The sequence below is a fragment of the Cibotium barometz genome, chromosome 23 (genome assembly GCF_041138505.1).
Source record: "Cibotium barometz isolate CiBa-2024 chromosome 23, ASM4113850v1, whole genome shotgun sequence".
Lineage (NCBI taxonomy): Eukaryota > Viridiplantae > Streptophyta > Polypodiopsida > Cyatheales > Cibotiaceae > Cibotium > Cibotium barometz.
Window position 1 is genome coordinate 41685766 of NC_141068.1, and position 133467 is coordinate 41819232.

General features: G+C 43.9%; 4 protein-coding genes across 6 annotated transcripts; 2 read left to right on the forward strand and 2 right to left on the reverse strand.

The window, feature by feature from the left end:
- Positions 1-26624: 26624 nt before the first annotated feature.
- Positions 26625-121419, forward strand: LOC147625954 (secretory carrier-associated membrane protein 2-like). Of its 3 annotated transcripts, none has more exons than XM_086817497.1 (14): positions 26625-26775; positions 26862-27050; positions 48727-48795; positions 89589-89696; positions 89776-89838; positions 90154-90187; positions 90450-90572; positions 90815-90883; positions 90991-91084; positions 91230-91275; positions 91405-91472; positions 120174-120222; positions 120648-120713; positions 120851-121419. In XM_086817497.1, the coding sequence occupies exons 2-14, from the start codon at positions 26994-26996 to the stop codon at positions 120923-120925; spliced, it is 921 nt and encodes a 306-aa protein (XP_086673623.1). In that variant the 5' UTR covers positions 26625-26775; positions 26862-26993; the 3' UTR covers positions 120926-121419. The 3 variants fall into 3 exon arrangements, with proteins under 3 accessions (XP_086673623.1, XP_086673625.1, XP_086673624.1); XM_086817498.1 differs by having other exon boundaries at positions 26640-26775; positions 26886-27050; XM_086817499.1 differs by lacking the exon at positions 48727-48795 and having other exon boundaries at positions 26638-26775.
- Positions 39600-43593, forward strand: LOC147625955 (uncharacterized). The gene has a single exon (XM_086817878.1). The coding sequence runs from the start codon at positions 40395-40397 to the stop codon at positions 41433-41435; it is 1041 nt and encodes a 346-aa protein (XP_086674004.1). The 5' UTR covers positions 39600-40394; the 3' UTR covers positions 41436-43593.
- LOC147625956 (uncharacterized) lies at positions 106526-107919 on the reverse strand. The gene is made up of 3 exons (XM_086817500.1): positions 107551-107919; positions 107292-107453; positions 106526-107167 (listed from the first exon to the last, which is right to left on the reverse strand). Exons 1-3 carry the CDS (start codon positions 107917-107919, stop codon positions 106733-106735), a joined length of 966 nt encoding a protein of 321 aa, XP_086673626.1. The 3' UTR covers positions 106526-106732.
- LOC147625957 (uncharacterized) lies at positions 107972-109629 on the reverse strand. The gene has a single exon (XM_086817495.1). The coding sequence runs from the start codon at positions 109499-109501 to the stop codon at positions 107972-107974; it is 1530 nt and encodes a 509-aa protein (XP_086673621.1). The 5' UTR covers positions 109502-109629.
- Positions 121420-133467: the final 12048 nt, after the last annotated feature.

The following is a 133467-nucleotide window of genomic DNA, read 5'->3' on the forward strand; positions in this document are numbered from 1 at the left end:
TGTGGTAGTTGTTTGGGATAAGCTTTTGTGAATAGGAAAGACTTGGAAGGCTCAAAGATTGAGTGAATGGGTTAAAGGGCTGATATGATTGAGTGGGGAGTGGAGTAGTAGTGGAAGTAGTAGAAGGAGAAATCATAGTAGATGAAGTTGCCATAAAAGGCATAGATGATGTAGGGGGATATACCATAGAGGGCATATAAAGTATGTATAGGAAGGCATAAAGGACAAAGAAGAAAGAGAGAAAGGATCCGTAGAAGGTAATGGATATGATAGAAAAGAGAAAGTAGAAGCACCTACCGAAGAAGGAATTACACCAACTTCCGTTATAGTAGTTGCTGGTCCAACCGTCGTAGGAGATGTAGGATCCATAGTATCTTCAAGTTTGCCTTTGTCTTTTGGAGTAGAGGACTTCCGAGACCCATAGGGAGAGGAGGGTGGGAAAACACAAGGGAAGAAGTGTCGTATCTCCAAAAACGTAGCCAATAGATGGGCTGTCCACCAAGGAAGTATCTCCAAAATATGCACAAAGATAGTGCAAAAACGCAACCACAAAACGCAGCCGATATTTGAACCAATAGGCTCTGTAAAAACCACCAAAAGAGGGCTGAGAATGTAGCCTTAGGTAGAAGGAGTATGGAGGAGTTGAGTGTCCACAAAAACACAAACACAAAGTGTGTAGCAAAGTGGAATTTTCAGCCAGTAGAAAGGTGTAGAAAAGAGGATGAATATATACCTCAAAACACCATGAAGAGGGCTGAAGTTGATGATGAAAATGCAGCCAAGAAATGGCTACAAATCTCTCCACAAGAAGCCTCCAAAAAAAATGCTATCGCATGTAGGGAAAACTAGTTGGCAATGTTTTCACCGCAAGTAGAGTTGCAAGATTCGGATTGAAGTGCTTTAAAAAACACACTTGTAGAGGATGGTAAGGGGCTGGTTTGAAGCCTTTTGCATCATTAAATGAGTGCAAGGATGATGAGTAAGGGCTTCTGCAAAAAACGCAAGCAGAAATTCTGCATGCAGGCAGTCTGCGAAGAATAACTCAGAAACGGTGAGGAATTTGCGAAAACTTTCTTCTGCTAAGTTGTAGACCACAATGATTCCAGTAGGTTGGCGGGCACAATCCTCAAAAACGCATTCATTTAGCAAAAAATCAAAAAATGAAAAATGCCATTGAAAGCGGGGTTGTTGAAGAGGACTAGAGGTAGACAGGAAGAAGGATAAGGAGGCTCTATGTGCGCCACCACCTTGCTCTGATACCATGTGAGAAAGAAGAGATGAGAGAAGAGACAATGTACTCAAGAACTCATCAACGAACCACTAGCCAACTTGATTAGAAATGAACTACAATGCCTCATATATATAGGCACAAGATGAACGGATCTCTAGAAAAGTTCCTCCACCCAAAAATGTGTAAATAGGAAAAAATGGAAATGAATGCTATAAATCCCAAAAATGCCTAAAGTGTGCCACTAGCGACTATTTCATGTACAAAAAGGTGATGGAGATTCTCCTATGAGTTGGGAGGCTAAATTCTAGTGGTGTTGTAAACATGACAGCATGATGCTATTTTAGAGTGATCGTTAATTATGAAATGAAGGGGTGCTTGGTGTGGGCAGGGAGCTACCCTAGTTGTAAGGGGGTGGCAAATCCCACTTGCTCTAGTGATATAGGTTTTGAAACCTAGTGATATGGAGTTCAAATCCCACTTGCTAACATCCCTTGGTCCAACATTTAGAGGATCATTGTACATCAAAATAGTGGGAAAATGTCCCCAAGGCATGCCTAGTGGATGCAGCTTGGGTCTCTGATTTCAGAGGTATGTGACTTCGTGTGGATGTGGGTACAATTATCGCCATCCTACACTTGGCCAAGTTACCGCTAGATCATCCGAGCATTTCCACCTCATCATCATGAATGATCTCGTGGTGAAAACGGTGTGGTAAGCTCGATGCTTACTCAAGTCACCAGATGAGGTCACACTTGTGAGCATCCTTGCTACTTGCCTGCAACCATTCTGCCCTTGTTGATGAGGCTCATCACTGCTTTGCATCCATGATATCAGATCATGCCATCTCACCTGCCCCACAGAGCATTAAGTTTGCATGTTTGATCTCCTTGGGAGAGCAGGCTATCTCAATGAGGCTGAGATCATCATCCATGGCATGCCGAACAACACTTCAGCTGCATGGTTTTTGTCGTTGCTAAGTTCACCATACATAACGCTGTCAAACATATATATTGTTGCTGGTAGGGTTTCTTAGGCAGCATGAGATTATGGTGATGATGTACATGACATAAAACCGGTTACATATTTGTTGGTTGAGTCCAGCCAGATTTGCGAAGAGTTTACACTAGGTTACTATCCGAAGGCACAGCAACACGAGCGTGCCTTACAGAGGAGTCTCACCTCTATCCAGCAGCTACAGTAGCAGAGTCCATAGCCACCAAGCCTTACAGAGTAGGAGTTAAGAGCTAGGAATGCCTTGTCTACATTGGAGGAGCAATGCTCTAAGTTTCATTATCACTCCCTTCATTTTGGGCCCGTAAAGGTGAGAAGGTGAACAAGGATTTCTTTTAAGTCCATGGGCAGAGAGGAGTTCTAGAGAGTAGGTCAGGGCCTTGTGGGACAGTGATGGGACCCTCAAGATTAGACCTGAGAAGGTGATGGGACTAGTTACATGCTATTATGCTTTCCTTTTTCGAGCTGAGAGACACACTGATTGTGTTACATGCTCAACATGGGAAGTGCCATGAGGCCATTCATTTGTTTCAACAAATGTAGCAAGTTGGTATCTTGCCAAACAGTGTGACTTTTGTCAATGTTTTAAAAGCTTATTGTCACATATCAGCACTTCATGAGGGAAATTTGATCCATGCTCAGATTACTAAAAATGGTCTCGACTCTGGTTTATTTCATGGAAGCAATCTCATTGACATGTGCACTGAGTGTGGAATATGCATGCATGCATAGTTTTTCATTCATTGCCAAAGCAAAGAGAATAGTGGCATGGAATGCAGGATATGCTTAAAATAATAATTATAAAGTGGCCAAGCATTGGTTTGAGGAGATGTAATGAGAGGGCTTGCAGTCAAGTGTTTCAATGTTTTATCTCCCTTCTATCTACCTGCAGTCATGTGGGCTCATTAGAGAATGGATACCATTTTATTTCAAGTTAATGAGGGATGACTATAAGATAGGGCCAACAATAGATCATTGTAACTACATTATTGACCTTCTTGGTCGTGTTGGATACCTTAGTGAGGCTACATATCTACTTGAAAGTATGCCTTTTGGGACCAACATGGTTGGGTGGAAGTCTTTGCTTGGATATTACAAAATACATGGGAATCTAGCTTTGGCCAAGCAATGTTTCGAGCACCTTGTAACTATTGATTGTAAATATGCAATGGTTATGTTTAAATGTCAAATGTCTATGGTGATGTTGGCAAGTGGGAGAAAGCACTCTACTACAAGAGTTTAAAAGGTGTGTAAATGCATGGTGAGGATTCTCATGTACAGCTTATGGGAGCATAATTTACACACCCACACACATGATAATGATCTTTCCCTGCTTCCTTATGATGATTATGATGATGATGTACATCCATCTCGTGGGAACATAATATACATAAGTTTGGGGATTGTGTGATGATGTCTTGGGATTGAAGATAGATTTTGGAAAAGAGGGTTATGTTCAAGACAAAGGAGCATTTATTGTTTCTATGTGGACTTATCATAGAGAAGAGACTTTGGTCGGGGATGATGCATTAGCAGGATGGAACCCTATTTGCCACCAGGAGATAAACACGGAGTTTGAAGCAGAGATAGAGGAAAGGCTAGGACTCCATGTGTTGTCAGGATGCTCTATGTGTGGGAGGGCAACCATAGGACAGTTGCATGGCAATCCGTAATAAGGGAAAGGTTCTCTCAAACAAAAGAGAAGCATTGCAGAGTTTTGTGTGCCGTGATCGACCCAACAAGAGTACCTGAGATTGCCTTACTATCGAGGTGTTTTGGTTGTCTCTCTTAGAGGCTAATAAGGTAACAAAGGTAGCTTATGGGCTTACTCGTGGGGATCATGTATTTAGAAAGTAAGTACCTTAATCATTAAAGTGTGTTTGAAAATCATTGCTTCACTTATACATTGCCAATATCTCAATGAATTTTTGCATTTGATGTAGTTGGTTACAAAGAGAGGGCTTGCTTGATAAAGTGTATCAGAGAGCACAACATATTCTAGGAGATTATGTCAATGTCCGTGGAGGAATTATTATTCCTCAAGATCACCCTATGTTTGACTATTTTGAAGAGGTGAAGATTGAGGCTAGGAAGCACATTTTTCCTATTATTGGAGGATAGAATTGAGACAAAGGAAAAGAGCCTTGAATCAAGAGCTCTTAAGAAGCTTGACCTCATTCAAATGGCGGCTCAAAGGCTAGTTTATAGGTACTTTTTTTGGAATGGCAACCTAATGATTCATGTGCATCTTTATGGCAACTTAGTGGATTGTTCTTTATATTATGCAGATTCTTTTTGTGGTTGAAAGAACAGAGACATATTCCCTTGGTTCTTGTTAGAGAAAGAAAATGGCTCTTGCTCAACAACGAGGAGGAGTTTATGTATCCACCACCACCCATGCACAACCTCTCTCGTTACGAGTTGGATAACTACCCATGGTGGATAGATATGGTGCCGAGGCATGTGCTTGAGAGAGAGAGGGAGCTTCATGACCAAATGAAGTGCAATGACTCTGTTGAAGAGCTTCATGACCAAATGAAGTGCAATGACTCTGTTGAAGAGCTTCATGACCAAATGAAGCGCAATGACTCTGTTGAAGAGCTTGCTACAAGTATACGGACTCCTCAAGATACAAGTTTTATAAATTCTTGTTTCATGAGGTTTCTTGTTTCTTGTTTTGGTGTTGGGGCTATATGTTCAAAAGGATGATGTGTGTGCATGGATGCAAAATCTTCATTGGCGATAGGTGCAACTTGTCTTTGTTTTTGTTTTTTAGTTTTGTTACATAGCAATAAAAAGTACCCTCGTATCTTGGTTGATCGTGTGTCATTTTGATGGGTTCCGCTTGGTTATTTTGGTTTGCTCGGAAAATCTTGCTCGATGTTTGGTAGAACTCTGCCCTTTCCTCCTATGGATGAAGGGCCTAGTGCTAATGATGATGCTACATCAACTTGGCTACTGAAGGATATGTCTTTGGAGGGATGTGGTTGAAGTTCTATAGATAATCTGCCAATGACTAAAGTGGTCCAAGGGGTTGTGTCTGTTGATTGTGTTCCCATCGACAAGCCACGAGGCTTGTGCCTATGAGTGGTAGGCTTCCCGAGCTCGTACCCACTTGGTGGTGGGCTTGAACCTACCAATGTGTAGGGGATATGCATTGATCCTTCCCAAGGAGGCGGTGCCTCTGATGGGGTCGAAATGAAGTTATCACCTATCGCATCAAATAAATATTATGGTGACTATGATGACCCATAGACAACCAACTTTCACCTCCCCCTGAGTCCTCCTTCACCACATCTAACAATGTGAAGCTGGTCAGATTGGTTCCAGCAGAGACATTGAATTTCCATGTTCTCTTTAAGGTCTTATTCTTCTAGACCTTTTATTATGGTTCATTAGCCTTTTTACGGCCTTTGGGGCTTGCATCTATGGCTCTTGGGCTACTAGATTCGAGGTCGAAGCTTGAGCTTTTTGCTTCTTCCTTACCTTGGATGTTCCTTTGGCAACTACCCTTGACTTAATCTAAAACCTTGTAATAGCATTAAGGGAGACTCTATGAATAAGTCCTCCTTATACACTTAACAAAGTCAAAGTGGTTGATTCTCTTGCCACTAGTGGTGATTATCATTTAACAAGTCAAAGTGGCCAATGCTCTTGCCATCGAAGTGATCGTCACTATGTTGGGACAATCCTTGAAAGGATGTTTGAATCCACACTTCTAACGTGTGCCTCCGTATGGAATGACTCGGGTAGGATAGAGTTGGAAAACTAGGTGCGATGAAGCATATGTTAAGGCATCGGGTTTCCCTAGTACTAACAAAGAGCTATGTTATAGTTCCCATGGCACTGCAATGATCACAACTGTTGATGTCTAGGCCTCAACATTGGACACTACAAACTTGTATGATTTTGGGGCATCAAATTATGCACCAAAACATTTCCAACAATTAGTCGAGATTAGGTTTGCATCAAAGGTCTCGGGTGCTTCTAGATCAGGTCTGAGAATGGTTTCACACAACTTTTTGTATATAAGTTTATTTAATTAAAAAATTTGTTTATACGCTCACATGTTCAGGTTCACATCTCTAGATTCACATCTCCAGGTTCACATCTCTAGGTTCACGCCTCTAGACTCATGTATATAGGCTCACATCTCTAGGTTCACGCCTCTAGACTCATGTATATAGGCTCACATCTACAAGTTTACATGCTTAAGCTCACGTCTACAGAAGTCGGCTCACATCTACAAGTTCACATGCCTAGGCTCATGTCTATAGAACTCAACTCACATACTTCCCTTGTATGAAAGGAGCCTACCTAGAACACCAGAATCTAGGAACTAGGGTTGATGTGGTAATAAGGATAATAAGGTCTTATGACAAGGTTGATGTGCAATTATTTCCCTGATAATTATATACAAGAATTTTTCTTAGAATTTGTAGCTAGTACAAATTTTTCTTAGAATTTGTAGCTAGTACAAATTGTATGACAAGAAAATCTTCCAAGGACATGGGTAGGTACGTTCGTATGAGTCTTTATGCCATAATAACAAGTCTGTACTATATTAGATATGCCTACCTCCAAGCTCATGTATGTAGGCTCATGTGTCCAGACTTGCTTCTTTTTGCAGCACGAGACAATGGGCTCATGTCCCCTACCTGTGGTTTTGGTGGTTTTTCTGATTTTTGGATTTAATGGGATGTGATAAGTGCTCATAATCCTAAATTAATGGTTGTAATATAACTAATTAACTACTTTTTTATGATTACTTTTTGATGATTACTTCTACTCTACCAATTCCATAATGCATGAACAAATTATGAACAAATATGAAATGCATGAATAAAAATTGACAATCTCACTCTAATTCAACCTAATGGAGCTAATTGCTTATGTTTTTAGAGTGGATTCCACTCCGCAATTGCTCCGTTGATTCTTGGATTAAATCAATGAAATCTATGCTTCTTGGGCTCCAATTTCATGCAAATCATCAAAAAACCAAGGTTTTGTCCTACCAATTAATAAAATAGAATATCCTAATATAAAATAAACTTCAAATCAAAATCAAACACAACCAAGGCTTTAAAACCATATGTTTTTTAGAGTATGACCTCCTAATTAACATCGAGTAATATTGGGTGATCCTAATAGCTTAGAATGGATCAAAAAACAGAGCTAAGCCCTAGGCTAGTAGTCCCCAACATGTGTTGAATTCAAGAGGTTACCTTAGCCTTGTCGAAGCATGTGTCATTCGGTCTTGCCTTCGAAAACTTCCCATTGTGGGTGCACTAGCTCGTTCACTGCATTCTCACTCCATTATCACACTGGAACGCTACGTGCCAGAGGGGTGAAGGGAGAGCTCTCCATGCATTGGTGGAGGCAACAAGAGATCTATCTTTGTAGTGGAGAAGAAGAGGAAGTTAATGCAAGAAGAAAACCTACAATCAAACCTATCTAGCATACATCCACCATCAAGCAAGCAAGATTGAATAGCATACAAGTAAGAAGAGGAAAGAAGGAGAGCTAATAAGAAAACTATTGCAAGGGAATGATTGTGTATTACTTCTTGTCAAAAATGACTTATATACAAATGAGTAGTTTTCACACTGGCCGGCCAAACTTAAAAATGGCATGGCCTCTATTACTAATCTTAAGAAACTGTGTACGCTAAGGATGTAGGTTGTCCCTATTCCCTATTTGACATTAAGCACATAGTAAGGCCACTTTATGTGTCACAGTGCCGTCTTATAAAAGATAAGTGCCTGCATTCATGTGGGTAAGATGATGACGCACCTTACAGTACATCGAGTGGGCAAAACCATGTTAACCAACTTAACACCAATCAATATAAGTTAACATTTTCTATAGAATGAGAAACCTACATGTACCATGTCATGCCATTTGTCTTTACCAATGCCCCCACCAGCTTCAAATGCTTGATGTGTGCAGCCTTTAAAAATCTCCTTTAGAAGATCATGGAGATATTCATTGAGGATCTATGCATACAATCAAGATGAAAGGAGCATATTGCTCTTTTTTGGCTAGTCTTCGAGAGATGCAAACTCTACCACACCTCATTAAATCTACCTCAAATTCCAATATGGGTTAAACACAAGGGTTTCATCCTTGGACACATCGTCTCTAAGAACAATATCTCCACAGATGAGAACAAGATCCAAGTGATCTTAGAGTTTCTAGAACCCATCAACCTATAAAGGGGTATAGAGATACATGAGGCTTGTAGGTATTATAGAAGATTCATCTTCTTATATCAAACCCATGTATAAGCTGGTGGTTGTATTTAAATGAACAAGAAAATGCCAATAGGCATACAAAAAACTAAAGAAGCCATTTATAAGTGTATCCCTCCTAAGATGTACATATCGATGCTTTAGATGTGTGTTAGCATAGCTGAGGGACCACAACATGGACTTTCATGTAACCTTTTCTAGCTACTAGCTCAATGACGGTAAATGCAACTACACAATAATCGAAAGAGAGAAGTTAGAGCCAGAGTGGTATATGCTATGAAGAAGTATAGGTATTACCTCATGGCTACCATATTCGGTTTTTGTTAACCATCAAGCAATGTTGTATTAAGCCTTACACAATGAGGCACATCACTAGATGGTTGCTCATTCTTTTGGAGTTCAATTTTACCATCAACGTGCATAAGGGTTTGTGCACATCCATGCCAACCACCTTTCCAAAACTTCAAATGGATAGCCCCCTCTCTAGGAGTGGAAGATGATCTTATCAATTCTCCTCTCTTATTCCAATTGATCACGTCCCGGAGTGGAGTAAAGACATCACCCACTTGTTGGCTAATGAATTTTCCACCATTGATTATCCCACATCAAAGATGGATGAAGCCACAAGTCTCATTAGAAAGGTGGCTCTCTATCCATTGATAGTTGGAATGATTTACAAGAAGGGTCATCATATCATGAGGAAATGTGTTCATGAAGATGTATTTTTTGCTATTCTTGAGCAAGCCCATTCTGGCATAGGTGAAGGACACTTTGCCAAGGATATGACTACTTGTTGAGCATAAGGTTCTCTAGATTGGACTTGCACTCTTTAGAGCTGCAATTGAGTTTGTTAATAAATGATGCGATAAATGCCAAAGGTTTGCCATTGTTCAAGGCTGGACTTATATAGTTTAGAGATACAATTCAGTTTGTTAATAAACGATGTGATAAATGCCAAAGGTTTGCCATTGTTCAAGAGAAGACCAAATGACCCTAACCCTACTAATCTCACAACAATAATTTAAAAAATAGGGTTTGTACTTCATAAAACGAAGCTGCTAAAGGAACCCACACATGTGCCATCATTGTCACCTTCATAGATTACTTCATGAAATGGACTAAGGCTAACACTACAAAGAAATATTACATGAGATCTCCACCAACAAGTTCCTCTATGAGAATGTGATTACTCGTTTCAATTGCCCACTAGAAATAGTGAGTGATCGTAGTATAGATTTTATAAATTAAGTGGTGGAGTTCTTACTCAAAGAGTTCCTTGTGGTAGACAGAAAGTCGTGCCAAATGTACATAAACAAGATGTACACTATTCTCATTAAGATGATAGAAGCATCGATAGAAGCAATTTGGGAACACAAGTTGCAATGTGCTCTATAGGCCTATCGTCGATATAAGGTGGCTTTCAATAGCACACCTTTTCAACTTGCATTCCGGCTTAACACATTCATGCCAATGGAACACTTGCTTTCAAGCCTCTGAGTTACGGCCAAACATAACCTCTCAAGGGGTTTAAACCCTCTCCCGGAGAGGTTAGTTGACTTGGAGAAACTTAATGAGAAAATATTGTGATTTGATGGTTGAGAAACTACATCTAAAAGAAGTGGTTTGATAAGCAACTCAAGGACAAGCATATAGAAGTAGGGGACATGGTGCTTATTTACAGTGTCAAGACCACCCAAAAAAAACTTAAGTACAAAGACCAAGGTCCATTGAGTCACAAAAATTGCTCCTTGAGATGCACTAACAATAGAGACCCTAGATGGGATTGTGATGAAAGGATACTTCAATGGTAATAACAAGAAGGTGAAGCATTACTATGAACCTCTCACCCAAGACATGCTCTTCCAAATCCATAAAAATAAAGAAGAAAATGAGAACCTGACAACAAAAAATGAAGGGCATGCCTTGAGACCAACACCCAACAAAAGAAGACCCAAAGAGGTCATAGACCCCCCCAACATATAGATCTATGTATATACATTCAATCTTTACAATGTAGCCATAGCAGAAACACCAATGGAACGTGCTCACCTCTAGTGTTCCCCTAGAAAGACCATCTAGATGTGTGGCCAACCTTGGTGGACACCGTGGCTAGCCACAATCTTTTATCTTGGGAGACATGGACCTTGTTAGGCCACCCATACCTCACACCATCTGCAAAGAAACCATTATTGTGGTAAACAATCTCCAATCCATGATCGTCGTTTGTTTTGAAGCAGGGTTTTTTATTAGATCTAAACTTACATCATGTAATTTTTATGTGACCCCCGCAGGCATAATAATAGAAAGCATCATCTTCACAAAGAAAGGGATGGACCACTGATTATGCCATCAGCTCTGGCACATAAGAATTGTAACACTCGAGCTCCCCCATGGAATGGCTTTTGTACCTTTGTAAACGAGGTCATCTCAAACATATAAACATCCCAAGCCTCATCTTCTACCCATACACCATTATTTCAGGTAACCCCTAGCACATGACACTTCCCATGCCTTGACGCGTTGGCAGACACCTCCAAATAAACATACGACGGAGACAAAGTCCACTCCCTAAATGTCAACTTCAAACGGACTTTTGGGGAGGTTCATGAGAAGGAGTGGGTACCCAAGAGTAACCTAGGTAGCCAAGGTAGATTCGATGCCGCCCAAGCAAAGACCTAGGAACCGCTATTTAGTCAAAATTCTACCTTGGAACACAGAGCGGCCACGCAAGAAAATGTGTGCCACTCTTGTTGGATCTTAGTCAAGCTATTAGAAGCCTAAGGCTTCTATGAGGGAAACCCATTTGTTTCGGTTCCAAAAACCTCATCATTCACACAACCCCTTAAGCTAAGAAGATCTAAGCTACAGCCTTAGTACCCACCAATGTTTTGTCTGTAGCTATATGCATACATTGAGGACACAGTCATGGCCACTGTCAAGAGAGATAAAAGCTTGATCTTAATGTCAAGACTGTCATCATCATAAGTCTTGGAGGAGAAAAGATGGCATCTTCAAGTAATTTGAAGGTAATATAAGAGTGATGGAATATTCAAATAATTTGAAGGTAATATCAGTGTAAGCACCTTTGCACTCAAAGCACCTCACAGTCATTTGTGTGTGTGTGTGTGTGTGTGTGTGTGTGTGTGTGTGTGTGTGTGTGTGAGAGAGAGAGAGAGAGAGAGAGAGAGAAGCCTCTCTTAAAGTACTGCCCCACCACTTCCTAGCCTTTGTTGCTACTCTTAACTTCCCATGTTTTGCCTGAACCACATCCAAGAGGAAGCGCATCAAGGATACCCATCAAGAGAGTCACCAAGTGACCCATGCATTGACTCCTACCACCCTCCCCAAATCCATCATCAACTCCTATTTCATCCCAACCTCTACCACATCCACTTCAGTCAGCCTCCACCCCTAGGGACCTTCCCCCCATACCCACCTCCATGACACTCAAGGATGCCATAGATTGGTCTCCCATGAACCATCACATTCCACTAGAAACTAACCCATGATTTTGTAGCTTCCTCTAGTACTTACAGATATTTAATTTCGTCAATGGACTCGAGCTTCTCGATTATGTAGCCAAAACTTCCAAGTGTCACATTCTTCAGCAATAACAAGAGCTCAAGAGCTGCGCTACATACATCTAGGAAGAGCACTAGAAGCTTAGTCATTCCTAACAATTTCTTTAGGCTACCAATAAGGAGAATGCTAAGCTCAAAGATGAGCTCAAGAAAGCCACATGAAATTCACTAGATTGATAATGACCTCATGGCAAGCCAAAGCAAGAGCTAGCCCACACTCACACGCGTAGGACCTGGATGTCATCTGACTTCAATACCAAGTCTTAGAGATTGTGGCAGAGCCAAGCACATGAATCCAAAAGAGACCAACTCCTAGATGAGCTCAAGTGAGTTAAAGACAAAGAGGCCTAAGCGATCCGTGTGGTTAATCAATTTTTACAAAGGAAAGTGGCGTTGCCTTGGCCGCATAACCGATGAGGCAACTAAATCTCTCACTAAATTCCATGAGGATCACTAAATTACATGAGGAATACAATCATATAGTGAGCAAGGCGCCACTTGGGAAGTAGCCTTCCAAGACCTCCTCCACCATAAACAACACCCAAACACATGTTAAAATTCATAAGATAGAAACCCTTGCCTCGGATGATATCCCACTAGAAGGGTGCGACTACTTACTCTCATCAACCAAACCTTGTCCCTTTATTTGCTTCTATTCAATTGTGAAGTCTACTTGCCACCTTGTAACATGCCCAATAATTAGTACAACCCACTAGGTATCCTCTAGCTATATCACATACTCTCGACACTTACCTTGAGCAAGCCCTTGCCACCAACTGGTGAAGCCACCATTCATACCATCCATGTGGCTTACCTACAGAGGACACCTCCATGGATGAGGCACGAGAGGGATAGGAGGACTTTGAATTTTTCCAAAGCCATAATCTTGACAATGAGGAGGATGACCTTTATGATTTCTCAAAAAAGAAACCAAGGTGAACACTATCTTGCAAAGAGACAAAGCCCCATAAGAGAATCAAGCCCCCTCTTCAAGCAGTTTGAGCAACAAAGCAAATCCCCAATCACGTACACCTAACTCTCCAATTCAACCAACTCTAACTTCCACCCCTAACCCTCCAATCCATCTACCCCATCCTCCATGAGAGCCCCTACCTCAACATTCTTCCCCGACTTAACCACCTCATTAAGTGCATCCACAAGCCCTCCATCTTGAGCAGCCGAATCTCAATGAGGAGCCCACCACTAACTACTCAAGAAGAAGTTAGTGAAGACAATGAGAAAGATAACATGAAGGACAGGGCCACCCTTCCCTATCCATGAACAACAGCTCACATAGTTGCCAACCATGTGGGATCTCACATTCCAATGCAACTTCTATAGCCACCTAGAGACACTCTTCAACATGGCTAAAATTCATGTGCTGGTGAATCAAAAAACACTACAACAGAATGAGGGTTTAGCAACAGCGAATATAGCAGTGCTTTTATAACTAGAAGGATATGGAGATGTCGGGCCCATTTTGCTGCTAAAAAAGCTGATATTTTTGCTGCAAGATTCGGTGCACAGCACAACAAAAAATAGCACCAATATTTCGTTGCTCTGTAGTATAATATCACTATTGGGCAGCAAGCAGCGATATAGCATTGTGCACAGCAGAGCAAAATACAAAATATTGCACTGCTAAAAGCAGCAAATGTACTGCGTAATTAAAAAAAAACTGGGGCAGACTAGGGAGTCTGCACAGGACTCCCCAGTCTGCCCCAGCTCTTTTTTTTAATAATGTAGACACAGTAAAACTAATACAACTTCATGTCCTACTCATTGTCTCATGGACAAGTGTAATGTAAAACTTGACCAAAATAAATAAATTTAAAGGACAATTGCAATTCATGGTTTTAGGAATGTTGAAATTATATTATAATACTTGGAGGAATTACATAAGTGTATGATTCCAAAAAACTCATATACAAGATAAAGCATGATTAAATCTATGGAGCTAGGGGCTACATTGAGGGAGTCTACATCTCATGCATTGCGATTATTATTGTTCCTTGTAGCTCCACCCCCTTCACTTCTCACATTTCGATTTCTTCTTGCTTGGACATGTGCACCACCGTTTCTCGTTACATAATCCTAAAACACAATAAAACTAACACAAGTAAAAAACAGTTTTGAAAAACATAGAGGTTTAGGGTTTAGGAATGTACTTACTTACTATGCTTGCTAAGCATGTCCTCCAATAATAACAATATATCCTTCATCTTACACCCTTTCAAATAGAGCTTCCAAACCCCGTTGTAATGCAAAATCATATTCATCTGCCGTAGGGGGATGGTCCACTACTTCAAGCTATAGACATACATACAAATAAACATTACAATTATGTTGTTATTTAAGATAACCTTCTTTAATTAAAAGATAAGATACAATTTGAGGCTAATATATACTTACAAATATTGTTGAGATATCGATTCCTCCTTCACATGTAACATCACGCCGCAAGTTATTTTCCATTTATCCAAGAAAAAACATAAATACTTAAAACTCTTATGCATACTCCAATGCATGAGGCTTATGCAGCCTTATGCATACTTCAATGCATAAGGCTACCAGCATGCCTTGGAGTATACCAGCATGCATAGGAAGCTATCGGCATGCATTGGAAGCTACCGGCATGCCTAGGTTGCTATCAACATGCATAGGAAGCGCTAACGGCATGCATAGGAAGCTAGCGGCATGCATGGAAGCTACCGTTATAAAGCTTATGCATATGGCTAATGCATAAGTCTCATGCATGAGGCTAAGGCATATGGCCATCTCTTGAGAGAAGCATAGCTCTCTAAAGGCTATCCATAGAGCATGGAAAAAATAATAAACCCTAAACTTACAAACCCTATAACATGTAAAAGCATAAGAGAAGAAATATACAAGAGAGAGATCTCTTACCTTGTGAGGCTTGTATGTGTTGAAAGCCTGCAAAATCAAACCAAATTAAGAAAAAAAAGTATTAATAACAAACCCTAATCTTAAAAGCCCTAAAACTTACAAACCCTATAAACATGTAAAAGCATGAAAGAAGAAACATACAAGAAAGAGATCTCTTGTGAGGCTTATATGTGTTGAAAACATCCAAAATTAAACCAAGTCAAGAAAAAAAATATTAAGAAAATTTAAGAATAAAGCTTTAATGGAGAGCTCTTAATTAGGGAAAAAGAAGAAGGAAAAATACTCGTAATGGTTAAGCTTCAATAAGAAGGGAAAAAGAAGAAAAGAAAAACTTAAAAGAGAGGAAAGAAAAAGGAAATACTCATAAGAAAGCTTTCATGGAAAGCTTTTTTGCATAGGAGATAAAGGAAAAGAGTAGACATACCTTGCTTGAGCTTGAGGAGGATAGGGTAGGAGAGGTAGAAGTGATAGATAAGGCATAACTTGCAAAAAAACTCAGAGTACAAGTTTATTGTATTCAAAAGATAAAACTACATGGCAGCATAAAAAGCAGGATATTTTTACAGTATAGTAGCATTTTTTTGCTGCTATACACGTTGCTGAACAGCGAGTTTTCGCTGCTGCTGAACAGCGAGTTTTCGCTGCTGTTGAGCAATGAAAATTCGTTTTGCAAAGAGCACTGCTCAGCAGCGTAAAAATGCTATGGAGCAGCGAGACAAATCGCTGCTCAGTATCGTGTGCTCAGTATCGTGAAACCCCCGATATTGTTCTTCCAAAAACGCTACAAAAATGATGTTAAAAAACGTTGTTATGCTCCCGATGTGTTGTAGTGAAATGGATCACCTATTTGCCCAATTGAAGATCGACCACCCATGGCACACCAAAAGAGACTAGCACTTTGTTGATCCCATAGACTACCTAGCCACATAGGTCACATAGGACAACAACCTAAGTGGCACATGCCCTATCTCCTCAATGATCACCAACAAATGTGGTGGGAAAACATGGCTACACCCAAAGAAGTCATCATTAACTCCAAGTATATGTTGATCAAAAGAAGGTAGTCCTGGTGCAAGTTCCTGCACACATGGAGGGAAAAGGGTGGTCTTGCAACGTCTCATCCATTAAGAAGGCCCCACACCCCTCATCACCATATAGATACGGCTCCAAATGAATAACTTTAATGACCTCTACTACACTAAGGTCCATGACCCTACTATCATCACCAATGTGCCGGGGTTCTTCCAGCTCATCATCCTCATTCTTGAGGAGGTGCCCATGGACAAGCAAAGAGCGGATAGTCTTTGATCTTAAATGAAGGTCCCAAATTTCACCAATAAATCTTTACGACATGGTTAAATACTTTGTTCTCTTTCAAAGACATGTCAGATATTGGCTTTTGGAAGCCCTTTGAGATCATGTCATGCCGACATGGTTCACGATAATAATCCCACAAACCCTTTATTACATCTTTCTATAAGATCACCAACAGTATCTTTGGAACCAATGTGGGTATATCTCACCCCATGTTGGGCTTTATCTACTACGTTCCACATTCTTTATGGGCCTACATTTGGTACAAAACCTTTGTCCATGGGTACCCCACACAAGCTACATGCAAAAAAGAGTAAAAGAAAGCGGAATTAAAAGTGTCAAAGAAAGGAGCGTGTTGGAGTTTTCACTAGAAGGAGCTTCTACACCAGCCCACCTTTTGCTCGAGCCCATGCATGACACTTGCCACTTGCCACTTGCCATATATACATGCGCTCTGCATATAATTGAAACATAGGCACCACTCTTTCCAAACCTGCACTAAGCCTCATCATTGACAACCCTCCAAGTACATTTTTGGATGGGGGGACCATGGCTGGCCCATGGTACCAGAAACCTTTCATATCCTCATCTTTGATCACACTAACTCTTAGTCCTCTTGCCTCTATCCCCAAGCTTTCTACCACCAAATCCCTCGATTCAAGAGGCAAACTAGGTTCATTGCAGTTAGGGGCAAAGCCCACTCCCTTGCAACACCAATTTTATGATATTGACTCCCCTAGAACACCGATTTTATGATCTTGACTCCCCTAGAACATGGATATCATACCAAGTAGCGAAGAGAGTCAAAGAACATAGATGTGTCATAAAGAAATAAAGAGAGTCAAAGAATGCAGTTACATTGAAGAAGTCTTCATGTTGGAGAAGTGCACATGCATGGGCACACCTTTAGCCCCTTGCCCATGCATGTCACTTGCATATTTCTCTATGGCGATCACATTTTTTCCACACCTCGCATCTCATGGTTTGCATGCACACATGTAGCACCTATAACTAACCTCGTTTAGCACAAACCCTCTAAGTATATTTATGAATGGGGGGGACCATGGCATGACCCATCATCTAGAGAACCCTCAACCTTACATGTTCCTCCACAGAGCTCCATTACATGCAACCTCTACTTTTGGCTACAACAAAACCTCGCGTTGACCGCCATTGACATATTCCCCACAAAGAAGGCCAGTGTATTTGTCACACGAAGAAGCCTAATCTCTAGGCATCATGCTATGAGCTTGGGGTTTAATATCATGTCACATCAAGAAGATTGGGAACATTATCTACACATACAAATCATTCCATGATGGTCTTGGCGCTCATTCCGCCAATCATAGGGTGCAGATTGCTTCTACCTAATTTTGAAGGGTCCTAGGAATTTCCACAATAGAAGGAGGCATCACATGAAGAACCTCTACATTGCCTATCACTTTCCATGCCACCTCACTACCTACTACCATAGTTAATCCTAAACCTTCTCACCACTTTGCCTTGCCTCTAGCTGCTGCTAAGGACCAATACCACTTTGTGAGGTTAAGTGGTATCGGTTCCAACCCACACCACTTAACCTCACACACCAACTTCATGGCGTTTCCTGGACTATTCACACCTTTCCACCTCGGCAATAACTTCACCATTGATGACTGGACGTGTGGATGCAATCCACTATTAGGAAGGGGGTGTATGTTAACCACTTTTTAGGTTAATATAGTTTCACTTGCTTGACCTACCATAAAGCGCTTTGCCACCTAACCCGCTTCTCGAACAAGAACTTATCCTTTTTGTAAGACATCACTAGAACATATAAAGCAACCTTACCTTTTGCTTGATGTCAAATAGGGAAAGCCTGGAGACTTTGTGTACATACTTACTTAATAAAGGCAGAACCATAACTAGTCACTTGTATATAAGTCATTTTTATAATAAGTAATGGACAATCATTCCCTTGCAATAGATTACTTATTAGCTCTTCTCTTCTTTACTTTTCCTTGCTTGTGCTCTTTTGAATCTTGTATGCCTAATGGATGCTTGCTATATAGGATTGTTTGTAGGTTTCCCTCTTGCATTAGCTTCCTCTTCTTCCCTCACCTTTTTATGAGAGAGAACCACTATGAAGATAGATCTTGATTTGCCTCCATCTAAGCAAAGAGATCGCTTCCTTCACCCCATGCAAGGAGCATTCCAATGTGACAATTGAGTGAGGATGCAACAGATGAGCTAGTGCACTCACATCAAGAAGTTGCAATTCTGGCACCAAGGTAAGGCCCACAATGACACATGCTTTGGCAAGGCTAAGGTAAGCTTATGACTTGCCCTTGCCCATGCATGTCACTTGCATATTTCTCTATGGCGATCACATTTTTTCCACACCTCGCATCTCATGGTTTGCATGCACACATGTAGCACCTATAACTAACCTCGTTTAGCACAAACCCTCTAAGTATATTTATGAATGGGGGGACCATGGCATGACCCATCATCTAGAGAACCCTCAACCTTACATGTTCCTCCACAGAGCTCCATTACATGCAACCTCTACTTTTGGCTACAACAAAACCTCGCGTTGACTGCCACCATTGACATATTCCCCACAAAGAAGGCCAGTGTATTTGTCACACGAAGAAGCCTAATCTCTAGGCATCATGCTATGAGCTTGGGGTTTAATATCATGTCACATCAAGAAGATTGGGAACATTATCTACACATACAAATCATTCCATGATGGTCTTGGCGCTCATTCCGCCAATCATAGGGTGTGGATTGCTTCTACCTAATTTTGAAGGGTCCTAGGAATTTCCACAATAGAAGGAGGCATCACATGAAGAACCTCTACATTGCCTATCACTTTCCATGCCACCTCACTACCTGCTACCATAGTTAATCCTAAACCTTCTCACCACTTTGCCTTACCTCTAGCTGCTGCTAAGGACCAATACCACTTTGTGAGGTTAAGTGGTATCGGTCCCAACCCACACCACTTAACCTCACACACCAACTTCATGGCGTTTCCTGGACTATTCACACCTTTCCACCTCGGCAATAACTTTACCATTGATGACTGGACGTGTGGATGCAATCCACTATTAGGAAGGGGGTGTATGTTAACCACTTTTTAGGTTAATATAGTTTCACTTGCTTGACCTACCATAAAGCGCTTTGCCACCTAACCCGCTTCTCGAACAAGAACTTATCCTTTTTGTACGACATCACTAGAACATATAAAGAACCTTACCTTTTGCTTGATGTCAAATAGGGAAAGCCTGGAGACTTTGTGTACATACTTACTTAATAAAGGCCGAACCATAACTAGTCACTTGTATATAAGTCATTTTTATAATAAGTAATGGACAATCATTCCCTTGCAATAGATTACTTATTAGCTCTTCTCTTCTTTACTTTTCCTTGCTTGTGCTCTTTTGAATCTTGTATGCCTAATGGATGCTTGCTATATAGGATTGTTTGTAGGTTTCCCTCTTGCATTAGCTTCCTCTTCTTCCCTCACCTTTTATGAGAGAGAACCACTATGAAGATAGATCTTGATTTGCCTCCATCTAAGCAAAGAGATCACTTCCTTCACCCCATGCAAGGAGCATTCCGATGTGACAATTGAGTGAGGACGCGACAGATGAGCTAGTGCACTCACATCAAGAAGTTGCAATTCTGGCACCAAGGTAAGGCCCACAATGACACATGCTTTGGCAAGGCTAAGGTAAGCTTATGACTTGAACAACCACTTTTCCAAACAAATTCTCCTTTTTAATTGACCTCGTCATATCCTTATGCTTTTGTTAAAAAAACACGCGGGTTATCAAATCCAGACGATCGTATGCACTTTGTCTTGGCAACAATGCTTCATATATTTCATGCCATTTCAGATTTCAAGGGCATGTAATGAACAGATCTGGCTTGCCCTTCTTCCTTATGATTGCCGTTGCATCCTACTATAGCTAATATACATATACCGTGGCCTCCTGTAAAAGAAGATAAGATGGCAATACAACTCTATGCCCTGCAATACTACCTAGTACAATCCTTGTACTAGTATATACATACATATACCGTGGCCCTCTTGTAAAAGAAGATAAGATGGAAATACAACTCTATGCCCTGCAATACTGCCTAGTACAGTCCTTGTACTAGTGGCTACATTAACCATGTCTGACAATCCTTGATACATTTCTATATGCAAAGTTGTTTGGTAATTGTATATCCCCACCAGCCTTGATTCCTCCATGGTAGTGTATGCATCAATATATCAATAACTATTGCAGTAGTCTCCCCCCATGTGTACAAGGCAAGCATTAGTATCAAGTCTAACCTATAAATTGATATGTATGATATTGCCTTTGAGTAACAGATTCTTGGCATGCACTGACACATGGGCAAGAACATCACCATATAGTATAAATACATGCCAACCATCCTCCCTTTGTGGAAACAAAAGAACATGTAGGATATTTTTCTCACAAACCCATCACGATTAAAATTTTAGATGTCTCGATAGCCAACATGAAAGTCATCCCCTTGCCCTAGCATGAAAGCAACAACCTTGCTAGCCATGGACACCATGTATGGAGGTAGAGCAACTCTCACAAATTATCATCTTCAAGTATGCACATGCGATTGCTTCTCAATATTTCCCCCATAGCTCATAATGCATGGCCATGTGGATTACATGCATGTATCATTCTTTACAACAATTCCGAAATACCAGGATCCAAACCAAGCAAACTATCCAAATGGTTTTGTAGTTCATGCCTTGTGTCATACACATATAATTGTGCAAAACTTGGCCCCCTTTCTCATGCCGTAATGTTCCAACATGATGGATGATATACACTGCCATGAACCTCAAAAGTTATATATACCTCCATTGCCAGAAAACATTTCATCAATATGAGCACCTAAGGATATAAAAGCTAGGACACTATTTTGTAAGCCCGTATGTTCTTCCTATACAAATTGCTTCCGGCATCATTGCCATGTTGTAGAAATCTTGAGTAGTTCCTTCAATGGAAATGTTGACAGATGCTTGACTTTATAATAATGCTTTCCCTGATGCATAGTTGTTTTTGTCTCCTGTTTGCACAATTAAGCATGTAAAAAACTACAAAATTGATTAAGAGATCCATCTGAGTGTAGGAGTACTAAACACCAATGGGCACATAGTTGGGTGCTCATCCTCTCTTAAGGGAGTCGATGAAGAACGAGAGGCATTGTCATTGCCCCCTTGATGCGAAGAACGTATTCTCTTGTACGTGAACGATGAGAAGCCCTATTTGCGTCAAATTGAACCCTTCTACTTCCAATCATTTCCATGCCATATAATTTTTAAAATCTTGAGTAGTTCCTCTAATGGAAACATCGACTTATGCCTGACTTTACAACAATGCTTTCCCACAACAGCCTGATGCAGAGTTGTTTTTATCTCTTGTTTGCACTCTTGTTTGCACAATTGAGCATGGAAAAAACTACAAAAAAAGAGATCCATGTGAGTGAAGAGTAGGAGTACTAAACATCAATGGGTACATAGTTGGGTGCCCTATATCCTCTCTTAATGGAATTGACAAAGAAGGCATCTGTCAAAAAAAACATGTTCTCTTGCAGGTGAACGGTGAGAAGCCCTGTTTGCATCGAGCTGAACCCTTCTACTTCCAATTATTGTGTCTATTCCATTCCTTTCTCTAGAAGTATATTGTTGTACATTGCATTCTTAGTCTCTATATTCTTGTGTCCAATGCTGCTCCCTAGAATGATTGATTCCTACTATAATAAAATCCACTCTTACTTCTACATTTCTAATTACTTATTTTTCAAATGTTGCTCTTTGTCTAACAATATTACGACATGCTTTACACATTAAATCCAACAATCTTCTTCAATCAAGAGGTGGTAAAATGTGAGAATGTATGTATTTATCTATATATGTGTAATTAACACTTCAATACTTAAAGAAGTTAATTAAAGCCAAAAAAAGATAATATATCTTTGAATACATAATGAACATCGATGCTTTTCGTGATTCATCTTGGTTAACTAAACTTGTAAGCATGTTTAAAGTTATTCTAAGGCTGGTTCTTTCCCTACCTAACATGACAACATGACCATCTATAGTCTTTTTATAACCAGCATCACAAAGATCTGGTCCTTGCGAATAATCTCAATAGAAATCTAACATACAGAGGTATAGCTCTTCCACAATCTCCTTAATTCGATGATTGCTAGTCATAATGGAAGCAATAGATTCTCTCGTAAAACTTATTTCAACATGTTCATTACTTACATGGCAACGACCCAAGCCACCAACAATCACGCTCTCTACATTAGACATTTAAGATTTAGTGTCGCTAATGAATTGCAATAGTTTTTGTGAAGTTGGAGAAACATTCTTTTTCACATGGTGTGGCATCGCCCTTTGCTGAAAGACCTTTTCAGCTTCCTTCTGTATCGCCCATAAACACACAAATTCTTTGTTAAAAAAACGACTTATTTCTAGCTCGGATCACCTCACCTTGCTGAGGTTCTAAACAATCTACAGCAAGGCCTTTGTCATCAGCTTGCAAAGAACACTTCATAATATTTTTTTTTTGTTGTCCATACTGTTAAACATTGAACAATTAGGTACTTTTATTTTGTAAGGTGTATTATCACCTTTTTATTTATGATCAAATTTTTTAAAAATCCTTATTACTTTTCATTTCATGTGCACCAAAAAGGTTGTAGATTACATAAAAGTTTTTTATATATGAAACATCTACCTAATTGTATGTGCATTGCGAACACATGCGGGTAAGCGTATCCACCCAAACAATGAACACACTCTCAAAAGTATGTATACCTCCCATAAAAAGATGTACATGCTAAAAGGTTCAATATGCACCGCCCCTAAGCTCACCTTCTAAATGTACTCTCTTAAAGACCTTAATAGGTGTCAATGATGACCAAAAATTAGAATGTTTCATAAAAAAGGAAATAGTCCAATATACACACAAAACTTAAAACCAACACACAAAGATTAAAAGAACGTAAACAACTCTTATACAAATACATTATATATATACATGGAAAGTATTCTACCATTAGTATTACTGTCATTAGTCCTTTCTCTATTTGTAATTATAATGTATCTATTTATACCCTAAATATTTACATATACTATTAATACTAATGATCACCTATACTAAAAACTAATGTGTAAATACTCCAAAAAACCTTATATTAATATTCGCCTATACTAAATACTAATATGTAAATACTCCAAAAAACTTATATTGATATTTACCTATACTACTAATATTAATATTAATATTCACCTATATTAAATATTAATCTATAAATTAAAAAAATAATTTAATAGTCCTTATTAAATTTTATAGCTTTGTGTGTGTACGAGTGTTCACGTTCTTATTAATTTATTATCTATTTGTACACCAAATATAATATTTACAAACAAATATGTCTAATATATTTAGTAGCATGTATTAGTAATTATAATTTATCTATTTATATCTACATATATTAATATTTATTTACATATATTAATATTAACATTCACCTATAGTAAATATTAATTTGCAAATACTCCAAAAAACCTTATATTAATATTTATCCATACTATTAATACTAATATTAATATTAATATTCACATATACTAATCTATAAACTCATAAATATATATATATATTTTTATTAGTCCTTATTGATTTTTATGTGTGTGTGTGTGCACACGTGTATGTGAGCGTTCACGTGCATGTTCATATGATTATGTATTATGTGCGACGAACATGTGTGTGCTGTATTGGTGTTACATGCACTTGCAAGCATATACAAACTCATATCCATAAACATCCACCTAATAGTATGCGCATTTGCGAACACACATGGGCAAGCATATCCACACAAACATGAATACACTCTCAAACGTATGTATACCTCCTATAAGGTTCCAATATACATCCACCCACCCACCAAATCCCCCCACAACCCCACCCTCGCCCTTATCCTATTCGTTATCTTCTAAATGTACTCTCTTAAAGATCTTAGTAGGGCCAATGATGATCGAAAATTAAAATGTTTCATAAAAAAGGAAATAGTCCAATACACACACTATGGGAGTGTGACATGTTGACGGAGAACCTCACGAATCTGTCTCTATGTGGTGGAGGGTCCTGATGCTTTGGGTTGGGGACAGATGGCTTGTAGAATGGATCGAGCTATCTCACTAAGAACTCCTCTAGGGCGTGGAGCAGGAGCGTGGGTACGGGTGGTGGGCTCTGATGTCGTAGTAGAGGAACTGTTGTGGGTAGTGGATTCCAATGTGGATGTATGTACCACAAAGAAATCTGTGATGGCTCTTTGTGAGGTGTCCTGCCGGGGCTATCTCTCAGCATGCTGCCTCAACACTACATCCCCGTCGTCTGAGCTCCACCAAGTACATGCCCAAGCACCTCTGATCCTCAAATTGTATCACCCGTGTGAGTGGTCCGAATCCCTCTCGGAAGAGGTAGTGGAATCTCTCTCGTATCTCATAGTAAGCCGGGCAATTGAGCATATAATGGGGAGAGAGAGAGACAGAGAGACAGAGAGAGAGAGAGAGGGGGGGGAGAGGGAGAGAGAGAGAGAGTAGACCTTGTTTTACTCTCTCTCTCTCTCTCTCTCTCTCTCTCTCTCTCTCTCTCTCTCTCTCTCCCCATTATATGCTCAATTGCCCGGCTTACTGAGGGGGGGGAGAGGGAGAGAGAGAGAGAGTAGACCTTGTTTTACTCTCTCTCTCTCTCTCTCTCTCAAAACAATACATTTAAGAAAAGCTAATTCTACTCTCTCTCTCTCTCTCTCTCTCCTCCTCCTCCATAAAAAAAATCAAAACTAAGTCTCTACTCTCTCTCTCTAAACAAAATATTTTTTAAAAGAAACTAAGTCTACTCTCTCTCTCTCTCTCTCTCTCTCTCTCTCTCTCTCTCAACAAAAGCAAAACTAATTCTACTGTGTGTGTGTGTGTCTCTCTCTCTCTCTCCCTTTCTCTCTTTCTCTCTCTCTCAAAACAAAAAAAACTAATTCTACTCTCTCTCTCTCTCTCTCTCTCCCCCAATGAGATAGCTATGTTTATGTTTTCTTTTTCTTTTATTTTCCATTCCATGATGAGATATGCCATGGACATTATTGTATCACTTTGGTCTCATAGGCCCATTGGGTCTTTAGTAGACGCTTTCTCTCTCGCTCTCAAAACAAAACAAAAAACTAATTCTACTCTCTCTCTCTCTCTCTCTCTCTCTCTCTCTCTCTCTCTCTCTCTCTTATTTTACAATTATATACATTTTTCTAGTCAAATACAACAAAACAAAAATCTTTTTTTTTTCAACTAATTTTACACTCTCTCCCTACTCTCTCTCTCTCTCTCTCTCTCTCTCTCTCTCTCTCTCTCGGGATAGTTTCTTACGACGTTAAAAAGTTCTCTTCTTCTTCTTCTCTTCTCAAAACAAAAGCAAAACTAATTCTACTCTCTCTCTCTCTCTCTCTCTCAGAGCAAAATAAAACATAAACTTTTAAACTGGTTCTACTCTCTCTCTCTCCTCTCATTTTATAACTATATACATTTTTATAGTCAAATAAAATAAAATAATAAACATTTCTACTCTCTCTCTCTCTCTCTCTCTCTCTCTCTCTCACACACACACACACACACACACACACACACACACACACACACACACATTTTCGAATTATATACATTTTTCAATTATATACGTTGGTCATATATGCCCTCGTGTTGCATTCTATCGATGTTAATACCCCCCCCCCCTCTCTCTCTCTCTCTCTCTCATTTCACCTCGTGTGTGTGTGTGTGCGCACGCATGCGGATTGTCCTTGTTGTGGTGCACAAAACTAATTCTCTACTCTCTCTCTCTCTCACTCACTCTCTCTCTCTCTCTCTCTCTCTCTCTCTCTCTCTCTCTGTGGGGACTGACCTCGAGCTCATTGGTGCACACACTAGTGATGCTCTCTTAGTCACGACCACACTGGTTCTGCCTCTAGCTCACGGCGTCTCGCATATCTCGTGGTCTCGTTTGGTTTTCGCGGGTTGGCAGTCATGTTCGAGCTCTCGTTGCATTGGGGAGTTGGTCACGCTGGGGTGGTTGTTGTGCTTGGGCTCATGCTCATGTTGGGGAGCTTTTCCATGTGGCTGATTGGGGGAGTTGCCATGTGGAAGCTCCCAATAATATATTAAAGAATAAAGAAAGAAAGAAGAGGAAAACCGAATCCATCAAAAATATTGAAAATGATGAAAAATTGAATAAAACTCCAAATTTTCAATGCCCCGGAGGACCAAAAACTCATTGATTGTATTTGTTTTTTGAAGACGACTTTGTTTTCACTACACACGTTTACAAAAGCGAGTGGGCGAGCATTTTCTAGTTGGTGATGTGCGTGAGTGCAGTAAGTCGATCGATCGCGATTCCGGGATTGTCAGGTTAGGTTTGTTGAATTTAGGGCTACTTTAACATAGGGTTTCTGCAATTTAGGGTTTCTGATAGCGAAGATCTATGTGTGCTGTAGGGTGTCTGCAAATCGCTCACCTAGGGTTTTTGCTATCTCGGGTTTTTGAGAGTTCTGAGATCTCCACAAGCTTTTTCTGCACATCGGAGCATTCCTTTTGCGAAGTTCTGAAGCCGGCTGCTGATTCGAGCCATGGCGTATGACAGAAATCCGTTTGACGAAGACACAGAAGAAGTGAATCCGTTTGCGGTAAGCCCCCCGTTCTAATCTTGCCTCTTCTTTGCAAATCTGTCTGAACAGGAAACTTTGTAAGATGTATCCCTGCGAAATTGTGTAAGATGGTTCAGAATTCAGTATAGTCATCCCCAACGCTTAAGCATCCTCCTATTGAAGAAAAAACATCCTACCGTAGACGACAGGCTCTTGCCTGAGTAATGAGCTCACGATTAACCCTACCCATGCATGAGGTCGTGAGTCTGAAACCCTAAGAAGGAAAAGAGCCTTTCTGCAGCTAAACAAGAAGCTTATTTGATAGAAGGATGTATGGTCAAGAAGCAAGCTATGAAGCAGGAGGAGTAGGTGAAACTAAATTGTCTTAGGTATAATTTATAAAAAGGAAAACAAATTTATTTAGAGAATATCTGATGATTGAGGTTGTCATTAAACAGGGATTGATTTTGCTGAGGATCCGGGGCTTACCATTTGAGCAGTGTAATGGGAAAATAGTGTACTAACGTGATATATAATCCTAAGACATAATTCTTTCTTCCATGCCCACCATTGTAGGCACTACCTTGAAATCCACATTAGTCCTAGTCCAATCACTCACTAGAATCCCATCCGAGAGGATTACAAATTTTTGAAGTCAAAGGTGCAGCTATGGGTCTTTTAAATCACAACAAATGGCCCAGGTGTGTCCTCTAGTTCAAAATGCATAAATGATGAAAGTAAAGTTTCATATGAGTTGTACGGATGTAGGAAGTATTTCTATTTGTTATGCCATCCACTCTTGAAGTATGCGATAGTGCAGGCCCAAGAGAGCAGTGATAATGTAATGTGCAACGGAATTATGCATAGATGAAGAATCCTATCACACAAAGTCTCACACCACCTTCTGTTTCTTGAGTTTCGTGTGTCTTTAGCAATCTACTTTATCATTTCACACTTTGAGAGAGAGAGAGAGAGAGAGAGAGAGAGAGAGAGAGAGAGATTTGCACACCTTATTGGGTTCCAAATTACCCACTAAAGCCCCCCCTCCTATTGCTAGGAGTATTTGCTTTTATTACTTTGAAGAGAATGATTGAATGACTGACTTTGGGGTTGTAGATAAGCCAAACGCAAGACCTTTAGAAGACCAAGAGTCGGGCTGACTGTAGCAGCACCAATGATGACCAATCTCGATGCCAATGCACACTTCCAAGGGGCTGTAGGAAGGTTGCAAGACTAAGGCTGAGAGATGGCTGAATTGGGACTGTTCTATGGCTGTGAATATGCAAGGGGATAACTGAATATGATGCGTTTTCCTTCACCCCCGAGAGGATGGAGAAAACGATGAATATGATGCGTTTTCCTTCACCCCCTGGGAGGATGGAGAAAATGATGAAGTATGATTGCTGAATTCTGATGTGGGCTGAGAAGAGCTTGTTGGGCTGAAGCGCTTCTTCATAGGGCTGTGTTTCTGGTGGCTGAATGCTTGTATGCTGGAAACGATGATGAATGAATGATGAGATGCAATCGCTTTGCTATTTATATGAATGTATGGTGTTGTTCGGCTGGCTACAAAGCAAGCCGACTGATGATAATAAGCTACACAAGTTACAACTTGCTAATGTGATATATGCTGAATATTATGCCGACTGGATATTAAATGCTGCCAACTAGATGATAGCAATGGATAAATTGTCTAAGGCTTATGCAATGGTTCACATGCACATGAGATGAATGCTATGCAAATGTAGACCATGAACTAATGCAAACCCTAAGGCTTCTACTAACTTCTATATGCATGAATGATTCTCTTCAAATGGGTTAAGGGCCTTGACTGGCTAAGAAAGACCTATGTAGCTCGTACCTGACATATCCCGGATCGGGGCTTACAATGGGCCACGACATACGACAAAATCATATCTTAAAGGGTCCTATTGCTGCACAATGATGCACTGATGATGAGCCATCTTGTTACCATGCATTACAGTGAAGAGTGCATGTGACAGATAACTCAAAAGGATTTTTTCTATAGTGCGTATTGAGCTGGCTCATACTAATGGCAATTGTGGCCATTGAGTGAGGTTGGAGAGCCTAGGAAGCATCTATATAGTATGGTAGTATGTTGAAGCAAAATTGCGAAGGAGCATTTTGATAGTAGACATAGCTAGTAGAGGTGCAGTGATACATGGCGGGTTGAAGTGGCTTATATGTTCGTTGACCTGACTATGCCACTGTAGTGAGCCAAGATTGAACTGTGCTTTTTCCCCATCCCAGAGAAGGCTTTTTCTTTAGAGCAACGGTTAGGTAGAGACTTTGTGAAGAGTTCTGCGGCATTGTCCTCCGTCGAACAAAACTCTAGCAAGATGTCATCAGCAAAAAACTTCTCACGAACAAAGTGGCTTTGGATGACCGTGGGTTTCTTCTGTGGAAACCCAATCTCGCGAAGTAACCTCTGCAACCGCACCACCGTGCAAGTAGTACCACAAGCAGCCCGGTACTGTCTTTGTAGATGACAAGGCAATAGTTGGTTGCCTCTTGCTGCTCCATGAAACAGCTCCTAAGCCGAGGGTAAAACAATAGCTTGATGTAAATCTCCTCGTGTTTAGATCTCCTCCCTAATCTGAGTCACTCTTAACCGTGGAGTCGGACTCCATCCGTCGTTCCCCCTCTAGTATCACAGTAGAGTTCAAGATCCTTCGTACGTTGCAGAAACCGCAAGATCCGCAATCCTGCGTCCCAATGAGTCTTCAAAGGCGTCTGCAGAAATGAGCTCAACAGCTCCACCAGGAAGCTCAAGTCCAATCTGGTGTCCAGCAACCAAATCAATGAACCAAACCACTTCCGAAACAAAGAGGCATCAACCTGCTCACAAGGATCATCAACTGTGTAACTTTGGTATGCCAAGTCTTGGGAACCTGCTGAAGACCACACAAGGCCTTTTGGAACTTGCAAACCACCTCCTCTGAACCCAGAACCTCAAAGCTTGGAGACTGCTCAACATTCACCTCCACCTGCAAGCATAGTAGCAACAGAACGAGAATGGGAACGGAACGAAAGCCCCATCAAGGGAAAGGGAACGGGCCATAGGGGGAACGGGAACGGTAAGGGGGAACGAGAGAGAAAGAGAGGGAAAAGTACATAGCCTTGTTGCCTTGCCTTGGAAAGTAGGAGTCGATGTCTAAAAAGACTCCAAAGAGGAGCCCACTCGTGACTCAGAGCTGTCAAGCAGGCACGCCGCATGGGCCTAGGAAGTATGCGGGCAGGCGACAATAGGGTACGGCTTTCAAGGATATCCACAGGCGGCTCGCGACAACAGGTCACTTTTTCTCTTTTTTTTTTTCTTTGGCCAAACATAAAAAAACGTTCCCCAAAGGGGGAACGATAGCTAGACGTTCCATGTAATCGTCCCCCCACGTTCCCCCACGTTTCCCTGGCTGTTCCCATGCCAAATCGTTCCTCCATGCACGCTCCACCCGGTTTAGACATCTCAGCCTTGGGGGAACGCGTTTCACCGTTCCCAAGGGGTGGAAACGGCGTTCCCTTGCTACTATGCCTGCAAGTCACGATCTGCCACTTGCTTGGCTTTCTTGCAAGTCCCTTGGGAAAGAGCTTCCTCAACTGCAGGAGGCTCTTTGTCCCAACTAATACGAGACATCAGAGCATAGTTCACTTGTAAAGGCTCCTCTGACAGACGAACGCAAGAACTGGAATGTTCTTGCCTATTGTTGCCAACATCAAGCAAGCCATCCACCATTTGGTCCCAGAAAGCCTGCTGCAACGTATCCACATTCAAGTTGTCATGATGAAACTGCCACACATCACCAAACTGAGAACCTGTAAGAGAGAGTGTTGAGAGTTTGTAAATCCCATTCTCCACTCCGCCTTCCCATATAACCTGGCTTGTTTCTCTGTCCCGTAGAGCAACAGAATGCTCCTCAAACTCCACCCGGAAGCCAGTCTTGCAAACCTCATGCATTGACAATAGATGAAAACCAAGAGATGGGACAAAAAGAACCTGGGAGGAATGCTTCCCCCCTCTGCCATCGGGAACGATCTCTAACCTGCCCTCACTATGAATAGGGATAGTGGACTCGTCACCAATCATGATGTGACCTGTGTGCCTCCGAAGATCCTGTAATAACTCTCGGGAAGGAGTCATGTGCCTGGAAGCACCACTGTCTAGAATCCAATCCCGAGTGTTCCTAGCGGTGAGTCCAACCGCCTCCTTGCTCGAAGAAGATTAAGCGCCGGTGTCCATAATCTCCAAGTGCACAAAAGCTGGAGTCTTGACGGTTATTGCTGAGGAATCTTCACCCTTCTCGGTGTTCCACTTAGGACATTTTCTCCAATAATGGCCTTTCTCGCCACAATTGTTACAGGTCCTCTTCGCCTTCAAGGTGTCATGATCCACGTCGGGCTCCTGCTCGAAAGACTTTTCCTGTGAAGACTTCCCTTTGTCCTTACTGCGGCCTTGCGATCGTTGGCCAGTCAAGGCCTCAGAACCTCCGCCCTGTGGAGGGTTCGAAAAATGCTCTTGTTGGTCCAAGACCATAGGCACAAGCTCCTCCCATGTGATGGTGCTGAGCCTGCCACTGGTGATCAAAGAGGAGTAAAATGCGGAGTACTGAGAGGTCAGATGAGACAGCAAAGTGATGGCCATGTCCTTTGAAGATATCTCCTTCCCAGCCTGAAGAACCTCTTGCTGAAGAGCTTGCAACTTGTTGATGTGCTCCCGCATCGTCGACGACTTTGCATGATCCATCACTCGCATCTGAACTTCCAAGGATATCCTCTTCATGGGTGATACCTTGTTGTACAGAGAAGCCAAATGCTGCCAAATCCCTCTGGCTAGCGTCATATGTTTGATATGATTAATCACTTGTGGTGTGCAATTAAGGAAGATGAAAGAACACACACGGGCATTGACACGATCCTACAACTGTGCGTGAGCCTCCCGTTCTTTCCTAGTAGAGGGTAACAACTCCCCGTCTTCCAACTCCGGCCGTGGAACACCAACAATAATGAAATCAGCCAAGTCATAAGACTCCAATACAGACTCCATCGTTACCTTCCATATGCCGTAGTTGGTCCTGTTAGCAGTCATCTCTTGTCTGTATATTTACACTAGGGCCTCTGTTGTGGGTGTGCCCGCCCGATTTAGGTGTTTTCTGATTTTTCCCCACTCCATATTTTTTCCTATTTTTTTCCTATTTTTACCAGGTGTGGGAGGTTGTCCTGTGGCTCTGGCTGGTCCAGACACTAGCTGACTGATTCTATTGGTCCCCGACTTGTCGTGTGTGCTGGCCGACTCTGAGTAGCTGGCCGACTGGAGGACTGAGCAGGTCGTGGACATTTATGGTCCTGTCGGTTGTCTTTTGAGCAGGCCGATTGGCTGATGGAGCCATATAAAATGGCCCCATGGTCCCCCACACTTTGTATTGGGTATTCCGGATTTTCTTGTGTATATATAGCAGAGTTACACACCTCTCTCTCTCTCCTTCTCTATTGCTGTGTTTTTCTGGAGTGCACTTGCACTTGAGTTCTCAGATTTTGTCTTCATCTCCGTTGCATATTTTGACATGGTATCAAAGCTCTAGGCTCTTGATAAGTCTTGGGAATTGTGTGAGCAAGAGGGGTGCTGTTTTGTTGCTGATTGGTGAACTGTTTTGGACCGTTCGGGAAGAGAAGCAAGAGGAAGGCGGGCTGATTTGCTGGACAGCCACTTGCAGGTTTAAGTTCTTTTTTTTTCCCACCCACCCACCCTTTTCAGTTACACCCCCGCAATGGAAGATCTACTTGAGATGGTTGAGAGGCATGTGAAGATCCCAACACTCCCCACGTTCCCAGTGGACCGATCGTTGTTCGTCGGGAACAACTACAGCATATGAAAGGTAATGATGGAATCTGTTATGGAGTCATACGACCTTGCTGATTTCATTGTTGTTGGGGTTCCACGACCGGAGTTAGATGAAGGGGAGTTACCCTCGATTCACAAGGAACCTGAGGCACAGGCACAGTTATGGGATCGTGTCAATGCCAGGGTCCATTCTTTCATTTTCCTCAACTCCAGTTTTGCCTCCTATACTAGGCACCAAGGATGAAATATTTGCAGAAGATGAGTATGTTAGGGATTTGAATACGGCCTTCTCATAGGTCAGGACAGCCATACAAAGATCACAGGAAAAGCATAATAAAGCTGCAGATAAACATTGGAAATAGTTGCGGTACAAGGAGGGTGATTGGGTTTTATTGAAATTCCAGAAAGCTTGCCTCCATAAGAAGAAATGTGAAGAGAAAATTTATCTCAAGCTATCTTGCAGGTATTATGAGGTAGCTTTTTGATTGGTGTTACCAGATCATTGGTGGATACATAATGCCTTTTATGCCAATCTCTTGAAACCATATGTTGGTCCAAATCCTTTGGAACCGATATTGGAGGACCAATGGGAGATTGATAAATTGGAAGAAATCTTGCAGCCTGATTAGATTATCTTCCACAAGGAACGAAAAGCGTCTCCTAGCAAGCTTGTTCATAGATATCTGGTTAAATTCAAAAACTACCTCGCACTTGATGCAAAGTGGGTTCATGAAGAATACTTTAAGGACTACCCGGATCTCCTTACAGCCATAGTTGTTTCTCGTACGCGTACGAACAGGTTCGTATGGTACGAGTCGTACGAATTCGTATGGTATCGTACGGTACGATATGGCCGTTTATAGCCGTTTCGTTGCCGCCTGCACCATTTCTTTCGCCGTTTTGTAGCTGTTTTTGTAGCCGTTTTTGGCTTGCTTTGTGGCCCATGTGTTTGCTTGGCCCATTGGACATGTTACATGCTTATAAAATGCCCACCCCCTAAGCTTCTCTCAAGGCTCTAGCCTCTCATTACTCAAGTGAGTCGTGACCATCAAGCCCCCCCCCCTCTCTCTCTCTCTCTCTCTCTCTCAACTCTCAACTTTCAAGCCACTCTCTCCCCCATAGGCCCTCTCTCAAGCCTCTCTCTCTCTCTCAAGCCTTTAAAGTTTAGGCTCTCTCTCTCTCAAGAGTCGAGACTCAAGCCTCACTCTCTCATTTTCTCTCTCTCTCTCTCTCTCTCTCTCTCTCTCTCTCAAGCCTATCCATCTCTTGAATCTTCTAACTTCTCTCTCTCTATTACAATGACAAGGGAGAAGAATGAAGCCTTCAATGTGCATGCTATCCATGTAGAGAAAGCTGATGGAAAGTCCAAGTCATATAGGTGGACTTGTAAGTATTGTGGCAAACAATACACAAGTGGAGTTACTAGGCTTCTCCAACATCTTGGAAAGGTGGGGGGGCAAGTTGCGCCATGCAAGGAAGTCCCCCTTGCTATATCCGATGAGATCTTCAACAAGATCAAGGGTGGATTGGGTGTTGGATATATCACCCAAATCCATTCAAAGGTTGAAAGGGGCTATATAACCTTGATTTCTTTACTCAAGCCACATCCTCAAAAGGGCGCCTACTTCAAATATAGCCTAGAGGGAATATTGCTCATTTATGGCATACCCACATGGGGGAGATGGCATACCCACATGGGGGAGATGGCCTCTTATGCTTGTAAGACATCATAGGTGATGTCATGTGGTCATGTACTACTTGCCTATATAAGAGGCTTTTGCTAATGAAGAAGTAACTCGTGTATTTCCATGATTATGCCCAAGCTATGTCTCATTAGTATCTCCTAATCCACTCTTAATCATGTTTCTAATCATGACCTAACCATGACTATAACCATGTTTGATCCTCCTTAGATTTGTTAATCCACTCCCAATACCAAGATTTGGTATCAGAGCTACGTTAATACAACCTCATCCCTCTCATTTGCCTCATCATTAGTGTTTAATTAGCTTAATCATAAGCTTATCCCTTCCTATTTCATAGCCTGAAATATAGGGTTGCCTTGGAGCATCCACAGCTCACACTCGCCTCCACGAATTCGTACGGGATTCAAGCTATGCATTCTCAACATCATAAAGAAGCTGCAGCTTGGTGGAATTAGGCGGAACTTGCGCGAAGACGCCAGCATTACAGACGAAACCGGCGCCAATTTTTTTGGGGGAAATCAGTCCACCGATTGAACCAGTGCAAGATTCACTAATTCGCCTTGGCTTTGGGGGTTTTCAATAGCTGCAAACACGCCTGTGCAGTCATTTTCTTGAATGGTTTAGTGGTTTGGTGGCTTCAGGTCTGACATAATCTCAGAAAGCTCATTTGATAACAGTTAAAGCATGAATGATTAACTCACTTAATCACTAGTAATTAGTGCTTAATCTGGCCTCAAGTCATTGCTATTGAAGGTGCTAAAGGCATTTGGTGTTTAGACTTAGGCTTCTATCTCATTCAAGGACATCTAGTGACACAATTTTTCAGAAATTGTTGAGCTTCATGTATGTGGTGATATTTCTATATGTTGATGATGTTGTACTTTACATCATTGTTTAATCAATGACTGAACCATCTGATGCTGAATCATCAAATATTCAACATTTGAGGCCTAAGAAGAAAAGCAAAAAGCCAAGGAGACGGGTAAGAAACAATGTCTACAACTCAAGAGCAAACAATGTTTTAGGAGGGCATGACTGGTCTGAATTTTTCATAAATAACCTTCATCTATTTGGTGAAGGTATCTAATCTTGTAAAAGCATTAGACACTGCCCTTGAGAGATACTCAAGTGGTAAGACCTTGCTTTATCATCATGTCTACATCCTCATTTCATGTTGATAAGTTTAATGGGATAGGCTTTCATACCTGGCAAGTTAGAGTAAGATTTATTCTCATGAAGAAAGGTCTGTGGGGAGTTGCTAGTGGAAAGGAGAAAAAACCTACCACTAGAGATGGTGAACAAGGATGGTTACCTAGGGATGAGAAAGCTTTTGCCATAATTGCATTAGGTCTAAGTGACAACTACATACATCATATCTCTAATGCAAACAACTCAGCTGAAGCATGGGAAATCTTAGAGAAATTATTTGGGGCAAAAGGGAAGCATTCCAAGATAGGGCTGAAAATCCAATTCTTTAAACTTGAAAAGAAAGATTCTGAGTCTTTACCTACTCATCTTAATTATATGAAAAGCCTAATGTCACAACTTGCAACAATAGGAGCACCAATAGATGAGGAAGATGCCATTGTAGTTTTATTGAAAAGCATGCCTTATGATGAATATGGGCACTTAGTGTCAACTCTCATGAATCTTCCGGATCCTACTTTAGAAGCCATTGAAGCTGCACTCCTTGAGGAGTACAAGAAGAAGCAAGAGAATATAGGGATAATGGAAGGGGCATACTTCTCCAACAACAAGTCACACTTCAAGAAGAAGAACTTCATCGACACAAAAGGAAAGAAGAAGACTTGTGGATTCTGCGGCAAGGACAATCATATTGAAGAAAATTGTTTCTTCAAACAAAAGGCACAAAAGGCATTTCTCGCAAGTCAAGACAAAGAAGAGCTGCAAGAAGAGGCCTCAGAAGAGGCCAATTTTATCGAAGAAGAATGGGCTTTTTGAGTAAAATCAAGGGATAGCCCATACCATGTTTAAAAACCTCTCCATCCTAAACATAACTATCTCATTGTAAGCTTTACTATGGTATTCTAGCATCATCCATCATTGCTAGCATTGTAAACCTAACTGGAATAAGACCTACGGGCACCAGCATGGTCATCATAACTAGTTTTTGTATGTTGTAACTAGAACCTAGAATTGCCATCATAAAGGTAGCATTGTCATGGATTTGGTTGAAGGAGGGTTTGTTGGATATATCACCCAAATCCATTCAAAGGTTGAAAGGGGCTATATAACCTTGATTTCTTTACTCAAGCCACATCCTCAAAAGGGCGCCTACTTCAAATATAGCCTAGAGGGAATATTGCTCATTTATGGCATACCCACATGGGGGAGATGGCATACCCACATGGGGGAGATGGCCTCTTATGCTTGTAAGACATCATAGGTGATGTCATGTGGTCATGTACTACTTGCCTATATAAGAGGCTTTTGCTAATGAAGAAGTAACTCGTGTATTTCCATGATTATGCCCAAGCTATGTCTCATTAGTATCTCCTAATCCACTCTTAATCATGTTTCTAATCATGACCTAACCATGACTATAACCATGTTTGATCCTCCTTAGATTTGTTAATCCACTCCCAATACCAAGATTTGGTATCAGAGCTACGTTAATACAACCTCATCCCTCTCATTTGCCTCATCATTAGTGTTTAATTAGCTTAATCATAAGCTTATCCCTTCCTATTTCATAGCCTGAAATATAGGGTTGCCTTGGAGCATCCACAGCTCACACTCGCCTCCACGAATTCGTACGGGATTCAAGCTATGCATTCTCAACATCATAAAGAAGCTGCAGCTTGGTGGAATTAGGCGGAACTTGCGCGAAGACGCCAGCATTACAGACGAAACCGGCGCCAATTTTTTTGGGGGAAATCAGTCCACCGATTGAACCAGTGCAAGATTCACTAATTCGCCTTGGCTTTGGGGGTTTTCAATAGCTGCAAACACGCCTGTGCAGTCATTTTCTTGAATGGTTTAGTGGTTTGGTGGCTTCAGGTCTGACATAATCTCAGAAAGCTCATTTGATAACAGTTAAAGCATGAATGATTAACTCACTTAATCACTAGTAATTAGTGCTTAATCTGGCCTCAAGTCATTGCTATTGAAGGTGCTAAAGGCATTTGGTGTTTAGACTTAGGCTTCTATCTCATTCAAGGACATCTAGTGACACAATTTTTCAGAAATTGTTGAGCTTCATGTATGTGGTGATATTTCTATATGTTGATGATGTTGTACTTTACATCATTGTTTAATCAATGACTGAACCATCTGATGCTGAATCATCAAATATTCAACATTTGAGGCCTAAGAAGAAAAGCAAAAAGCCAAGGAGACGGGTAAGAAACAATGTCTACAACTCAAGAGCAAACAATGTTTTAGGAGGGCATGACTGGTCTGAATTTTTCATAAATAACCTTCATCTATTTGGTGAAGGTATCTAATCTTGTAAAAGCATTAGACACTGCCCTTGAGAGATACTCAAGTGGTAAGACCTTGCTTTATCATCATGTCTACATCCTCATTTCATGTTGATAAGTTTAATGGGATAGGCTTTCATACCTGGCAAGTTAGAGTAAGATTTATTCTCATGAAGAAAGGTCTGTGGGGAGTTGCTAGTGGAAAGGAGAAAAAACCTACCACTAGAGATGGTGAACAAGGATGGTTACCTAGGGATGAGAAAGCTTTTGCCATAATTGCATTAGGTCTAAGTGACAACTACATACATCATATCTCTAATGCAAACAACTCAGCTGAAGCATGGGAAATCTTAGAGAAATTATTTGGGGCAAAAGGGAAGCATTCCAAGATAGGGCTGAAAATCCAATTCTTTAAACTTGAAAAGAAAGATTCTGAGTCTTTACCTACTCATCTTAATTATATGAAAAGCCTAATGTCACAACTTGCAACAATAGGAGCACCAATAGATGAGGAAGATGCCATTGTAGTTTTATTGAAAAGCATGCCTTATGATGAATATGGGCACTTAGTGTCAACTCTCATGAATCTTCCGGATCCTACTTTAGAAGCCATTGAAGCTGCACTCCTTGAGGAGTACAAGAAGAAGCAAGAGAATATAGGGATAATGGAAGGGGCATACTTCTCCAACAACAAGTCACACTTCAAGAAGAAGAACTTCATCGACACAAAAGGAAAGAAGAAGACTTGTGGATTCTGCGGCAAGGACAATCATATTGAAGAAAATTGTTTCTTCAAACAAAAGGCACAAAAGGCATTTCTCGCAAGTCAAGACAAAGAAGAGCTGCAAGAAGAGGCCTCAGAAGAGGCCAATTTTATCGAAGAAGAATGGGCTTTTTGAGTAAAATCAAGGGATAGCCCATACCATGTTTAAAAACCTCTCCATCCTAAACATAACTATCTCATTGTAAGCTTTACTATGGTATTCTAGCATCATCCATCATTGCTAGCATTGTAAACCTAACTGGAATAAGACCTACGGGCACCAGCATGGTCATCATAACTAGTTTTTGTATGTTGTAACTAGAACCTAGAATTGCCATCATAAAGGTAGCATTGTCATGGATTTGGTTGAAGGAGGGTTTGTTGGATATATCACCCAAATCCATTCAAAGGTTGAAAGGGGCTATATAACCTTGATTTCTTTACTCAAGCCACATCCTCAAAAGGGCGCCTACTTCAAATATAGCCTAGAGGGAATATTGCTCATTTATGGCATACCCACATGGGGGAGATGGCATACCCACATGGGGGAGATGGCCTCTTATGCTTGTAAGACATCATAGGTGATGTCATGTGGTCATGTACTACTTGCCTATATAAGAGGCTTTTGCTAATGAAGAAGTAACTCGTGTATTTCCATGATTATGCCCAAGCTATGTCTCATTAGTATCTCCTAATCCACTCTTAATCATGTTTCTAATCATGACCTAACCATGACTATAACCATGTTTGATCCTCCTTAGATTTGTTAATCCACTCCCAATACCAAGATTGGGTGCTCACTATGATAGTGGTAGAAGCTCAAGGGCGGATGATGAGGTCATTTCCCCGCCTTGTGATACACCCTCCCCCGCCGCCTCCATCGGTGCCACCTCCATCGGTGCCGCCTCCGCCTCCTCAAAGAGACAAAGGCTTGAGTCTCCCATGAGGCAAGCCACTCTAGTCCAAGCCACGGGGGGGTTCTCTTCTTCTCTATCACATCTCTGAGAACGGCAACGGCTAGCGGATATAGAGATTGCACGCACCATTATTGAGTGCAATCTCTCATTCCATGTGCTCAAGGTAGATCAATGGAAGTCAATGGTGAAAGCCATTGCAAATGTGGGCCCATGTGAAGGATGGACCGGCGTCTCCTATCATGACATGCGCACGAAGAGGCATGTGGATGAGAGGGAGAGAATCGATAGATCTCTCAATCCGGTGCGGGCGGCATGGTCCAAGTATGGGTGTAGCATCCTCTCCGACGGATGGAGTGACCGGAAGAAGAGAGGCATCATCAATATACTTGTCTCTTGCCCTCTTGGCACATACTTTGTGCGGGGCGTGGATTCCGGAAAGGCGGGGAGGAAAACATCGGGTGCATTCATATATCGCCATATCAAGCAAGCCATCATGGAGGTAAGTTTCAACTTTCAAATTGCACTCAAGTCTTTAAAGTTTAGGCTTTAGTATATGTGATATGATCATATGTGGCTATATCATGACTCAAGTCTCATACCGCATACGCTCATTGCATCCATTCATGTGCATTGTCACATGTAGGTTGGATCGAAGAACGTGGTGCAAGTCATCACTGACAACGCTTCAAATTGCCGTCGGATGGGGAAGTTGCTCGAGGAGGACTATCCCTCCATAGTATGGACGCCTTGTGCCTCCCATTGCATTGACTTGCTCATGGAGGATATGGGCAAGTTAGTGTGGATGAAGGAAGTAATGACCGAAGCTATCTCTATTGTCACCTTCTTCACCACAAAGGTGAAGGTGCTTGCCATGTTCTGCGAACATAGCAAGTTGGAATTGAAAAAGCCTTCATCTACACGCTTCGCCTACATGTGGCTCCTCTTGGAGCGCCTCCACGATGTGAAATCCTCCCTTCGCCAAACAGTGGTCTCCACAATGTGGAATGAGTGGGATGAGCGAGAATCGGCGGAGGCCAAAGCCATGCAACGGCTTTGCCTAAAGGAGGAGTTTTGGGAGTCGGTCCGTACTATTGTCATTGCGGTCACGCCCTTCTATAGGGTATTGCGGATGACCGACATGGAGGGAGCCACCATGGGCCTTCTTGTTCACTTCATGAGAGAGGCCATAGCAGAGTTACGCGCTTCTCCTTCCATCGACGAGGAGAAGCGCGATGGTATGTTGGCCATTGTGGAGAAGAGATGGAAGTGGATGCGAAGACCTATCCATGGTCTTGCCGCTTTATTGCATCCGGCTTACAAATCACCCGCCCTCTTCACCAACGTGGAGCTACTTGAAGCCCGAGATGCTTACTTGCCCAAAGCATTGCCAGAGGATCGCCATGGGAAGTTCCTTGAGGAGCTCATAAGCTACAATGACCAAAGGGGAGGAGCCGCGTTTGCTTCTACTACCTGTTGGAAGAGGGAATCCCTTGTGAAGCCCCTCTTTTGGTGGGAGACATTTGGGTATGCACTCTCAAGCCTCCAAAAGGTGGCTTTGAGAATCCTAGCTCAGGATTGCTCTTCAAGTGCATGTGAGAGGAACTGGAGTTCCTACTCACTTGTACACACGAAGTTACGTAATCGCTTGAGCACGCAACAGTTAGAGCGGCTAGTGTATTGCCGCGCTAACTTGTGCATGGTGCGCGCAATGCAAAAGATGGAATCGGCGAGACAGGTATAAGTTACAACTTATAAGTTATAAGTTATAAGCATTCAAATTTCAAACTTCAATGTTTATTGAAATTTGGAACCAAATTCTAATACATTGCTTGTCACTTGATCATTGTACAATGTAGGTGAATGTGGATGCATTCAAGCTCACAGGGGGCACTCTTGAGAGTGTAAACAAAGTGCAGGATGAGGAGGAGGAGAGGATCTATGCAGAGATCTATCGAGAGCTCGAGTCGTTTGATTGACGACCTACTCGCACTCGTCGTGGGCGTGGAGGTAGTGGCAGAGGAGTGCAAGTAGGAAGCCGTGGATGCACGGTTCGTGGTGCTTCCAGGGAGATAGTGCATACCTATGTGCGGCGTGGATCGGGTAGCTCCACACTCGCTCTTGCAGATGAGGATGCTCCCTTTGGCTTCTCACATGAGCTTAGAGAGCCCGAGTTCGATGATGAGGGCAACCTTCTTAGCGATGGCGACTTCGGCGAGGCCACTAATGTATCCTCTTCTCATGAGGATGAGGCCACTAATGTGTCCTCTTCTCATGAGGATGATTTCAGCGAGAGCTCTGATAGTGATGCCTTTGTCTAGTCTCTCCTTGGGCCTTGGCTCTAGCCTCTCTTTTTGTAATCGCGCCTAGCGCGCATGATCGCATCGCACCTCTATACTTTATGTACTTTTGTTTGTCACTTCAAACTTGTTTAGTTGTTTTTAATGATATTTTGGTTTGAAACAACTTCTCTAGACTCCACCCTTCCAAATTGAAAATGTCTATGTTTGTAGGTGTTCTTTAATAAAAAAAACCGTATTTTATCGTATGGTATCCCAAAATTTCATATCGTACCGAAAATTCCCGTACGGTATCGTATTTTCGTACCGTGACAACTATGCTTACAGCATATATGGACGCTTTTCAGTTGAGGAAAACTGATTAGAAGCCGAGGGGGATGTCACAATCCTTCAGAGATCTGTGCCATGCGGAAGGAATTTCCTGGAGCATGATGGATTCACTCATGTAAGAGTTGGTGACTTTGATGAGTGATTAGAGTTGGTGACACTAAGTCAGTAAGAAGAGTTGGTGACTCTGACTACTGTAGTTATGCATTCATACAAGGGTTGGTGACCCAAGTGTCTGCATAAACTCATGAAAGAGTTGGTGACTCTGTTCAGTGGGTATGTTAACTCATGGAAGGGTTGGTGATCCTGGTGAGTAAGCTGGGCTCATGCAAGGGCAATGGCTCTAGTGAGTACAGCATTTGGATCCAGCATGGGTGGTGCCCATGGTCGCGACAGTTTTTGTGTACAAGATGGCAAGTTGGGAGATTTAATCCAAATCATCGCGCACAAGCATTTGCCTGTGAAGTGCACTTGCATGTGTGACTTGTTTTGTTTGCCTGGACATTGCATGGTATTTTGCCTGTGAATGTCCACGAGCATCAGGAACGCTTGGACACACCGTGGACGCACGTGTGCACACTTGTTTGGGACTAAGGCGGTGAATTTTATGTGTTTTGCAGGTGGTAAGTGTGCACACTCAAGCTTATTTAATTATTATTTCTTTGTTTGCTAAAGTCTATGGTTGCAGGTTCACATTCATTAAAGTTTGGGCGGACAAACTTATAATTTATAAGAGAGTTCACATTGGGCTGGACTATTTTAATGAACTGGGACCAATTTTTAGGTTTGGGCACTCAGTCGAGTTGCTTAAATGCTCCCTAAAGCTGGTCGACTTAGTCTATTGCGTTCTCTTTTGGCTGGTTGTGCTGATTTACAACAGATTTCAGCAATACTCTAAGGGTTTCCTGGAGATGGAGCAGATACAGGTCGTGCCCGGCTTCAACACAGCTTCAAGGGAAGCAAAACGATTGGCCTAAGTGCTGTATTGGGCCTGTTTGGAGCTGCTGAATTGCACGATCGTGTGGACAGTTGTGAAACTAAGGAACAATTGGTGATTGTGTAAGCCCAGGTTGGTGACCAAGGGCTTGGTTGCACGGGACAATAGCTGGTGACTGCTTCGGCTTTGGTTGGTGACCAAGGATTTGTTTTCTCTATTGGGCAATTGGTGATCTTGCTTTGGTTGGTGACCGAGAGCTTGTATTGTTTGTTTTCCACAGATTTGGATAAATCTGGTGCTAGTTGAGGAGTGGAACTCTCGGGCACCCGCATCTTGTATAAGAGAACACTTTGTTGGTAATAAAGATACCCTGGGGGGGGGCGCGGGCCCAACTTCAGCCCCTAATGCTATGTCATGTGCAAGATTATCTTATGTGGTTGTTGCAGGATGTGTATGTGATTTATGATGTCTGTGGCAGATGTATTGATTCATGCTTATATTGTGATGGATGTTGAATGTATGCTGTGATTTGAGCCACTACTTTTTTGTATTACACATGCCCGCTTTGTGACACCGTGCCATGTCTAATCCTTGATCATATCCCTCATTAGGCAACAATATTAGGTGCATAGATGCATCATCATCCAGTTAGCATCCTGTCGGCAGGAGATTTCAGCATATATCTGTCAGTTGGTAGTAGTAGTTGCCGGTCGGCAGCATCAGCCAGGGTCGGTAGCATTTATCATTATTTATAGTGAAGAGTTTGGCATTTTATGTCACACATTTCATGTTAGAGGACATAGAAGCTGGCTGACAGCCCCTGGAACTAGCCAATCAGCATCCATGTGTCATATATAAGAAAGTAGTGCATTAGCTCATAAATCATCTTTCTTTCTTTTGGAGATTAGTCATAAGTAGTTAGTAGCCCTTCTGGAAAGGCCTATGGCCAAGCATATATGTAACCTTTTCTATGTACATAAATACATATACTGAAAACCACTCTATCTCTCTTCCATAGTTGCATTTCGTACTCGTACTTAGCCGTTCGGTACTTTCAATACGTACCGTACCGGTACCATGCTTTCCGTACCCATACTTAAAAGAAAGTGATGGAGCGAGATTTGCTATATGATATATGATTTTGATATAAATCTATTCACAAATGGAGATACCCGGTACTGATGTACCGGGTGATGTGGTGGAGCGATGATTTTGATGTAAATCTATTCACAGATTATACCAGGTGATGTGGTGGAGTGGGAGCCGCTATATGATTTTGATGTAAATCTATCCACAGATGGAGACTACTCATCATTCTCATCTTCAGGCTTGGATGATGATGAGTGAGTGGTGACTCATGAGACTTGATTTATTAGCCAATGTCTCCATGTACCAGATGATGTGGTGGAGCAGGAGCCGCTATATAATTTTGATGTAAATCTATTCACAGATGGAGACTACTCATCATCCTTATCCTCACGCTTGGATGATGACGAGTGAGTGGTGACTCATGAGACTTGATTTATTAGCCAACGGCCTCGTGTACCAAGTGACGTGGCTGAGCGGGAGCCGCTATATAATTTGATGTAAATCTCCTCATAGATGGAGACTACTCATCATTCTCATCTTTAGGCTTGGATGATGATGAGTGAATGGTGACTCATGAGACTTGATTTATTAGCCAGTGGCCTTGTGGTGGACTTGTCGCTCTTACTAGTTAGTGGTTAGCATATCAGTATTTATCTCATTAGTGACCATTGACAAGTTACATATTTAGCTTGTAGTAGCTCCTAGCAGCTAGCCTTGTACTTTCATGATTTATGATCAAACATGTATGATGTCATATATTTTGTGATGACCATATGGCTATTGGCATGTGTACTAGGATTTCACATTTAGCAGGACTTCATGTTATATGCTTGCAGCTCATTTGATATTTATAGAGCATAAATGTTTGAATTTCAATTGTTTTTTACGCAATTTTGTGTACCAGTGTTGCTAAATTATGGATGGTTTATAATATATATATATTTATTATATATACATTATTTAAAAAAAGTGAACGTACTTAAAGTTCTTATCTCAATGCGTACTTTACATACTCGTACGCATACCATATTGTACTGCACCGTACCTAAAGCACGTAACCACTATGCTCTCTTCTCTCATGCGTTTTGCATTAATATTCCTACAGGGTGCTTAAGGGTTGTGACTAACCGCATCAAGAGCATTAGGTGCAGCCACATCACCAAGCACCACAGGTCCGACAACTTTGCATAAGAATATGTAAAGTTTCCATACCTGGACTAGTAGTCCTGCAAGGACATTGTGATCAGTATTTATGGTGAAGAGTTTGGCATTTTATGTCACACATTTCATGTCAGAGGACATAAGTTGACCGACAACCCTTGGAACTGGCCGATTGGCATCCATACATCATATATAAGGAAGTAGTGTGTTAGCTCATAAATCATCTTTCTCCCTTTTGGAGATTGGTCATAAGTAATCAGTAGCCCTTTTGGGAAGGCTTATGACCAGGCATATATGTAACCTTTATGTACATAGTACATATATTGAAAACCAGTCTCTCTCTCTTCTCTCATACGTTTTGCGTTAATGTTCCTACAGGGTGCTTAAGGGTGATAGAATGTGCATCGGAAGAGGGGAAAGTGGAAACACAGGAGAGAGAGTGAGAGAGAGAGAGAGATGGAGAGGAAACACAGGTGAGAACGTGCTCTCAATATCATCACCAAAAGGAATACATGTCTCGAGCAAGAGGGGAGAACCTCGTATGTGAGGGACTGAAGCAATGAATAATGAGGGAGGCATCCGACTATATATACACCTACATGAAGGCAGTCGACTGGAGATAAAGTGCCTCCACAACTGGGAAAATACCCAAGACCATAAAATGGGGAATAAATATGGGTAAAATATATGTGAGGGGTGACCAGCTCCTCTGACTAACATGGTCAGCCCTAGAGGCTAAACTAGGACACCAAATAGGAAGCCAGCAAGTAGGGGATGATGTCTAGCAAAGGGTTGTGATGGATGCCACTATGTCACAAACATGGATCTGTGGGAGTCAGACCTTAGCCCTGGTTCGGGGGTGGTTCGAAGCATAGAACATACAGTTAGGAGGTGAGCTAGCTGTCTCTCCTCTTAGGGGGTTTGTACGGATCACTTGTGTTTTGTGTTTAGCAGATCCTTATGTTGTGTTTAGGGGATTCGTGGGGAAATAACAGCCGAGAAGTACTGATGGATATAGATTTGGTGCAGCATTTTTGAGGAGTATTGTTCTATCCTTTAGGGTGCGTTAGAGCTAGTTCTTGTGCTCCATTGGAGCCGATGCATTAGTTGGAGTTTGGATAGCGGAGTTTTTCTTGGCCGTTCTTCTTGTGGGCTACTAGAGGATACTTAGGAGTTAGCAAGTTTTTTCATGGACGGTTGGGTAGACGGAGAGTGCTCGATCAGGAGTTAATCATTCGCAGGAGCCTTCGTAGTGGATGCAAAGTGGTCTTGTTGTGTTCGGGATCTTGGGTATCTTGCATGAGCTTTGCTGGGATATTTTCCTTTTATGGAAGGGCACTTTATATGGACACAGGGTAGCTGAGGACAATTGCAATGCAAGTAGGGGAGAATGTGACACACTTACGAGTATGCAAGGCAGAGCCAGACATCAAATAGCAATCGATGGGTAGAGTTTGACAATGCATGTGACACATGTCAATGATGATGTGGTGATGTGACGCTGCACTGATCATGTGGTATTGATGACGTGGCATTTGGGTATAATTGGCCAAGAGCAATACTACTGGCCTACTAGGAGCATTGGTGCATATATATATGTGGGTAGCCAAATCGTCATATTCATTTGCTTTCCTCAGCGTTGGACTTCACAGAGGGTTTCTTTGTAGGCGAAGTGCTAGCCACTAGGAGTGTACAGTAGGTCACAGTTTTGACAATTATTGGATCCATTTTTGGCTGTCCTGTTTTTATTATAATTGACAATGAATGTTCCAACAATTATGTGGCTACGGCTTTGGTCCAAGGATTGAAAATATAGATTTCTTCGAGTTGGCAAACATATCAAGTTAGCATATGAATGCGGTTTAAGTGTAACACAATTGTCCGTAAGCTCTCTTATGGAATTCACCTACATGACTAGTCGCACATTGACAATATGGAGTTTGAGTTTATGTCGTTATCTTGGTATGATATGATTTTGAGTTAGCAACAATGGTTATCTGAGAATGATCCCCTTGTCTTTTCAAAAACCATTTCATACAATTTGTTAAAATTGGAATGATGGCGGAGCTCCAAGGAATACAGGATTAACCTCCTTTATGGATGGATTACTTTATTTTTAGGATCGTATTTGTGTTTCTCATGATGTAAATATTAGAAAACTTTTGGTGAAGGAGCATCATGAAGCTCCTTTTGTTGCCCATCTCGACATTGATAAGATTTATAGATTGTTGACAACTTTTGATTATGGCCTCAATTGAAGCAAGATGTCATTAAGATGGTTACATCATGCTTCTCTTGTCAACAAATGAAAGCCAGGTCTAAACAAGCACCATTAGGTCTTCTTCAGTCACTCCGAGTACCAAGTGAACGATGTGAAAGTATTAGTATGGATTTTTTCATTGCCTTACCTTGTACTTCCAAAGATAACACAGAGATCACGGTGGCGGTGATGATTTAGATTCGACTTAGCAAAGTGATGAAGATTTACAAAAGTACCTTGAACTTTCTAGAGTTCTTTCAATAACAGAAGTCACTTTTATAGCTCCGGATCTTATTTTAAGTGGGAGGAAATGTCACGATTGTGACTAATCTCTTCTAATCTCCTTAATTGATCCTTAATCATTGTTATTAGTGAATGGACACTGTTGGTGAAGGGTCACACCTTATCACAAGGGTTCCATGAAAGGACACCACTTTTCTAAGAGGCATAACTATTCAATCTCAAAGGTCATGTCTGAACACAGGAGACATGCCCCTTCGTTTATATTCCTTTTTGAACTCTATTTAAGAAAGGCCTTGGTATCAATGCATTCACACTCAACTTTCCGCTCAACACTTGTTTAATCTCAATCTTAAGCTTTATAATTATGTTTAATTAGAATAATAGACTAGCATTGGCATGCATGTGACAATTGTCTAGTTTTCGGGGGTTGCAAAGTTTTTTTTCTTGAAATATAAGAAAGATACTCTTAGGAGTGCACTCACAAACTACATGTAAAAGTTTCTTAATCTTTGTGTCCTTTTTGATGAAAGTTGCGTTGCTTGCATCAACACACTTGTGTATGCATACATATGGACGGGTGTTGATGGTTGGTTAGTGATGAAGCCATGGGTATTTAAAATGTATACAATGCATACACCATTCTATGTTTCTATCTATGGTATGTGCATCATGCACCATGCATAAATGTTCAATGCTCATAATGGGTTTTTTAAAAAAGGATCCTTTGGTTCGTGCACAAGTATCAGGACAAGGGGCGACATTCAACGGAGGACCTTTTTACAATCCGGTTGGTGTTTCTTGCCATTTTTTTTTTGGGAAGGACGCCTAATAGACCACACATGCACATGAGCTAGGTGGCAAAAAGATGTGATGATTTGTGTGTTCATTAGATATTGCATTGCTACTTGTAGTTTCTTATACGAAAATTTGAATTTTCTTAAAAAAGACCATTAGTTCTGATGGCTTGTCATTTTCTTGTTCTTTGGGTTCTTGGTTTGTAGGTAATAGCCGATTCCATGTTTGAGTTTTGTTTTATCTAACTAATGCCCATAGCCCTCGAGACTGCCTCTAACAAAGCATCTAGGGCCGAGTAAGTAGCTTATGCACTTGGTGGCTTTGTAGTCTACGTCACCCTGAATGGTTATCTAGGAGCTTAAGGGCCTTATAAAGTGTCACGTGCATGCCCAAGCCAAGCAGAGTTGCACATGGACATACTTTCCCTTGCAGCCGCTCTTAGGCATGATTAGGGGCAGGGTATGGTCCGATTTGGGTAGTTTTTGTTGGGTATGGGGGGAAGAAGCCTGCACACAGACACACACACAAGTGCAAGAGAGAGAAGAACTGGTGAAGCTCTAGAGTGCTGGAAAAGATGTACTCAATAATACTATGAAAGTACAATGTGAGTACATAAAGTAGCCTAGGGCAAAGTGCCCAACACACATAAGTGTTTTCACACGGGGAAAAAACCTGTGTCCAGTCACAGGGAAAAAGTGCCCGTGAGTAAGCTGTGTTCACACCTGAACTAGCCGGGAGTGGTCCTGACCAACAAAACCCGCCTCAAGTGAATGGTGTGAACGGGGACAAGGTGTAGCAGACTACCCTGGAAGAGGCTGTAAGCGCAAAGCTTTGCGGAAAGCTTCAAACTTTTCCCTCGAAAGAGGCTTTGTAAAAACCCATCTGCTATATGGGCATGTGTAGACACATAAGTCAAGTCAATCTCTCCTGCATGGAGCCATTCCTTGACGTAATGATAGTGAACCTCAATATGCTTTGTGTGGGCATGAAATACTGGGTTTCGTGCAACTGCCAAAGTACTCTGACTGTCAGTGTAAATGGTGGTGGGGGACTGCTGTCCAACACCAAGATTGGCTAGAAGGCGTCGTAGCCAAACACATTCCACAATAGCTGTAAAGGCTGCCGTGTATTTAGCTTCACAACTAGAAGTGGCCATTGTAGGCTGCTTCTTACTGAGCCATGAGATGCATTAGTCACCAAGAAGAAAACCGTTACCACTGGTTGACACTCGCGTGTCATAGTAACCTGCCCAATCACTGTCTGTAAATGCAAGCAAGCATAGTGTAGAAGAGCTGCCATAAAACAAGGCAAAGTTTGCAGAGCCTTTAAGATAGCGAAAGACACACTTACACGCTTGCCAATGCATAGTGCTCGGACAATGCATGAATCTGCTCAACTGAGAAACATCATACTATATGTCCAAACGAGTAGAGCATAAATAGATAAGGCATCCCACAGCTTGCTGATAGGTGGCAACATCAAAAGGCTCGCCAACATGCTCAAGTGACAGTTTTAGACTTGGTTCCATAGGAGTAGAAACAGGTTTACAATCTTTCATGTGAAAACTCTCAAGGAGCTGCTCAACATATCTGTGCTGAGATAACATGATACCCCCCTCAAAAGGTATAAATTGTATGCCCAAACAGTAATGTAAATGCCCCATGTCTGTGACATCAAATGCATGTTGCAAATCAGCTTTAAAAGCTGAAATATCACCCTCACCCTCTTCAGGGCTAGTGACGAGCATGTCATCCACATAAAGAATAAGGATGAGAACATTGTTCCCAATGTGGCGTACATAAAGTGTACTCTCAACTGAACTATTCTGAAACCCTTTGGCAGTCAAGTATGCATGAATTTTGTGGTACCAAGCACGAGGGGCCTGTTTAAGACCATATAGTGCTTTATGTAAACGACATACTTTACTTTCTGCACCTTTTTTAACAAAGCCAGGAGGCTGAGACACAAACTTCCTCCCGCAAATCGCCATTCAAAAAAGCAGTTTTGACATCCAACTGATGTACATGCCACTGCTTGTGGGCAGCCAATGCAATAACAGTACGTATGGTAGTCATACGTGAAGTGGGAGCAAAGGTCTCCTCATAGTCAATACCCTCACGTTGGGCATACCCTTTGGCGACCAAGCGAGCCTTATGGCGATCAACTGAACCATCAGGCTTACGCTTAAGCTTGAAAACCCATTTTGTGCCAATAGCACGCTTGCCTGGGGGCAAGTCACATAACTCCCACGTACCATTTTTGTCAATGGAGTCCACCTCCGAACGCATGGCTGCCACCCAATGGTCATCCTCCAATGCATCAACATGAGAAATGGGTTCCTCATTACAAGCGGTGGCAACAAGAGCTGTATCCACATAATGTGAAGATGTATGGCGAGAAGCAGCACGTGTACGACCTGGCATAAATGTAGACTGTTTGCTATCACGCAAAGTGTCAACCAGCCATCTAGGAACAGTTTTTGACTTCCTAGTATCTGCATCTTCCTTTGCCAATGCGATCACCCAAGGTATCCTGATCAATCTGAGGCATTTCAGGATCAATTTGGGGCAAGTTCAGCTGCTGATTTTGCTGGTTTTCAGCAGGCATAGGTGGCTGTAAATGAGCTGAAACTTGCTCTACATTGTCCACATTTGAATTGAATAAAGGCAACAAAATATCAAACACATCTTCTGGCCCAATAGACGGCTGTTTGGCACATGAGACAAGTGGTTGAGATGCATATTCGTCAAAGATAACATCTCTTGACACAATGATCTTTCCTGTATTAGGCACATAGAGTCTGTATCCTTTACTCTCAGTACTATAACCAATGAAAATGCATTTGATTGCCTTTGCATCAAGCTTATGTCTTTGTTGTGTGGTCACATGCATATATGCCAAACACCCAAAGACTCTCATATGAGTCACCACTTGAATCCTGCCATTCCATGCTTCATAGGCAGTCATAGATTTCAAGGCTTTAATGGGGCAACGGTTAAGCACATAATTGGCACACATAACCGCCTCAAGCCAAAACTTGTTGGGCAGATCCTTGCTTTTGAGCATGCAACGTGCCATCTCCATAAGTGTACGATTACGTCTCTCTGCAACTCCATTTTGCTGAGGAGTATAGGGGGTAGTACACTGATGAGAAATACCATGTAACTGCATGAAAGCTGTGAACTCATTTGACAAATATTCCCCCCCCTTGATCTGCACGCAATGTGACAAGCTTGTGTCCACAAGCATTTTCAACCATGGGACGGAAGTCTCTGAAAGCTGCAAAGGCACCTGACTTCATTTTTAAACCATACACCCAACAAAACCGAGTGTAGTCATCAATGAACGTGATGAAGTATAAGTGTTCTCCAAAAGATGGAGCCCTCATGGGGCCACAAAGATCACTATGAACAAGTTGTAATGGTCGGACAGCCCTCATAGTGGCATCTTTAGGAAAGGAATTCTTGTGCATCTTTCCAAGGATGCATCCCTCACATAGATGCTTGAAGGGAACCTGCATAGGAGGAAGCTCATGCACCATACCTTGCTTCTTCAAGCGTACAAGAGATGGAAAGTTCAAGTGACCAAACCGAGCATGCCATAACTTAGTGTCACTCAACACACGGGTGGTGGATGCAAGCCTAGCATCATGAGAATAAGTACTCTTGTCATAATTGCATTTTAAGACTAATTTTGGAGTGTTTAGCCTTAGCACCAAAGATCTTTTCAAATGTGTCCCATGCCTTTGCAGCAAAGTAACCATCATCAATGTAATGAATGTAACCATCATCAAGTGCACTGCCCTCAATTTTCTCCTTGATTCTCTACAGAGGAGGGCGCCCTCTTTTCACCTCTTTGGCTAGATTCTTGTGCCTTTTACAATGTTGTAGTTACAAGGATAATAACCTTTGAACCTTGGGCTTTGATCTTGGCTTTATGTTTGGGTTATTTCCAATAGCTGCATACTAGAAAAAATCCTATTGCCTGCAACCACGATTCTCTCACTATGTTGCACGGTTACATCGCGCAGCCACTGCATAATGTCCCAGAAAGCATAAGAGAAGCTGAATCTTTGCTGTCATACACTGAGCAACAATGGTCAGAAAATTGAACCTTAAATCCAGATAATGCAAGGGCTGAAACAAAATGAGATTCTTCTTAATGCCTGGTACATATAAAGTGTCACAAAGAGTAAAGCTATCCCCATTACATGCTGTTAGCTCCACTTTGCCAATGCCTTTAATGGAGTAAGAGGCATCATTGGCATGAAACCGGCCTTCAGAAATCTGAGGGGTGGTGAAACAAACACTCGCACATAAAACACTTCAACACCATTGAGGACCTAGAGAAGGAAAACAAACAGGGGGAGCTAGAGTGCTCTTGCAAACAGTACACGGACACCGATTGGCCCCAAAACGCAGTGGCGCCCCTTGCGGTATTTCTTTAATTGATTATAAGAGCTTTGATTACAATAAGGCTGGGAACTCAGCCGTCACAGTAGAACTCCCGAAGCCTGCAAATACCCTGCATCATGGCTTCATATCCACTCGGCATCCACAAACAAGTCCAGCAATTGTTCACATCAAAAGACTCTCACACATTGAGTCCTGCATACAGAAGCTTTCTCCCATGATCAGGGCTGCCACAACCATCCATAGCTTCTCACCCTATGAACAACATCACACCCTGACACATCCAGTGCTTCTGCATCACAACATAGACTCCCAAACTGTCTCTCAAAAGAGAACTCGCATCACAGCACAACATACCATACAGTCGACACACCTGTAACCAACCCTCTCTACCTTCCAAGGGTACTATCCATCTCTGTCGTGGATTCCCTGTCCCTTGCCAAGGCTGTACCAAACATGTGTCCATTCTTGTACCTTCTGCCTGCATGCGACCTATCTCCTGGAGAAACCCAAATACATGTTTCCCCTTGAGAAACCTACGACCTGTTTCCACATGAAATCCTTAGGCTTGTTTCCCTTTGAAACTTTTGTCCTGTTTCCATACAGAACCATTCACATATGCACCATCCAATAACAGTGCCAACAACGGCGTACATCTAGTTACCTGTTCCCTCATGAAACATCTGGAAACATAGAGATGCACATAACTGCAGGTCCCTTTGTTCCTTTCTAGCAGGAAGAAAACAATATGCTCTATGAGCACGCAGCCATGCGAGCTTGCATCACTCCCATGCCAAGAAACACTTTCAATTGACTTGTACTTGCAGCCGGAAAACCCAAGCACATAGCTGAATTTGCTATCAAACAAAAACAGCCCATAAACAGTCCTCAAACTGATCTCAAAACAGTCCCGAGCATTGCTCATGTTCATAGCCACATGCACTGCCACGAAACAGTCCATAAACCCTTTCCAAAACAGTCCCGAACCAAAGCAAAGAGAAGCTGAAAGTTCCATCAGTTGAACGCTGAAAGCTGAAACCAGCCCCTGTCCGCCTTTATGTCCAGAGAAACCAGCCCCTGGCCAAATTCACTGCTATGTGCCCATCCTCTGTACCGCTTTCCCACACCTGGCGTCCAGCTGACTGCCCAACTGGGTGTCCACCTAACTGATTGCTTGCCTGGCTGCCCACCTATCTGGTCGCTGGATGCTGGCAGCCCGTGCATATAGCACTCTTGATATCCATGTGCTGGCAGCGATCCATCTGGCGCCCAGAGCTGTTCACAGCCCACCTGACAGCGCCCAGCAGCAACCAGCGGCAGTAGTAGCAGCAGCACCCGGCAGCAGTAGCAGTAGTAGCAGCAACAGCGGCAGCAGTGGCTCCTGGCGGCGGCAGCAGTATCTCCTGGCGGTGGCATCAGCAGCAGCAGCATCTCCTGGCGGTGGCATCAGCAGCAGCAGCATCCTGGCTCCTGCGCAACAGCACCACCCGCCGCCTGTAGCCTTACGTGCAGCAGCGCCACCCGCCACCTATAGCCCATGCGTAGCGGAGCTGATTCCATACGGCGACCACCTTGACGACTCCACACGATCAACGGTGATCCACGCGTCAACCCGCCTCTTCAGCTCGCCTCCCTTCTCTTTATAAGGAGGTGATGCGCTTTCTCAAAAACGCCAAAAGCAAGATTAAAAACGCATTCTTTTTTAAAATATAATAATAATATTTTAAGCATCAAAGGGTTAAAAACCTTATAACTTTAAAATTCCCTTTTGTCCCCTTTCACACTTGGGCTGGCCACTATTTATGAGTTTCCTTTTCATACCCAAACTTGATGCATGTTCACACTTGTCCATCTCGTGCCCATGCCCGTGCCCACCTGCTTGTTGTCCAGAGGGAAAAACAGAGGGTCGTGACATTGGCACACATAACTATGCCACTTGGAGGTGAATCCTGTAAATTGGCAAATAGATCTTTGCAAGAACTGATGTGCTTAGAAGCACCACTGTCAAAGTACCAATCTCCAGCCAAGAGAGACATACAAGCAGGCAAACTGCATGTAACCACTAATGCATATCCCACATGAGCAAAGTTAGCCTCTTCTTTAAAGTCCATAGTAGCAGCAAAACCTTGCTGCTTCTTTTGCTTTTCACTCTCAACGCGCTTCCTACATTCCTCAATAAGATGGCCAGGTTTTTTGCAATAGTTGCATCTCTTCTTTTTCTTGTTGTCACCCTCTTTAGACGAGGTAGAATCTGAATGGGCATGTGGTTTGCCCTTAGGTTCACTACTAGATGCAGCCCCAGATTTACCTTTGTTTCGATCAAAGGCACCAAATGCCTAATCAGCAGAAAGCATAGTGGTCCTATTAGAACGAGACTGCTCCTCCTGCAATAAGAGAGTCACCAACTCATCAAAGGTATACAAGTTTGGATTACCCTTCATGAGTAGACGAAGAGTAGTAGCAAAACCCTGATAGGATTTTGGCAAACCCTGAAGCACTGTAGATACAAGTGAACCATCTGGAATGACCTCATCAATGTTGATGAGCTGCTCTCGCAAATCCTTGATGCGGGTAAGGAACTTGTCCATTGAATCACCCTCATCCAAATGCTCAGACTCAATCTTTTTGCGAAGATAGGCAACACGAGCCTCATTGCGAACTTGATACAAAGAAGCAAGTACATCCCATGCACCCTTAGAAGAAGTGCATGAACGAATATGCGGTATAACCTGCCTTCTGCATGAAAGGGCAATCAAAGCATGTGCCTGAGCATCCTTGGCATCCCATCTGAGCTGTTCTGGAGTGGGTGGCAAAGGTGCAGAAGATGTAGCACCACCTGAAGATACATCATCACCTGCTTCAATGGTTCGTGAAGTACTTGCTGTTAGTGCAGGAGCAATGGACCTGACATCAGCCCCTGATACATAAACCCACAGATTCTTTGCAACAAGTACATGTTTCATCATGTATGCCCACATAGGATAGTCAACTTATCCTCAACGGAAAGCATTCCAAATAAATCACCAGTGTTCCTAGACATGGTGGTCACAAGTGTGTACAAACAAGTAGTAATGTTGCAATAATGCTGTAACACCCAAAAATTTGGGGGAAATGCCCCAATGTCAACTGAATCTGCCTGTAACACCCAAAATGCTTGCAAATGTCTATAAAGGACCTGCAAATGGTGTCAATTTTTGCAAAATCCCCAAATTTCAATGCAATTATGCACCGAATCAGGCAAAATCAGTGCCAATGTATGTCAATTTTGCAATTTTGAGCTCAATTATGAAAAGCCCCAAAATTAATGCAGCCAATTTGTTGATATTTTTAGCAATTTCTGAAATTTTTAAAAGAAATTAAAAAGATAGCAAATTGGTTACTCGTTACTGTTGGCACAGTCTTTGAGGAGAAGGGCGGCGCCAGATCTGGGGCATCGTACAATGCAGGGCGACAGGCGGCGTACGACACAGTCGACGCAGAGCAGACAGGAGACGGCGATGTAGGGGCGACGGGCGGCTACGCGTACGATCAGAGCGGCACAGAACCGTATAGGCGGCGCAGGACAGGGTGGCGAATGCAGATATGAAGTCGGCGAACAGAGATCTGAGGCGGTGAACGTAGATCTGGCGGCGGCGGCGCGCACAAAGCTGACAGGCGGTGGCGATAGCAAATTTGGATCTGACCGGCAGCGATGGCAGCGGCGCACAATGGCATCGGTACAGGCGGTGGCAGGGGAACAGTAGGGAAAACCCTAACCCTAATGCAAGATGTGTGCAATAGGCTGAAGCTCAAGGGCTAACCCTAACCCTAACTAGGCTCTGATACCAATGTCGGGTATGGGGGAAGAAGCCTGCACACAGACACACACACACAAGTGCAAGAGAGAGAAGAACTGGTGAAGCTCTAGAGTGTTGGAAAAGATGTACTCAATTATAATATGAAAGTACAATGTGAGTACATAAAGTAGCCTAGGGCAAAGTACCGAACACACATAAGAGTGTCTAGATCTACTTCATATCTAAACAATCATTATATATACGTTATGTTTTCTAAAATAGTAGGAGTAGGTTAGGTAAAGAGCCTGTCTACTACTTCTCTCTTCCTATTTGTGTCATCATTGTGCATGCGATTAATGTTAATCTTTGTAGCCTAGCGTTATTTATCATTAATCATACTTCCACATAGCTAGCATTTTACATTGATAAGAGAGCTTTGGGTCCGTTTATTTGCAATGTCTTGCATTAGGTCATCTTGAGGTAGTTTCATATATGCGGTAGGATTGCTGGCAACCAAGGTTGGCATAAGGTCATATGTTAGGGTTTTTATAGTCGAGTCTAGCACAAGTTGCATTAGTCCAAGCATGGTTAGCCATTACAATTAGCTTGCATGTAATCAAAGTCTAGGTCTAGTAGGCAAGTGTCATGCATGGGAGAGACAAACTCCATCATAGGGTGGTTTCGTGGCTACAAGATGAGGAGTAGTTTCACTGAGATTAAGAGCGTTTTCGGGAATGTAAAGAGCATTAATTCCAAATTGACGACTTTGGGCATTGCTTGCCCACCTAGTTCAACTTTTGTCTCATAACCTTGAGATATATCCAATCACTTTCGGAGAGTTTCACATCCCTTCTGTTGTTGTTGGTCTGTCGTCGAGTATAGGCCTCTTGTGCTTTGGCCGACCCGTCCTTCATTGACTCTAAAATCTCTTGGTAAGACTCTGCCAATCAGTTATCATTGAGAATTCAAGACGATCTCTTGGTTAACAATGACTGGAATGGTCTTCAAAATGCCGCCTCATATGCAGTCCTGCTAGTAGATGAAAAAAACGAGTCATTAAGAACTGCTTGAAGCAAAGTCAAAAATTGTTCCCACTTACCTTGCTGATCATGGACACAACACTTCAACACGTTGAATGCTCTCCAAAAATGATTAGTGAACTTGGTATCGCAATCTGATACAATGGTCTTAGGTATACCACCAATTGGGTACCAATGTTGGATAAGTAGTTTTGCAACGTCTTTGGTAGTAACAATAGCCCTGCAAGGAATAAGCATAACAAACTTGCTAAAAACAATTGTGAAACACTACGTGTTGGCTGGGAGGCAAATTCAACACAAAATCCATTGATATATCATGGAAAGGGCCATTGGGAATCGACAATGGTTGTAACAACCTTGCTTTCTTCCCATGCGACGCTTTCACCTTTTGACAAATCGGACAATGTTGCACATAAGTGAACATGTCCCGTCTGATTCTGGGCGAGTAGAATCGCCTCTATCTTCTCCAATGTTGAGTTCATGGCGCTATGAGTGCCAGTGATAGCGTCATGGAGAATAGTTGCTCTAAATTGCTTGAAGATCATAGACCGAGTAATTTAACTGGATGACCATTTTGCTGTAAGACAACTCCAATGGCGATGTTACTCGCATCGGTGATTACCTTAAATGGATCATCCCATGAGGCAAGTGCTAAACAAGGGGCCTCTGCTAAAGTAACCTTGAGGTCCTTGAAAGCTTGTAGTCCATGCGGAGTCATGTGGATGTGCTATCTATGAGTCTTGACACCCTTGAGCAGATTTGTGAGAGCCGCTGAGAGGTCGGGAAACTTGTCGATGGGGGTGGAATATGCCTGGAAAATTCCCACAAATGACCGTATATAATATGTTCTTTTCGGAATCTCCCAATTCAAGATTTTTGTGGAAGCTGCTCGCTAATTGAGATACATACTCCGCCCTGGATCACAGATACACTAAAGGCGGGTGACCAAAAGGTGTGGCTCCTGCCCTACAAAATCTTCTTGCATTTGCGGGTATGACCAGCTAACAAGTGATGCTCTTGAAGAAAGAGAATGTCGATAGAGCCTCCAACTAAGGCTCTCTGTAGCTCCTCGTGAAGGACTCCCCGCCTAGAGTGGTGCTGCCAACCGCCCAATCCTTGAATGTTCCAAGAGACCACCTGGATCAAAGGGGTCTAGTTTGTCTGAGTTGCCCTCCACCATGTGAGGCTTGGGGGCGAGGGTTTGGATGTCGAGTAGTCACAATTTATAGAGATCTTTTGTCGTGCATCAGGAGCATAGATCAATTGGCACAAGTCGTGTTGATTTTGGGTTGGCTCTTCGCCCACCCTGACTTGGCATCCAGTTGAGGCTGTGCAGTGGATCCCGAGGGGCACTCTAGCCTGCTATCTTGGATGCCAGGTGGGCATCGATATCTCCCTAGAGCAGAAGTTAGTCCCTCTTCTTCTGAGCATTCGGAAGAAGCTTCTATACTGGAGTTCAGCGAGGCGGCGGAGTGGTGGTGGGGAATAGGTTCTTCTTGCAAGTTGCCACCATGTGGTATATTACTTCGTGCTGAGCTTTCTCACGGGCCTGCAGTGGCCAGGTTCAACGGTTGATCCGCAACTTTCTGTGGGTTGGCAGACGGGAGGCCTGCGTGGACCAAGGTGGCTTGGAGAGATGGTTGCACTCGAAGCACAGGTTGTCCTTTCGTGCCTTTGCCACCTGTTCCTCAGTAAGTGGTACAAACCTTCTCTTACCTCTAGAGCGCTTCTTGGGATTGTGCTGCGGCGATTGACCCTCCTAGGATGCTGCAGCATGCCCTCGCTTCTTGTCTTTAGAGGATTTTTTGCTCTTGCGTGAGGGGCACAAGATCTCTGATCCCGAGCACACCACAAGGATGACCTAGAAGAGTATCTCACCCGGCTAGTACCAAATCCAAGTACAGATCCAAGTCCAAGTCCTAGATCCAAATCCAAAGATCTCCAAGCTCACATAGTGGATGCGTGCAATAAATGAAGTAATCGTTGTTTTCAGAAATCAGCCGGCACACGGGTGTTGGTGGTGGTGCTATCTGCAAGCAGCACTGCAAAACCGGCAGAACAAGGCGTTGCTGGCTGCTAGTGGCAGGTGGAGCTATTGAGCAGAAGCAGGCGGAATAGGGCAGAAATGGGTAGAGGGTAGGGCGGCGTAGAACAGAGCAGAGTGGTAGCCGTGGCGGCGACGACTCAGCCGGCGGAGGTGGCTCTGGGGAGGCAGCGGTGGTGGTTTAGCCGGCGACGCGACATGCGGTAGAACAATGAAGGAGCTCGCCTGAATGATGAAGAGATCTTCTTGGAGGGGCTCCACACTCTTGATAATCTCCACCGGGTGTTGGTGGTGGTGCTATCTGCAAGCAGCATTGCAAAACGGGCAGAACAAGGCGTTGCTGGCTGCTAGTGGCAGGTGGAGTTGTTGAGCAGAAGTAGGCGGAATAGGGTAGAAAGGGGCAGAGGGTAGGGCGGCGTAGAACAGAGTAGAGCGGTAGCCGTGGCGGTGACGGCTCAACCGGCGGAGGTGGCTCTGGGGAGGCAGCGGTGGTGGTTTAGCTGGCGACGCGACAGGCGGTAGAACAGTGAAGGAGCTGGGCCAAATGATGAAGATGATCTTCTTGGAGGGCTCCACACTCTTGATAATCTCCACCTTGTAGATGATCCGTCAAGGAAGGCTCTTGCTTCTTTTATACTTGAGTGAGGCCCTGCTTTTTGCCAAAAGTGGGCCAAGCTTTGCTTTTTTTTACTTTTTTTACTCTACTTGTCTTTTTTTTTTTGGACTTATAATTATATATTACTCAACTTTAGTTAAAGTTCTTTAGTTTTGCTTTTCCAACATCAAGGCCTTGATTTTTGGCGTTGGAGCTGCTTTTTGGAGAAGTGGCTTTTAGCTTTTTGGTTCGGCTCAGTCTCCTCTTTCTAATGGTGCCCTTAGCTCGTGGTCAACTCAGTTTGACTTTTTGCTTTTCCTTGCTTTTGACCAAAACTGGTGCTTTTTCATGAGCCAAATTCAAGATCCATGTTCCAATGCTATCATCCATCTATCCAAGTGTCTAGGCATGAGTTCCATCATGTGAAAAAGAGCTAGGAGGGCCAAATAGTTACGCCACCCCATTTGACATCGAGAGTAAATGGTAGACGTCGTCCAGATAGTGAATATGGTTCCAGAGAACCTTATTTTGATAATCCGGCGGAAGGTCGAACAAGTATAGCATGTAATCCAACACATGTGGCTTCTCAAGGGCCTTACAAAGGTTCACTAGGTCTAGTTGTTGAGGCTTTTCTTTCCCATCTCCAGTTTAATTAATCATTGCAAGTTGTTGATCTTTTTAATACAGAGAAACAATGTCTTAAACACATGCTGAAAATTAGCCCACTTTGTTGGTTTCACATGGAGGTCCTTCCTTCCACCAGGTGAACGTTTTATGCTGAAGCATAATTTGAATCTAACTACAATATGATGAGCATCAATGTATCGTTTGTGGTGTATTTGAGGGCCCAGAGGTACCTCTGTGGACTGCATGGAAGTATCGCTCACGAGGTCATAAACAGATGACACCGTTGTGGGTTGGCCACCAAAAGCATCCACATGCACCCCCGAACATGCACCCCCGGAGTTGCTTGTTGTTCCGCCATATGAAGAGATCTTAGCAGCCGTGCACGGAATTAAAGAGTGTAGAAAGCATAAGATGCCGCCTTGAATGGATAGAGTACTGTAGCTTCAGCTTTTAGAGTTGATACAACTCACAAAGGTCAACTTACAGCCTACGCTTCAAGCATGCAGGCTTTTATGAGCGTGTACCCCCCAAAAAGCAAGCGAACACCCAAAATAACAAGTATAGCCCCAAAATAACAGGTGCCAACTTTCTTCTCCCCTTTTTTAGCATAAAGGTTACTTATGGCCAAAGTTGCCCAAAATACCCCATACAGTGTACACATGATGGCGAGTCACCCCTATAGTGTGTCTGTCACTAGTTGGGCATTCTCTACGCTTCAGGACCTATGGACGGACTTCATTATGTGGACATGACACTTCATGGCAGGGGACTTATGTTTACGCCAATGGTCATGTGGACATGACACTTCATGGCAGGGGACTTAATGTTTACGCCAATGGTCATGTGGATTGGCACCTCATGGTAGGGGACTGATGTCTACACCAGGGGCCAATAGGCTGGACATGAGAGGTTGGGGATTTTGGTTCGTGCCCATGCCCAGATTATGGTTTTCTAGTTGGCCTGGGGATGTAATATCTACGCTCGGAAAGATCGTTTCTTACAAGCTAAATGAAAGGGAGATTGTCCAATACATTCTTATGCATGGCATGCTTGCATGTACGAAACTGTTTTTGCGTGCACTATTTTACTGCCTGCAAGATGTGTATGTGTAGTTTACAGGTAGGGGATGTCCGCTCGTGAACCGTGCGCGTGAATCTGTATTATGACCTAGCTTGTGGGCTGTAGACAGGTACCTGGTAGGTGTGCCTCTAAACTTTATGTTTCTTTATATAAGAGTTATGGCTAAATTTGTTGTTTTGCAGGTCCACACCTCATTTAAGTGTGGGCGGACAAGTTATAAGTGACTTTCGTTTACACTTCATTAAGGTATGGGCGGACAACTTAAAAGTGAGTTTTGACATGGGCATGTGTTTGGGCGCCTGGCCAAGACTGGGCCACCCTTCCACTCTTGGGAGAGTTATGGGTACTTGGGAGGTGGCCCAATGATAATCTTTTGCTAGAATTGGGCCAAGGCTTATCCTCTCTCTCTCTCTCTCTCTCTCTCTCTCTCTCTCATGAGATGGGTGCTTATGTAAAACCCTATTTTTTGTAAAAATCCTAATTTTGCAAAAATCCTAATTTTCAGAATTTTCTCAACACAAACATGTTATTCAAACTTTGCTTATGCTTATCTCTACATATGGTGCTGTTGAATTTTGAAACCCTAATTTTTGCAAAAAACCTAATTTTTGCAGAAAACCCAATTTTAGAGCCCTAGTGTTGTAGAAACCCTCAATTCAGCTGAAACCCTAATTTGCAAAAACCCTAATTTCATCCTGGATTACAATTACTTCGACCTAAAGCTAGAAGAAGTTTGCAATTGGCAACCGTTTTTTTTTTTTTGGGTAAGAGCTTCTTGTGTTCTCTAATCTACTCTACATCTGCGTTCTTGGCCATGAAGGTCTCCTATGTCTCGGCCTGGCGCACACATTTGCATGTGTATGGATGCCAGTTGAGCGTAACTGCTTGTGTGGCAAGACACTGGGGATTGGGGAGTGAGATTCTTCTTCGAAAGAAGCTGTGGATTCAATCTCTTCAACGACACAACTTGTTTGAAGATGTTTTCATATGCATGGATGTCATTAGGAATGTGGCAAGCATTGCCCATGAAGCTTGTATGTAATCTACCTTGGTAATACAATCAAGTTACAAGGGGGTCGGCCCTTTCTGGCCCTATTGTAGTGTCATTTAAATTTCAGCATTGTTATCTCATTTGGTTTTGTGCCATTTCATCTTGTTTAATAGTCTTAATAGTTTAAGTGTGACAAGATTGTGCTCAGCCCTACTTGGGGTTATTTCATCGGTATCAGAGCCTAGGATCTTTCTCCTTTCTTTGTGGAAGACGATCCTATCTTGCATACACTAATTGTTAGTGCTTTTAAACACTATGGCAAGCCATACAGGTAACGGAGTGAATGTATACACAAGAAGGTAAGCTTGTGGAGAACAGGTTGTCAAGGATGTACAATATGGAACTCATGCAAATGATGAACACTACTGAAAATGTATCTCATGCATCCCGTGGTGATTATGCACATGAGGGACAGCCATCCTGTAGTAAAGGGAAAGATTGTGGTGATTGTGTAAATGAGGGACAGCTGTTCTGCGGTTGTCAAGGATATGGAACTCATGCAAATGATGAACACTACTGAAAATGTATCTCATGCATCCCGTGGTGATTATGCACATGAGGGACAGCCATCCTGTAGTAAAGGGAAAGATTGTGGTGATTGTGTAAATGAGGGACAGCTGTTCTGCGGTAAAGAGGTGGTGCAAGACATTAATGTACTTGATGCTATGCATGCTGAGATGGAAAATCTAAAGAGGAACCTACGTGAGAAAGATGCCCAATTGAAGAGCTTGTATGAAGATCTGGAAGTCTGGAAGTTAAGCAGGTATTGGATGCACAAAGGTACTCAGCTTTTGTAAATGATGCATTGGAAATTGTTGCACTTGTATTGGGTGTCAAACCAAGAGAGATGGCACTCTCTTTTCTCATTGATCATGGTGATGTGGTGGAGGGAAAAGAGGGTGAGCTTATGTTCAAAAGGCCACCTCGTCTAAACCCTCTTGGAGCCGCTTCTGCAAAGCTGAAATCTGCAATTCAACAAGAGAGGGAAGAGGTGAGAGTAACCTCTCGCCATGCCTCTACCACCCGTGGTATCCCATCTCAGAGGCATGCTTCTTCACTTTTAGGTACACTCGGCAGGGAACCCACTGATGTTTCGATTCTCACAAGGAAGGAATTGGATACTTACATTCCTCATGGAGGAGACAAAGGCAAAAAAAGAGCCAACATTGGTAAGGAGGATGTGCATCATAGCAAGAGGGCCAAAGAGTTCAAGGTAGGAGACAAATCTGTAAAATTTGAGAACTACCATGGCAAGTATGACTCTACCAAAGCTTTATCTTTCATCGCCCAGTTTGAGATTGCTTTTCATGAGGGAGACTTCACGAAGGGATCAAAGCTTAGACATGTTGGCATGTACATGAAGGGGACTGTAGCACATTGGTGGTTGGCTGAGAAGCTTTCCGGCAACACTATTGCTACATGGGCTGAATTTAAAAGCAAATTTTACGTCCAATTTCTACCTCCCAATTTTGCGAAAAACATACGCAAAAAGTGGGATTGGTTGGAACTTCGGCTAGAACGAAGGGGAATCAATCACTTCTTATGTATCAAATTTTTGGAAGTATTATTAGAAGTGGTTCCCTTTATGAAGATGGATGAAGAGGAGAAGAAGAGAGTTTGAGTCGGGCCTTCAACCCATCTATCAACATGGGCTTGAAATCTACCCCAATCAAACATTACAACAGCTCATAAACTCAGCGTTGGCCACTCAGCAACTCAATGTCAAATGGGTGCAATCTAAGATTGCTATGAGCATGGGAAAAGGCAAGGACAAAGCTGGTCACTACTTGCATAAAGGTGGACAGACACCTAAGAAGGATTTAAGGATGCCTTGAAAGCTGAAAATAATAAGGAGAAGAAGCCTTGGCATAAGAAGGGCACATTTGGTTTGTCACCGCAACAAAGAGTGCGATACATGCGTGAAGGCAAGTGCTTCAAATGTGGTAGCAAAGACCACATATCGCCTCAATGTAATAACAAAGGCAAGAAGGAAGAAGAGCCCAAATTGAATGTAAATATGGTGCCAGATGTGCAAGGTATTAGAATTTAGGAGTCATGCAAGCAAAGATAGAATGGTATGTAAGGCATGGAGACAACTCAAGGATCAGCTTGCCTTATTCATGTTTGATGACTGCTCTACGGACAACTTCATCTCCACCCAAATGGTTGCCACCTTGGGGATTGAAGTGGGAGACATGGGATCTGAAATTTATGCATGTTCAGCTTTTGTTGAGAAGGATGTGAAGGTTACTCCTCTCATTGGAAAGTTGCGAATTCACATCCAGGGTTATCTCGACCATGAGAACTTCCTTATTGCACCTCTCAATGGATGTGATGTGTTGCTTGGCAAAAGGTGGCATGCACGCCTTGAACTTCACAAGAACTACAAAACAAATAAACTTTCTTTTATGTACAAAGGCAGAGAGCATCTTATAGATGCAGGCGAATCGGGTGACACTATCCCCGTTGTATTACATGCACAAACTAATAAAGTTTTTGGAGACATGCATGAAGCATGTCGTCCAAAGTTTGATTCACCCTTGCAGTATGGCCATGAGATTGAGGATGATCTGAGGAACTCAAATTCAAAGTTGTTTCCAACTTTTAAAAAACAATCCTCCAAAAGTCACTTGTGAACTTAGAGTCCCTATCACTGACTATGTCCTGCGGTAAACCGTACAGTCTAAGCAATTACTCGATAAACTGCCTTGCTAATTGTGTAGCTGTAATAGTCTTCCGTGCAGGTAAAAATCTAGCCATCTTTGTCAAGTGGTCCACCACAACCCAAATAGAATCGTGGCCTTGACGTGTTCTTGGCAATTCGGCAATAAAATCCATGGAAATACTTTTCCATTTATTACCTGGGATTTGCAAAGGATGCAACATCCTAGTCTATGTCTAAAGCATATAGCTTTATTTGCTTGACAAAGCTGACACTTGAGGACATAATCTTCTACATACCCTTTCATCTATGGCCAATAGAAAGTGTGTTTCACTAAAGCTAATGTCCTCTGTACCCCGGGGTGTCCAGCAGAAGGGGCGTCGTGACACTCCTTAAGAATCTTGGACCTAATGTCCGGGACTTGTGGTACACAAATTTTGTCATTACGGAATAGTAAACCATTCCGAATCATCCACTGTCCTCCCGCAGCCTGAATAGTAGGTTGCTCAGTCACTGAGTCTTGGTCAATCAATGAGCTCCTGTCTTGGATCCTCTGCCAATATGGACCAAAATAACTATCAAACTTCAGTCCTGCAAAGTCCTCTCAACGACTGAAATAAGTCAGTGGAAATCTCGGTGAACGACAAAGTATTCGCCTCTTTGATCCGACTAAGCGCATCTACTATTCTATTCATGGACCTCTTTCGATAGCGTATTTTAAAATCAAAATCTTGCATTAACACTGCCCATCTAGCTTTTCGTCCTCTCAAATCATCCGCATCACACACATACTTGATTGACTGATGATCAGTCAATACCACAAACTTGGAGCCATATAAATAATACTTCCAAACCTTGAGAGTGTAAATGACAGCATAAAGCTCCTTCTCAAGGGTTGGCTAACGAGATTGAGTGTCATCCAGCTTTCGACTCTCGAAAGCAACAGGTCTACCATCTTGGAATAGAGCAGTCCCGATCGCATAGTCACTCGTGTCAGTCTCAAGGACATAAGGCTGACTAGGATAGGGTAGTGCTGAGGTAGGGGCTTCCTTGACTTTATCTTTCAAAAGTCTGAAGGCCATATTCAAATCGTTATTCCAAGGGATAGGTTGATTCGACTTACGTCCATGACCTTTCAACAAGTCGGTCATCGGTAGTGTGAGCTAAGAGTACTTCCGCATAGATTTCCGAAGAAAGATAACAGAACCGAGAAAAGAACGAAGTTGTCTCACTGTTTGCGGTATCGGCCAAGCGAAAACCTTCTAAACTCAGTCATAGTCAATGCTCAACCCGTCTCGTGTGATCTTGTGTCTCAAGTAAACAATTTCTGTCATAAAAAACTCACATTTACTTAATTTAGCATACAGTCGATTCTGTCTTAAAATAGTCAAGACAATCGTGATGTGTCTAACAAAATCAATTGTATTTACAAGAGGTCCCTGAGAGGGATGTATACAATCACCTAGGATACAATACTGGGTGTTCCTATGTGCAAAAGAAAAAGAATGACTACACCAATCTATCTGAACCTTAAGGGTCTTAAACCACTCAATTCCTAATAGCAAGTCTACATGCTTTAGATGCATAACATAGCACTCCAGAATATCTCTGTAGTCTTGAATCCGGATCGGTAGTTTCTTCAGTTGTGTGAGCTTCCAGAGTTCAGAAGAATGTGGATTCTATGGCCATTGACTTCTCCATAAACTCGGAGAAGATCGTGCAAGCCAAAAACCTTAGAGTTGAAGAGACAATCAGAACATGAACTAGGGCGAGAAAATACAGTGATTAAAGTACCTATCAAAGACAACTGGTTGGCTGCCTTTGTCTTGGGTCTTGCGTTGGTCTTAGCACCCTTCTTCTTCGGGCACTCGTTACGCATGTGTTCTTTTGCTTCGCAGATGAAGCAACGCCTCTCCTGCTTGAGCTTCAAAGCCTTGAGGAGACGGTTTTTTTTTTGCTGGAGTTGAAGTAGAATTCTTCGAAGGTTGGTCCGAAGACTTTCCTTCTGTTGTGCTAGCCATCGGCACGGAGAACTTTCTTTTGTGCTTGTTCCCTGCTTGGTTACGGGCTTGGTTTTGGAAGAGACCATCGTATCATCATAAATGCGCGCAGAGTGTATGGCCTCGTCCAAAGTTTTGCACTTGTTATTCCTGACCTGTAAATGGTACGAGTTGGGTAATCCTGCTACGAAGAAACGCGAAAGAGTAGTAGAATCCATCTTCGTAGCTTTCATCTGCAAGTCTCTAAATTTTTGGAGGTAGACCTCATAAGTGAGGTTCTGTGAGGTCATGGTCAAACTGGCAAACTGAGCAACTATGTTGTAGTCATCCTCCTTCTTGAGGAACTCTTTCTTGAAGACTTCTTCAAACTGTGTCCAAGTTGTTGGTTTAGGTTTGAGTTCTATTCACCAGAGCAAAGCCTTGCCTGAGAGGAAACCTGCTGTCAACTGAGTCTTTTTGTCATCGCCATATGGGTGAAGCTGGAAGTGGACCTGTCACTTATGTAGCCACGTGTCCGCAATCTCCTTGGTACGTTGCTTTTGCTCGCCCCCAAACTGTTTCGGAGTAATGCTGGGGCCTAAAGCAGACGCCAAGGTATCCATACCTGAGAGAGTAGACATAGTAGTGGTCAATAAAGAGATGGAATTCTGCAAAGCTTGCATCTGCGCGGCGACATGTGCCTGGCGCTCCGTGAAAGAAGCCTCGAAAGTAACTTGAAACTCTTGAAAATCAGACTTAGTTACAAAATCTTTGAAAAGATCGCCAACGGCGGCCTTAGTATCAGTAGCCGGTAGGTCTGCATGTGCGGGTGTGGGTTCCATCTCGGATGCTTGGGTCGACATCTTGAAGAGGGAAAGTAAGCAAGAGATGATGCAAGAAAACTCGAGAAGAGGTGTGGCTAGAAGCCCACTCTAGGCGTATTTTATAAAGCACCCCCCCCCCCCCCCCCGCGCCCCAGAAGCGTTCGTGTTTTGTGTGCTGCTTTTTTGTTTTTAAAAAAACCATGTTAGATGGCTTTTTTAAAAGCCACATAAGGCTTTTTATAAAAAACCACACTACCCTCATTGGTGTTTTTAGAAAAAAAAACACTTTACATTCGTTTTTTTGTAAAAACAACACGTAGCCTTTTGTGTTTTTTTAATATGTTACATTAAAAAACAACATAAGGTTTTCATAAAAACGGAAAGCAGCAGGGGTCTTAAAAAAATGTACGCTAAAAAAAAACGCTGTTTTTGGCTGCCTGCCAGTTGTTGGCTACAGGAAATTCGACGTCGTCACCTGGCGAAGAGCAGCGGGTGAGACAAAACATTGCCCGACCGCTGGTCGCCTTGCTGCCCGACGGGTTCTTGTCCTACGTCGCCTGGTCTGGCTTCCTGCTTCACACACACAGTTGACATCTCTCTCTCTCTCTCTCTCTCTCTCTCGTTGATTCACACAGCCGATTGGTTCACACAGCCGACAGGCTCTTGCTTCTCTCCCTCTCTCTCTTTCTCTTACTAAGACCACAACCCAAATCCGGGGTTCCAACGATGCAAACATAATAGCATACGCTGATTTTTGAAAAAAAAACAGCAATATACATGAAAAACAGCAGTCACCTCGAACTCATACCTTTGTCTTCTCTACCTACCAACTTGCACGCTCTTTGAGGCATGCTCTGATCCCACTGTCAGATCCCCATGGATCTCCTCGTAGAGCACTCCTGAAACACGACTCGAAACTTGCAAAACAAAGCCAAACAACGCGAAGGGGGTGCAGGTTTGACTCACCACCCAACCATGATAGCCGTCGGCAAAACCCACAAGTCTTGACTGTCCCCACCGAGCCACGAGCTGAGCTAACTAGCAAGACGCACCGACCAATCTCTACTCCACGACGTCCCATACCGCCATGGAGCTACCCTCGCAGGCCTCGAGACTGTTGCCGGCCTTGGCTACATGAAGCATGTGCACATCTGCACTAGATCCAGGCTCCTGACCGTAGAGCTCTCGCAAAGACTCGCTAGACTCTATGACCGATCGATTGACCTTGGCCACCCTTTTATAGGCTCTTGGCCGGTCACTGGGCGTCCACACTTGGGCGCCCGTCCGTCCACACTTGGGTGCCGGCCTGTCAATCTATCCCTAGCCCAGCTCGCCAATCAGCCTGCCTAGCTCCAAGCTTCCCCAAGCCTTGAAGCTAGTCTTGTGTGCGTGCTGTGGTAGATACACTCTGTGCACATGACACCTATTCCTAGGATTGTTGATATCTTGGACAAATTGGATGGTTTGTCATGTGTCAATCGCATTGATCTCAAGAGTGGTTACCATCAAGCGATAGTGATGTCTCAGGATGTACGTAAGATAACTTTTCGCACATCTTTTGGGCTCTTTGAGTATTTGGTTATGCCATTCGGTCTCACAAATGCTCTGGCTATCTTTAACCGAATAATGGACAGGATTTTGAGAAATCATAGAGCATTTACAGGTGTTTTTTTCAATGACATTTTGGTGTTTTTGAAAGATGAGCAACAACATAAGATGCACTTGAAAGTGGTCTTTGATGGAATGTTTATGAATGGATCCTACAAAGATTGAAGCCATTAAGGATTGGGTATATTTGTGCATGAGATTCGCAATTTTCTTGGTTTATGCTCATACTACTGGAGGTTCATATTTCACTTTGCAATGATTGCCTCGCCATTGCATAACCAAGAAACAGGCTGCGTTTGAATGGACACAAGCTGAAATTGATGCTTTTTATAAACTCAAGGATGCCATTATGACTGGGTAATTCCCGACCTTTTGAAACCATACATTGTGGAATGTGATGCATGTGGCAATTGCATAGGGGCTGTCCTAAATTAGGAAGGACATGCCATTCCATATGAGAGCAGGAGATTGCATGATGCCGAGCTTTCTCTTGGCATCTATGAGAAAGAGCTATTGGCTGTAATTCATGCTCTTAAAGTATGGAAATACTAATTGGGAGTTGAATTTACAGTCAAGACGGATCACCAAAGTTTGCGGTATTTCCTGACACAAACTAAGCTTTCAGAGAAACATACGAGGATGGCCAATTTCCTCTCTATGTTTCATTTGCAGATTTTGCACACCCCAGTAAAAGAAGAATGTAGTGGCAGATGCATTGTCACGAAAGCCGTATGTAGGAGCTATTTCAGTTATCTCCCATGGGGATTTGTCTTCCATGCATGATTTGTATCATACAGATGCTGATTTTGCCACTATTTGGGCTGATTTGATGGCTGGTTATGCACATGTCTCATATGTGATCAAAGAGGGTTATCTTATGAGAGATAATTGCCTATGTGTGGTGTTAGACATGAGGCAAAAGGTTTTGGATGAGTGCCATGCTCCTCCATATGTGGTCATAGAGGCATAATGCCTACCACACGCATGATTGAACGGTATTTCTTTTGGCCAGGTCTGCGGAAGGACATAGAGGCACACGTACGTGTACTTCTTGCCTGTCAAAAAGAGCATAAAAGCTGAGCATATGGTGAGAATGTTTATGTCACAGGTGTTTAAGCATCATGGTATAAGCAATTCAATTGTGGGGGATAGAGATCCCAGGACAACGAGTCTCTTTTGGAGAGCTCTTTTTGACAATATGGGTACTAAGCTGAATTTTTCATCAGCATATCATCCTCAAACGGACGGACAAAGTGAAGTTGTAAATTCAGCTAATTAGATTTGCTTAAATGCTATGTGGCCGATCAAAAAAGTTCTTGGGAGAAGTATTTGCCACTTGCGGAATTTGCTTATGACAACACAGTGCATGCTTCTACAGGAAAGGCCCCATTTGAGAGCATGTATGGCAAAGTGGTATTGCCCCCCATAAGGATGAGATATTTGCCGCCGATGAATTTGTCAGGGATCTTGATATTGCCTTTGCACAGGTGCAAACAACCATTCAGCGCTCTCAAGAGAAGCATAAAAAGCCTGGAGATAAGCATAGAAGGCAATTGGACATCAAAGAGAATGATTGGGTATTGCTGAAATTCGAGAAAGACATACTTAGAAGAAGGCTTGGAAAAGAGGGGATGTGTCCTAAGCTCTCTACCAAGTACTATGGACCATTCAAAGTCATTGAGTAGATCAATGAAGTGGCTTTTCGGTTGGCTTTGTCGAATTATTGGAAGATACACAATGCGTTCCATGTAAGCCTCTTGCGCAAATATGTAGGACCGTAGCCTAAAGAGCCGGTTATGGAAGATCCACTAGAAGTGGATGAGCTAGAAGAGGTGTTACAGCCAGAGCAGATTGTGTTTCACAAGGAGCGTAAGCTTGGAGGTGGCAAACCTCAAAGACGCCACCTTGTGAAGTTCAAAAATTATTCACCCATGGATGCTAAATGGATGGATGAGGTATACTTTCAGGAGTATCCGCAGCTTCTAGAAGCATACTTGGAAACTTTTCAGTTTTGCAGTGTACTATTTTTGGGGGGGGGGGGGGGGGGGGAGAGGGGATGTGACTAGTTGGGCATTCTCTACGCTTCAAGACCTATGGACGGACTTCATTGTGTGGACATGACACTTCATGGCAAGAGACATATGTCTGTCAATGGTCATGTGGACTAGCACCTCATGGTAGGGGGTTGATGTCTACACCAAGGGCTAGTAGGCTGGACATGAGAGGTTGGGGATTTTGTTCCACGCCCATGTCTAGATTATGGTATTCTGGTTGGCCTGGAGATGTAATACCTACGTTTGGAATGATCGTTTCTTACAAGTTAAATGAAAGGGAGATTGTTCAATACATTCTTATGCATAGCATACTTGCATGCACAAAATTGTTTTCGCATGCACAATTTTACTACCTGCAAGATCTGAATGTGTAGTTTACGGGCAGGGGACACCCGCGCGTGAACCGTGTACGTGAATCTGTATTCTAACCTAGCTTGTGGGCTATAGACAGGTGGTAGGTGCGCCTCTAAACTTTGTGTTTCTTTATTTAAGAGTTATGGCTAAATTTGTTGTTTTGTAGGCCTACACCTCATTTAAGTGTGGGCGGACAAGTTATAAGTGACTTTTGTTCACACTTGGGCGCTTGGCCACCCTCTCACTATTGGGAGAGTTATGGGCACTTGGGAGGTGGCCCAATGATAATCTTTTGCCAGAATTGGGCCAAGGCTTATCCTCTCTTTCTCTCATGAGGTGGGCGCCTATGTAAAACCCTAATTTTGCAAGAATTTTCTCAACACAAACAGGTTATTCAACCTTTGCTTATGCTTATCTCTACATATGGTGCTGCCGAATTCTGAAACCCTAATTTTTGCAAAAACCTAATTTTTACAAAAAACCCAATTTCAGGGCCTCCCCTAAATTTAGTTAAAACCCTAATTTGCAGAAACCTAATTTAGTTCAAACCCTAATTTGCAAAAACCCTAATTTCATCCGCGAGTACAATGGAGAACTCTGTCATCACTACTTCGATCTAAAGCTGGAAGGAGTCTGCAATTGGCAACCGTTGTTTTTTTGGGTAAGAGTATCTTGTGTTCTTTAATCTACTCTACATGCGTGTTCTTGGCCATTAAGGTCTCCTATGTCTCGGCTTGGCATACATATTTGCATGTATGGATGCTTGTGGAGCATAGCTGCTTGTGGCAACTTGCAAGACACTGGGGATTGGGGAGTGAGATTCTTCGTTGAAAGAAGCTGTGGATTCAACCTCTTCAATGACACAACTTGTTTGAAGATGTTTTCATATGCATGGATGAAATGTGGCAAGCATTGCCCATGAAGCTTGTATGTAATCTACCTTGGGTAATACATTTAAGTTACCAAGGGGGGTCGGCCCTATTGCAGTGTCATTTAAGTTTTAGCATTGTTATCTCATTTGGTTTTGTGCCATTTCATCTTGTTTAATAGTATTAATAGTTTAAGTGTGTGACAAGATTGTGCTCAGCTCTACTTGGGGTTATTTCAATGCCATGCCTGCAGTCCGTCCTAACTACCTGTTCGCCGTGTAAATTGTCACGTGTGGCATTGGACTGTGTATACATCTCACAAGCCTCCATACCATGTTTCTCAGTAGGTAGCGTTGTATGGAAGCTTATTGGCACGCTATAGTTCTCAGTCGTCGCTATATCTTCTGTAAACTAGCCCCACGTTATTGTTTGAGAATAAGGAGCACACAGACAAACATGACAAAAGCTTCTGCTTTTTCCATAGATATGCAGCGATTGCAAAAACCGTCTACACAACGTCTAACCATGGCGTCTTCCTTGTTCATCTCTGACTTTGCTTCGTCCTCCGCCCTAATTGTCCCATACCACTGGGCCTTGGAGACAATAAGCAGCCCAAAAATTAGAACCCGGAAGATCCACGTGATGGATTTTTTCCTCGCCTTTCGGAGTGTTTCCCACTTAATTCGAGCATGTTTGGCCGTGATACCAATGTCAACAGCCCCCCAGGCTAATAGGCTCTGCGATTAAGCATAAACAAAAAGGAACACACATAGACTCAGATATCTAGGTCACCGCCCAACCATAGAGCCATTTAGGTTCACCCCTGAGGGACAATAGCATTAGAGACATGGCTCCACGTGCAAAGACCTTGGCATCCCATACCTCCAAAACACACCCATCGGATGTTAGCACAGTAGTCTCAAGGCCTTGAGTCTAGGTCTGAGGAGCTCTCCCTCTCTCTTAAGTCACTTATATAGGCTTCCTATAAATCAGAAGCCAAATATAGCACGTGTCTCATAAAAGCTGCTAACCCCCACATAAGATGACTTATCCCTAGGCTACAGTTAACTCAACCCTGGTTAGACTTGGGAAATAAGAGCTGTCTTGCTGCCACCTTTGTTCTCTTGCCTCCCTGTTGTAAGGCCAGCAACCTTGACCTCTGTATCGCTCGCAACCCTTGCCCCAACCCTTCCATACGGCTTGCACAGGTTGTTTTCCAGCTTGTTGCTGTATAGCTTGGCTGGCTGTACAGCCTGGCCAGCCTGTGTACCCATGTACCCGCCTCGTACTTGCCTAGGAGTGCCTCCTACAAGTGCTTACGTACATGCACAGCCCTTTTACAGCCTAGCAAAAGAAAAAACGTTTTTGCAGCATTTTTTTCGATAGAGGTTAGGAGCATAAAATCTAGGGTTGTCATGTTTTTTTAGGGTTTTTTGTTTTTTTCAGGGTTTCTGCGTTTTAGGGTTCCTGCAGCGCTGCTGTGCTGACCTGCTCGCGCTGTATACAGGCGCACTTCGACTGCGTGTTCCACCTTCCCTTTTCCCACCTGCCCTTGCTCAGGCCCCCAAGGCAGCAACTAGGGGAAATAACACAATGAACCTACAGGAGCTGGAGGCATACATCAAGACAGTGGAGGACAACACCAAGAAATTACTGGGCGAACAAAAGAAGGTGCTGGACAGGGTCCTGAACCAACATGAAAAACAGTTGGAAGGCCTCCGCAAGGAGATACAAGGAAAGAACAACAGGATTGAAGAACTGACAGCCCAAGTGAACCACGAGGAAGAGGTGATTCAGATGTTGAAAGAGACCCAGCTGTGCAACAAACAGGAATGCTAGAAGCTGCCCCAATGATAGGGGAACTCTGGGCAGAAACGGAAGCCCTAAAGGCTACGGTCAAGGACCACACAGTGGAGGAAGGGGAACTGAATATTCAGGAGGGTTTTAAGGACTGACTTGGAGCAGTTGAAAGCTGCGAGTGATAAGCTGCGGGAAGAACTGCAGACCATGAAGAAAGATTGGGTGGAGGTGGTGAAGAATCACAAACCCCCGCAGAGCATCATACATGAGACTCTTGAGGAGGAGAAACGCAGGAAGGATAGGGCCCTCCATGTGCGAGTATGGGGGCTACAGGCGGGGGCTTCCCCAAAGGAGGATGCCATGACACTTTGCCAGATGCTAGGAGTTGACGGGATCGCACCCCCCCCCCCCCTTGCAGACACATGGAGGGCAGGAAAGGATATGACACGAGAGCGACCCCTCATCATTAGATTCCCTGATGCCACCAGCAGACAGGCCTTCTTAGACAAGCGGGCTGCCCTCAAGGGCACACAGGTGTACATGGGAGATGATCTCACTCCAGTACAGGTGGCACACCGGCGTGAGGCAATGGTGACTGTTCATGAGGCCCGCAGAGCAGGCAAGTGGGCTATCTATAGGGATGGCAGAGTCATTATCACTGCGCGTCGTCCCAAATAGGGACGTGGGGTCTATGAGACCAAACACCTGGGGTTGGCAGTATGGAACTGCAATGGCATGCTGTGGTTGACTCCAGGAGGCTGAGCGAGATTCTCACAGGCAGGGATGTCATTTTTTTTACAGAGACTCATCAGAGCCCTGAGAGGGGCTTACTATACACAGCTGGGTATGAGTGGGAGTCAGCTTTTCGAGGCGAGACCCGCACATCAGGAGGAGTACGTGGCTCTAGGGGGTAGCTGTCCTTTTTAGATCCCATCTCTGACAGATTCTCAGCATCGTCCGAAAGGACGAGGATGCACGATATCTTTGGGTGCGGCTACAGCTTAGCAGTGACAGAGTCATCCACATTGCTGTGTGTTATTTTGCACCACGCCACTCCCCTTACGCTGCACAGCATGGCCAGTCATTGTACCTACCATTATATGAGGAGATCATGGAGTTCTCACAGCTGGGGGAAGTCCTCCTACTCGGGGATTTCAACGCCAGGACGGGAAGTCAGCAGGTCCCACTACTCGATCTAGACGACCCTATCAGACTACAGGCGCTGGACATCACTGACACAGGGCTGCAGCGATCATCACAGGACCGTGAGGAGGTCACAGTGTCCGGGAGATATTTCTTAGAGCTGGGAGTTGCACATGGTCTCGTTATCTATAACGCGATGTCCCGATGGCCCTCCTCCGGCGCCCTCACCTCGTTCCCTCGCTCAGGAGGTACTAGCACTGTGGACTACCTTATGGGATCTCCGGCTTTGGCACACCTTATCCCCGACTTCTCCATTCCGCCACCCCCTTTTGAAGCTGACCATGCCTACCTCTCTTTCACTCTTACCTGTACACCACCCGTCCCTCCACCACCTCCCCCCATCTCACATTACACTCAGGTCCTCTTTGATCACGAGCTTGACCTTGTTTACTCCAACCACATCTACCGCCAACTCTAGGATGTGGAACGTACTGTCCCCCTATCCACCCTCACAACACAACTCACCACCATACTCCACACATCCGCCACAGCTTCTTTCATATGCACGCGGCGGTCTACCGCCTAGCCACCTTGCAGTTCCATGCCCCAGGACTGTTGGTATGATGACAAATGTCGGGCCACACGCTCCCGTCTTAAGCATGAGGTACGGATTGGGCAAATCACGAAGCACCAAGCGCAACGGATTTCTCAACGTCTCACCAAACGGGAGTTCTATGCTCGGAAAGAGGATGAGTTATACCGATGTTTCTTAGGGCCGAACTGCAAAGAGGCATGGAGGAAACTCCGAGAACATCGCCCTCCCACACCTATCACCTGCCCAGACACATGGCACTCCTATGCACGCTCCCTCTTATCATATCCCCCATCAGCCACCCCTACCCCTACCCCTACCACCAGACCCCCGCCCCACCACCTCCACCTTCTTCACAAAGGGCATGGTCCTCAAGGCCATTCGTAGACTACGCAATGGGCGAGCCCAAGATCATGAGGGACTCACTACCGAGTACATCTCGCATGCCCATGATACCCTAGCGCCCCTGCTAGCCTACATGTTCAATAGAGCCCTTGTGAAGGATTTCCACCCTCTTGGTCCACCAACACCATCACCCCCATCCTCAAAGCCGGAGATCCACTTGATCCTAATAATTACAGGACGATCATGATTGGCCACACATTGGCCAAGCTCTATGGATCAGTGTTAGAGGCGGAGCTCAGTTCATTTGTAGAGAGCTAGGGATGCAGAGCCTCAAGACAGGCTGGCTTTCAGAGGAGCTACTCTACCCTTGACCACATCCTCACCCTCTGTGCCATCATCGAGGAGGGTAGAGCACGACACCAGTGGATTTACTGATGCTTTGTGGATTTCCGCAAAGCTTTTGATACTGTACCCCGAGCCCGCCTTTACACTGTCTACAGGAGATCGGAGTCCCATCTGACATGGTTTGGAGCATCATCGCCCTCTATGAGTCCATCACCGGACGAGTGAGAGCCCCAGGAGGTACATCATAGGAGATTTCCAGCACCATTGGGGTGAAACAAGGCTGCCCTCTATCACCCACTCTTTTTGGCCTCTACATTGACGAGATCTTGAGCTTCATTGATGGATTAGGCGAGGTTGGTCCCACACTGGCAGGCATATTGATCCCCATACTACTTTATGTAGATGACATCGTCCTCCTCTCAGACTCAGCCGAAGGGCTTCAGAGACAGTTGGATGACTTACATGACTTTTGCACTCTGCGGGACCTCTCTGTTAACCTTGGTAAAACCAAGGTAATGGTCTTCAATACCTCCCGCCCCGTCACATCCAGATTGAGCTTCACATATAGAGGGGATCCTGTGGAGATTGTCTCATCCTATGTCTACCTTGGTGTCACTTTCAGTGGCCCACGCTTTACCATGCTTCCCGCAGCACATGCCAGAGTGACGCGGGGATATGCAGCCTTGAGCTTACTTGAGCGGCAGTGCTTCCAGGCACATTTCAAGGAGCCCAGGACGAAGGGCTGGCTTTTTGACACCAGATTATCCAGGCAGAGTTTGCTGCAGCCCCGATGGTAGTGGAGGCACTCTTCCAGATAGTCACGTACCTTCATCGCATCAGTCACATGGATCCCCACAGGTACTCGAGGCTTGCCTTGGAGTCCTCCAGACAGCTAGCACTTGAGGGGCACTCTGGTGTATGGTATGCACTGGTTTCCACTTGGTTCTCAGTATACGAGCTCTGCATGGACCGCCTACCCTCCCTTCAGTACAGTTTGGACTCCCCTTTTTTCCGGCTGTCTCACGAGGATATCAACCGGGTTATCCGGTTAGATCTTCTTAGCCTCTACACACATTGCACATGGATCACACCCCCGGAGCTCCCCACGAAGATGCACTTTTACAGAGACCACTTCCTCACACTCACTGAGGATGGATTCATCCAGGAGCCGGGCTACTTGAGTGTTCACATGTCCCAGGCCATGCGGATTGCGATTGGCCTAATACGGGTTTCTTCCCATCGCCTCAGAGTGGAGACAGGTAGAGCTGAGCGCATCTTCAGAGCTGGGAAGCTCGTACAGACACCCGGAGAGGAGAGGATCCGCCGACTATGCCACACAGAGGTTTAGACGGAGGAGCATTACATATGCCGTTGCCCAGTATACTATGAGATCCGCAAGGAGGTTTCACTGTCTATTTCGTGAGGGATTCGGTCCACACTCCAGAATCATTGACTTCCAGGACCAGCGTTGCCTGGGCCTCTTCTTGCTTGAGCTTCGCAGACACAGGGACACCTTCTTGAGACACAGGCCCCAGCCACCCCGCCCCCTCCCTCGGCAGCCAACCATCACCAGTTTCTTCTGGACCCAGGAGGTGGAGGAAACCAACATAGTGGATCTTGTGGACCCTCCACGAGCTGATCTGGACCTACCTCGCCCGAGAGGAGCGCTACCTTGGACCGTGCCTCTGCACTCCAGCGTGCCCGACACCCTCGACCCCCCCGTCGGCCACAATCACCTCATCAGCTCTCCAGATCTAGGACATGCTCCACCGCCATCGAGCCACCTTTCCATGTGACATAGCTGAGGGAGACCTCTCGGCCATACTCGTCAAACCCCATGCTTGACATTTTGGAGAGTGGTATACCATCTACTCGGAGCTGATGTTACTCCCATGTTTTTATGTTCTTAGTTTTCCATGACGAGTTTCCATGGATAGTTTTGTATCACCCCAGTGAGATAGCTATATTTATGTTTTCATTTTGTTTTATTTTCCATTCCATGATGAGATATGCCATGGACTTTATTGTACCACTTTGGTTTCATAGGCCCATTGGGTCTTTAGTAGACGCTTAATATATCTTTCTTTCTTTCTCTCTCTCATAATCCACATGAACCCTATCATGCTAGCAAAACCTAAAAAGGCACCGAACTTCTTGGCAGATCAAAACACAAATATGGTGATTGAGAGATACTTGGATTGGGTGACCTTTAAAAACACAAACAACAGGCAAACCTTGCTTTTCCTGCCTTCACAATTAGGTTGGCTCTGATACCAACTGGAAGGACTCCTCCCGAAGGATCACCTAATACACGTGCATAAACAAGGTTAGTACAAACAACATATAAGGGTGCAGGCAAGCTCAGCTGAAATACCAATTGTAAGGACTTCTCCCGAAGGATCACCTAATAACTTATATAGTACTAATTGCCACTATAAATAACCATCCTGTCATAAATAGCGAGTTTACATGGATTTATTAATAATTAAACCTAGCTACACCGAATAATTCTTCTCGGTGTTATTCAATTTGCGGCTAGAATAAGCCACTGGCCTATCATCTTGCTGTAAAATAGCTCCAATGGCAAGATTACTAGCATTGGTAATCACCTCGAAAGGATCATCCCATGACGCCAACTTCAAAACTAGAGATTCAGAGGCAACTTTCTTCATGGCCGGGAATGCTTGTAGAGCCTTGCCCGTGACGACACTTTCTGATGACGAGTCTACACGTCCTTGAGAAAGTCAGTAAGAGGTGCTGCAAGATCAGAAAACTTGTCGATATGTGTGCTGTAGGCCCGACAAAGGCCCACAAATGAGCGGATTTTCTGGGCTGTAGTGGGAACATCCCAAACTGAGAATGGCCTGTACCTTTTCAGGGTCGAGGCTAATACCTGAAGAATTGATGATGTATCCCAGGTAATGGATTTCTTGTACTCACTCTTCTTGGCATTGATAAACAACTCATTGTCCTGCAAGAGTTGCAAAACCTGTGCCAAATCTCGCTCATGTTGCTCTGCAGTCCCTTAGAAGATAAGAATGTCATGTAAGAAGATGAAGACGCATTTGCCAATGAGATCCCGAAAAACAGTGAAATCCCGCCGAAATGTGGCCCGCTGAACATGAAACTTAAATTGTAGAGCTTTATGAGTAATGTGCGTACGTAGACCCGTCCACATTCAAATGATAAGGAACCAAGGTACAGCTCATCTTGGTAGCCAGCTGCGGAGAGATGGCATCCTCAAAACTGTCCATGTCGAAGAGGGCAATGAACTGATATCCCTTTGAAGTGCCATAGGCACGGATGAGAGTCTTTGTCTTGCCCTCAACCTCACCCTCTTGCTTATCATCAAATACCACTGGTGGCACTAAATTCAAAGAGGGTAAAAGCTGAACGGCATTCGAGGGTGATGGCGGAGGTGTGGATGCGACTATGGAAGTGGATGCCTTAGCAGACTTTTCAGCCTGGAATTTAGGACAATCTTTCTTCCTGTGTCCCACACTGTGTGTGACAGAAGAAACAACGGTTCTCTGTCTGGTACCGTGTCTGTTCATCAGGCTAGAGATAACCTCCAGTTATGCCCTCCTTAGCTTTTTCCTCAGGAGTCTTCTTGGGCGTAGAATCTTTCTTATGGCCCGATTGACCCAAAGAATTTTAGTTTTGGTCCTTTTGGTCTTTGCTGTTCTGAGCCCCCTTACCCTGGGTAGATGTCTGCTATATTGGGGCTTTGGGGTAGACTGTACCTGCTTGGGCTTACCTCCGTTCAGCATCAACTTCTGATTCTGAGCGAGGGTTAGTGCCCGTGTGTAAGTCTGAGGCTCAAAATTCTGCATTGGGTACCTAATGGTAGTGTCTAGACCTTGAATAAACTGCTTGAGCTTACCTTCTTTCGATATGCCCAACTGTTGGGCCAATGTAATGACCTTGTTTGAATAGGTCAAAACAGGGGAACCACCCTGAGTGAGTTTGTAAAACTCATCCTCAAGATTGGTCATGTACTGTGGTGGAAGAAAACGGGCTTTGAGATCAGCCACGAAGGTGTTCCAATGAAAACGGACTTGGCGTGTGTAGGGGTCTGTGTGAAGTTGTGACCAATGTTGCCACCAAGTAATAGCTTCCCCAATGAGTTGGGGGGTGGCCACATGGACTTTGTCTTATGGATCTGTGATTATAGCTAATGGAAAATGTGCTTCAAATTGATGAATAAATTGAGTAACTGCAGCATGATCACACTTACCATCATACTTACTAAAATTTGGAGAGGTTCGTATGACGGTGGTGGTAGGGGTGGTGGAGGACGAGGATGGTGCTCCCTGATGAGGGAGAGCCGTCAGAATTTGTGCTATGGTTTGTTGATTCTGGATTTGCATAGCCTCCCAGTCGAGTCTTTGCTAGAACTCTCGGTCGGCCGTCTCTCAGCGGCATTGGTTGAAACCGATCCCGTCAAGTGGGAAAGACTCCGTTGGACACCCACACGCTTAATAGCACAACTTTAAAACCACAAATTTGAAATGGACAACTTAAAACAACTTGAATTTAAATGAAATGAAATGGAAAGATGGACACCAGCACTGGGGCCGGAACGGGCCGACCCCCCCCTCAATATATGATATATTTATTGGGAGTATTTAATGAATACAATGCTCCATGGGTTCCAAGGACCAGATAATGTCCATGTACATATGAAAACAGTACCAAACAAATAGGCTCGAATTTCGATGTAGAAAACTCGAAGCAGCACGACCACTAGTGTGGTCCAATCTCTACGGTCCTGTGCTTTCACTGGACTCCGCGGAGAGCGCCTCACTGGTGTTCCGAGACCACGCACAAACAGGCGCTCTCGTACTAACGCCTGGCTCTCCCGATCTCAGCACCTTTGGACCGAGGTTCGCCAATATAGCTTGGACAACCCGGCACCGAACGGGTGTTGGCCGAGCGGGATGAATCCTTTATCAGATTTAAACATATAATACTTTATTCAAATCTGAAAGTCACTTACTTGTGGATGGTTGATAGAAAACCCATACTCGTGGTGTTTGAAGAAGATGAAGCCACCCTTGTTGAAGAAACAGTTGCCTTGTGGTGAACCACCAAGACAAGAATCACCGCAAAAGACCACCACCGCCTGCTGTGAGAGAAGGAGCACAACTTACTGGTGGTGGACAATGTCCTAGAAGCAAGAGGCCACTTGGTGGTGATGCACACGCAGCCTGTGAGTGATGGACACACAGCCAGCTAGCTTTGGTAGGCTGCGTAGGAGGATGGGGAAAAGAACTGGCGCTTGCAGGAGATGAATAGCAGCGATCGCCTGGTTGCTTCAAGTGGGGGCAGCCGCCTGTAGATAGTGGGCAGCCACCAATAGTGATTACAGAGGTGCAGCCTGAGGTGCAGCAGTGCTGTAGGAGAAGAGTCGTTGGTACAAGTAATCACAGCCGCCTACTGTAGCACCAACTTGTAAAAGGGAAAACGACTGGTTGCAGTAGTGTACACAGCCGTCTGTATGAGAAGTTAGCGCAGCAGTCTGGAGGTGATAGCCGCCTGCAGAAGGTGCAGTCACCTATATAGGAGATGAAGCAGCCGCCTGTGGAGATGTTGAGGCAGTTGCTTGGATGGAAAGTGAGCAGCCGTCTGGTTGCTGCAAACGGCTTCAACATGAGGAGAAGAAGGCGTGGAGTATGCAGCCGACTGAGAGAGTATGTGCAGCCAATTCAATAGCCGCCTCAGGAAACATGCGCAGATATGGTGGTCGCCGGTTCTCTACGTAAGAGGGAAGCGATGGATTCTACGCTTGAAGGGGGCCCTTTTTTTAATAAAATTGAAGTGAAGATACAACTAGAGATTTCCCACGCATGCATGAAGGGGGACTAGTGGGGGTTGGTGACCATGCCCACCCCCACACTCACTTAAAAGTGGGGCTCCCCACCTTGGCCCCTAAGTGGGTGCTCAAAGGGGTTGCCCACTTTTAAATAAATGTGAACACCTAACCTTATGGTGGCACTGATCTGGCTCCCGTCCATACGACACCATCCTGCTAACACACGGGTGGCACTAGTCTGGCTCCCGTCCATGTCAGCAAAATAGTGGCCTCTTCACATGAGGCACCGGCCTGGCCTCAAGTGAACGAGACGCAAAAACTAGGAATGGACCAAATGGTCGGCCAATTGGTGACATCCCCCCGGGCTTCTAAAGAGTTGACCTCAACTGAAAAGCCTCAAGATATGCCTGCAACAATTGTGGATAATCTGCAAAATAATCCTCATTTACCCACTTGGCATCAATAGGCAAATAATTCTTAAACTTCACAAGGTATCTCCTGGAAAGCTTTCCTGCAGGGAGCTTTCTCTCCTTGTGAAAAACAATCTGTTCTGGCTGGAGGATCTCCTCAAGCTCTTCAATTTCTGGCGGATCTTCTGTGACAGGCTCATCAGGATCTGGCCCCACATATTTCCGAAATAGACTCACATGAAAAGCATTGTGAATCTTCCAATGCGTAGGTAAAGCAAGCCTGTAGGACACTTCATTGATCTTCTGAATCACCTTGAAGGGTCCATAATAGCGAGGAGAAAGCTTAGGATATGATCCTTCTCGTCCTGGCCTCTTCCGAAGCCTAGCCTTCTCAAATTTCAGCAATACCCAATCACCTTCTTTGACTTCCATGTCCCTTCTATGCTTGTCAGGAGCCACTTTATGCTTATCCTGAGATCTTGCAATGGCTGTCCGCACTTGACCAAAGGCAACATCCAAGTCACGAACATATTCATCAGCTGCAAATATCTCATCCTTGGTTCGAAGGATGGGTGGCAAGACCACTCTGCCATAAATAATCTCAAACGGAGCCTTTCCTGTGGAAGCATGGATCGTATTGTTGTAGGCAAACTCAACAAGTGGAAGATACTTCTCCCATGCACTCTTTTGATCTGCTACATAACACTTCAACAAATCCAACACGGCTGAATTTGCAGCTTCACTTTGGCCATCCGTTTGGGGATGATAAGCTGATGAAAACTCAAGCTTAGTACCCATATTATCAAACAAAGCCCTCCAAAATAGACTTGTAGTCCTGGGATCTCTATCCCCAACAATGGATTTAGGCATACCATGATGCTTGAAAATATTAGCAAGAAAAAGCTTTACCATATGATCAACTTTAATGGTTTTCTTGACGGGCAAGAAGTGAGCTTGCTTGCTAAACCTGTCCACAATAGTCCAAATAGCATCATTCCCATGCTGGGATCTAGGCATTCTCTACGTAAGAGGGAAGCGATGGATTCTACGCTTGAAGGGGGTCCTTTTTTTAATAAAATTTAAGTGAAGATACAACTAGAGATTTCCCATGCATGCATGAAGGGGGACTAGTGGTGGTTGGTGACCATGCCCACCCCCACACTCACTTAAAAGTGGGGCTCCCCACCTTGGCCCCTAAGTGGGTGCCCACTTTTAAATAAATGTGAACACCTAACCTTATAAAATAAAGGGGTTAGAATAAAATATTAAAACAACATGTGCAACATACTTACCACCTGTTCACATGCACTAAAACTCGTCAGAATATAGAGCAGACTTCACGACTCACTGGCAGGCGTCCCCGCTCAGTAAGTAACACGTCAAGCAGGCAAACACACAAATACATGTCATGCGAAAACAGTTTCAAACATGCAAAATATGTGTGCATGTGCAAATAGTAACATGGACATATCTCCCGTTCATGGAACAAGTACAAAATATCTGTCGGCACAAAACTGGCACGACATAAAACATAAAAACCTAGTCTTCCTATGGAGTGACAGTCCCATAGATAAGACACAGTTCCAGGCACGAGTTTCCCTATGGTGTGACAGTCCCATAGGCAAAACACGGCACGAATACTGGCTCTTCCATGGCGTGACAGTCCCATGGATCGAACACAGTCCAGGTCATACACGTGTGGCACTGATCTGGCTCCCGTCCATACGACACCATCCTGCTAACACACGGGTGGCACTAGTCTGGCTCCCGTCCATGTCAGCAAAATACTGGCCTCTTCACATGAGGCACCGGCCTGGCCTCAAGTGAACGAGACGCAAAAACTAGGAATGCACCAAATGGTCGGCCAATTGGTGACATTGGTCTTCCTGAAATTTGCGTGTGGCTTCCCTATCCCTCTGTTCCTCGGCACGTCTCAATTCTCTTTCTTCATGTGCTTTTCTTTTTGCTTCGTCGTCTTTTCTTCGTTGTTCTTCAATATGTAGCAAGACCTGTGGTAGATCTGAGATGCCTTCTTTGGGTTTCTCCTTTTCGGCGGCAAGCTGCATCTTCAGAGAATTTATTTGCTCCATCATCATTTTTAGGAGCTATTCTATGCTTGGAGGAAGCGCTTTTTCTATTTGGAAGCTTTGTGCCTCCATTCCTTCCTGTTGGCTTTCTTCGTGATGTGATGTTTCTTTTTTGATACCAATGTTACATGCACTGAGGTTGATCGTAATAACGCGCAACAGGGCCTTCTTTATACCTTTATGTGGTGAGAATATGTAGCATCAACTTTAGAGAATAGGGAGAGAGTAGAGAATGTAGAATGTATAACCACCCCCCCCCCCCCCCCCCGCCCCGGCGTAAGCAGGAGTATTTGCTTATATTATTCTTTGGAGATGAGGAGGCCCAAACGTCGGCGGAGTATCCAGCTATCCTGAGGCTCTGCTGAAGACACTCCTTGGCCACTGATGCAAGTCCAGATGACTGAAGGACTGCACATATGCTGGCTGAGATGTAAGGGAATCCCCCTTGTTGCTTGGAGATGCGTAGGATGCTGCAAACTGTAGTTGTTTTCTGCTGAATACCTGAATATTGAAGTGGGACTGAGGCACATGCTTTTATATTGTCTCCTGGGGCTGGTCGGCTGCCTGAGAAGGCTGTCGACCTGTTGTATTATTTCCCAGGACTGCATAAATGCTCAGTCAGCTGGTATAGAACAAGTTGGCTGCTGTAAATTCCTTGTCGGCTGGTTGTAAAATCCCACGATTGGCATACTGCCCAGTTGGCTGCTGTAGGGCTGGTCGGGTGCTGGCCAACTGGCCCCCTAAGCTATATGGGCTGGGCGACTTCATGGCAGAGGCATAGGTGCCCTTTGCAAGGCTAGCCCAAGTGGGCTGCCTTCTTCTAATGCAATGGTCCTAGACATGCCTACACATGCAGGTAGATTGGCGGAAGACAGCACGCATGAGGAGGGGAAGGAGGGTGCTCTCAGGAGGATGGGGAAGAGAGAAGGAAAATGATGGCGGGGGAGAGTAGGTTTGGGTTGCTTGATTATTTATTTCTTTTAGTGGTGGGATTTTTGTGGATAGTTCTTACTGTTTGTCTCCTACAGACACTTTGTAAGTTTGTAGGCTATATTGCATACTATCATGAGAACACATTTAAAAAAAGTTTCCCCTGCTTGACATATGAAAACAAGAACAAGGGAGAAGAAGAGAGAAAGTGTAGAAGAAATCTTTGGCATAGTCTTTTTGTGATATTACCATGTGATTATTCCCCCCTCACTCTCCCTCTTCCCTCTGTTCCCCTTCTAGCCACTTCCAGAGTGGGAATCTATCTTTTGTTTATTTTCAGATTTTCTCAAGGTTTTACGAGTGAAATTGTTGTTTTCTTGCAGATAAGCTAAGTATCCATGCCACAACCCTTACGAAGGCCTGTTTCAGTGGTATTAGAGCGAACGTTTTATCTCTCTCCTACGAGGGATAACGATCATTACATGCAGTGCTTTTTGCTTTTTCTTCAAGCAATGGGAAGCACTCACCACCAAGAAGAGGACCAAGCCACCAAAAGTGGAAAGCAAACCAAGAAGACCCAAGAACCCACATGGTCAAAGAAACTATGACCAATTTGGACACTATTCTTCCAAGATCCCGACTAAATGAGAATTTTTGAGCAACTTTGAGATTGAACAATACTAAATCTTTTGTACAAGAGTCATGGGACTAGCCATCACATGGAGGCATTGTTTATCAGTGAAGGAAATCAAAATTGAGTACATGGATATGAATACTTTTAGTCTACCATAGTTAGACATTGACATGGGTAGTTGGACTACAATAGGAATTCGTGTAAAAACCAAGAAATCGGTGTTTAAACCAAGGAACTGTTGGGAGGGTGGATATAGTCCATCAGCTCAACAAGCATGCCATCTGTCGTGTAGCCGATTGGCATCAAACCCGGGTCCCCATCATGGAACTCGATCGTTCTACTAGCTCCACTACACCCCCGTAGGCAAAAACCAAGGAATTGTTTGTGCATTCATTTGTTTATTTGATATATGCTTGTGAGCATATTTGTGTATGTGTGCCAAGGGTTGGAGACGCCCGGTTAAATCCAAGGACGAGCATGTGTGCACGTGTTTGTCTTCCCCGATATATAACAAGTGCGTGCTAGGAAACTCCTGCCTGAGGGCGACTCTAGAGGTGCAAGGGGTGGGAGTATCTGTAAGAGAGGTCAAACCCAAGGTCACTCTATGTGAAGGGTGAAAACCGTGAGGCCAAGATGCTGCCCAAAGCCAAGCATAAGAGAAGAGGAGGACATTCCACACAAAGAACTATGTCTCAAGAGCTAGAGAGAGAAGAGCTAATAAGCCCACAAGAAAATCAAGACCTAACAGTTGAGGACAACTGTTTAATAAGTTCGGGGGATGTCACCCAAGCATCAAAATGCAAGTTGTTAATATGCAAAACGCAACGCGCACAAAACACAAAAAAAAAGTCTTTTTTTTTAAATTGGAAAAAACAGTTTTGAAAAAAATGGCATGGGGATGGTGATGTGGCACTAACACGTGGTAGGAAAGCAAGGCAAGGTCACCTTATAGGCTTGGAATGATGTGACTAGCTTTTGGAAAGCAAAAGATTAAAAGCTTTTTAAAAATTATAAAGAGAAGAGCTTTTATTATTAAAAAGATGCTTTTTGGACTATAAGTGAGTTTTAAAGCACTTTTCTCAAGTGCTTTTGGGCAAGAACTATAAATTCAGCTATTCTCTCATTGTTGAGACATGTAAAAAGACAAGAGAGCTCTCTAGCTCTAAGAACTTGTACTCAAGACTCCTCCAAGGAGTTGTATCTGATATAACTAGGAGGGGGGGTTGGCCCAAGGCTATTTCGACCCCTAGTGTAGTGTCTTCTCTCTCTACTCTCTCTCTTTTGTTTGTTTTCAAATTTTCTCAGGGTTTTACGTGTGAAATTGTTGTTTTCTTGAAGATAAGCTAAGTACCCGTGCCACAGCCCTTGCGAAGGCCAGGTTCAGAATCCATATCGACTATGTCCTTGGCATTTCATGTGTCTAGGACATTCGACCTCTGGCTGCTTTCTGCAACAGCTTGGTGTTTTCCTTTGGCCTAGATCTTAGGCTCAGACGTGGTGATTGATGATGTTTGCATGTGTTGTCATACTATATCAACGTTATTAAAGCAACAGATGTCGTGCTAGGTGTAGTGTGCAATCATTGCATTTGAGGGACTTAGGAGTATGCATCACTGCTCTTCTTTTTTGGGTCAGTTTCATAACCTTTACGCATGTTTGATGTTTTATGCCGCTAACTTGGTTGACTCTGAATTTGCATTCTGCTGCAGACTGGTAGTGTGCCTCAGGTTTCAAACTCTCGGCTTTCGCCGCTTCCTCATGAGCCTGCAGCTTTTGACCGAGATGTGACAGTTGATATACCACTGGGAAATGCAAAAGTAAGCCTCTGACCAATTATTCAATTGCAGTTGTTTGTCTCCCCAGAGGTCTTATAGAGTTTGATTTGGTTTGCAACAGGAGATAAAGAAAAGGGAGAAGGAATTGGAAGCAAAGGAGGCTGAGCTCCGGAGGAGAGAGCAGGTATTTACTTAATTTTCAGGTTTTGGGTAATGGCTCTTTCATTCTCGCTGTCCTTGTCATGTCATCCACGTTAAAGAAGGGCACAGAACTTTGGAATTGTACATATATGTTTAAAGGGGATAATGATACGTTTTCACCCAGAAATGATACACATGCCCACCCTCTTGTGTGTGTGCACGCGCGTGCGCTTATGTGCGTGTGTTGTTTACAATGCTTCTTGGGAGATGCTGTTGAAATGGTTCTCTGGTTTCACCTGTGTTAGTTAGCTGGTAATGAAATGTGGCTTGTTAAAATATTGAATCTTTCAACTTGTAGGAGCTTAAACGAAAAGAAGAAGCCGCTGCAAGAGGTACGGCCAATTCAACGCTGCTGTCGATAGTATATAAAATAGAGAAACCAAAGTGTAAGGAGTAACATTTATGGGTAATTGCCCCTGGCTCAGGGCTAAAGGCCCAGGAAGCATTGGACTTAGAGTGCACTCAACATGCTCCTCAAACTCTCTTTGTTGAAGGGGAGGATTTACTAGCAAATAGAACCATTTTGATTTTTTTTTTTAATAGCATTTCTGGGCTACCACCAAATTGAGGTGTTTCTGTTTTTTTCCTGTACAGCTGGCATTGTTATTGAGGACCGGAACTGGCCACCATTTTTCCCGCTCATCCACCATGACATTCCCAGAGAGATACCAGCACACTTGCAACGCATTCAATACTTTGCATTTGCTAGCTGGCTAGGTACTAAGTCCTTATATAATTAACACATTTTTTCTCTTGCAGGAATGATTACTTAGGTTGTCATGTCCATAAGATTTTGATCACAGTCTCCTTTGAAAAGTCACTGGTGTCTGGGGAACCTCGTTGTTTGGGCTATAGCTGCCTGGCAAGCAAAGTTACAAGAAGCGCTGTTATGAGGGTTTTGGGCACTGTGCAGCTTGCCCCTCCAGATTAAGATTATATCTTTATCTTCTGCTTGGCAGGGATGGTAATCTGTTTGACTTGGAACGTCCTGGCCGTGACAGGTGCATGGATAAAATTAGATGGGCATGGTAAGAATACTTACAGGAGTGTTTTTTTTAAAATTAAAAAACTGGCTCAGTTTAATTCACACAATACCAAGATGATTTATGCCATTTATTTATGTGAATTCTTGCAGATGTCAAGATATGGCTCTTGGCTGTTATATATGCTATTTGTGGCATTCCTGGGTCATTTGTGCTTTGGTACAGGCCACTCTATCGTGCAATGAGGTGCTTCTCGAATTCCATTTTTGGGCTGATTTTAATATTTCTGATCTGCTTTCAATGAGAGTATCATGATTAGTGTGAGTGATAGTGGAAGAACATTAACAGAGGAATTGTAAGATCCTTAACTTGCATGGCTTGTTCTGTGTAGGACAGAGAGCGCTCTGAAGTTCTCATGGTTTTTCTTGTTTTATCTGGTGAGGTTTTACATGCTATTGTTTTCACGAGTGCTACATATTTTTTGCTGTTTTTCACACCTAGTGAATTAAATGACCAGTCATTGATGGTTGTTTGGCTGCAAATATTCATTTTCTACCTCAATGCAGATCCATATCGGCTTCACTATTTTTGCTGCGGTGGCACCTCCAATTGTGTTCAGTCAAAAATCCTTCACGTAGGAGCCAAAACATGCAAGCAGTGTATTCTGTTAATTGACTTTGTTCTTGATAAGTTTCTACATGCTAACTTGGCATGCTGGTGTTCTACTGTTTCTTAGACCTTGTGCTGAAAGTTCATGAATGGTTTGCATGTGTGCGTGCTTTGAAGGGTGTTCTGGTGTCTGCATGTTTGCATACCTGTCTTTGTTGAATTTGCATGTCAACGAGATCAGGGATAGTACAATCAAAGAAGTTGAGGTTAGCTAACTAAAAGCTGAAAATATAATGGTTGTTGAAGAGCTTTTAGGGAAATAATCGGTCGATGCCCAAGCAAAGATCTAGTAGCCATCATTTAGCCAAAAGCCGACCCATGGGCATAAATATGTCTAGCGAGAGCCTCAAGCAAAAGAGTTTTACCCACAACTCCAGCTCTGTTGGATCCTCGTCAAGATGCTAGAAGCTCAAGGCTTCTATGAGGAAACCCTTTTGTCTGGGTCCCAAAAAGATGCTAGAAACTTAAAGCTTCTACGAGGAACCTTTGTGTGGGTCCCAAAAACCTCACCGTCCGCACCATGACCGCCTAAGATGAAGAGAGTCAAGTTGTCACCATTTGGCCACCCAATTGGTCCACCCGTGCGTTCTCATTATGTGTGTACATTGGACTGGCGTTCATGGCAGTTACATATGTCGGGGAATGATGCCACTCATGTGATACTGTGGACTTGGCTTCCGCTGGGACTTGTGTCTGTGACTACATGCCTGGAAACGCGTGTAGGATTGGTGTTTCATTGGGTCTGGTACTTTGTGTACGTGCTTGGAGCACGTCTATTTTGGTATAGTTCCATGAATGGGGATTGTCTATACCAATGCTACATTGCATAGCATCTTTATGTGCTTGCTTGCAATTGAATTTGCATGCTACTAGCTATCTTTACACTTAGAACACTATGGACAGCCATACAATGAATGTTGGAGGAGCTAACACAAAAGGTGGGGACAATGAAATGCATGCTTCCAATGCTTTACAGGATGAGCAAACTCACGTGGTGCACATTAGGGAACATGAACATGTGGGATAGCCGTTGTGTGGTAAAGAGGAAATGTACGAAGAAGAGTCCATAGCCTTAAGGGCTGAACTTACTCGTATGCAAGTTCTTCTTTATGCACACCAAGAAGAATGCAGTGGTAGATGCATTGTCACGAAAGCGGTACGTAGCAGCTATCTCGGTTGCCTCTCATGAAGACTTGCTTGCCATGTGCGATTTGAATCATACAGTTGTTGATTTTGTCACTATTTGGGTTGATTTGATGGCTGGTTATGCACATGCCTTGTATGTTATCAAAGAGGATTATCTCATGAAAGATAATTGTTTGTGTGTGGTATTTAACATGAGGCAAAAGGTTTTGGATGAGTGCCATGCTCCTCCATACGCTTGTCATAGAAGCATAATACCTACTACGCACATGATTGAGTGGTATTTTTTTTGGTCAAGTCTGCGGAAGGACATAGAGGCACATGTATGTGCATGTATCGCCTGTCAAAAGGTGAAATTTGATAGGCAAAAGGCACTAGGTTTGCTTTAGCCATTGCCTATTTCCCCGTAGCCATGAGAAAGTATCACAATGGATATCATTATGGACTTAAGAGGGTAATGATGCTATCTAGCAAGCAGGCTCACTTCTTGCCAGTCAAGAAGACCATCAAAGATGGTTAAAATATATCTTGCACAAGTGTTCAAGCATCATGGAATGCCTAAGTCCATCGTGGGGGATAGAGATTCCAAGACTAAAAGTCTCTTTTGGTGGGTCTTATGTGCACCAAATTGGACTTCTAATCAGCTTATCACCCTCAAACGGATTGACAAAGTGAGGCTGCAAATTCAGCCGTGTTGGATCTCTTGAAATGTTATGTGGCTGATCAGAAGTCTTCTTGGGAGAAGTACTTACCGCTGCAGGTAGATGAAGAGTTCTTTAGAGATTACCTGCACTTGCTTTAGAGGTATTTGGATGCTTTTCAGTTGCGGACAACTGTTTAGAAGCCGGGGAGTGTCACCATTATGTATGTACATTGGATTGGCGTCCATGGTAGTTGCATATGCCGGGGATTGATGCCACTCATGTGATATTGTGGACTTGGTTTTCGCTGGGACTTGTGTATGTGAGTACATGCCCGGAAATGCATGGAGGATCGGTGTTCCATTGGGTCTAGTACCTCATGTGATATTGTGGACTTGGTCAAGTCACTTCTCCACTCTATCTGACACCTAGGGTGGACATCTCATTATATCTCTCTTCCCCCTGTCTCTCGAAGTTTGCTTGCCCCCTCTTTCCCCCCCCCCCTTCTTGAGGCCCTTTGGTTGTATTTTCTGCACTTTCTCCTTTCCATCTCCATATCCAAGCTTGCTAGTGTATTTTCCAAGTTTCCTAGAGTGTTTCCAGGTGATGTTCACTCTCCTACACACTCCCAATGAGTAAAATTCAGCAAACCCTAATTTTAGTCTTCCTTTCTTAAGTGGAACAATAGAGAGCAGATGGTAGGGAACATGGGCACTTGAGAGGATAGTGTCAGTTGCAAGTCTACACCGACAACTACATTGTCTACAATATTGTATTCATATGCATTGGTATGAAAATCTGGTCATAAATGCCTATGACACTATCCACTTGATTCTCCCAAGATCAATATACTTTATTTGAGGAAGGGTCCGTCCCTTTCGGCTCATTGTGCGTCTCTTGTTGAAACCGATCCCGTCAAGTGGGAATAGACTCCGGACACCCACACGCGTAATAGCACAACTTAATATCACAATTTGAAATGGACAACTTAATAACAACTGGAAATTGAAATGAAATAGATGGACACCAGCACTGGGGCCGGAACGGGCCGACCCCCCCCTCAATATATGATATATTATTGGGAGTATTTAACAAATACAATGCTCCATGGGTTCAATGAACCAGATGATGTCCATGTACAAATGAATACAGTACCAAACAAGAGGCTCGAAATAGATGTTCGAAGGAGAGCGACCACTTGAGTGGTCCAGTCTCTACGGTCATGTGCCTTCACTGGAATCCGCGGAGAGCGCCCCACTGGTGTTCCAGGACCACGCACAAACAGGCGCTCCCGTACTAACGCCTGGCTCTCCCGATCTCGGCACCTTTGGACCGTGGTTCTCCAAAAGCTTGGACTACCCGGCACCGAACGGGTGTTAGCGGTAGAGAGAATCCTTTATCAGATTTGCAACAAAGTTCTTTACTTAAATCTGAATTCACTTACTTGTGTCTCGCGGATGGAAGACCAATACCCGAGGTGTCTGTGTGCAGCTACTAGTGGTGGACACCAAGACACAGCAGCCTGTCGAGGAGGATGAGGAGTAGCTGCTTGTGGAGGAGAAGGTGTAGCCACCTGAAGAAGGGAGATGCCGCCTAAGGAAGGGAGATGCAACCGCCTGCTAAGGAGCACAGCTGCCTGCTGTGGTGGAGGAGGAGGCGTAGCTGCCTGCAAGGGGAGGATGAGGAAAGCAGCCGCGGTAATGCCTGGCTGTAGGAGCACAGCCGCCAACTGAAGAGGTGAAGGTGGTGCAGCCTACAGAGGCGTGGAGGAGCAACCGCCTGTTGTGATGCTGAAATTGCCTGGCTGCAGCTTGCGCCGCCTGCAGTGTAGAGAGCAGCCCGCTGGAGAACAAGTGCAGCCACCTGCAGAAGGTACAGCCACCTGTATGGGAGGAGGAGCAGCCGCTATGCAGAGGAGGCAGCCGCCTGTTGGAGAGGAAAGGGAACACCTGGCTGCAGCCTGCGCCACCTGCAGTGTAGAGGGCAGCCTGTTGGTGAACAAGCGCAGCCTGCTGGACAGAGGGAGCCGCTGGCTGCTTATGTGGTGGAGGAAGCGCAGCCTGAAGAGGAGGAGACGATCGCCGGTTCTCTCCTTTTACAAAGGGTGGTGGCTCTCTTTTGTAGAGATTGGAGAAGAGTAAACGACCACAGCTGGCCGGCTCCCCAAGGTTGCATGGGGGCGGCCAGTTTCATGGTGTGGTGTGGGTAGGTGGCCATGCACCCACCGTCACACACTTAAGGGGCTAAGTGCGGCTCCCCACCTTGGCCCATATGTGGGTGCCCACTTTTAAATGAATGTGAACTTACCACCTTACAAAATGAAAGGTTAGAAATAAAGCTATTAAACCAACAAGTGCAATACACTTACCACTTGTTCACACACAACAAAACTCGTCAGAAGACAGAGCAAACTTCACGACTCACTGGCAGGCGTCCCCGCTCAGTAAGTGGCACGTCAAGCAGGCAAACACAAGAATACAAGTCATGCGAAAACAGTTTCAAACATGCAAAACATGAGTGCATGTGCAAATAGTATCATGGACATATCTCCCGTAGGAACAAGTACAAAATATCTGTCGGGCACAAAAATGGTACGACATAAAACATAAATCCTGGTCTTCCTATGGAGTGACAGTCCCATAGGTAAAACACAGTTCCAGGCATGAGCCTCCCTATGGAGTGACAGTCCCATAGGCAAGACACGGCACAAATACTGGCTCTTCCATGGCGTGACAATCCCATGGATAGAACACAGTCCAGGTCATACACAGGTGGCACCAATCTGGCTCCCATCCATGTTATGCAAAAATACTGGCCCCTTCACATGAGACACCGGCGTGGCCTCAAGTGAACGAGACACAAATCTGGAGATGCACCAAATGGTCGGCCAATTGGTGACATCCCCCCGGGCTTCTAAAGAGTTGTCCTCAACTGAAAAGCCTCAAGATGTGCTTGCAACAACTGTGGGTAGTCAATAAAATAATCCTCATTTACCCACTTTGCATCAATGGGCAAATAATTTTTGAACTTCACAAGGTATCTCCTGGAAAGCTTTCCTGCAGGTAGCTTTCGCTCCTTGTGAAAGACAATCTGTTCTGGCTGGAGAATCTCCTCAAGCTCATCAATCTATGGCGGATCTTCTGTGACAGGCTCGTCTCAGGATCTGGCCCCACATATTTCCGAAAAAGACTCACATGAAATGCATTGTAAATCTTCCAATGACTAGGTAAAGCAAGCTTGTATGACACTTCATTGATCTTTTGAATCACCTTGAAGGGTCCATAATAGCGAGGAGAAAGCTTAGGATATGATCCTTCTCGTCCGGGCCTCTTCCGAAGCCTAGCCTTCTCAAATTTCAGCAAAACCCAATCATCTTCTTTGACTTGCATGTCCCTTCTATGCTTGTCAGCAGCCATTTTATGCTTATCTTGTGACCTTGCAATGGCTAAGCAAAGGCTACATCCAAGTCACGAACATATTCATCAGCTGCAAAAATCTCATCCTTTGTACGAAGGATGGGTGGCAAAACCACTCTGCCCATAAATAATTTCAAACGGAGCCTTTCCCGTGGAGGCATGTATCGTATTGTTGTAGGCAAACTCAACAAGTGGAAGATACTTCTCCCATGCAGTCTTTTGATCTGCCACATAACACTTCAACAAATCATACACGGCTGAATTTGCAGCTTCACTTTGGCCATCCGTCTGGGGATGATAAGCTGATGAAAACTCAAGTTTAGTACCCATATTATCAAATAAAGCCCTCCAAAAGAGGCTCGTAGTCCTGGGATCTCTATCCCCAACAATGGATTTAGGCATACCATGATGCTTGAAGATATTAGTAAGAAAAAGCTTTACCATATGATCAACTTTAATGGTTTTCTTGACGGGCAAGAAATGAGCTTGCTTGCTAATCCTGTCCACAATGGTCCAAATAGCATGATTCCCATGCTGGGATCGAGACAAGTCCATAATAAAATCCATAGTAATACTTTCCCAAGGTTGCGAGGGAATAGGCAATGGCTGAAGTAAACCTGGAGGTTTTTGCCTGTCAAATTTCACCTTTTGGCAAGTAATACATGCACGTACATAAGCCTCAATGTCTTTACGCATGCTTGGCCAAAAGAAATATCTCTCAATCATGCGTGTAGTAGGCATGATACCTCTATAACCAGCATAAGGTGGAGCGTGACATTCCTCCATAACCTTTGGATGCAAATCCTTCACCACACATAGGCAGTTGTCCTTCATAAGATAACCCTCGTTGATAACATAAGAGGCATGTGAGTGACCAGCTATCAAATCAGCCCATATATGGCAAAAATCAGCATCCAAATGATACAAATCTGGCATAGCAGATAAGTCCCCATGAGAGGCCACTGAGACTGCAGCCACATAAGGCCTCCTGGATAATGCATCTGCTACCACATTTTTCTTTCCCGGAGTATGCACAATCTGAAAATGAAACATGGAAAGAAAGTTTGCCGTTCTCATCTGCTTCTTTGAAAGCTTTGTTTGAGATAGAAAGTATTTCAAGCTTTGATGGTCTATCTTGACTACAAATTCAGCCCCAAGAAGATAATGTTTCCATATCTTTAAGGCATGAATTACAGCCAAGAGCTCTTTATCATAGATATCCATATGAAACTCAGCATCATGCAAACGACGGCTCTCGTATGCAACTGCATGCCCTTCTTGATTTAGGACAGCCCCTATACAATCGCCACAAGCATCACATTCTACTACGAATGATCTTTGCAAATCAGGAACAATCAATACAGGTCCACATATGATAGCATGCTTGAGCTGCAAGAAAGCATCCTGTTCTTTTGAAGTCCATTTGAAAGTGGTTTTCTTCTTTGTGAGATCATGTAGAGGGGTGGCTATCATAGCAAAATGCCTTATGAAACGCCTATAATATGAACATAATCCCAAAAAACTACGTACTTGATGTACGTTTTGCAATTCTGGCCAATTCCAAATGGTCTCTATCTTTGCAGGATCCATTGTTACGCCATCTTTGGATACAATGTGACCCAAATAATGTATCTCTGAAAGGAAGAACTCACTTTTCTTGGCATTATGCTTGCGCAACTCTTCGAACACTGTGACCAAATGAGTTCTGTGTTCCTGCTTATTCTTGGAGAAAACCAAGATATCATCAAAGAATACTCTTGTAAATTTGCGATGGAGTCGGAATATCCTATCCATCATACGATTAAATGTGGCAGGAGCATTGGTGAGACCAAAGGGCATTACCAAAAATTCATATAATCCAAAGGCTGTCCTGAATGCAGTTTTATGGACATCTTGTGGCACCACTCGTATTTGGTGATAACCACTCTTCAAATCAAGTTGGCTGAAACAAGCCGAACCATCAAGTTTATCCAAAATGTCATCAATTCGCGGAATTGGGAATCTGTTCTTGATGGTAAGCTTGTTTAAAGCTCTATAGTCCACACACATGTGGAATGAGCCGTCTTTCTTTTGAACAAGAAGCACAGGAGAGCAATAAGGTGAGGAACTAGGCTGAACCAAACCTTTGTCTAAAAGCTCATTTACGTGCTTCATGATCTCTTCTTGTTGTGCGGCACTCACACGGTATGCGGGTTTGTTAGGTGGAGAACTACCTGGCACAAGATCTATGCGATGATCCTCGGGCCTTTGGGGAGGTAATTCACCTGGCAGTGTATCAGCAAAACAGTCGTTGAATGCATGAAGAAAATTCAGCCTATCATTAGTCATAGCATCCACATTTTGATGACTTGGTACAATGCTATCACGAATAAAAACCAAGTACACAGAAAGACTCTTTTTCATTGCTTTATTAATTTGGATGTGAGATACAAGTGGGATAGAATCCCCTTCTTTGCCAGCATCAATGAAATGCATGCGGCCTCTATGCATAAAAGAAATCATGTTGGTCTTGTACTCTTTGCGGGGCTCAAGCCTATGATGCCATGGCTTGCCCAACAATACATCACATCCATTTAGTGGTGCAACTAAGAAATGTTCATTACAAGGTAGCCCTGGATATGTATGCGCAACTTCCCTATCAGTGGGGTAACCTGCACCTCTTTACCAACAAAGGCAGCTTCGGCTTCAATCAGAGGTCCCATGTGGTCAACCTCAATACCCAAGGCAGCTGCCGTTTGTATAGGGATGAAGTTATCGGTTGCAGAGTCATCAAACATGAATAAGGCGGGTTGATCCTTGATTTGACCCCAAGCCTTGCATACCATCCGCTCGTTTGCATCATGATTTGTGTTTCCCTGCACATCGGGAACTGCACGTACACTAGCCTTGGTCTGCTTATCCTCATGCTTAGGTTTGCGGTCAGGGCATTGTCGAAACATGTGCTCTTTGCTGCCACAAGAAAAACATTTTCCCTCCTTGGCATATTGCTCCCTTTGCTCGGGGGTCAAGCCAAATTTGTTCTTCTTTGGGCTCTGATCTTTAGATGAGGTATTTTCAGCTTTACCTCCCTTGTGGGTCTTCCGGAAGTTCTTTTTAGGTGGCTGTCCACCTTTTTGCAGATTTGGGACAGCCTTGTCTTTCCCCTTTGAACCGCCTTGATCCTGCTTAATTTTGAGCACCAATTGCTCCGTAGCAAGAGTAGAGGCTGTGAGCTGTTGCAAAGTATATTTCGGGTGCAATTCAATACCCGAACGATAAGCTGGTTGCAATCCGGAGCGGAACTTCCTCTTTCTTTCATCCTCAGTGATTTGCATAAAAGGAGTTACCTCAAGCAACACTTTCCAAAACTTGTTGACATACTGTTGCACACTTTCATTATCTCTTTGCTCAAGTCTATCCCACTTTTGGGTGAGAGTTTGCTCCGCATTTGGTGGCAAAAACTGAGCATAGAATCTGTCCTTAAACTCCTTCCAGGTGTAAATGGGGTCCTTGGTGATCTTTTCAGTGATCCACTAATGAGGAGTGGTCCCTTTCAAAAACATGCTAGCATGGCGTACTTTAGACTTCTCAGTGAAGTCCTCATCGCTAAAAGCAATGTCAAACTGTGCCACTGAATGGGAGAGATGATTAGGGTTAGAGATTCATGTGGGAGACATACACAAAGAAAACAAGGGAGAGAGAGAGAGAGAGTTGTGGGGATAAGTCAACTCATGGGAAGATGAGTGTGTGACTCCCCTATCACACATGTATATTGCACTAGTACACATAGTGCACTTAGTACATTAAAAGTACTAAGTGTACTATGTACTATAACTTATGGGCTTGTACACACTATAAGGGTGGGCATAACGCCTTTACCCCAACAACCTCCCACTTAAAGGCAAAGTGACCTTAAATGAAGGAAAAGAAAAAATCAGCATGTACATGATAATATACAAGGCCATATCAAGGCTGAAACTGGCCTCATCCAATGCCCATCAAGTGTCTGCAATGAGCAAACCGCTCCGGAGGCAAACTTTTTGTCAACAGATCAGCCGGGTTGTCATCTGTATGAATCTTAACAAGCTGAATTTGCTTGTTCTCTATCACCTCTGTGATGAAGTGATACTTCACATCCACATGCTTCGTCTTTGCATGAAAGACAGGGTTCTTTGCCAACTGGATGGCACTCTGACTGTCACAATGCAACAATGGAATATCCCCTGTATAGCCCAAATCAACCACTAACCGAGATAGCCATAATGCCTCCTTGCAAGCCTCTGTGGCTGCAATATACTCGGCCTCTGTAGTAGATAAGGCAGTGCACTTCTGCATCCTGGATATCCATGACACAGCACCTCCTGTGAATGTAAACGCATAACCGGTAGTAGACTTCCGGTTATCTGGATGACCGGCATAATGCGAATCCGTGTAACCATGCACTAATGCATCCTGTTTGCCAAAATAAATGCACATATCCTGTGTGCCCTTTAGGTATCTCATGACACCTTTCACTGCTTCCCAATGCTTCTTGCCAGGGTTGGCCATGTATCTAGAAACCACTCCCACTGCAAATGCAATGTCCGGCCTAGTAGCAACCATGGCATACATGAGACTGCCACAAGCTGAAGCATACGGAATCTTGGCCATATCAGCCCTGCCACTATCTGACTGTGGGTTGTTGTCCATAGCATTGAGTTTCACATATGGAGGCAAAGGAGTACTAGTCTTCTTCCCCCCGTCCATATTGAACCTGTGCAAAACTTTGCCAATGTATTCCTTCTGAGACAAAAACAACACATGCTGATTTCTGTCCCGAAGTATCCGCATACCCAAAATGTGATTTGCATCACCCAAATCCTTCATATCAAAGGTTTGATGCAGCCTCTGCTTCAAGGTATCCATCTCCTTACGAGATTTCCCGGCAATCAACATATCATCAACATACAAGATGAGGATCAATAGACTGCCATCCAAAGCTTTCTTGGTGTACAAACAGTGATCTATGTCACTTCTCCTGAATTTCTGGGATTTCATGAATGTATCAAATTTATGATACCATTCCCTTGGTGCCTGTTTGAGCCCATAAAGACTCTTTTTCAGCTTGCATACAAGCTTCTCCTTTCCATTCACTGCATTCACCGTGAAGAAAAGCAGTCTTCACATCCATCTGAATCAAGTCCAGATCATCATGTGCAACCAAAGCTAACACAGCTCTAAGTGTGGTCATTTTGACCACTGGAGAGAAGATCTCATCAAAGTCCACACCATATTCTTGCTTGAAGCCCTTAGCCACTAGCCTGGCTTTGTATCTTGGCTTTGTATCTGGTGCAACTTTGAGCCTGTAAACCCACTTGCATGGCAAAACCTTCTTGCCTGCAGGCAAATGCACCAACTTCCATGTTCCATTTTTGTGCAGAGAATCCATCTCTGACTTCATGGCACGCTCCCAAAGAGCCTTGTCTGCCCTCTGTAAAGCCTCCTTATAACATGAGGGCTCCCCACAGTCAGTAAGCATCAAGTAGTCAACCCCTGGAACAAACCTGTCAGGGGCTCTGGAGGGTCTTGTGGACCTCCGTACCCAATGACCATCATTTGCAGGTTGCTGTCCAGCCTGCATATCACCTATTGGTGGCTCCTGTTCCATGCCATAAGGCTGAAAAATCATGCCCGGTATCTCCTCTAACTGTGGCATATCCATAGGGATATCTTCTGCCATCTCTGGCTGTCCATTTGGACCATTTTCAGCACCATTTAAGGGCTGGTTTTGCTGCTGTAATGGCTGATTTACAGCCCTTGGTTGTTGTCCATGATGTCCATCATCATCAAAGATGACTCTGCCAGGCTCCTGTTGCCTTGCAGGCTCCTTATACATGCATGTTTCATCAAAAATGACATCATTGCTGCGTATAATCTTCTATTCACGGGATCCCAAAGTCTATACCCCATTTCACCTCTGTCACCATATCCTAGGAATATGCATTTGTGAGACTTAGGATCAAGTTTGGTGCGCATTTCCCTGCGTATGTGCACGTACGCAACGCAACCAAACACTCTCAAGTGCTTGTATGACGGAGGCTTCCCTGTCCATACTTCCTCTGGCACTTTCCCACCAAGCCTCGTGTTAGGTGACCTGTTTATTAGATGAACGGCTGTCATAATAGCTTCAGCCCAAAAACCATGAGGTAACGCAGCATGTGACAACATAGAACGGACCTTCTCCTGAATGGTCCTGTTCATCCTCTCTGCTGTCCCGTTTTGTGGAGGATCATAAGGAGTAGAGAGCTCCCTCTTGATGCCTTTAGCATCACAAAAGTCCTGAAACTGTTTGGACATATACTCTCCCCCATTGTCGGAACGCAAAGCCTTCAGTGTTTTGCCAGTTTGATTCTCAACAAGAGCAACAAACTTCTCAAACACTGAGAATGTATCACTCTTCAAACGAAGAGGATAGACCCACACCTTGCGTGTGGCATCATCAATAAAAGACACAAAATATTTTGCCCCTCCCAAAGAAAGCTGAGGCATCTCACATACATCCGTATGCACAAGCTCTAACTGAGCATCTTTCTGTCCAAGAGCTTTCTTGTGGGGGCACTGCAGTTGCCTGCCATATATACAATGCTCACAAAACTGAAAACATGAAAACTTTAGAGAAGGCAAGTAACCCAAACGAGACAATTGCTCCATTCCTTTGACACTCATGTGTCCCAACCGACTATGCCACATAGAGATTTCCGGCAGCTCGGTTGCATTTACATTAGCATGGTGACAAACACCTGCATGCATGAAGTAAAGAGTGTCCACCTTAGAGCCTCTGGCAACAACCAGTGAGCCCTTACTAATTTTCCACTTTCCACGACCAAATGTGGTAACATAATCAGCATCATCAAGCTGTCCAGTAGAAAGCAGGTTCTTCTTGATCTCAGGCACATGCCTGACATCATGGAGCATAAGCTGTGAGCCATTTGAAAACACAAGCCTCACATCACCTCTGCCAAGAATCTTGCATGCATGGTTATCACCCAAATAAACTACTCCTTCATTGCCAGCAGTATACCTGACAAACAAGTCTCTGCAACCTGTGACATGAAAGGAGGCACCTGAATCAATGATCCATGAGTGCATACCATGACCACCTGTAAGAAGTGAATGGGCATCAAGTGAAGACGTGAATAGGACCTCATCCTCACTGTCACCTGCATGTGACACATTGATTTCTTCAATCTTGACTCCACTTTTGCCCTTTGGCTTTACATCTTTGGCTTCATCTTTGTCTTTGTCTTTTCCCTTTTCCTTTTGATCATTTTTCCATTTGTAGCATTGCTTTTTAATGTGTCCCTTCTTGCCACAATAATGGCATTCCAAATCCTTTTTGGAGCGAGACTTGCTCCTTCCCCTTTCTTGGCTTTTACCCCTTTGCTGGGATCTCCCACGTGCATTCATTGCATTGGACTTTCCAACAGAGTTGTTTTTCCTGTTCATCTCCTCTTGAAGGAGAGCACCCTCAACATCTGCATATGACAGCATAGCATTCGAATTGCTAGTGGCTGTCCTGAATGTGTCCCAACTCTCTGGCAAAGTGCATACGAGAAAAGTGGCTTTGAACTCATCGTCCATTGCCAACTTTTGATTTATAACTTGGCTGACAATACCATTAAACTCATTTAAATGGGCTGCCATAGACGCCCCTTTCTTCATCTGAAGACCTATGAGTTTCTTCAACCAATACACTTTGCTTGAGGCACTTTGCTGGGCATACAAGTCCTGCAATCTCTGCCACATTCCCCAAGCTGTCTTCTCTTCACGAATGCTGAAAAGTAAAGAGTCTGACACAGACAACATGATAGTAGATCTTTCCAGCTCATCCATATCTTCCCACTCTTCAGCAGTAAGAGAAGCGGGCTTTACACCCCCTTCTTTGATACGCTTGTGCTGCTTCTTCTGGAGCAACACATTATAGCACTGGGTTTGCCAAATATCATAGTTATGTGAGCCTTCAAGCTTCTTGATGTGAAGCAATGAAGAGCTCTCACCTGTGGTTGCCATAGCAATATGCAACCTGTCAATGCCCGACTCCTTGCAAAATGTGCAAACACTGCACCAAAAGCACACAAAGTGCTCACAGTTGTTCTTCCAAGCTTTATCTCCCACTGCGGAAGCAAGAATGCAACTTTTCTCCCACTTTATGTGATGAAATCACCAAAATCTGGTTGCTGCAGATTTAGGACAGCACCTTAAATGTGCTCTGTTGCCCTTCCAAAGTATTGTACAGCAGTACTAAGTGCTCACCAATGATGTACCAAACCTGTACCGGCAAGTACAGCAGCTGAAAATGAACCTTTTTCCCACTCAAATCAATGTGCAGCCATGGCAAAACTTGTACAAAGCTGTACCAAATCTGTACCAGCAGGTACAGTAGCAATAAATGCTTTCCTGGCTGTCCAAATGAGTGAAAATCAGACTTTTACAGTCCCGAACACTGCATATAACAGTCCCGAACAGAAATTGGGCAAAAGCCCCTTGACTGCAAGCTGATTTCTGAGGATTCAAGGCATAAATGTCTTGCCTGCTGCTTTGCCAAGCTCAACAAGCATAAAATCTTGAAAAGCCCCTTGATTTAAGATCAATTGCTGATCATTCATGGTACATTGACGCACATGAAGGCATCCGGAGTCTTCGCGATGCTCCCCCCTAGCCACACATCCAATACATGAAAGCCCCTTGATTTACAGGCACATTGAGTGCTTGACAGGCATCAACACGTTGCCCAAAGCATCAAATGCGATTGCCTGCATGCAAATCAATCCAATCGGCACAAAAGCCCCTTGATTTGCACTGCAATTTGCTGCAATTTTGCCCGAATGTGCGATTTCTCACATCATACAGCATGTATGATTGCTTAATTGCACAATTACATCAAAAGCCCCAAATTTTGACATCCAATTTCCTGCAAATTGATCCTGATTGTGACCAATGTCACCCAATTTTGCCAATTTTGCTCAGAAATTGAGCAATTCGGCACCTGTACCTCTTAATTTTTTTGATTTTTGTTGCAGGAAAGGGGGTTTGCTGATGCTGCTGCAGAAAGGGTGCTGCACGTGTGTTGATGCTGGAAGAGGAAAGAAGACCTGAATCCCTCTTTAGCCTTGTCTCTCATTGTGGGGTTGGCGATGGGCAAATGCAGCATTTTGCTGAAAAGCTCTCAAAAAATCTCACGCAGAGGAGTGGTGGAGCTTTTCTCCCACGTGTGGGCCTTCTGGATGTGGATGGTGGCGTCCGTGTCGACTTGGGTTCCCACGGAGGCGAAAGAGCGCGTGAAGCGATGCAGAGCTGGGGCTGCCCGGCGGATGGATAGCGCGTACTTCATGCTGCCCTTCCTTTCGCACTAATGGGCTACGGGTACTCGCTCACGCCTGCTTGCTGCCTTCGCCTATCCACCTAGTACCCAGTTGAACGCCCAACGCTCACGTATTGCTGCTCTTCCTACTCGCTCGCCTGCCTCCGTGCCCTTGACTTACGTGTCCGCCTGGCTGCTGTAGGTGCCTGGCTGCGCCTGGTTGGCTGGGCAACCTGCTTAGCTACCTTTTGCCACGACCTGCTTGCTGCAAGGTTGATGTGTACGTACTGTACGTTGTGTATATGTACGTACTGTACGGTGTTCCGTACAGTAAAATTTTTTATGTACGTAAAAATACGTACCATTGGCAAACAATAGGACATTCAACACCTTTCTACATTTAAGGTACATAAAAGTTTGAAACATTCAAGAATCAAAATAAACCAATTTGCATGTAGTATGTACTAATTTCAAAACACACATCATATACTTGACACAATGGCTGTCAAGACAAAATAGACGTAGAAAGGCTCATACTAGAGCATACAAATAACAAATGTCTGATGTCAACCTAAAAGGCTCATACTAGAGCATACAAATAACAAATCATAAATGTCTGATGTCAAGAGTCAAGACTCAAAAGTAAAAAACACTAAGCAATAACAAAGAGTCTCGACTCGACTCTCGAGACTCTACTCTCTGAATCTCAAAACTCCTCATCGGATGAGGATGATGACACTCCTGAAGAGAGCAAGTCCCCATCTGTCAGGACGTTGCCCTCTTCATCATACTCTGGCTCTGCCATCATACTCTGCTGTCCTGGATCATCATCCTCCGTAGGCTGAATGAGAGGAACAGCCTCATTTGCCCGCCTCCGAGGAGTACGGACAGGAAGCTTTCCTCGCCGAATGGTCTCTCGTCGTGAAACTTCTGGACCTGCATCTCGCCCGACTAACGGGAGACTGAGAACTCGCGCACGTGACCTCGTCACACGTCGATCCACACTCTCCAGCTCTCTGTGCAGCATGCGAATAATCTCCTCCTGATCGTTTCTCACAAGCTGCTGCTGCTGCTGCTGCTGCTGCTGCTCAGTCTCCTCTGCACTCCCCTCCGAGACCAACTTCAATTTTGATGGATCTGTCTGTTAAAAAACAAAATGCAATTCAGTGTTCACATTATTAACAGCGTAGAAAGTAGTAATTAGTAATTACATATATTCGCTTGTAATATGTATAAACGCTAGCCCAAAGTTTCAACTTTCTAACCTGCTTGGGTGTCCCCAAAGCGTGGTAATCTCGCACAAGCTTCATATTTGCTCGGCAGTAGACCAATCTCTCTAGCTGTGCAGTGCTGAGTCGATTACGGATCTTGGTGTGAATTAGCGAATAAGCGCTCCAATTGCGCTCGCATCCACCAGCAGAGCAATCCTACATGTCACATGTGCATTGTGACGTGTCAATGGTGACAAATTACAATGGACATTGGACATGGTCATAGACAATAGACATTGATGATAGACTTTACCTGTGAGAGGACACGTAAAGCGATACGAGTGAGCTTTGGAAGACCTTGTCTTCCATAACTCTGCCACCATGTAAGAGAGAACTTCGTTGCCTCCGGCCTCAACGCCACAGCTCTAGTAAAGGATGACCCTAAATTATTTTCATAGCTTGCGAGCTCTGCATCAATGTCCAACTGCTCATCCTCCTCGCAAATCAAGCCAATGTACGCATCCTTGCCCTGTAGTAGACTCCTGTCATTAAAAAGAGTTGGCTTCTTGTAGAAAGGATGAAGCAATGCAGCCATCGCATGAATGGGCCGACTCATAAATGTCCATCTCTTGTCTACAATAGCCAAGATCTCTTCCCGACTGTAAAAGCATTGACGCAACATTAGTTAACAGGCTGAATTTTGATTATAGTATTTACTATTATACATTATAGTATTATACTAAATATTTAATAGACTCTAGAGTAATCATTGCAGAAGCAAGTACATACCGATCAAGCGTCAGTGATCTGCAGCCTCTGATGTGTGTCTTCATCTCTGAGAAGAGATGATAGACTAGGCCCATGGTGGAGCCCTCCATGTCTGTGACACGCAGCAACACATAAATTGGCTGCAATGCTACTATCATAGCCTGCACCTCCGACCAAAAGGACTCATCAAGCACCCGCCGCTGTATGTATCTAGTGGACTCCTCCTGTGCGTGATGCATCTCTCTCCACTTCGGGTCCACTACTGTCTGTAGAAGTGGATCCCTCACTGCATAGAGTCGCTGCAACACAAGATACATATATGCAAATCTGGTCTTCAAGGGCCGCACCATGTCAAGTGTACTGTGACTCCTAAAGATAGCCAATGCCTTGTGCTTTTTGCGGAAAAAAGTAGTCATTTTTGTGGCATCGGAAACAATAGGCAACACCCATGTTAACTTCCCAATGTCCTCCATCAACAAGTCAAGACAATGAGCTGCACATGGAGTCCAGACAATGTTCTTAAACTCTGCCTCAATCATCTCACCCATAGCCTTGCAATTGGAGGCGTTGTCAGTAATAACCTGCACCACATTCTCTGGGCCAACCTCAAGTATAGCCTGCCGGATGTGCTCATAGATAAACTCACCTGTAATCCGCTCTCCAGCCTTTCCTGCATCAACAGCACGCAAGAAGTACGTGCCAAGGCAAGACGACACAAGAATATTAATGATGTGTCGCCTACGAATGTCACTCCAGCCATCTGAAATGATGGTGCACCCAAACTGCCCCCAACCTGCCTTCACTGGTACCAATGCCTTATCTATCAATGCTTTCTGCTCCTCAAGCGTAGTGGTCCGCATCTTATTGTATTCCAACCCCGACCAATCCTCTGTGTGTCCAACCTGGGCTATGGCTCTGACCATCCTCTGCCACTGCTCAGTCCTCAAGACATGAAAGGAGATGTTGCACTCAATGAGAGTGCGAGCAATCTCCATCTCAGCCACTTTCTGGCGCTCCTTCACCCAAGAAAGAGAGGCAACTCGAGAAGGCAAGGTAGTCTGCCTTGGTGCATGCATCTCTCCATCATCCTCCACATAGTCCTGCTGCTCATGCATGGTACGAGCCCTCTTCCTACTGCCAGTGGGCTGCTCCTCCTGAACCTGTGAAGAACCACCCAAGTCTCCCAAGAGTGCATCATGGAGAGCATCCTGTGTCTGTTGACTACCTTTCACCTTTTTCCCTGCACCCATTGCTGGAAAATTCTTAGCAATCAACTTATCCCTAATGTCCTTTGGTACTGCCTTGCACCCTGCACAGTTATTGGTTGTGCCAATGCCTGTCAAGTGCATAACGACGCGAGAAATGGTATTGGTGAGCTGAAAGTTGCAATACTTGCATTGCCATCGTCGCGTGCCAGATCCAGCTTGCCCTGGCGTGTTGACAATGCGGATCACATTGGTGTGCTCTTGCCAATACGGGTTAGTTGGCTTAGGCATGATGGCTCTTGAGACTTTTGTCTGCACCTGCCAAGTGCGCAGCACATATGCAAGAGAAAGAGATAAGACTCAAGACTCAAGAGGGAGAGAAAGAGAGAGAGAGGAAGATGCTCAGTTTACCTACACGCACGCCTGGCGGCAAATTGCCAACGCTGTGGTCGCCTGGTCTTTTTCGAAATCTTTCTGCTCTCGCCTCTCTGTAACGCACGCTCTCTGGAGTCCAATAATTAAAGTTGATAGGCCTAGTATGTACCCAAAGGCCAGTCGCCAGGCGGGCGCCCATTCATACACGCTCGGCGATTTTCAGCCTAAAAAAACCCACACGTACGGATCGATCCGTACGTGTACGGATCCGTACAGTACGGCCGTACGGTACGGATCAGATCCGTACGTACGTATATATCAACCATGGCTTGCTGGCGGAGTTTAGCTCCTCACCTGCTGCGAGCGCTGCTGCAACTGTCACACTGCCTACGACAGGGTTACAGGGCAGCTTCACATGTGCTTTAGCACCTACAAGAGATTCTGCCCACGCAGCACACACAGGCGACCAGTTTTGATGCAGCGCACAGGTCCGTACAGTACATGCAGGCTCTGATACCAGTTGAATGGGAGAGATGATTAGGGTTAGAGATTCATGTGGGAGACATACACAGAGAAAACAAGGGAGAGAGAGAGAGAGAGTTGTGGGGATAAGTCAACTCATGGGAAGATGAGTGTGTGACTCCCCTATCACACATGTATATTGCACTAGTACACATAGTGCACTTAGTACATTAAAAGTACTAAGTGTACTATGTACTATAACTTATGGGCTTGTACACACTATAAGGGTGGGCATAACGCCTTTACCCCAACATGCCACAAATGCTAACACTTTGGAAGCATCATGCTCTCCATGAAAAACATCAAACTTAACAGATTTGTCACCTGCTTTAAATTCCTTGAGCTTTCTGGCATGAGGCTCATGGTCCTCTCTTTTTCTTTTCCCCTTATCCAATGGGACAGCCCTATCTGCATGGGCTTCATGGGCCATCATGGAAGTTTCATGAAGCACAGTGGCATGTGCTCCACGAACTTGAGAATCGGATGCATGCGACTTTCTTGCATAAGGCAATGTCTCTCCATGAGACAATTCAGAAGGCAAAGATCTTCTAGTGGCAGACCTGTCACCCCTACCATGGGATACATGTCTTGAATGCATATGACCATCATGCCCTCCATGAGCACTAGCATACATATACCTGTCAGGCTTTGTGCCTTGTGGAGAAGATGCATGACGAGAGGTGACTGTCACCTCTTTCTTTTGCATAAATGACCTCAACCTTTGAGATGCGGGATCCCCATGCTTCAAGCGAGGTGGATTTCTGAATTTCAGCTCTCCATCTTCCCCCTCTTTGATGTCACCTTTGCGGAGGAGGTAGGAAAGTGCCAACTTCCTTGGCTTCTTTATTGGAATATGTTGGAATTTATGATCAATGTCATGGTCTAAGGTTAAAGCACTCAATAAAATGTAAAAGGACCATGTAATGTGAAGAGAATCCAGGTGAATGTAAGGGTCAAACCCCACTTGAAGTAGGCGAGTTTCAGAAGATTCCATGGAGGCTATATTCTAGGGAGCCATGTGGGGGGAGATGGCCTTGGATGCTCTTGATGAGATGTAAGCAATGATGTCATTCAAGCATGTACACTTTGGCTATAAAATGGTGGCCCTCCTAATGAGAAAAACACGAATTTTATATGCTATGTGATGCTCCTTATTGTGCTGTCATTATGCTCTCTTAATCTTGGATTAAGTACTAGTTAATTACACTTTTGTTCATGTGACCACCATGGCTTATCTTGAACCACCATAGCTCTTTCATCACTCCATGAACTCATTAAGCTTTTATTATCACTCATTATGCTTTTCCCAACAAGGTATCAGAGCCATGATTATCCCTAGGCATAGTAATTAACCACATTGATTAGTTTTTCATTTTTTCAAGCTTTCCATTAAAGCTTCACTGCACCCCCTGCTGGTCTTTTGCTTCATGTGAGCTCTATACTCCACCAAATCCCAAGCTTTTTGATTCAAAAGAGAGCTAACAGTCGGCGCATTCTACACCTAGCTCCATTTGAGCTCCCACGAAGTACACACGGCGAATTTTGCTCTGCAGCAGCCCGCCTCTGCGCTGCGAAATTCATCAAATTGGAGCTCTACAAAGAATGGTTTGCAAATTCCTCTTATGAGCATAACATTGATGCTATGAAGCTCCTCCTTGTTGATTTTCATGAGCAATGGTCCACTGTAGTTGCTGTTTGAACTAATTTCTCAGTGACAGTACATGCTGTGTTGCAGAGCAGATTTACAGAGATTGAAGCAACATCTTGGCATGTTTGAGTGCTGAGCTTAGAGCCAATACCTTGGTTCTCACTTGGTTTAAAGCATTTTATGTTTCTCATTTGGGAAGAGCCTCATTCAATTGCTCAAAGCTCACTCTATTTTTGGGAGCAGTTTTTTTCTCTTTAATTAATCATCTCCACTAATCATCATATAATTATCTATTGAGATGACATTCTAATATGCATATTGAGTTGAATATCTCTTTGTAGTCATGCATTCGGATGCTGAATCATCTAATGAAGATTATATCAAAAAATCATTGAAACCCAAAAGCAAAACTAGAAAACCTAGGATCAAGTCTAGGCCCCGTTATTATCACTATGCAAAGGCTTATGGGTTTGGGGAATTCTTGAGTAATTTCATGCATCTATATGGTGAAGGGGGATTCTAGCTTTTAATCTATTGCATTGTTCAGTTCCAATCATGGAGTCAACTTACATGTCATCCTCTTTCATCAAGAAATTCAACGGTCATGACTTCCACACTTGGCAAGTCAAAATGAGATTTTTACTAATGAAAGGAGGAGTTTGGGGCATAGTCAATGGCACTATACCTAAACCTGCCACACGAGAAGGAGAAATCTCTTGGTAAACCAAGGATGAGAAAGCATTAGCTCTCATTGCCCTTGGAGTTGAAGATAGTTATATACATTACATTGGTAATGGAACATCTTCACAAATTGCGTGGAATTCACTGGATAAATCTTTTGGTGCTCAAGGCCTCCACAGCAAAATCAGTCTCAAAGTAGACTTTTACAGTCTAGAGTACAAGATTGATGAGACACTTGCATCTCACATCAACACCATGAAGAGCTTGATGGCCCAACTCGAAGCCATCAATGAACCAGTCAAGGAGAGTGATGCCATAGCCATCCTCCTAAAGTCAATGCCATCCGAGTATGATACACTCATGCCGACCTTAACGTACATGCAGGATCCCACTTTGGAGGGAATAGAAAGTGTTCTCTTGGAAGAAGAAAAGAAGCTAAAAGGTAGAGCCATTGATCTTGTCTCAAACCAGGCATACCTTGTTCAAAAGCAAACCGGCAAATCACTCCAATGTACACATTGTGGAAGGACAGGACACCTTGCCAAGAATTGCTACCACAAAGACAAGCCAAAGCGAATATGCACCAAATGTGGAAAGCCAGGTCACCTCGCCGACAAATGTTACACCAACCAGGCAAATATGGTAAGCACTTCGAATGATTCCGCAGAAGCAATCCAAGCATGCAACAATGTTACTACCTCTTTTGATGAAGCGGTAGATGCAGAATGGGCTTTCTAAAGCCAACAATGTTTATGCCCTCTCTTACCCAAATGTTTATGTATGGACACCTCTAACCACCGATGATGTAGGTTATGTGTTTTTATGATGCTCACAATATCTCTCAGTAGGCCATGTAGCCCTCAAGGGGGGATTGATGGGGAGTTGGGTCTCCATGACCAACAAATGATGACAGATGATGATGATGCCCATGGATATGATGATGATGATGCTATGATGATGATGGGGTATGGGAGAGGAATGTTTTTCATGTCATGTCATTTTCTTTTCGCAATGTAGAAGCTATGCTCCCTATGAGCGATGCTAATTTCTTTTATGTATTGTAGAGCTATACTCCTTATGAGTTAAGCTTTTTCTTTCATGTAATGTTTGGATCAAGGGAGGGCAATATACCATGCCATGATCAAGGGAGGGTATTGGAATATGTTGGAATTTATGATCAATGTCATGGTCTAAGGTTAAAGCACTCAATAAAATGTAAAAGGACCATGTAATGTGAAGAGAATCCAGGTGAATGTAAGGGTCAAACCCCACTTGAAGTAGGCGAGTTTCAGAAGATTCCATGGAGGCTATATTCTAGGGAGCCATGTGGGGGGAGATGGCCTTGGATGCTCTTGATGAGATGTAAGCAATGATGTCATTCAAGCATGTACACTTTGGCTATAAAATGGTGGCCCTCCTAATGAGAAAAACACGAATTTTATATGCTATGTGATGCTCCTTATTGTGCTGTCATTATGCTCTCTTAATCTTGGATTAAGTACTAGTTAATTACACTTTTGTTCATGTGACCACCATGGCTTATCTTGAACCACCATAGCTCTTTCATCACTCCATGAACTCATTAAGCTTTTATTATCACTCATTATGCTTTTCCCAACATCTTGCCCACTTCCCGTGCCATGGATTTAAAAGTCACATCTACCATTGCATCGGCTTTCCTTGCTTCAATGGCACTTTGCACATGGGGATCTTCATGCAAAAATTTCAGCTCTTGCTCTTGTGCCTGTAAAAGCTTTCTCATATGCTCCATTTCAGCCCTCATTGCATCAGGCTCTTCTTCTTGCATGACTGTCTTTCCTTGAGACAGTTGTCCCTTTGAATCACCATCATTTACCCTTTCAAGGGGCTTGTGCCTTCCTCGTAGAGCATTAGAACCACGCGAGGCACTTGATGGGACCCTTGAATTAGGCACTTCCAAAGGGTGGCCTTGGCTGTCCATTGTGTTAAGTGTGCTAGAAGCGGGGTGTCCAATACACAGGTTTGTTTCCCCACTAAGAAGAGGGAAATAACCGTGCTCTGATACCAATGAAACCGATCCCGTCAAGTGGGAATAGACTCCGTTGGACACCCACACGCGTAATAGCACAACTTAATATCACAATTTGAAATGGACAACTTAATAACAACTGAAAATTGAAATGAAATAGATGGACACCAGCACTGGGGCCGACCCCCCCACCCCCCCCTCAATATATGATATATTATTGGGAGTATTTAACAAATACAATGCTCCATGGGTTCAATGAACCAGATGATGTCCATGTACAAATGAATACAGTACCAAACAAGAGGCTCGAAATAGATGTTCGAAGGAGAGCGACCACTTGAGTGGTCCAGTCTCTACGGTCCTGTGCCTTCACTAGAATCCGCGGAGAGCGTCCCACTGGTGTTCCAGGACCACGCACAATTAGGCGCTCCCGTACTAACGCCTGGCTCTCCCGATCTCGGCACCTTTGGACCGTGGTTCTCCAAAAGCTTGGACTACCCGGCACCGAACGGATGTTAGCGGTAGAGAGAATCCTTTATCAGATTTACAACAAAGTTCTTTACTTAAATCTGAATTCACTTACTTGTACAGATAGAAGACCAATACCCGAGGTGTCTGTGTGCAGCTACTAGTGGTGGACACCAAGACACAGCAGCCTGTCGAGGAGGATGAGGAGTAGCTGCCTGTGGAGAAGGTGTAGCCACTTGAAGAAGGGAGATGCCGCCTATGGAAGGGAGACGCAACCGCCTGCTGTGGTGGAGGCGGCGGCGTAGCTGCCTGCAAGGGGAGGATGAGGAAAGCAGCCGCCTTTGGAGAGGTAACGACTGGCTGTAGGAGCACAGCCACCAGCTGAAGAGGTGAAGGTGGCGCAGCCTAAAGAGGCGTGGAGGAGCAGCCGCCTGCAGTGATGCTGAAATCGCCTGCAGTGTAGAGAGCAGCCTGCTGGAGAACAAGCGCAACCACCTGCAGAAGGTACAGCCACTTGTATGGGAGGAGCAGCAGCCGCTATGCAGAGGAGGCAGCCGCCTGCTGGAGAGGAAAGGAAACACCTGGCTGCAGCCTGCGCCACCTGCAGTGTAGAGGGCAGCCTGCTGGTGAACAAGCGCAGCCTGCTGGACAGAGGGAGCCGCCGGCTGCTGGGGTGGTGGAGATGGCGCAGCCTGAAGAGGAGGAGACGATCGCCGGTTCTCTCCTTTTACGAAGGGTGGTGGCTCTCTTTTGTAGAGATTGGAGAAGAGTAAACGACCACAACTGGTCGGCTCCCCAAGGTTGCATGGGGGCGGCCAGTTTCATGGTGTGGTGTGGGTAAGTGGCCATGCACCCACCCTCACACACTTAAGGGGCTAAGTGTGGCTCCCCACCTTGGCCCATATGTGGGTGCCCATAATGGGTGCCCACTTTTAAATGAATGTGAACTTACCACCTTATAAAATGAAAGGTTAGAAATAAAGCTATTAAACCAACAAGTGCAATACACTTACCACTTGTTCACACGCAACAAAACTTGTCAGAAGACAGAGTAAACTTCACGACTCACTAGCAGGCGTCCCCGCTCAGTAAGTGGCTCGTCAAGCAGGCAAACACAAGAATACAAGTCATGCGAAAACAGTTTCAAACATGCAAAACATGAGTGCATGTGCAAATAGTATCATGGACATATCTCCCGTTCATGGAACAAGTACAAAATATCTGTCGGGCACAAAAATGGTACGACATAAAACATAAATCCTGGTCTTCCTATGGAGTGACAGTCCCATAGGTAAAACACAGTTCCAGGCACGAGCCTCCCTATGGAGTGACAGTCCCATAGGCAAGACACGGCACAAATACTGGCTCTTCCATGGCATGACAATCCCATGGATAGAACACAGTTCAGGTCATACACAGGTGGCACTAGTCTGGCTCCCGTCCATACGACAATGTCCTGCTAACACACGGGTGGCACCAGTCTGGCTCCCATCCATGTTATGCAAAAATACTGGCCCCTTCACATGAGACACCGGCCTGGCCTCAAGTGAACGAGACACAAATCTGGAGATGGACCAAATGGTCAGCCAATTGGTGACACTTGTCAATTCAGCAAATTACTTCTTGTATTGAGCATGTTGTCCATTAAATCTTGGTGTATTAAGTGTATTGATTAGCATTGTGTTCAACCAAGTTACACAAGCGACGTTCCCAAACCCATCCAACAGCTACCAACACACTGCTGGATCATCCTGACAAGGCTGCTAGAAGCTGAAGGCTTCTATGAAGGGAATCCCTACATTTGGGTTCCAAGGTCAAGGAAACCCGTACCACAAGCCTCTATAATCAAAATTGAGGATGGAGTGGAGATCTATCCCTCAACACCACCCCAAAGTTTAAGTAGGAATGGAGAGCATTGACTACCACTTCGACTCACGTACTGACACCAAGCTCTAAAGGAGTCAGAAGGGTCCGTGGACATGAACTAGCAAGAGGTATTACCAAGTCCCTGTGTGGTGGTCATACCCCCTTCAATTAAAGTCAGAGAAGAGCCACCCATGGTGCCAAAATCCCAAGAGAGCATGCACACACTCCCTTGGTACCACCAAGCGATCCCAAGGCTCAAGGGGATCACCATTGTCCCACAACAACCTTGTGTGCTACACCGCAATACCAACCCGGGAGATGGAAGGCCAAAGCTCAATCAAGCGTACCAACATGGCCAACTGTGGTGGTGTCAAAGCTTTCATCATGGATGGGCGAATAACTTTTCGTATTTGCTCATTGAGCTTATACGATAAGCGGGAAGCCTTAAACCCCATGTGGACATAGGTAACGTAGCACCTCCTACTATCAATTGCATAGACAAATATACAAGGAAATGATGAAAAAAACATAGTTTAAAACCAAAAAAAAATAAAACAAAAACAAAAAAACCAAAAAACACCTCCTTCAAGACACATTTGGAGGGAGGTGTTTGCCAACTACTTCCTCAGACTCTACAAGACAGGCATAGAAGTGGGTACTAATACCCACGGGAGTGTACACACCTCCCGCATATGCACACCCTCTCTCCACACATGCGCGCACATGCACACACACATTAGCACAATACATTCTCCATCCTCCCTTGGTTCCATGCTATAATTTTTTCACACCCCCCCTCCAATAGGTTGTTTTCTTTTTATTTAAATTGAAAAAAAACTCTCCCCTTTCTCCATTCATTTTTCTTCTAATAATAATAATAATATATTAAAAAAATGCAAGCTAAGGTGGCTGTGGGGCCACGTAGCCCCGTAAGGCGCATGCCACGAGCAGGGGCTACAACTCCACCACGCGAGATGCCACGCAAGGGGACCCCCACGTTGGAGAGTGAGGGCGAGCTTCTTCCGACCTAGCCATAGTTGCCACATGCGGTTTCTCTTATTTTATCAATCTTATTTTTGAGGAGGTGCTAAAGGACAATGGACAAGCAAAGAGCGCTTGGTCCTCGACCTTGATGAAGGAATTTTCGTTAGAAGAGAGACCTCTATGGCATGGTCAAATACTTCCACAGTCACAAGTCACCTTCTGGAAACCCTTTGTTATCATGCGGTGGTCTGGACCCTGGCCGATGGCTTTCTCGCAAGCTCTTCATCACTTTCTTCTACGAGACTGGTGCACCAATGCCGGTTGGTACGTCTCACCGCCATGACGATCTTGTCTACTACTATCCTTTTTTTTATGGGATTGAAGCCGGTACAAAATCCTCGTTAACTTACAAAGGAGTCCCACAAAAGATTCATGATCTTGATTCCCCAAAACTGGGATGAAAGTTAATTGTCGAAGAAAGTAGAAATAAGAACGAAAGAAAGCAGAGAGTTGGAGTTGTCACATGGAGGAGAATACACATGGTCACACGTTCAACCCTCATAGCCCATGCACGACACATGCATTATTCACAAGGGCATTGCACTTTACAAGCATATCTTGCATACATAGGAACTCACAATAGCTAGCTATCTGCATATCCTCGACAATCATCCAGGTACATCTTTGGATGGGGAGCCATGGTGGGCAAAAACTTGGTCCATGGTACAACCCATCGCTTGGATCCATGCTGGAATCTCCAAAGATCTTCAAAGAAAACAACTCTTTTCAGTCTACTTTCGACTATTTGCCTCTTCTTCGACTATCTTTACCATCACAACAAAAACCTCAAACAATGAAGTAGCCCCGTCTCTAGCTTCACCATGAGATTTGGGAATCATACCTTGCCCTACACCAAACAAGTCGGGATCTTGGAGGGCCGCAAAGAGAAACGCGCCCAATTTATGAGAGAATGGGATCTTGGCATTTTTTTTTCGCTTGATCTCATATGGGGCCTTGTTGGCAGCACAAGGCACCCGATTGGTTGAGATTTCTCCCTTGCTTGTTTTGTAAATTTTTTTCACACTTAATTGAAGTCTCTTTTTTTTCGGAAAAAAAAAAAGTCGGGATCTCCATTGGTCGTTGCCAATCAAAACTCAAGGCCCAACCAAAGTCCATCTCCAACATGTCCTAAAGCATGTGGGTTGGTCTCGTCATCGACTATATTTTTGACCATCCACACCTCTCCGGAACTAGCAGTATCTTCACCACCCGAGCTTGGTGACGCAGGGATGCAGTCGTCACCATTAGGAAGGGGGGTATGTAAATCACTTCACAAGCTAACACGGTTTCACGTGCCCAAGCTACCATTAGGTGCTTTGCCATCTTACCTATGTGTAACGGAGGCCCATCTTTTGTAAGGAAACGCTGGACTTTATAAAGCAGCATTACCTTGAGCTTAATGCCAAATAGAGAATTTCCCAACTTTGTGTACATACTTGCTTAAGACTAGAACTTGTGGCCTGAGACTATTTGGCCTAGTGTGAAAGCTAGTCATTTGTGGACAAGTCAATTTTGATGTTAAACAATACACATTCATTCCCTTGCGATAGAATACTTGTGAGCTCTCCTTCTTCTCTACTCCTACTTGCTTGTGTGTAGCTATGCTTGATGGTTTGCTTGCTTGAATAGGTTTGAGTGTAGGCTTCTCCCTCTCATTAGCTTCTTCTCCACCCACCTCTTGTGAGAGAGACCTACCGTGAAGACTCTTCTCTTCTTGCCTCCATCCAGGCAAAGAGAGCTCTTTGTTTACCCTTAGCAAAAGAAGCATTCCGGTGTGACAACAGACGAGCTAGCGCACCCACATTGAGAAGTTGTATTTGTGGCTCTGCAAGACCAAAGGATGCTTGTTTCGGCAAAGGCTAAGGTAAGCTCTTTACTTGAACATTAATTCTAGGAGACAACTTTGATGTGAGCTTAGTTTTTGGACTTAGATTTACACTGCTACTAGAAATAGATCTGAAATTCAAGCACTGATCATATTTGCATCACGAGTCAGTTGTTTGGGGATGGAGGGGTTGTAATGGGTGTGGGTGTGTGCCTTCTGGACTTGAGTTTCATTGGTCACTTTGTAGCTTGGGAAAGGTGTACAACTGTGTAGTGGGAGGAAGATATAATGCTGTTAGTTGGCCGATGGGGTTTTATTTGTTGTTTAATTTGACGTGTGCCTTTGAGTAGTATGTTATCTTTCAAAGAACCAGAGATTCAGCTCTGAACTTCAAACCCCCCCCCCCTCCCCTCCCCCCCCTCCTTCCCTCCCTTTCTCAACAAGAAGTAAAGATGTTTTCTTACTGGACCATTCAACTGAAGGTGTTCTCTTCAATACAATTATGTTTGTTTTTTGTTTGTTTCAGGGGCATTTTACCACTCATAGACATCATATCAGATTCAGTGGGAGTTGGGGTGAGCATGCTCTCTCTCTCTCTCTCTCTCTCTCTCACTTCAACAAGATTATATATGGATCATATGTACTACGTTTTAGTCTCATAGTCCCTTTGTGTCTTTTCAGTAGACATAAATACTCTTTCTCTGTATGTGTGTGTGTGCACACGCGCGCACACTTGCGTCTCATTGACTAACAATTTACTAACAAGATGATAGTTTACCTCCTCCATACGTTTTTGGCCTTTGCCATTGTTTTCATTGTTGATGGTCATTCTCTGGACCTTTCTACTACACGTGTGCATGCTGACCTTCCATGCTTCCCCCTTTTCCACCTCTTCTTTCATGGGTTTCAGTGCTAATTAAGTCAAATCTGAAAGTTTTTTTGTGCAAACATATGCCATTCTATGTTTGTGCTAAGGCAGTTGCTTTATTTTTTCCTATAGATACTGTACCTAATTGGCTTTGCTTGCTTCTGCTTGGAGGCTTTGCTAAGCATTTGGGTTCTTCAGGTAAAGCCTGTATGACCTGCCATAATTACTTTGATGTCTTGCTGTTCTTTTTGCCTTCACTGGCAATCATATAATCAGAACCCTCATATCAAAGTGGATGCTGAAATGGACTGTTATTTTCTTGTGTGTATTTGCAGCAAGTGTACATGTATTTCAGAGGCTCTGGTAAAGCTGCAGAATTCAAACGTGAGGCTGTTAGAGCCGCCCTGTAACTCCAGTTAGGTGCTGCTGTCCTTCCTGGAGTTGAGTTGCCAATGTTGTATGCTAGGTCGTTTTGTGCTGACCCTGCCAACCAACTTACCACACACCCACATGCAGGCTACTTCTGGTTTAGATAATGTGATTATGATCACCTTCTAGGACCTCTTTAGTAAGTGGACATACACATTTTCTTTGCTTATTGTAGGCAAGCAGTAAAGATTTGATTCATTTGTAATGTTTTTCAGTCTAAGAACAGGGACCGCTCTAATGATACAAGGCAGTAACATCACTATGACCAGCTTATTGTCTTGAAACACAAAAAGGAGCACTGTGAAAGGGTTTGAAGATTGTGTGGCAACCTATACCTCTGCTGTATATACCAGTAGGACAGGATAGCAACGATAACAGTTGTTTTGTAGATATGTCTCCAGGCATTCTGGGACTGGCGTTTTTCTGATGCTTGTATTTTTTTTCCCTGAGGTCATAATAAATTGTTTCTGCTGCATAATGAAGTGTAATTTATTGTGTCTTAATATAAAATTGCGTGGACGTAGACTTATATCACGTGAAACAGATGGAACAAGCATCACTAGAAGGCATGTAAACTGTCAATGATAACCATTTTGAGCAGAATATATGTTTGCACAAGGCCTCACATTACCTAGTGCATCAAATGTGTGGAGGAAGTGCGTTGGTGTGTAGGGTTCATGACTGCCTAAGTGTCATGTGCACAGAGTGTATCTACCGTGTGCGTAGGCACACAAGACTGGCTTTGAGGCTTGGGGTAGCTTGGAGCCAGGTAGGCAGATTGGTGAGCTGGGTTGGGGATGGACTGACGGGCGGGCACCCATGTGTGGACGCCCGGTGACTGGCCAAGAGCCTATAAAAGGGTGCCCAGGGTTAGTCAGAGTCTCGGGAGGCTTGACAGTGGTATCAGAGCCAGCCTCGAGGGCGGGCAAGTCAGTAGGTAGAGAAGAGAAGGTTAAAGGAAAGGTATGAGTTCATGTCATAGGCTGTTTTTTTTCTGATTTTAGAGTTGTTTGTTTTCTTTGCATCGTTGGAACCCATGTGGGAGCGTTGTGGTCAAGAAGTAGGTCGTGAAAGATGGCATGTGAAGCAGAAGCTTTGCTTGTTGCATGGAAGACAGAGAGTAGTGTGTAGTCTTGGCCGTCAAAGAGAGAAAGATGTGTGATTCTCTTGCGGGCTACAGCCACAGCGTTGGTGTGGGTGTTTTTTTTTCTAGCCCCTATGTATAGACTTGTTGTTTTCACCCAGACAGTTGCGTGCAGTTTTTTTTACTAAAAAAAAAACCAACGTGGCGCTTCGGTTGTAAGGGTCATGATGGTTTTTTTAAAAAAAAAAGCTCACCGTGGCCTTTCACAAAAAGCAACTAGCGTGGCAATTTTAAAAAAAGCAACCGGCGTGGCTGTTAAAAAAAAAAAACAATTAGCATGGACTTAAAAAACTCAAACCAGCGTGGGCTTCCAGAATTTAGCACCAAAGTTCTCGTGAAGGCTTCTTGTAGCAAATTTTTTTTTCCCTTGTTTCCTTGGCAGCCAGGACCCCTGAGAACCACTAGAGCCTTTTGTGCACGGGATATCTCCCGGCTTTCGAAAACTTTTACTTTCATGAAGACTTAGTTTTCTCCTCGCTTCTCTTCCAAGAATCAGAGATGGAACCTGCTCCAGAAGACGAAGACCTGCTGGCTACCGAGGCCGCTGACGGCGATCTTTTCGAAGATTTCGTGACTAAATCTGATTTTCGGGAGTTTAAAGTCACTCTCGAGGCTTCTTTCACGGAGCATCAGGCGCAGGTAGCCGTGCAGATGTAGACTTTGCAAGATTTCGTGACTAAATCTGATTTTCGGGAGTTTAAAGTCACTCTCGAGGCTTCTTTCACGGAGCATCAGGCGCAGGTAGCCGTGCAGATGTAGACTTTGCAAACTGCCATCTCACTTTTGACCACTACCTTGTCTACCCGCTCGGGCATGGATACCTTGGCGTCTGCTTTAGGCCCCAACATCACTCCGGAGCAGTTTGGGGGCGAGCAAAAGCAGTGTACCAAGGAGATTGTGGACAGATGGCTATATAAGTGGCAAGTCCACTTCCAGTTTCATCCATATGGCGATGACAAAAAGATTTAGTTAGCAGCAGGTTTCCTCTCGGGCAAGGCTTTGCTCTGGTGGAAAGAACTCAGACCTAAATTGACAACCTGGGTGCAATTTAGAGAAGCCTTCAAGGAGGAGTTTCTCAAGGAGGATGACTACGACATAGTTGCTCAGTTTGCTAGTTTGACCATGATCTCGCAGAACCTCACTTATGAGGTCTACCTCCAGAAATTTAGAGACTTGCAGATGAAAGCTACGAAGATGGATTCTACTACTCTTTCGCGTTTCTTCGTAGCAGGATTACCCGACTCGTATCATTTACAGGTCAAGAATAACAAGGCCATAACTTTGGACAAGGCCATTCACTTTGCGCGTATTTATGATGATATGATGGTCTTTTCCAAAACCAAGACCGTAACCGAGCATGGGAACAAGTACAAAAGGAAGTTCTCTGCGTCGATGACTAGGACGATAGAAGGGAAGTCTACGGACCAACCTTCGAAGAATTTAAATTCAACTCCAACGAAGAAAAGACATCTCCTCAAGGCTTTGAAGCTCAAGGAGGGATGTTGCTTCATCTGCAAAGAAAAAGGACACATGCGTAACGAGTGCCCGAAGAAGAAGGGTGCTAAGACCAACGCAGGACCCAAGATGAAGGAGCAAACCCGTTGTTTGATCGGTATTTCAGTCAATGTTATTTCTCGCCCTAGTTCATGTTTTGATTGTCTGTTCAACTCTAAGGTTTTCGGCTTGCATGATCTTCTCTGAGTTTATGGAGAAGTGAATGGCCATAGAATACACATTCTTTTGGATCTCAGAAGCTCACACAAATTTGTAAATTACAAACTTGTGTAGAAGTTGGGTTTGGACACTATGCCTAGCGATCATATATCAAATGTTTCACACATTGAGCAGAACCAAGGTGTGAACGGGGATTTTCCACAGAAGAAAGCTAGAGCACTTTACTAGCATGGTTTAGCATGAAAGATGGCCACATAGCAAAAGCAGCATGGGATTTTATTGAATAAAAGTGACTTATAATGTTTATAAGTCGGTGCATCATAAAAGACGGGCTAGGCATATTATTGTTTTTAGGCTTGGACAGGTGGGCAAAGGAGGCCCCTAGATGAAACTTGGGCACCAAGCTAGGGAAAGCATAAAAGTTGATATTTTTGGGATAAAACTTTGGGTACAAGCCAAGGAAAGCATAAAGTTGATATTTTTGGGCTAGCTGAGCTATTTTGGGCAAAAAGGGCAAAGTGCTGCAAATATAGCTAGTCGACTTCATTAAAAGGACTTGGGGGCTTCTCTTTTCGCCATGCGCATCCCTCTTGGAGTTTCTCTCCTTTTTTGAGCATGCGCATCCACCTTCAGCCTTGTGCAGTCTGCCTCTCTCTTTCTACGCTGGTCAGCAGCCGTACATCACCTTCTCTCTCCTTTGCAAATTGGCCGTACAGCCATACAACACTCTCCTTCTCTCTCTACGCTGGTTGTACAGTTGGTATAGTAGCTTTTACGCTGGCTGTACAGTTGACACAGAAGCAGTATATTGGTGTAGCAGCTGTACAGAGGCCGTACAGGCTGACACGTGAAAATCAGGGACTGTTTTTGGGGCAGTTCCGAGGCTGTTTTGGAGGAATCTAGGACAGTTTTGCGAGCTCTTTTGGGGCTGGTTTATGCCTCTGTTTTGGGGCTGATTTGGCACGGAACTCGGGGCTGTATTGGGCTTCGTACTGGGCTGTTTTATGGACAGCTTATGGGCTGATTTTGGGACTGTTTTGAGACAGTTTTTGGATGGCATTTGGTGCTGTGTTTTGTCTTGGGTTTGGATAGATGTCCGGGCAAGAGATTTGTGCTGATGCTTTGGTGCTGTATGCACCCGCACCTTGGTATCTTGTAAAAGCTTCTGTGTGAATAAATTTCTTACGGGGGCCCGGCCGTTCCGGCTCAACGACGTGTTTAATACTATTTATGGTTCTTCCGTTGTGTTATCATGCTCTGATTGGTATTTGAAGTGTTGGTCTATACTATTGTTCCGGGTTCCCATCCCCTGCTTGTGACATCATACCTACGAGGTACGCCTACCTGCGGGTCGGCAAGTGTAGGATTGAAAGGTGGAGAAGCTATCAATCTGGATTCAGGACTACAACGATGTTTTAGAGTGCTATGTTATGCACATGAAGCATGCAAACTTGCTATTAGGGATTGAGTGGTTTAAGACCCTTAAGGTCCAGATTAGGTTGGTTTAGTCACTCTCTTTCTTTTGAACATAGGAACACCCAATTTTGCATTCAAGGTGATTGTATACATCCCTCTTAGGGACCTCTTGTAAATACAATTGATTTTGAAAATATAATGGATTTTTCTTTGTATACTGCTTTCCACTATGTGTTGATTCCATTTTCTTTATTTCTTGTACCTGTGATGGAAGTTAATGCATTAAGTGTGTTTGAAAGCAAAGAATTAAAGAAGTTACTTGACTCGTTTCAAGACGTATTTCCTAAGGAGCTGCCATCGGGTTTAGCATTTGAAAGGACAGTTGATCATCGTATTGATCTAGTCGCTGATGCTCAACCTGTTAGCTTTATGTTGTACAGAAGAATAAGCCAGGCTGAGGAAGATGAGTTGGCTAAACAACTCGCAAACTATTTGAGGATGGGCCAGATCCGTCCAAGTAAATCGCCCTGGGGTGCGCTTGTGTTACTTAGGAGAAAGATAAAACTTGGCAATTGTGTGTAGATTACAAGAGACTGAACAAAATGACAATCAAGAACCGCTATCCTCTCCCTAGATCAAATGACCTGATTGTCCGTTTAGTAGGAGCGAAGTATTTCACGAAGATAGATTTACGTATTCATGAAAAGCACGTTGAAAGAACCGCCTTTTGGACTGGGTATGGCCATTACGAGTTTCACGTATTACCTTTTGGGTTGACCAATGCTCCAACCACTTTTTAGCAAATGATGAACGATCTTTTTCGTGAACATTCGGGAAAGTTCGTGGTGGTGTTTCTGGATGATATTTTAGTATATAGTTGTACTCTCGAGGATCATGTTAGATACCTTACGATTGTCTTGATTATTTTAAGATAGATAATTTAGCATACAATCGATTCTTTCATGATAGAGATCATTTACTTGAGACACAAGATCACAAGAGACGTGTTGAGCATTGACTATGACCGGGTCCTTCCTCTTACTCTGCCTCTTCCTCGTCCTCATCCTCAAGAGAATCCTCCTAAATGGAGTACTCTCAACTCACACTACTGATGACCAACTTGTTGAAAGGACGTCCGTGGACGAAAGTCGAATTAGCCTATCACTTGGAATAACGATTTAGATACGGCCTTTAGACTTTTGAAAGATAACGTTAAGGAAGCACCTACCTTAGCACTGCTAGATCCTAGTTGGCCTTATGTGTTGGAAGAGAATGACTCAAACACAAGAGCTTGCAGCCAAGGAAGTGCAAAGGAGATAGAGAAGAGTGAGAGTGAGAGAGAGAGAGAGAGAACTCACACAATGCTCAAGAATATCTTGATTGTCTTAATGAGGCTCAAGGGAGACCTCGTATTTATAGTGATACAAGGGTAAAGTTAGGGTTAGGTCTAATATGGACGGGTGCCCAACTTATGGGGCGCCCGGCGGACCAAATACAAAGAATGCCGTTACAAGGCCCAAATGGGGGCCAAATGTACAAGTAAATATATGGCCGCGAAGCTCTCGAAAAGAGCTACGTGATGATCAAGGTCCGGAGGCGAAACTGGGACTTTATACCCAACAACCTCCCACTTAAAGGGCCAGTGAAGCTCCTCTAAGTGAAGCTATGTAACTCCCACCCGCTGTAGACACATATCAAGCTGTGCTTTTGGCAAACTTTTGGTGAGAGCATCTGCAGGGTTCTCATGAGTGCCAATCTTGACCAAACTGACCAAACCATCATCTAGCACCTGTCTGATGAAGTGGTACCGTACATCAATGTGTTTGGTACGAGCATGAAACATGGTATTCTTAGCCAGGTATATGGCACTCTGGCTATCACAACCAAGGACCGGAGCCCTCTCTGGCAATCCAAACTCTGTGACAAGGCGTGCTAACCAAATGGCCTCCTTAGAAGCCTCTGTGACGGAGATGTACTCGGCCTCAGTAGTAGAAAGTGCTACCATCCTCTGGAGTCTAGAGCACCAAGAAACAGCACCACCTGCAAGAGTATAGATGTACCCACTAGTAGACTTGCGGGTATCAGAATCACCTGCCATGTCTGAATCACAATAACCCTGCACCTCAAGTGGACCTTTACCATACATAAGGCATTTCTTCTGTGTCCCCTTCAAGTACCTCAAAATAGACTTTATAGCATCCCAATATGCTTTGCCCGGGTTGGACATAAAACGACTGACTACTCCCACTGAATGAGCAATGTCTGGCCGTGTAGCAACCATAGCATACATAAGAGATCCACAAGCAGAAGCATAAGGGATCCCACGCATAGTACTGGCTGCATCATCATCTTTTGGGCAATCATCCTTGGATAGTTTAACATAGGGCTGCAATGGAGCACCCAAAGGCTTAGAATCAGCCATGTTAAATCTATCAAGGACTTTCTGGATATACTTCTCCTGCGAGAGGAAAAGCAACTTCTGTGCTCTGTCCCGTCTAATCCGAAGACCCAAAATATGTTCAGCTGAACCCAAGTCCTTCATAGCAAAAGCTGACTTCAGCTGGTCCTTAAGAACTTCCAAAACGCTCTTATTCTTCCTGGCAAGAAGCATGTCATCAACATACAGCACAAGTATCACTGGGCTGCCCGGAATGACAAAGCCTTCAGGCTGCTTCATATACAGCTCTTCATCTAAATCACCATGTAAGAAAGCTGTCTTTACATCCATCTGATACAGTTCTAAATCCAAAACAGCAGTGAGAGCAAACAAAACATGAAGGGTGGTCATTTTGACCACAGGAGAGAAGACCTCCTGAAAATCAATCCCTTCCTTCTGAGCATAGCCCTTAGCAACAAGGCGGGCTTTATACTTAGGCTGGCCGTCAACTGTCTTGACTTTGTACACCCACTTGTTAGGAATAGCCTTCCTTCCTTTGGGCAACTCAACCAAATCCCAAGTGTCATTTGCATGTAGAGACTTAATCTCCTCCTGCATAGCATGCTCCCACTTGTTTCGGAGTTCACAAGACTTAGCCTCTTTGAAAGTAAGAGGCTCACCCTCATCTGTAAGCAAAACATGTTGCAAAGAGGGATCAAAACGCTGAGGTTCCCTCCGAAAACGAGTAGACCTCCGTACCCAATGATCATTGGCTTGTTGGGGGTCAATATCGGGAGGAATCAAAATTTCAGCATCAAAAGGCTGCGGGTTTTCACGAACAGCCTGATTTTCAGCATATAGGGGTTGCTGCCCTACACCTCCAGGAGCATGAAGCGGCTGTCCAACCTCTTCTGGCTCAAATATCACGGACTCATTATGTTCAGCCCTTTGTGAAGCATCCTGGGGCTCATTTTCAGCATCAATGGGTGGCTGCCCTTGCTGAAATTTGACCTTTTTCTGATCACCATGAGAGGCACAAACATTACGGAGCAGCTTTGCCTCATAAAATACAACATCCCGGCTGCGAACCACTTTGTTGGTTGATGGCAACCACACACGGTAGCCCATCTCACCTTCATCACCGTAGCCAACGAAGGTGCCCTTCTCGGACTTAGCATCAAGCTTGTTCCGGTCTTCCTTGCGGATATGCACATATGCATCACAACCAAAGATGCGTAAGTGGTCATATGAGGACGGTTTGCCAGACCAAACCTCCTCAGGGATTCCACCTTTCAAAGCTGTGTGTGGAGATCGATTGCAAACATGAACTGCAGTTTTCAAGGCTTCTCCCCAAAAATCCTGAGAGAGATTAGCTGTGGACAGCATGCATCGAATTCTTTCACACAGTGTACGATTATACCTTTCAGCCACACCATTTGAAGAGGGGCTATAAGGGGGTGTAAGTTCCCTCTTAATGCCATTATCATCACAAAATTTCTGAAATTTAGTACTAACAAACTCACCCCCATTGTCAGTGCATAAGCATTTAATCTTCACTCCAGTTTGAGTATGAACAAATGCATAAAACTCTTGAAATGCAGCAAAAGCATCATCCTTAGATTTCAACAAAGTGATCCATACTTTTCGTGAGTGATCATCCACAAAAGACACAAAGTACTTTGAACCACCTTTAGATTTAATGGGCATGCTGCATACGTCAGAGTGGACCAAGTCCAACTTTTCAGCCGTGCGAGAGGCACGAGAGGAGTAAGAACTCCTATTCTGTTTCCCATACAAGCAATCATTACAAAAATCAAGCTTGCTTCCTTTTGCATCAAACTTGTTCAAGGAGGACAAAATGGAGAGACCCTTTTGGCTCATGTGGCCAAGTCTCTTATGCCAAAGCTCCATGTGGGAGCGTACCTCTGCAAAAGCAATAAACTTACCAGACAAAGCTTGACCATGAAGGCTATATAATGTTCCTTTCTTGCATCCTTTTGTAATCAGCCTTGTGCCTTTGGTCAATTTCCATGTGCCATTTCCAAATATGGCCGTGTATCCCAAGGCATCAAGCTGGCCCACAGACAGGAGATTGGTTTTCAAACCAGGCACATACCTCACATTTGGCAGCACAAACTCACTACCATCCTGCAAAGTCAAATTCACGGTGCCCATGCCTTCAATATTGCAAGCATGATCATTCCCCAAGAACACCTTTCCTCGGGAGCCTGCAGTGAAAGTTGCAAAACACTCCTTGATAGGAGTTACATGAAAAGAGGCACCCGTGTCAATAATCCAAGTCTGTGAAAGCACATCAGATTCATACATCAAGGCATGAATGACATCTGGTTCTGAGACATGCAAGTTATGAACATCAAGAGCATTAGCAGAAAAAACACATAGCACATCATCTGGGTCAGACAGTTCCTCTATGACAACACCAGAGGCCACATTGGCCTTGCTCTTGTCCTTTTCGAACTCTTCTGCTTTGCTAGAATTACTCTCTTTTTCCTTCTTTTTGTCATTTGAATGACTGGATTTCTTCTTCCGGTCTTGCTCCATCTTGTAAAACTTGCAATCTGGCTTCTTGTGGCCTTTACGACCACACTGGTAGCATGTAACATCAGACTGCTGGCCCTATCTCTTGCTTCTACCCTTTGAATTGGTAGTAGTATTTCCCCGCTTGGTCGTCCTCCCTCGTGAGACATTTGCAGAACCGCTAGTCTCTGAGGTCTTCCTCCGGATATCTTCATTGAGAATAGCACCCCTGACTCCATCAAAAGTTAGGTTGGGATTTGTCCCAAGTGACACCACAAGTGTCTCCCAAGAGTTAGGCAAAGTAGTGAGCAAAAAGATAGCTTTCAACTTATCATCAAAAGCAGGCAATCCAGAATCCTGCATCTGATTAAGCACCCCTGTGAAAGTAGTAATATGCTCTACTGCATTCTTAGAATCATCAAGTTGCATATTCATGAGTTTCCTGATGAGATGTACCTGGTTCACTGGCGTGGTGATCTCATAGGTGCTTCTCAGCTTCTCCCAGACGGCATAGGCTGTTGTCAGCCCTTTGAGGTCAACAAGAACCTCATCAGCAACAGCCATCTGGAGATAGGCAACGGCCTTTCTGTTCAGGATTCCCCATTCATCATCTGTCATAGCAGCGGGTTTGAACTGCTCAAGTGCAGTATCACATTCCCGCAGATAGAGGATATTCTGAATCCTCACCTTCCAAAGATCAAACCCAGTGCCTGCAAACTTCTTAATCTCTAGTAGACCCTTAAGATCACTTGTAGACGCCATGACTTATCAAACTGACACTTCAGAAAGTAAGCAATAGCAAGATGTTATGTACTAGATATGGGTTGACAGTAGGATGCTCGTAGATTGATGAAACAACTTCAAGTGAAGGAGACGGCGGAAGAGTATCACCGAATGTCGATGTAAACCCGAGGGGCAGTATGTTGCTGTCTTTTGGGGGTTGCTCGTAGATCCTGGCTGCTGGAGGCAACGTCGGCTGCTGCTAGTGGCCGTGGGGCTGCTGGCTGTAGCCCGGACTGCTTGCTGGTGGCCTTGGGGCTGCTGGCTGCAGCGTTGGCTGCTGCTGGTGGTCGTGGGGCTGCTGGCTGCAGCCCTAGCTGCTGCTGGTGGTCGTGGGGCTGCTGGCAGCAGCGTTGGCTGCTGCTGATGGCAGCCGTACAGAAGGCAGAGAACAAGGCAGCAAACGCTGCTGATTGCAGCAGCGCAGCAGCAGAAACGCAGCAAAGGGGGCAGCAAGGGAGAGGAAAACGCAGCAGAAGGGCAGCAGGGGTGGAGCAGAAAACGCAGGAGAGGGGAAGAGCAAGAAAAAAAACACAAAAGAGGCTCCTGCGTTAAAAAGAAAAGAGCAGCACTCTAAAAAAAAAACGCACCAGATTGATGATAGAAGGGAGGTGTTTGACGCGAAAAACGCAGATGATCCCGTAGTCAATTGGTGGAAGACACCTCTAACTCCATAGCTTCTGCATACAGCTTCCCTCCATAGCTCTGATACCAGTTGTTGGAAGAGAATGACTCAAACACAAGAGCTTGCAGCCAAGGAAGTGCAGAGGAGATAGAGAAGAGTGAGAGTGAGAGAGAGAGAGAGAGAACTCACACAATGCTCAAGAATATCTTGATTGTCTTAATGAGGCTCAAGGGAGACCTCGTATTTATAGTGATACAAGGGTAAAGTTAGGGTTAGGTCTAATATGGGCGGGCGCCCAACTTATGGGGCGCCCGGCGGACCAAATACAAAGAATGCCGTTACAAGGCCCAAATGGGGGCCAAATGTACAAGTAAATATATGGCCGCGAAGCTCTCGAAAAGAGCTACGTGATGATCAAGGTCCGGAGGCGAAACTGGGACTTTATACCCAACATTATGTTCTTGAGACTGACACAAGTGACTATGCGATCGAGGCTGCTCTATTCCAAGATGGTAGACCTGGTGCTTTCGAGGATCAAAAGCTGGATGACACTCAATCTCGTTGGCCGATCCTTGAGAAGGAGCTTTACGTTGTTATTTACACTCAAGGTTTGGAGGCATTATTTATATGGCTCCAAGTTTGTGCTATTGATTGATCATCAGTCAATCAAGTATGTGTGTGATGCGGATGATTTGAGAGGACGAAAGGCTAGGTGGACAGAGTTGATGCAAGATTTTGATTTTAAGATACGCTATCGCAAGTGGTCCATGAATAATGTAGCGGATGCGCTTAGTCAGATCAGAGAGGTGAATACTTTGTCGTTCACTGAGATCTCCACTGACTTATTTTAGTCATTAAGAGAGCTTTGCAAGCAAAGGATCCAGGATGGGAGCTTATTGATTAACCAAGACTCGGTGACTGAGCAGCCTACGATTTAGGCTACGGGAGGCCATTGGATTATTCAGAATGGTTTACTGTTCCGTAATGACAATTTGTGTATCGCAGGTCCCGGACATTAGGTCCAAGATTCTCAAAAAGTGTCATGACGCTCCTTCTGCTAGATACTCCGATGTACACAAGACATTAGCTTTAGTGAGACAACCTTTCTATTGGCCAAATATGAAAGAGTATGTAGAAGATTATGTCCTCAAGTGTCAAATTTGTCAAGCGAATAAAGCTGAATGCTTTAGGTAGGCGGGGTTATTGTATCCTTTGCAAATCCCAAGTATTTTCATGGATTTTATTACAGGACTGCCGAGAACACGTCAAGGCCATGATTCTATTTGGGTTGTGGTAGACCTCTTGACAAAGATGGCTAGGTTTTTACCTACACGAAAGATTGTTACAGCTTCGCAATTAGCAAGGCAGTTTACCAAGCAATTGTTTAGACTGGATGGTTTACCACAGGGCATAGTAGTGATAGGGACTTAAGTTTACAACTGGCTTTTGGAGGCTTGTTTTTGAAAAGTTGAAAACAACTTTGAATTTGAGTTTCTTATATCATCCTCAATCTGATGGCCAGACTGAAAGGGTGAATCAAACTTTGGAGGACAAGCCAAAAGATAGGGTTCATGGAAGAATTATCTTTCTATGTTAGAATTTGTATAGAACAGTACTAAGCATACAAGTACATGTTTTTTCTTTTATGCTCATGTATGGGTTTCAACCTAGATCACCTGTTAGCATGGGATTTCAAGGATGTCAGGATGCTGCAGCGCGTACTTTTTTGCATGACATGCAAGAAATGTGACAAGTTGCGAAGGAATCTATTAGAAGCGCTCAAGATAGAGACAGATTTTATTCTAATAGCGAGAGTTCTCTGAAAGGAACGATGGTGTATTTGCGAGTTCTGAAAGATTCCGAGACTTTACGGACGGGCCGATCTCCAAAATTATCCCCTAGATACTACGGACCATTTCAGGTTTAACGTCGGATTGGTTTAGTTGCATATGAACTGAACTTGTCTTCT

Bases quoted from the DNA above. Each gene is read 5' to 3' on its own strand.
- LOC147625954 (XM_086817497.1), top strand. From the start codon at position 26,994: ATGGCGTATGACAGAAATCCGTTTGACGAAGACACAGAAGAAGTGAAT. The intron at 27,051-48,726 runs GTAAGCCCCCCG...TTTTTAAAAAAG, and splicing joins AAGAAGTGAATCCGTTTGCG to GATCCTTTGGTTCGTGCACA. The intron at 91,276-91,404 runs GTGAGGTTTTAC...ACCTCAATGCAG, and splicing joins GGTTTTTCTTGTTTTATCTG to ATCCATATCGGCTTCACTAT.
- LOC147625957 (XM_086817495.1), bottom strand. From the start codon at position 109,501: ATGCCTAAGCCAACTAACCCGTATTGGCAAGAGCACACCAATGTGATC.
- LOC147625955 (XM_086817878.1), top strand. From the start codon at position 40,395: ATGGGGAAGTTGCTCGAGGAGGACTATCCCTCCATAGTATGGACGCCT.
- LOC147625956 (XM_086817500.1), bottom strand. From the start codon at position 107,919: ATGTTGCGTCAATGCTTTTACAGTCGGGAAGAGATCTTGGCTATTGTA. The intron at 107,454-107,550 runs GTAAAGTCTATC...TGTGACATGTAG, and splicing joins CTTTACGTGTCCTCTCACAG to GATTGCTCTGCTGGTGGATG. The intron at 107,168-107,291 runs GTTAGAAAGTTG...GTTTTTTAACAG, and splicing joins CTTTGGGGACACCCAAGCAG to ACAGATCCATCAAAATTGAA.